Raw genomic sequence first — 144,179 nt, 5'->3', positions numbered from 1 at the left:
TTGCTATTTTTGTTCTTTATGTCATTGTTTTTATTTACATCTATTGAAATAGCTATTTTGAAATGTTTGCTAATTCCAGATTCTGGACCATATTGGGTCAGTCTCTACTGATTGCTTCTTGCCTTGAGTGCAGTCGACGCAATCTGTCTGGTTCATGTGTTGTACCTTGGGTTATAGCCCAAATGTTATCCTTGATGTATTGGGCAAACTATGGATTATAGTCATTCCTTTAAGAGTGTTTTCTTTTCTAAAACAAGATGACTGAAGTCAGACTCCACACACTGCCTGCTATTTCTGAAGCCTTTTGTTCCATTCTTTCCATCCTGCTTATAACGCTTGTGTAATTCACCATTAACCTGCAAGTTGTTTGTGGAGTTTAAATGCAGATTTAGGGTTATGCCCTGTGCAACAATTCTTTGTGAGATTGCCTGTTTCACTTTCAGCTGCTGAAGATACCCCACAAGTGATTACAAGAGACCTTAATCAATGACTGTGAGGTTCAGAGTTTTTAGCTCTTGTGATGTGTGAGAACAGGTACCTGTGGTGTTCAGGCTATGGTTCCTGTGTTGGCCTCAGGGTCCTATCCCTAAGCTTCTCTGTCTTCACCCCTATGCCTGGAGCATAGTACACACGACAGTAAAGCTCAATAAACACCATGAACGTAATATGCATATGAGACTAATCCACGTATGAGCTATTGGAGTTCTGCAGGTTCAAATTCCTCCTCTGCATTTTTTAACTTGATTTTTAACTTGGTTTTCTATCTTAGGTTTTCTTCATTTTACAATAACGAGAAAAAGAGCTATTTCTGGGATTTAAATTGGAGGTCAGGTTAATTGGGATATTACTCAAATATTATTACTCTGAGGTGGGCTGAGTGGGGTTTCCTGAGAACAGTGTGCAATTGAGAGATTCAAAGCAGGGAGCTTCCTTTTCATAAGGAGGAGAAACTTCCTGAGGGATTTAGTATGCAAGGTCGACCTTGAATGACGGAAGTATGATTCAGGATTGTAGCTTTCAGTATTTCATGTCTACATCTTAACTGTTGCTTCATGGGCACAGATGTGTGGATATAATCTGTGTTTCTATACCTGCAGTGGTGCCCCTATAACTAGATATCTGTCCTTGTACCCATGCATATGTTGCTCTCTCTCCTCTCTTTATAGATACATACACACACAAACATACATACACATATATAGATCTATAACCATAAATATAGATACAGATGAACATATAAATATAGATTGAAAATGTGCAAAGACATATTGGAGTAGAAGCATGTGCATTTAAGAATATAAATGAAGATTCAAAATATCATTTCAAAATAGGTCAAGAATAAGGTAAAAAATAAGACTTTTGCAAATCTAGAAATGTCAAAAAATCATGTAACTTATGAGTTCAAAGCACTTATGAGCATGACAATATTCCCTCTGACACAGACATGCTAAAATAAGAATTAGCAACATGTCTGACACTTGGAATTTGGGCACAAATTTTCTTACTCAAGAGAATTGCAAGATATATGCCTCAGAGCTAAGTTTTTTTCACTATCTCTAGAGCTAATCTAACTGTGGCTAGATGATATTTGAAGTTCCACTGTGGCTTCAAAAGGAAACCTTTATATAAAATATTCAGACCTTCTTTTGCTGTCATGACAGAGTGACATTGACAACTGGTCTACCAGGGTAAGTGGTAGCTGTTATACCATGAACGCAATGCCAGCAGTGCTGCTGTCATCTTGACGGTCTGGTTCCAACCCCTCCTTAGCTACTTGTTACCGTAGTGCAAGAATATTCCTTGCTCATTGCTTTCTGGTTAAAATAAGGAAGGGAAAGATATCCAAGTGTTTTTAAAGCTCTCATTTTCCTTCCAGATAGCATTTGCAAAAATGATCCTGCGGAAGTTGGAGCATCTGGAAATTGACCTAAGTCACAGGATTAATGTGAAAATACCATAAACAAATAATTGTGCAAATACTTTGTCAATTGTATAAGACTATTAAGGAAATTATATTCTTTTATAGACTCTAGACTTGAACAAATTCAAAAAAATGTATCAAATGCAAACGATGCCTACTTGATATCCTGTCAGCGAGGCTAAGCTAAGACCTGCTGTGCCCAAATCTATATAGGTACAGACGACAACGTTTGTTCTGTTGGTTTTCTCTCTTGTGTCACTTGTTCTCTTCTTTATAGGTCAATTATGGACTTTCTTATATTCCTTCTGGGGGTTTTCCTGATCGAGTCATTGCCAGGTAAAATTGTGTTGGACATTAGGACAGAGGAAAACTGAGAGTAGCTAATTTTGCCCTGAATTGGCTTTAACTACAAGTATTTCAAGGACAAAAGAAAATCCTATTGCCTCTTCAAGTTTGAGGGAGACAGGAGAGTACAGTCTCTTCCTCTGCTTTACAGAAGATATGGGAGTGTTTGATGAATACCACTAGTCAGTGTCACACACTGTAAAATAAAATAAATATCAACTACCACGGTGTCTAGGACATATAGTCAAGATTTAGCATTATGTATGCCATCTAACTCTTTTTTTCCCCACGGAAATAATTCTAAGCCTACCATCCATATGTACAGTGCCTTGACTAATGATGAAACAGAAGGCAGGACAATCGCACAGAAACTCTATGTCTCATTCCTCATCTGATAGGGATTCTCACTCTCTCTCTCAATGCTTGCTTTTCTCCCTTAAAGATAATTGCAAGGAGGAAATAGGTGCTGTGCAAACAAACGTATTATAGGATATTGGGAAACACTCGGAGCTTCCAAGAACTACTTGTGTGACACAGCCCTACTTTCTTCAGAGACACTCATGAGCTATCATTCTTGATGCTTCAAAGAAGGCATCAGACAAATGGATGTTGACGTCACGTTGTTGTTCCTTGCCTGGTGCCCTCCAATTGTCCTTCACCGTTCATGCAGACTGTGATTGAGGCGAGCAGCTGCGATTCCCAGTCTACCTAACTGTTGAGATGACAGTTGTAGGTCAAGGTGTCAGAGGGAGAATGACTGGTAAACGTGGGCTCCTGGAGGTGACTGGCATCCTTCCTTACCTAGGTGATATCCTCAACCAGCTGAGAATCTAGCATTATGAAAGAGGAGCTATGTTATTCAGTTCTAGCAAGCACCTTCATGTTTCCCAGGCTGCCAGATTCATGGCCAGATGTGTTTAACTATGAGACCACTTCTACACACACCCTGCTTTTGAGACAGCAACACTTCGGTGCTTGGGAATGTACTATTTTGGGGGTGTGGGCATACTTAGATTTTCAACTTTAGGCAGGTGTTACATTGCTAACAGCCTTTTCTCTTCTCCCCCTCCCTCTGATGGGTAAATGTATCTCTGTGGAATAGAATTCTGGAATTCTGGCCTCGAGAGCTGCAGCATTTGTCAGTGGGAGAAGGTGTGGGTGGGAACAAATGTATTTTTCGAGTCTGTGCCTCACTCGGCACTCAGAGCACGACTCCTACTGTTGGGATGGATACCTGTGATTGTCCCTCCCGGGCACGCTTCCGGACTTAATTTATGGGCTGGCTCAGTCTGAGTTTAGAAAACACCTGGTATTGTTCAACAAAGGATCAAGGCAAAAAATCAAGTTCCCAGAGTCCCTGCTTACTAATTAATCCTGGCAGTGGACCACCCAGGAGAAACTTCCAGGAATAGCTGTGCCGGGCAGCCGTTCCTTCTGTCTCTATGTCCCCCCTTACTCTTTGCACATTCACAAACAAGAAAATAGAAGAGCATCTAGAATTGAATACGTGGACAGTTGGAAGGTAAAACTCGAGGCTGTAATTATCTAAATGATTCTTGCTTTAGAGAAGCAGACAGGCCTTTCCTCTCAGATGCAATCTTGAGCTCTTTTGTTAAGTATTTAACTTGGGGAGTATTTCTGTGTGTGTATGTGTGTGTGTGTGTGTGTGTGTGTGTCTGTGTGTGTGTGTGTACGGATATATAGAGATATTCAGAATGATGTAACATGAAGTGCTATCAGCAATCTCTGAGTATACACACACATACACACACACACACACAACATTTAAAGTACAATCAAGTCTAGATAATCTACTTCTTATGAAATATCTTGCTTAACTGCAAACAATAACTTTTCAGTAAAAGCTTTTTTTCTAGAGACAAAATCTGACTTGAATAACCGAAATCTTTACCCTAAAGGTAAGACTGGTATAGCTTATAAAGTAAATACCACACATTCAAAATGTATCGAACATCTATTCAGCGCTAGCCACTACAATGACATACAAATTCAGCTATCTGTATATGTAGAGTTGTAAAGTCCTGTACTTACTTTAAACCCTTAGTGCTGGGAAACTGGCCCTAGATCAATCCTATTGTCATAATTATATCACACATGGAAGTTCTACTACTCAGAGATTGCTGATAGCACTTCATTTTACATCATTCTTGATACCTCTATATATCCATATATAGAAAAAATTTCAAAAATGAGATTCCTAGACAACTTGAAAAGTAATTTGGGTTGAAAATTATGAGTGCCTTTTCCATTCTATTACTTTATTTTCATGGTTCTGCTACTCCTGTATGTCCAAATCCTGCCCTCTCAAGGACCAAGTCCTTTTATAAGGCAGGCACTGAGTTGTTGTGTTTGTTGTTGTTGGTGGTGGTGGTGATTTGGGTTTCTTTTCCTCTGTAATCATTACACTCCTCCCTCCTGATCGCACTGTGGTGCAGAATGAGGGAACATGTTTAGGAACTCTCCCTACCAGAAATGATTCCCCGGGAACCCTGCTATTCCTGAAGTCCTTCAGTGGCGTCTGCTCAGAGAGGAGACTGCTGGAAGTGATCTCTGACTCTTGGTGGCCCCTACCCGGCAAGGGCATCAGGGCTTCCGCTCAGACCCCGCCCCTGCCCGCTCTCCCCTGGTGTACCTCAGCGGCATCCTACAGAAAGAGCATGGTCGGGCCCTCCTTCATTCCTTCACTCTGACTTCAGCTTCTTCCCTGAGTAGGGAGGAGATAAGCAGCAGGTAAAATCCTTACCTATGGACTTGGCCCTCTAGAATCTTCAGCGACCCTCTAGTCTAGATCTGAAGGCAACTCTGCCGGGTTACAGCAATTCCCCGACACCTCAGGCCACACAGCAGACTCTGAGATGAAACAGATCGGATTAGGGGTGAAGGCCTGGCTGCTGAGGAAGCAAAGGCCTCTGGCTTGTTTTCTACATCTGTTGGGCTGGTGAGGATGGAATGTGTACAGGGTTTAGGAAAATTGCGAGTCCAGCACAGGCTGGCACAGTTCTTTCTCGCTATAAAAATTGGTCCTATTCAACTAGGTCCGGTTTGCAATGAATTTGTAGATGTTACAGTGTGTTGGAACTCTTTCCCAAGGGCTAACGCCCCACAGTGGGAAGGAAAGGCTTCCTTCATTGACTTAGATCGCAGCCAGTGGATCTGTTGCATCCCACATGCGCAGACAAGGGAGGAAAGTCCGAAAAGGGACACACGTCGGAAGCCGTTGTTCCTTCCTCTTCTGGAGCTGGTACTGACTGATTTGATGGCCCATTGGCTAATCAACCCAGGCACAGTGGTTCAGGGTTCTGTCTCCACTGACACCATCGATTTTTTTTTTATTATATACCTGCTATGTCTTTTTCCATGTTCAGAATGTGGACATTTCAGAATAGCCTACCTTCTGAAAGGGAGGAAACAAACCTAAGCTCTCCAGCATCCTTCGAGAGCCCTGTACCAATCCAATGCACAGAGTTCTCAGTCCATCCTGAGGACAGAAAAAAGAAGGTGTCATCTTCAAGACCTTTCCTAAGAACTGAAACGCATTCTTCTGTGGGAAGCTCATCAGCTGCTGACCTGTTTTAGAAGGTATTTATGATTCTAAGAAGGTAAAAAGAAACCGGAAGTGGAGCTGTGGCACCTGAGCCGGTGTCTGGTTTTGGAAAGGGAAGTACCAGGAAGGTGAAATCGCTGCAGCACTTTGCCTCCTGGAATACGTGCAATCTAGTTCTCTAGCTGTGTGTCCGTCGCCTAGGCAACCGTAGTAGACTCCCATCCCATTGGCTGTCAGCTTAGACTTACCATAAGAGTTGTGAGCATAGTTTCAGAGGGGCAGAGGCCTGAAAGCAAAGATGTGACAATGCGTTCAGCGCTTATTTGAAAGCAGATGCCGACTCCACTCCGCTGTAGATGTTGTCATGTTTCAGGAAGATCTGTGCGTGGAACGGAGAATACTTCCCTTCTAGACACTGTATAACACAATTTCCTCTCCACTTTGAACTTGACCTCTTGCCATGCATTCCAGTGATATCTTCTGCTATGTTCTGTCAGATTTGAAATGTAAGGGCCAACTTTGAGCTTCTTGTGATTTCTCTGAAGAGAAGTGGAACTGTTTATTATATTGCACTTGATTAAATCACCCATGATGAAAATTCCAGGACTGACACACTGTCTCATGACGCACTTGCCAATGTTCTTACGGTGCATGCTACTTGACAGGTTTTAAACTACTTCCATGTAGAACTTTTCATTCCATGACTTCTATCATCTGTGATGTAGGTAAGATAAAATGTGATTAGATCTCTCAAAGGATGAGATTATTAAAGATGCAGGAAGATTCACTTATTTGTGTGTGATTACAGAATTGAAAATTTACGAAGCTGAAACTGGAACTACTGATTCAGTTCGGTGTTCTCTTTATCAGAATTTCGAGTGTTGTATCTAATAAAGCCACATATCCTGGTTGCCTCCACCATCAAAATATATCCTCAAGACATAACTTTCTCATTGTCTGTTCTATCACTTATTTGAAACTACCATTATTTCTCCTTAAGACTTCTCCAGTAACTTCATGAATCGTCTCAACAATATATTTGGCCTCTGACATTCATTCTCCCCACAATAGCTCAGTAAATTTTTTTAAAACTTTAACATAAGCCAAGTTTTATTGAAGTAAGATGTCCACCTACCATGAAAGTCACAGATTTTGAAAGTACAATTCAATGAATTTTTATAAATATATACTTTAGCTCTCAGGAAAATTGGTATATAGAACATTTCTAACAACATATAAATGTGTCGTGTACTCTTCTAAGCCCCCCTCCATGTCAAGGTAAACTACTGTTTTAATTTCTTTCACATGAATGTTCTCTGCCTGGTCTTCAATAGTATATAGGTGAAATCATGAAGCGGGCATTCTTAGATTCTGGCTTCTGTCCTCAGTACAGTGCCATGAGCTTCATCTACATTGTTGTCTGAATCAGAAGCTCCTTGATTTCAGACCTGCATCTTATTCAAGTTATTTTCTGCACTTTTGAGTCATTTCCTAGTTTTGATTTTAGTGCCAAAGTCATGTTTTAGGGGATCATTTTATATGAAAAGAGTTTCACATTTGCAGAAGCGTGATGAAGCAGGTTTTCAGTTTTGTCTGCTACTAAATCCTTAGGTTTTATGTGGTCTTAGCATGGTGTATTTTTCATAAGTAGTCTTTCATTGATACTGAAAGGTGATGCCTTGTTGGTGTTTCCTTGGATGACATCTGATAACAGTTTCTGTTCTGAGATCTTAGTGGGGATGCCACCTCACAGTCCTTTGATGTGTGTTTTCCAAAATTTCCTTTGATTTTCCTTGATGTCCGGCTGACGCGGTAACGTCTTAGCACGTGCCACTTTCGCCCTCTTTGTGGATTTCTTATGCGTTTGATTTGAAAGAGAAGAGCAAAAGACTTTGCGGGGGGGGGGGGGGGCGGGGCGGGCAGTCTCTTTAAAATTCAGTAGAAAGTTGTCCTTTTAGGCACGCTATTGATATGACCAAATTTAAGCAAAAAAAAAAAAAAATAGCCACAACATGGCTTCTAATTTTCTTCAAGTCCTTCCCTGTTACCATCATGCTTATTCTCTAGCTCATACCCTTCACAGGAAAGGAGTCTTTCTGACAAAGCAGGCTTGATAAGGCAGCTGGAGCTCTTAGGAGAATGGTGACCAGAGTAATTACTGTGTTTCTGACAGCAGCTGTAAAGTTTCTGTTGCTAGGATAGAATTTAACCCCTAGCTAACTGGATTTTAGGTATGGCTACTTTTTTTTCCCCCCTAACATGGGTCAGGATTGTTATCTGCAAGAGAATAGGCCCTAGAAAATTATATAAAGAAAAATGATGATTTCTGCCAGATAGCAGAGGTTCAAAAGCTTGGCAGAGAAATATTGATACAACAGATGAAGAAAAGTGACTTTCTTTCCTGATCTGCTTGTCCTCCATCTGCCTTCCATAGCTGCCTGTACCTTAACATTCAGCCTTCTTGGTAGGCGACAACACATAAGCTGCTTTGGGAGTTGATTGAGTTTGGAACTCACTTGCTGGGAACGAGGTATCTCAAGCAGTGTGAAAACGACACAGATGAAGATGCGCCATTCCCTCTAATACTAGATCATCCAAATTACGCAGAAATTTATGTCTCCTACTCTTCCCCTAAACTCTCAAAACCCATCACCATCGTTGGGTAACAATTGGGTGTCGTGAATTGACTGAGAATCTAATTTCTTGTGGGGTTACTGAGAAGGACAATATAATCTTTGCCTTCACAATGTATATTACAGGTATATCACGGATCCACACAAAAAATAGCTATTAATAGGAGGCAATTATTGCACAGGAGCCATTGCAATCAAAAGTTTATTATTTAATACCTGGTTACTGTACAGGCTTCTGAATAATATTTGTTATTCATTTGAATTCATCATTCATCATTCATTCAAGTTAATGGAGACAACAACATGTTTTAAACAACTTTAAGTGTCACACTAGACTTATAAGCTTGCATTACAACGAGGAGGAAGCTGTTACTTCTTTTGGTGGCCAGGGTTCCCCAATGTGTGGTGACATCAGGGTAGCACCTCGCTGCCCCCTCCCTGGTGTGACCTGTAGCCGTCATCCCCTTCCCGGACAGGAATTCTCCTCACCGCCCACACCAGCTCCTCCTCCCCAAGAAATCCACTGCAAGCTTAGGCTACAGGACAACAAAAACGAGATGAGGCTGTGTCCCATAAGTTATCTTTCTTGCTCTCTTAGTTCCAGAAACACAGATCTCTCCTCAGATCCATAAAAAGCCATGCTATGCCTGTAGAATGGATGAGGAAAGAAGACACACCACAATAAGGGGGAAAACGATCGCAGCGAATCACGCTTGTCATATAAACATTGAGATTGAATGGGAATGAAATAAATAAGGGAAGGCAGAGTGTTGTAGCTCATTCCGCATATCATACTAGCTTGTGTATTGAGCTCTGCTGAACCAATGGGATTCTAGTATTAGTCCCAAGTGTAACATCTGGGAATCTGTACAAAATGGAGAGCATTGTACTCACACCTCTGCCCAGTGCACAATCTGTGTATATTTGCAAGACTCCCGGGTATTTATTATCCATGTAAGAGTCTGAGAACCATTGCTAGTGAGGACAGAGAGCACACAGCATGTCCAGGACATCATAAATAGATCTCTTGCCAAAACTACAGGATTTCAGCAAGAGATAAAAATTGATGTGTCAAGAAATCATGGCTGGCCCAGACACTCAACAGACTCAAAAGCTATTTTCAAGGGATTACAAGTTTTCCTGCCAGGGTGGAGAGCCCTTGGAAGTTTGTACGCTGGGGATGCTATAATCCAAGGTGTGGCTTAGGGACCATGTGTCTAGCAACAGTGTGGGAAAGAGAACAGGGTTCTGTCATCCAGGCTTTCAGCCTGAGATGCTCCTTGAGGTCAGAAGTTCTGGAACTTCTCCAGGCAGCTGATACGCACACTCAATGCACTCTCATTTTATCCTGCAAAGATACATCTGTTAATGACTTGGAACTGACATCCTAGCTGTGGCTGTGATCGGATTTTGCAAGGAAGCAGTGGGAACTGGCGTCTGGGAATGGAGAGACTGAATGTTCATAGAGACTCCCACCAAACAGGCAATGTAGGGCAAGCAAAGCCCTGGGAACACATTATGATGAATCTTTAACACCACAGTGTGTACCTTCTTCCACCTGCCCTGCGGCGATTTTGCCACTTCTTTGAATTTGTACCTGCGGTGGGGCGGGCCGTTGACACCCTCCCACATAAAGTCTGCGTCTCTGTCCCCGCCATCAGCCCACAGGAGCGTCAGCCAGCAGCCGCCTCCACACGACCAGATGCGGATTTCTGCTAGGAGACAGGTATGACACCAAGCCGAGTGAGTGGCCTCTAACCCAGCATCGCCGTGAGAAGGAAAGTGATTTTCTGCGTCCGCATGTGGAGTAAAGTAGGATGTTCACTGTTCATTTAGTCGGTATTAGGTGCCCAACACCAAGACCAGTATTTCAGCTCCATTATCATGTAGGGCCATCCGCTCCTCCCACCCTTGAACAATAAACAGTAGGTCAGGTCAGTATTCCCAGTTCATAAATAATAGACTGAGGTTCCAGGAAAAAAAAAATGCACTTGCCTTTCTTTCCCCTACTCAAAAAATGAAGAAGCATTCCAGCCAAGATTCACTCGGAGGAACTGGGGCCTACAGCCTGCCCCCCCAAATCACGAATCCAGAGAATAATTTGTAGATGTATTCATCCTTCTTGCCATAACCAAAAGCTTCTAAATATAAACCATCTTTCAATAGTATGAATATTAATGTGTTCTGAGATTGGTTTCAGTGAGAGTGGTCAGTCATTTCTAGATGCCATCAGCTCCTGGCTGAGGTAAAGCGCTCACTCAATGCTGCTTTTGAGTGGATGTGATTTCCTGAGGACTTCATGAGGGACTGCAGAGGAATGGGATGAAATCGAGCCCATTACTAAAGAGCCGCACAATGCCCACTATTTTTATCGGCCACTCCCCACACACCTGTCTGTCTTGGTTTTATAAAGCATCACTGGTCTCTTCATTTCGGATTTGGGATGTCACCTGCTGACATTTCCTCACATCTGACTTCCTTGGGCCATCCAGGCTTTGTGATTCGGTAGGGAAGAGGATCATTACCCATCTCCACCATCCTCACCCTTTTTTCTACCCTGCTACACTTGGCTCAGCTTTCTGCATCCAGTTTATGTGTCATCTCTTCATTTTGCCTGGCCCGAGCTCCAGTGCACTCCCTGTCATTTCCCTTCACAGTTTCCCATCTACTTGTAATTTTGTTTATTCAATAGCCAAGTCCCCACTAAAATGTGCCTTTCTTGAACAAGCAACCATGTCTGTTACTAGTGAATTCCTAGTAACTGAAAACTACCTGGCACACAGTAGGTTAGCAGGGAAAGTGTTCAGTGTTCATCACTGCTCCATCTAAGATAGTTTAATTCCTCAAAATAACGTTGGCTTCCATAACCCTTCATCTTACTAAGTGATCTAACTTATTGGTACCTCTTGTTTCTCCTCACTTCAATGTTCTAAATAGATGCTTTAAAATACCCAACCAACCCCATCTGTAGTGTTCCCATTCTGTAGCCTACCTCTTGTTTAGAAAGCTATTTACCCGCAGGAGTCGCTGAGAATCAATAGAAGTTCAAGAAAAGTCCCCAGAAGCAGAAGCAGAGGTATCCTGAGGACAGAGTTCCTGTTGAAAGGAGAGTTTTGCAATGTGATCCATTTGCCTGACTCCGTGGTCGCGGGGTTCTGGGCTGTTGTTTCCTGTTCACATGGGTCTGGAGTGCTCTGTATTGGGATGGTTGCTTTCATTTAATGCAGAACCAGTATGCATTCTCAAGAATTTCCAGGGGATTTTCTTTATTTGTACCATCTGTCTTCCTATTTAATCAGTGCATCTCAACAAGCATTGAAAATACGTCTGCAATATGTCTTCCATAATTCCCCTGACTGTTTGAATTTTTTTTAATCTAATGAATTACCTCAAGAACTCTCAACCAGGTTGAGAATGGTAAAAGTTAAGCCCAGGATGTGAGAAAAGCATCAAAATGCAAAGACGAAAGCATGTGATAAAAGCAATCCTGGAAGAAGAGTCTAGGGCCTCCATAATACTCAAAAACAGCTGTGTGTTTTAGCACCGAGATGATCAGCTTGGAAACCATCTGACCTTCATTTGAATTCAGGTTCTGATACGCATTAGCTTTGTCGGTGTATAAGCATATCAGTAGTTCCCTCACTGAGTTATTATAAAGATTCAAATATATATGTAAAACGCCTCACCTAACTCAGACCTATGCAATCCTTACAGCTAATTAAAAGAAGAATTAAAGCACTGTGAAGAAAGATTTGCAGCGAGAGTTGCCATGCAGTTGCTCAGGGAGTGATCCGTTATATTTTAGAATGGTTATGTGTCTGATACTTTGGATACCATGTTGGGGAAGAGAGATTTGGCTTCTTTTGAATTTACATTTTAATGGGAAAAGACAGATACCAAACAAGTCCAGTAATACAGCTCAGATGAACGCACATGGAAATGCTCCCCTGCAACACAGCAGCGCTGCTTGGTGTTGGCCGTTCTGAGCAGGGCATGCGGGAGATGAACGAGCCACGGGGAGAACTGGGGAGAGAGTATTCCAGACAGAGGGACAAGCACCGGACGCAGCGACAGGAGCCACTTGCTGTACGTGGTCAGTTAGGAAGCGGCCAAAGGCAGACAAATGGAAAGAAGGGTGGGCGAATGAAGTCCCAAACCTCAAGGTGCACGTGTGAAAATGGAGCCAGGTGAACTCGGGGGGACTGGTAGGGCTGGGAGAATTGGGCGGAGGGAGAAGGAAGTAAGGGTGTTATTGATCAAGACGCATCGTACTCATAAGTTGACATCTCGAACTGAAACCCCTTTGTACAACTAAAGGTCATTACAAAATAAAACATGGACTCCCCTTAAAAAAAGAAACTTTCAACAAATAAAACCCTTATATTTTACTGAATTCTATGTTTTTAATAGAGAGAAGTCCTAAAATAACGTATCAGGAAGGCACGATTCCTATTTACAAACAGAAAGGTTGATGATTATCACCATTATTGTCATTACTCATGGAAAGATGTGGAGGTTTCTGTCTTATGGATTTTTCCATACATTTTTTTCCAGTCTAAGGCAGAGTTGGAGGTTCGTCTATCTAGAGTATTAGTGGTCAAATGTAAGTAAAAAGAAATAAGTGCTGTATTCAAAGTAGTAGATAATAAATAACAAATGGAAGTTTTCTCCAAGATCCTAGCACTGTTTCTGTGTTCTTACTTTCAAGCCGTCTGAGTTATCAGTACTATTTTTCTTTTGTCAGCTTATTCCAGCACCTCCAGCTCTGTTCTGCAACTTTCTGTCTGAAAACAACGTGATCAATCTTTCAAGTCTTGAATGTTGGTGCAGAATGTTAAATAGTATGGATAGTGTTCAACACAGAATAGGGACTCGGTCAGTGTTGAGGTCCTTTTTGCTTCGTCTTCATCTTGCTTGCTAAGGAAACACACTGCAGAAGGAGTTCCTTCTGCCGTGGCTCCTAGCCCAGGCGCTGGATTGGGTATCAGATGTCCATTCCAAAAGTCCTCATTCTCTGCCAAGCTGCTGGCTGGTTGGAATGTTCATTTCTCTACCTGCCACGGGCCTGGCTTTTACTTTCACTCTGCTGATCTAGAATCATCAGTGCTGCCTAATCCCGACTTGTCAACAAGAGTCTTCTTTGAATCTCATCATCTGAGGATTTCTGGACCATGACAATTTAGGTTTGCATGCAGTATTTAATGTCAATACCTTGTGATGGAATCTTGAATATATGGTTATTTCTATAGTAATATAGCCATGCATTATTATTTCATTGTGAAAGCTTACCTAAGTCGTTAAGCTTTCTGTCACCTTCATTTCCTCATCTGAAAATTTGAGACAGAAATCCCCATCTCCAAGGTGAAGCAGAAGATTAAGTGAAGTATTTAAGTGAGATATTTAATGTAAGGGAGGTATTTAACACAGTGGCTAGTGCAACCCAAAACTCAGACAATTCAGTAGTAATGACAACAGGAAACAGGCCAAGGAGAGAACAGGAGCCAGTGAGAAAGAGAAATTAGTTTAATCTTATTGCTGGTCCAACCTCTGCTAAAGAGGCTAATAACTAAGGTTAAGCAGTTCTGATCTGAACAGAAAAAAAAAAAACCAACAACAACAAAAAGAAACTTATCAGCCACTTAACACACATTAGGAAACATTAGGAAAGGAATAAAATTACAGGTATAATGGCCCAAAACAATTTATTTGAGCTGGGTTCACACAGTGTGTGATCGCTAAAACACAGGGACAAAATGATTACCAAAAAAAAAAAAAAAATAGGGGTGAGTGAGTGTGTGTGTGTGTGTGTGTGTGTCCATTAAGTTCCTTCTCCACCACCACGTGAATTGTGACCCTCATCTAAGCAAGATCAGTTTCAAAGTGACCTCCATCTCCTCCTTGTTGGGATGTTTGTTTGCTTCTGGTGTATGTGAGTACACGAGTTTGTTCCATCCAGGTGAGTCCTTACCTGAGGGGAAGTACAATGTAAGGGGATTCGTGTCCACGGCATCCAAACCACATCTGTGTGTGCACTGCGGCTCTGTGGATGGATTCCTGGAAGCCAAGCGCATCCCTCCTTGGTCTTGTCAGTCACCACCTTGTCTAAGCAGAGCTGCGATCTCAGAGGAAGTGGGAGGGGACCGCGAAGGGAGAAGGGACTGGAAATGATTAGTTCCGCTCCACACACGCAGGATGCTGCCGTGAGTGATGAGAACCAAGTCAGGCATCTTCGCTGTGGATTTGTCTGTGAATGTGTCTGGGATTTGCACTGGGACGGGACATGAAAAGAACATGAAACCACCTTTTACAAATGCATATAACAAGGAAGGAATAAGCAGGCTATATTTTGCCCTTGGTGTTATTTACTAACCTTGTGGAATTTGCAGAGCACGCCCCCCCCCCCCCCACACACACACCTTTTCCTCCATTCAAGTTTCCACATGAGTTTCTATTGACGTGAATGCCACCACGAAAAGCAAACACAACACGCTTACTATGAGTCAGACCGTTAACATCCATTTGCGCTCTGCTGTTCATTTCTCAAGGGATTTAGCACTGTAAAAGCAACGACTCAGAAAACAGGCACTAGTGAGTGGCTCATGCCTAGAATAATAGCTACTCAGGAGGCCAAGAGCTGAGAATCTTAGTTCGAAGCCAGCCTAGGCAGACAAATCCAAGAGACTCTCATGTCCAATTAACCAGCAAAAAGCTGGGAGGGTCGGTGTGGCTCAAGTGGTAGAGCACCACCTGGAAGCTGAAAAGGCAAATGAGTTTACACTCCAGTGTCATCCAGAAATAAATAATAACTATACATGTAGATATATAGTAAGATATATAATTGCATATTTATTTATTTTTGAAAAACCAACTCTTAAAGGAGATTGACTCTGCTTACTTTGGCTCAGTTTTCTCATTTGTTTTAAACAAAACTTTGAAGATGACAGATACATATTCCATAGGTTGCAGAGTAGCAAAGGCTAGTTGGATCTCCAGTGGTAGTGTAGGCATAGATAACCCCTTCACTAAGGTGCGAGGCTGGGCCCCAATAAAACTTTATTTGAAAACAGGAGGTAAGAGTGCATTTGGCCAGCAGTCCATAGTTTGGCAACTCCTGCTTTATTATATCATGACAATTTTTATCTGGAAGGAACTTTTTCAGTTCACTGTTAGTGAACTTTCTCTTTCAGCCATTTTCAGTGGCTCCAGTGGTCCAGTCTGTCCACCCAGCAGGCTCCAGGCTGTGAATTCAAACCCTAGCATTGCTAAAAAAAAAAAAAAAAAAAAAAAAATGTAAGAAGCCAGTTATGTTCTTATACCTGACTGTGAGGGTGTCTCATCTACAGAATTCAAATAATAATGTCTTATTTTCTACCAATACAAAATCAAATCCATCTTAAACATTCCTCTGGCGTTAGATTCAATTCCCAGAAGCAGACCGTGAAAGGGAGGGTCAGGCTACGCCCGTGGGAATGTAAGACAAAGAAAGCGGAAAACAGGCAAGATGGAGAGCTCAGACACAGCCATGCGCTGGGAGGTCCTGGCTCTCCACACCTCGAGGTTCTGGGCATCGGGAGTGGCCAGGCTTCCATGCCCCCGTGTGCCTTCCATGGCAGGAAAGCACATTAAATAGTCGGTGTGCGTGTATGCACAGAGATTCGGCTGCAAAGTCGTTGTTTGTTTGACACGCCATGTTTTTCCTATGAAAAACATCTTAATTACCTTACTAGACCAATGATTACTTGAGGGTCTTTCCAAAGCCATGAGTTGGATTTGTTTAAACGCTGTTTTAACTAACACCTGATGTGTGTGTGTGTGTGTGTGTGTGTGTGTGTGTGTGTGTGTGTGTACTGGGATTGCTCCCAGGGCCTTGGGCAGGCCAGGCCAGCACTTGGACACTCAGCGTTTTCATCATTTATCTGAACCTAAAACCAACTTCATCTCAGGAAGAAGAAGCAACACACGTCTTCACACACACACACACACACACACACACACACACACACACACACACACAGTTTCTATTGTGGGAGAACTATGTGAAATTATGAGAGAACTACGCTAAAATGAAGGGAAGAAAACAGTGGCTACTGTCACCTACTCATTAGGGTTTCTAATTAAAGAAAATCTTCACTCCAACAGCCTGAATTCTGCTTCTTTGTTCCCCCTTTCTTTTTTCCTGATGAGAAACTTTTTTTAAATCACAAAACTTTTGATACCTTCAGGATATTGTCAAATGCAGATAATATTAGAACTTACCTCATCTCTTGTGAGAATTAAATGCAGTGTTGAGATGCTCTAATACGAGTATAATGACAGGACATTAATATCAACAGTGACTAACCCATGATAGAGAAGTAATGAGGGATTATTTATTTTTGAGAGAAAAGTTATGTTTACAAAAAGGAGCGAATGCGATCATTCAACATTACAGTATTTCCCTCTAGTAACTGTCAGTTTGACAAGTACTTATTGGGGGTTTGTACCTCTGACCATTCTTATTCATAAAACTTTGTTCGTAAGAGACATGGCAAAGAATACAGGACCCAAGATACCAATTCACAGTGAGACCAAAAAAGGATAGTCTTGGGAGAAAGGCACCAGAAAGTAAAGCCCAAACACTACTTCATATGCACCTAAAATAATATTCAGACTGAAAAGAACTCCAAAGATAAGGAAGCAGAGGACCTCTTCTTAATGAGTCTTAGAGTATTTAGAGGATCCTATGCTCTTTACCTCACATATGGTGTATACACGTGCACATCTGAGGAAAGCTGGGAGGAGGACCCAGAATAAGTGGAAAGTGGGTGAAAAAAATACAGTAGAGGGGGCCCAACAGCTGCAGTGGACATTGATGAAAGCGAACTAAGCAACTCAATGGCAGTGCGGGGAGGGAAGAAATGAGAGAAAAAGAAGGAACAGGTTATACTAAGCAAAAGGAAAGAAATGTACATATCACCTGACCTGGAAGGAATTGTTTTATGGCTCATATTCACAGAATTTCATAAGCATTGTAGACTAGAATGATGATATCCAACATTGGGAAGGTTAAAAAAATGGTGAAAGCAAGGTGGGTAGGTTGGGGGGAGGGAAGGTGGGAGAAAAATGAGGAAAGGGGTAACAAGTATGACAAGAAATCTCTTCACTATCTTAAGTATGTAACTGTAACCCCTCTGTACATCATCTTGACAGTAAAAAATAAAAATTCGTTCATTCATTTGGGGGCAATTTCTTTTTTTTTTGTAATGCAAGGTCTTGCTGTTAGCGCAGGTGGCCCTAAAACTTGAAACTTTCCTGATTCCAACCACCCCCACCCCACCCAAATGCTGGAATGACATGATTGCCTTAAATGTTGTTCCCTATTAATTCTTATTCTCTAACTATGGTGTCTAAACAGGTAAATAGTTCTGCTCAAAGACTATCAGAAAAGACTTAGGGCCTTCGGTGTGATCCACATTCTAGAAAAGTCCCCCTGACATGCCCAATCGCTTCCATTAGGGTCTCTCTCAAGTGGTGGTTCTGAGAAGTCAACCAACTTGAGAAGCTATTCCTAAGGCCCCTTTGGTGTCCCTCGAGCCTGTACCCCTGCATTGCTAAGGCACCCCTCTTCTCCCCGTTCAGCTCTTTCTAGCGTTCACTGCTGAGGCTGCATGGGACGACCCTCTTTTCCTAGCACCTGTGGTGTCAGTCTAGGAAATTTCCTCATAGAACCGTTTTACCTTTAGTCGAGGCATTCATTTCATTTTGTGTCCTTCCCACTCCACTGGACGGTCCACGCCCGTCCACTCACTCCGTTGCCATGTTGATCGTGAAAGTGAAGCGATCTTGGGTCTGGGCTAAGAATTTACTTCTGTTACTTTTATTCTATTGGTGAGAAATGTTGAGAACTTTAGATGAAGCTACAGGAGTTTCACTGACAAGGTCCCATGAAGTTATCAGGAGAGGGTTTCATATTTTCTTATCAAGTATAAGAATTTTATATTTCTTCTATAAGAATATCAAAAGATGCAACCTTGCAGCTGGTTAGTTTTTCCTTCTGTTTCTGTGCATATGAAATGAGGAGAAAACCATTTTCACAGACATAGTTGGGGATTAAAGAGTCATATCGTACATTCGGAATAGTGTTTGATACGTTGATGGGCTTTGTGATTTCCCCAACCCTGTGTTTCTAGTTCAACCATTTCAAGTGGTTTTTATCTCATCAGGCTCCTGTGGCCCAGATTTTTATAGAAACGCAGGTTAGTGTCAGCGTTGCCCTCTGAAGGAGGCAGGAGACTTAGTAAGCATGTATTCAGATTTTAAATTCAGCGGAGTCAAAATCTCATTAAGCCATAAGCCCGTAACAGGGGATTTAAGGTAATTTGGGAGAATATTCTTTTCCATTGTCTGTGAAGGAAAGGAGAATGGCCATAAAAATAAAGAAAGGATATTTTTTAGTAGCATAAAGGTAAAATATTTTCTAAATTTAAACTGCTCTAAGCGTATGCTTTAGCATGTACAAATTAAAAATGCCATTGTATGGGGCTGGGGATATGGCCTAGTGGCAAGAGAGCTTGCCTTGTATACATGAGGCCCTGGGTTCGATTCCCCAGCACCACATATACAGAAAATGGCCAGAAGTGGCGCTGTGGCTCAAGTGGCAGAGTGCTAGCCTTGAGCAAAAGGAAGCCAGGGACAGGGCTCAGGCCCTGAGTCCAAGGCCCAGGACTGGCCAAAAAAAAAAAAAAAAATGCCATTGTATGTAAGATTATTTAAAACAAGCTTTTTTGTTTGTTTATTATCAGTCCTGGGCTTGAACTCAGGGCCTGGGTGCATGTCCCTGAGCTTTTTTTGCTCAAGGCTAGTGTTCTACCACTTTGAGCCACAGCACCACCTCCAGTTTCCTGGTGATTAATTGGAGATAAGAGCCTCACACACTTTGCTGCCTGGACTGGCTTTGAAGTGCGGTCCTCAGATCTTAGCTTCCGGAGTAGCTAGGATTAGAGGTGTGAACCATGGGCGTGCTTGGTCACACACTGACAGCACTGCACCAGCAGGTGACAAGTAGATGCTCTTACACGTTTTGAGAGTAATAAGCACGTACATATACTCTCTATTATTTCGGGTTTCGCACTGCTTCCTAAAGTGGCCGACATTTCTGCACACTATTTTACCAAGATCCTAATCAATATTCAGAGTTGGTTAAAATCGCCATTATTCATTTGATTGGCTCTCTACCACTGAGGCATGTCTCCAGCTCATTTTTACAAGATAATTATACATTCAAATATATAAATGATGCAGCAAAACAGGTAACCCACATTCTACAAGAACCCTCTCCCAAATCACCGTCGCTGATGTTTCTTTACCAGGTCAGTTGGGACCACTTGGAACCTGTGAAAAGTGAAAGCTGGAAATGGAGGTACAATGGCGAGATGAAATGGAGCGTGGAAACCCCCCATTGGCCTTGGCCAAACCCTTACAGAGGGGACACAGTTACATAAGTCAGGTAATCAGTACATTTCTTTTTGAACAGGGTTAACCCCTCCCTCATTTTCTCCTCTCAACCCCCCTGCCCTCCAAGTTACAAAGTTCTTTAACCATCATAGTGTCTAGTGAGTATCACTGTGGAGTTGGTTCACCCTTGGTCTCTCCATTTCTGTGATAACACTTCCTTCCCCCAAATTAGATAAACTTATATACAAGACAAAGGGAACTGGATGCTGAAATCCAAAACAGTGACAACAGGGGATAAACCAAAGGGGGGAAAAAGAAATAACTGTAAACAGTACACACACACAAACCACTACCATCACCACCACCACCAACAACAACTTCTTGTTTCCATATGGAAACAAATGAACTCTTGGAGTCCATTTAGCATCATTTTATGTAGTCATATGTACATAGTTATTGAGCTATTATGATCCTCTGCTAAAACTATCCTACACATATACTAATTATAACAAACGAGGGAAACCATGGAGCCTTTGTTTCTTTGGGTCTAGCATACTTCATTTAATATGATTTTTTCCCAAGTCTTTTCCACTTTCTTACAAATGAGGCAATGTCATTCTTTCTGATGAAAGCATAGAATTCCATTATGTATGTATATGTATATGTGTGTTTATATATATATATATATATATACCATATTTTCTTGATTCATTCATCTATTGAAGGGCCTCTGGTCTGATTCCACATCTTAGCTAAGGTAAATAATGCTACAATGAACATAGTTGTGCCGGTAGCCTTAGTGTGGCCTTGTATGTGATCATTTGGGCAAATGCCCAGGAGTGGAATTGCTAAGTCATAGAGAAGCTCCATGCTTAGCCTTTTGAGGAACCCCTATACTGTTTTCCAGAGTGGTTGAACCAGTTTACATTCCCACCAACAATGTAGTAACTTTCCCTTTAGGCCACATCCCTGCCAGCATCTATTATTATTATTAGTTTTCTTAATAATGGACCTTCTAACTAGGGTGAGGTAGAATCTCAATGCTGTTTTGATTTGCATTTCTTTCATAGCCAGAGATGTTGAACATTTCTTCAAGTGCCTATTGGTCATTCTTATTTCTTCTTTGGAGAAGAGTCTAGCCTACTTATTAATGGGGTTGTTGTTTCTATGAGGATTTGTTTGGGGGGGGTTAATTTTTGAGCTCTAAGTACATTTCAAATATGAGGGCCTTGTTTGATGCACAGCTAGTAAAGATCTTCTCCCATTCTGTGGGTTTTCGAATTATCTTGCTAGCTATGTTCTTTGCCATGCAGAAACCCTTCAGTTTGATGCAATTCCATTTACCAGCCTTTCTTTGACTTGTGTTTCTGGATCTTAGGGAGTTTTGACCCATGCCAAGAAGCCCTAGTGTTTCTCCTATCCCTTCCTGTAATGTTTTTCAGGGTATTGGGTCTTACATTGAGGTCTTTGATCCGTTTGGTGTCAATAGTGCTGCAGGGTGATATATAAGCATCCAACTTCACCTTTCTGTGTGTACATAGCCAATTGTGCCAGCACCATCTGTTGAAGAGGCTGTCTTTCTCCCATTCTGTGCTTCTGGCTCCCTTATCAAAGCTTAGGTGTCTGTAGGTCTGTAGGTTCATTTCTGTATCTCCTATTCCATTGGTCCTCAGGCTTGTTCATGTGCCAGAACCAAGCTGTTTTTATTACTACTGCTTTGTAAGAGAGCTTGAATTTTGGTATTGATATTCCTCCAGCACTGTTATTCCTGCTAAGGATTGTTTTTGCTATTAGGTGTCTCCTTCTATATCATTGAAGAATGTTGTTGGGATTTTGATGGCTATTGCACTGAATTTGTAGATAGCTTTTGGGCAGTATTGCCATTTTCACAGTGTTCATCCTCCCAATCCAGGAGCATGGGAGGGTTTTCTATTTCCTTAAATCTGCTTTAATTTCCCTTTTCGGATTTCTAAGGTTTTCATCATAGAGGGCCTTCACCTCTTTGGTTAATTCCTAGGTGTCTTTTGTTTGTTTGTTTGTTTTGAGGCTTTTACAAAAGGAGTTACTTTCCTGATTTCAGTCTCGTTCTTCTCATTGTTGGCATACAGAAAAGCTGTTGATTTTTGTGGGTTGGTTTTATACCCTGCTACATTGTCAGTTTCAGATCAGCTCAAGGAAGGCAGGAGAAGAGTCTATGGGGTTCTATAAATACAGGATCATGTCATCTGCAAAGAGGGAGAGTTGTACTCTTCCTTCCCGTTTGGATCCCCATTCTGTCTGTTGCCTTATTGCCCTAGCTAGGAATTCCTACTGCGCTGAAGGGGCCGCTGGCTGGATTCTTAGAGCTGCTTCTTGACAGATCCCTTACAGCTGGGTCACCTTCCATTGTGACTAGGGGGTCAGTGCCTCCCTGCTGCCACTCACCAGTGAGCAGGGCCGGCAGCTCTTCCCCAGTCCTCCCCTGCTGCGGGCTCTGCCTCTGGGCTGCACTCCTCCTGTCCCCCTCTTTCCTCCCCCTGCCCCCCACGCTAAGGCTGTGAGAGCTCCTTCCCACTCCAGCGCCTCCACTTTAAAGAGGATGGGGGCCAGGCCCACCTTCTCAGACTCTCACATTGGAAAGCCGGGGTGTGCATGGCAGATAGGCAGACAGATGGGTGGTGGCTGGTTTTTGGTTTGTTTGTTACTTTGCACTCAAATGAAGAGGCATCATCTCTTCTGTTTTGCTTACTGCTTCTCCATGTCACCCACCAGTCACAGCCACAGGCACGGGGACTCTTCCGTGTTTGCCTCTTTCTGGACAGCCACGTCATCAGGATCAGCGCCCTCCGGATTGGAGTCCAGCGGTGATTCTGTGAGGCCATGGGCAGCTATTTCAGGCCTAAGTCTACCTTAGGTCTTGTTACCTAATCTAGTCAGCTCAGTCTTTGTATGTGAACGCCACCGAGCCTTGTTTACTTTCTATCCAGTCCTTAGGATTGTTCCTCTGTATCAATCTCTCAGCAAGAAAGAGCCTTGAGAAGATACTCATGCTACGGTTGAAAAGGAAAAGTGAGGCTTAGAGAAGTTCATGATTTGCCCAAGTGACCAAGTTGCTCAGTGTCTAAGCTGGGCTGTACATACAGGAGGGTGTGTGTGTGTGTGTGTGTGTGTGTGTGTGTGTGTGTGTGTGATCACTAGGCTGCGTCATTACTATCATGGTTTCAAGATGGATGAGAGTATTCGTGGTTCATTCTGTTGACTGGATTTTGTTCCTCCAACCCTCAGCTGCAGTGGGCCTCAGGGGAGGGGCTGGTACTTCCAACCTGAGAAGACCAGAGGGGACACTTCTAGGAGCTTCTTGTTCCCCTTCCCTTGCCCTCCCTCTCATCCCTTCCCCTGTCAACCCTCCCTCCTTCCCTTCCTTTCTTGTCTCTCCCCCGCCTCTCCTCTCCTCCTTCCCTTCCATCTTCGGGTGGGCTCCTGGGAGTTTCAGTAGCAGGCTGAGCCTCCCTCTGCCCCCAGTCTGAGCTGCTGGGTTTCACCTTCCCCAACCTAGAAGCTTCCTTAAGCTTCCCCAGTCAGGGCCCGCACACCGCTCTGCCCCCTCCCTAGGAGCCAGCCCTCCCTTCCCGCTGCGTCCCCTCCCCAAGCTGCCCACTAGGGACCGGGGGGGGGGGGCGTGAGGGTCCTGAGTGGGGTGTGTTGGGTCTCCGGGTGCTGAGGCCTGGAGCCTGCGGGGGAGACGGGCGCCCAGCGGCCCCCAGCCCCGGGCGCGCGGGGAGGGGTGCGGGGAGGGGGGTGCGGCCCCTCCGGGCGGGGCGGGGGCCCCAGGACGGCTACCCCGGGCCCACCTCCGTGACCTTGGGCGGATCCCTTAACTTCCACGCAACGGGCCCTGAAGCGACGCCCGAGCTAAGCGCAGGGAGCGGCGCCCGCACCCCGGGAGCTCTCGGCCCCGCGCACTGCGGGGCTGGGCGGCCTTGGGGTCCGGGGTGCTGCGGGGTGGAACCCCGGCCTTCCCCGTCCTCCCGGAGTGGCGGGAGAGGAAGGCGCACCTGCCATCCCCCTCCCCTCTCCTGGGGTCCTGGGGGACCCGGGCCCGCGGCTCCCGCACCCCGGCGCCGCCCCAGCCTCCGAGCCCCCGCGGACCGGCGCCCGGGCTGCCGGCCTCCCCCCCCCCCCCCGGAGGAGGAGGGGAGATCTCCGCTCCCCGGTGGGAACTGGAGTGTGGCTTCCCCCCCCCCCCCCCGACACACACCGCCCTCCCCCCTCCCTTTCCCACCCGAGCGCGCCGGTGGCGGGGCGCGGGAGGCCGGCGGCTTCTCTGCCCGGCTGGCAGGTGGAGCGCGGCGGGCGGGCGGGCGCGGGGCGGGGTCCGCGCAGCCCCCGTGGGCGGGGACCGCGGGCCCCACGCGGTGCTCGTGGGCCGGCGGCGGCGGGGCGGAGGGCGCGCCGGGGAGCGCGTGGACCCCCGGTGTGAGCGCGGCGCGGGTGCCAGGGCGCGTGTGCTCCGCGTGTGCCCGGCGTGTGCGCGCCCCGGCAGCACGCGTCCCGCCCGCCCGTGCGCCCCCCGCCGGCGCCGGTGCCGTCGCGCTCCCCTCCCCTCCCCCGCCGCGGAGAACCCCGAACCCGGAGAGCGACCCCCCCTCCCTCCCTCCCCGCGGGCAGCCGCGGCGGGGACCCCGGGCCGCCCGCCGGGCGCCGCCGTCCCCTCCCCTCCCCTCCCCGGCGCCCCTCCCCTCCGCGGGCCACGGGACGCCCCGCTCCTCCCATTGGCTCCCGCCCCCTCCGCGCCCCTCCCTCCCTCCCCGCCCGCCCCCGTCCGCCCCCGAACCCCGGCCCGGGCGCCCGCGAGCGGCCCGGGAAATAAAAAGTTGGGAGCGCCGGCGCGCGCGCGCGGCTGCCCGGGCCGGGGTTCGGGGCGCGGGACCTCGGGGTGCCCGCCCGGCCGGCCCTGCGGGCCCCCCAACTTCCCGGAGGCGGGGTCGTGGGTGATTGGTTTTTTTTGCGTGTTTTTCCCGCGTCTCCCAAGGACGCCCGGGACCGACGGTCCCCGAGTGCGGGGCTGAGCGCCGCCGCCCGCCCGCGCGCCCCCGCCCGCCCGCCCGCGTGCCCCCGCGCCCGCGCCCTCCCGTTCCCCTTTAATTCCGGAGCCGGTCCCGCCGCCGCCGCCGCCGCCGCCGCCGCGGCCCCTTTGATGTTTGGGTCCGCCGCGCGCATGCGCCTCGCAGTGGACTCCCAGCCCTGGGCGCACTAAGTTGGCTCTGCCCGTCTTCCGCGAAGCCCTCCAGCCCAGCCCGGCCCGGCCCGGCGGGACCCGGCGGGAGCCGGCGGGATGGGGCGAGCCCGGGCGCGGGGCTGCGGCGGGGTCTGGCCGTTCCCGCTGCTGATCGCCGCCGTCTGCGCGCAGAGGTGAGCGGGCGGCCGGGGCGCGGGGCGGCGCGGGGCGCGGGGCGGCGCGGGGCGCGGGGCGGCGCGGGGCGCGGGGCGGCGCGGGGCGCGGGGCGGCGCGGGGCGCGGGGCGGCCGGGGCGCGGGGCTCCCCCGCACTGAGGCCGGCGTCTCGCCCTCCCTCCCGCCCTCTCTAGTGTCAACGACCCGAGTAACATGTCGCTGGTGAAGGAGACGGTGGACCGGCTGCTCAAGGGCTATGACATTCGCCTCAGGCCGGATTTCGGAGGTAAGGGGGGGGGGGGTGGGGAGGGCACCCCGCGAACGAGCCCCGGGCCCCCGGCGGTCCTGAGGGGGCGATGGGGGGGGGCTGCCGCCCCGCTCCCTGCCCGTGGGCACCCGGGGCGCGCGTGCCGGGACCGGCCACCGCGGGACGCGCGCCCAAACTCGCGCCCGCCCCTCCCCGGGGCTCGGGGGCCGCGGAGCCCCGGCCCGGGTCCCGGGGGTGGGGGGTGGGGGTGGAGGGGGGGAGGGAGGCCGCTCCCCGGGCCGCCGCCGGGGACGCGCAGACCGCGGGAAGTTTGGGGTCCAGAGCCGCCGTGAGCCCCGGGCGGGCGGGCGGGCGCGGGGCAGGGGGCGGAGAGGCGGCGTTCACCCCGCGCGCCCGCCCGCCCGCCCGCCCGCGTGCCGCCTCCAAGTTGTAGCCGTGCGGAGAGCGAGCGAGCGAGCGAGCGAGCGAGCGGCTCGGGTCTGGAGACTCCATCCGGCCCCCCGAGCCCCACGCCGCGGGGAAGGAAGGGGGTGGGAGGCGCGCGCGCTCGCGTGTGTGCGCGCGTGTGTGCGCGCGTGTGTAAGGGGGCTCTGCCGGGGTGGAGGGGTGCGGAGGATTCGGTCTCCCCTGCCTGCCGCCCTGGATAGGCCGATCGATCTCCCTCCACAGGCTCATGGCACCCCAAGGGTTAAACCCGACACCCAGAAAGCCCGGGTGGGAAAGAGGCGGGGGCGGGGGGGGGGCTCCCGGTGCCGCCTCGCGCTCGCTCTCCCCTCGGTGGTGCCCGCTCGCTCGCTCGCGTGCCACTCCGTGCCCGTGGAGTCCAGCCGGACCCCTCCCACCCCCCCCCCCCGCACAGCTGCGGGCACAGGATTCCTAGAAGGGTGTCCATCACTCCCAACACACCCACGGGGAGGGAGGAATAGGGGGGGTTCACCACGGGGGACGCGTTGAGGGTCTCTCTGTGTCTCTCTGTCTCTCTCTGTCTCTCTCTCTCTCAGTGGTGGTGGTGGGGGGTGGCAATCCCTGTCAGGAAGGCCCGTCTTCTGGGGGGAATCACGTGGCTCTCCCTCTGGCCCCCTCAGGTCCCCCCGTGGCGGTGGGCATGAACATCGACATCGCCAGCATCGACATGGTTTCTGAAGTCAATATGGTGAGTGCTGAGAAGGATGTCCCAGCCTCTGGGCGGTGGGGGGAGGGGGGCGCCCCATGTGGGTAGGGTGTCAGGGGGCACAGGAACCCCTTGGACCCCACCCCCCCAAAAAAGCTGGGCGTCTTCTTGCTTTGGAATCCGCTGTGTTCTAGAACATAAAGCTTCCCACCCCCCCACCCCCCTGGAAAAAAACCTGGTCCAACACTTGGGTTTCCAAACCTGGTCCAACACTTGGGTCCTGGTGCAGTGAGTGAAGTGCATCTCGCCTTAGCCTTGGCCTTGGCCTTGGCACGGGAACGCAGCCCGGGCCCACACCCCCGCGGGGCCGCACCTGTCAGGCCTTAATCACCCAGGGACTCGGCTGCCAAGGGGGGTGGCTTGTTCTATGGAAGAAGTGAGGGGTTGGTTTTGTTTTTAACTGGAAATGTCTTTAGAGAGAAGGTAGCTTTGCAAGCTACCCGGGTGACAAAGGTGGAATACGTGATCCTGAAAACAGTGATGACACTTGTTGCTTTTGGAAATCACCTGTTTATCGTGAATGCCCACCACCCCCCCATCCCCCTCGCTCTCCACAGCCTTTAACCCATTCTCCTCACTCAAACACAGACAGTGAAACAGGCTACCTAGTGTCCCCAGGGCCGTGTGGCCCGGTGTGTCACGTCCGATCACTCCTCTGTGGTGGTTCATGGTGACTCTCAAGCGTGTGCGGTGTATGGACAGCTGCTGCTCGCCTTGGTGACTTCCTGCTTAGACTTGGAGTAAGGTTAAAAGAAAAACTGTTCCCCCAGCAGAGCCCTTGTGGGGGCTCTGCTTCGTGCAGGAGCGCCCCCTGCTGACCCTGCTGGGGCACTGCAGACAGGCATGACAAGGACAAGCGTCCCAGTTTCCCCCACTAATTTGGGGGGTACTTACTTCTCCAGTGAATTTTTCTTGTGTTTCTGAAATCTTCCCCACGTGAAGAGTCTCTCTATGTAGGGTGCCATAGGGCTTTAAATCTAGAAAACATGCTGCATCCTTCAAAAGATTACGCTGTGGTTATCGTTCTGTCTACAAATCATGGATGGATAGTTACAGAGAGACGTAAAGTGAACGTTTTCATGCAGACGCTTCTGGGCCAGCTGTCAGCGCTAGATGTCTAACTGAATGTGACCTGAAGTTAGTACACATTGATTAACTCAAGAGGGCCCACGTACTAGGAGTTGGACATGCTCTCTACGTGACACAGGTTTCCCAGAATTCAAAGGGCAAACTCCAACACCAGCATTACATTTCTATGGATTGTCCAAAATAAAGTAACAATCTGAAGGTATCACAAGGTTTTGAAGCATCTTATGACACGTCAAAGGAATAGTTAACGATTATAGTAATGTTTCAATGGCATGACTCTCCTGTATTCTATTTATTAGGATCATGTCCATTTCTGTATGCTCTTTGACTCTCAGATTTTTTTTTTTTTTTTTACCGGCTGCTTCGGTTGAGCATCCTGAAAATGGTAGTTTTGTAGGGGGTTAAAACTTAAGAAATGACTAGACTTCCAAAAGACAGTCATGAGATGACCAGAGATTGATGCAGGATGTTAGCTTAGAACATTGGTGTACTATATGGAAAAAAAAAGTTTTAAGAGTGGTAGAGCTTTCCTTTCTTTTCCATCCTGAAAGGTTTGCTCATTTTCTCCCTGAGGTGGACATAATACCAAGACCTGCTAGTCATAATATAGCTCTAGCTAAAGCAAGGTGTCATCACTTAAAGCTATTTACTGTTGCTGAAAAATCATGGGATGTTGAAAGTGTAAAAATAAATGTCAGGTTGTAAATGGGACAGCATTGCAGTATTAATGATTAAAACCAAGTGTTAAAAATTCCAAGCCAGATTCCTTTCTTAGCCTAATGTTAACACTCAAGGATTTGCCCAGCCACATTTTGACTTGTTGAAAATTAGCATCCATTTCAACTAGCAATCTTGATGACTTCATATCCAGCCTCCGAAGCAAAATTTTATAATATATGTTGCGATTGCTTTGGCTTAAAATACATGACTAGTTGCTTTGAAGCAACCCATGATGAACCCATTGACTGTGTGTTGGTGGCAAATAATAATTGTGTACAGGAATAAAAAGGGTAGGCTCTTTGGAGTAGATTTGCTTCCTGAAGAATGGGTGATTGATTGATTAATTAGTTGATGAACACATGCATTTCTCCCCCAGTAGGGATTGTTTGTGGACGGAAATATCTGGTAATTGCCACTCTTATTATAGAGTATCTCCCTTTGGAGCATGGTAGGCGCCAGTCGAGTTAAATTGCCATTGACTCATTGGTGCTGAAGGAATAAAGGCCCGCCTCCACGTGATGCTCTTTCCAAATGACAGTGATGGAAGGACAATGGACGGGACTGGGACTCGTGGATGCCAGTTCCGCTCTTGATCCTTAGTCATGGGAAGGAGATTCTCAGCCAGAGGTGCTCCGTGCCCTTACCTGTTCAGGTAGTCTTTTACCTGTCCTGGGTTGCAGCTAGAACATATAATGATTGTGCCTCATGGAGACTGGGCTAGCAGGCCAGATACCGGGGTCCACTCTCCCAGATCCTTGAAGCATATTTGCATCAGCCATGCCCATTCCACGGCCTGGGCTTCCTCCTCTTTGAGATGAGAAGGGATATGTTGAATGCGTTTCCATCCCGAGGTCATATGTAGCTCTAGCTTGGTGACAGTGACTGTCTGGTATAAGGAACTTTGGGGGGGAGGGGGGAAGGGGGGAGGAGGGAGAGAGAGAATTCCTGAAGAGCAGAGTGTGGAAGGCAGTCCTGGCATGGACGCCCAGAGGCTGGGGGCCCCCGCCACCTCCCGGAAGATCCCTGAACCACGCCTCAACTCCAACGCGCCCGGGCAGGAAGGAAGCTGATCTTTGGAAGGATATATTTTTAGCTGTCTTCGTTAAATTGGCAGGAATCTTTTTGTTAAGATTCTTTGATGAAAAATTCCTCTTTTTTTTCTTCTTCTTCTTTTTTGAGATTCAAATTTGGCCCTGGGGATGGAGGACTGAAATAGCTCCCTCTTGGTTTTCAGCGGCTCCTTCTCCATCTTGGAGCCACACATTTGCCAGCCAAGTGCGGCAGCATTTCACTTTTGAGGAACGAGTTCTAGTAAACACATACACAAATTACCTTTCTATGGGGTAGCAAGTGGAGAAAAGTACGGCTTTTTTTTTTCCTTCTTCTTTTGAACAGATGTTTCTTGCATCACCAGCTGCACAGTTTAAAATCTCATTCAGCAAATAGGTCTTTAGCAGCCACTGCGAGCCAGGCGTGTGTGGGGCCTGACGGATACAGCCACGAAAGTAACCAGCTCCCCCCCCCCCCGCCCCCCCCCCCCACCTCATCAAACTCGCAAGCTCCGTATCCCAGAACCTGAGGTTCTGCCGAACACCTGCTTAGCTCTAGGTCTTGTCTTCTCTCCCGCACTTTATCAAAGGAGTCAATAAGGGCCTAGGACTCTGCCTCCAGTCAGAAAGAAAGAAAAGTCACCAGTCACTGGGCATTTGCTGTATATTTAATAGTTGAAGTTGTCTTGCGCATCCCGTAGTCTTTCTTCCTCTGTCATAGTTGTAAGTGATGTACAAGCCAGGTCAGTTTCTCCTCGTGTGTGTGTGTGTGTGTGTGTGTGTGTGTGTGTGTGTGTGTTCCCTAGGCAGTGAATGAACGATCACATTTTCATAGCAGTGCTCTGTGTAATTCATTTGCTACTAAACTATTTCTGTAGGGAACTAGGCCATAGAATCCTAATGCTCGGCCTCGAGGCGTTGCCTTTGAAAACCACCCTTTAGAAAGGACCTCAGTTGAGGGTCATCCGTTATCAGTTATAAGAGGAAAAGAGCAGGAATATCGTATACGGACTAATGGCGTAAAAATTAGCTCCGTGAAAAGGTGGGTTAAGCGTTCTGTGCTGGGGGAAAGAAAGGCCCATTGAAGAGGCGATGGGCGAAGAGGAAGGGCATTAGCACTGATCTGGAGGGGCTGGAGAGGGGGTTAGAGTTGATGGTGGGGACTGCAGTGGGGAGCTCAGCCGGGGACATGTCCGTGTTCCTGTCCATGTTGAGCGTGGCCCGACCGTGCTGTGACTGCGTGGAAAGGGAAAGTGGAGAGTGTTCGTGGCTGGAAGGCCACACTCCTCAAACGTTGTGGGTACGGGAAGGGGCACGGGAGAGGGAGCTGGCTCTCAGGCTCTGGATGGCTTCTGGGGGAGAAATACCCTGTAGAAATGGGTGGGCTGCAGATTCAGAGGGGTCAGCCGTGGAGGAAGGGCGCAGGCCAGAAGCCCCAGGGCTGTCCTGCCTGCAGGCTGGCCTGCTCTCTCTGTGGTCCAGAGAGGGTGACTCTCGCCTCCACGCTCTCCTCCCTCCCTCCCTCCCTCTGCGTCTCCTTTCCTTTTTCTTCTCTATCTCTTCCTCCTTTTCCTTCCCCTGTCCCTTCTCTCCTTCCTTCCCCTCCCTCCCTTCCTCCTCTTCCTCCTCCTCCTTCCCCTTCTTGCTTCCCTCTCCCCTTCTTCCCCCTCTACCTTCCCAGTACTTAAAAATCTCCACCATCATCACATTAATATAATGAAATAATTGCAGCCACTGTTGATGGAATTCTTCACTTAGGCAGCCATTATGTCAACGCTCATTATCCCAATCAAGCCTTCTATAAAAAGTGAGCTTGCATCCATCTATTTATTTGTAATAGAAGAACCGGAAGCCTGGAGAGGTTAGGTGACTTGCTCAAGGTCACTAAGCAAGCAATGGCTGACCTCCCTCGAGCAGAACCATAGCCTCGGGAATATGGCAGTGCTGCAAAGCTTCGGGTAGGAGTGTTTCATCCCATAGGCACCTCGATTTGTTGGGAGTTTTCTGCTTCTGTTCTTGTTTTGGGGGGAGATAATGGGTGGCTCAAATACACCAATCCTTCAGGAGATGCTACGATAGCTTGGCCCTCTCTATCTCCAGAATGTCTCAATTGTAGTAAAGCTGGAGTCTTTCAGGTTCTTTATTTTTTATTTCATCCATTGAGCACAATGTAGACCATGCCATAAAGGAAGATTTGTCTGAAGTCTTGAGGAGTTAAGGATGTTGCTTTTGTCACGCTTTCTCTCATAATAAATGCTGCCAGTGGTTAATTTTTTTTTAGTCATTTTTCTAGTATGTCAGCCAAGTCTGTCAGTAACCATGAGTGTCGATCATATGTGAGAAATCATTGCCACTGTCTTGCCTAGTCTAGTCTCAAGAGCTTTAAGCTGCCATCTTGGTTTTAAGTTGTGGGTGAAAGATCACACTTTCCTTTTATAAAATTGCATTTTCAAGACCTAATTTGTAACTGAACCCGTCCTTCCTTGATACGTTTTTTTTTTCCCCCTACAATAATTCTCCAAGAGTTGGCTGTTTTCTCGTCTCCTCTGCTCTTTTCGTTTGTCTGCCACATGGGGCGGGGGGGGGGGGGGGGGTCCTGCCCGTGCCGCATGACCATGCACACCAGTGTCTAAATCCTGTTGTCAGGGCCACAGCTGGGAGCCAACTCTTGCCCGCCACCTTTGCGAGGTCCTCGGGATGGTCTGCTTGCGTGGAGGGTGCCTGCAGGCTGGGAAGGATCCACTTCCCGATTTTCCACGTGGATCGCGTGGTTACACAGGGACAAGAGCCCCAAGGCCTGTCTGTGCGCTGCAGGAATTGAACAGCAAACCTGACCTCTACCTAAAAGAACTCAGTGGCACCCCTGAAATTGTGAAAAAACACACCTTCTCTAGAAGTGTGCCCCAGTGACACAGTTGTCCCATAGGGGAACCACCGGTGAAAAGTGACGCTGTCTTCTTGTCTGCAAGCAAAGGAAAGAGGTATTGAGCGATAGGTTTTGTGGCTCATTGCTGATTTCGCATGTGTTTGACCTTACATCATGGGGGGGGGGATATTTAAAAGTAGTAGTGGCCGTCTGTATCTTCATCAATTCCTGGAAACTTTTTTTCTCTTACTGCATTTTATTCGTGTATTATTCATACTTAACTCATGCCTATTCATATTTTGCACTGTGTACTTAGGTGGTTTGTAGGTAAAATATTATACTATACATTTCAGCAGACAAGAAATAATTTTTCATAAAAATACATTACTATCTACTACCAATGTAACCTGGTGTATTTTTCTACATTCCTTCCACAGTCTTACCCATAAACATGTGCAAACATAGGGATATTTTTATTCATTGTCGGTTGTTTTCAAAACCACAGGAAATTATTGCAGTCATTTTATAGATTATTAGCCACAATCCTAGCTATTGATTTCTTGAAAGTACATAACTTACTTTTGCCTATGCTCCATTAGTAACAATAGGAAAATAAAATGCTAAATGGATAACTAAATTTAAATAACAAATGGAAGTCTGGTTTTATATGCCAAATATTAATTTAATTCATATATTTCCAGTTACTCTTTGTTCATTCTATTCTGGCATTGTTTGGTTTCTCCAAAATTGTTTTGTAGGAAGTTTTAGGTGACATGAAAACACTTTGAAAATAGAATACCAAAAATAGTTTTTAAAAATTTTATTTGTTTGTTTTCAAAGAACACGGGGTTTATTTGTTGCTTTGTCATGCATTTTATCTGCCAAGTGTGTGCTTTAAAACCAGGAGAGAAATAGGCCTGTATTAACCTGTCACAATCTACATCGGAAAGCATGAAGCTGGGAAAGCTACTGGCTTTTGGGTAAGCCCTTCGCTCTTGCTAGTGGACGTTTTCTTAAACATTCTATCAGCATTTCTATCGCCAAGTCTTATTTCATTGCTTTATAATTTGGCAACCACTACCCATTTGCCTGCCAAGAGGCCTTAACTTAGAAGTAATTCTTGGGCAATGGAAGATGAAATAAATTTTCTTCTAACGCAGTGGCAACAATTAAATTAATGGAGTCTTAAAGGTGAGTCAACATATATCTTAGAAGAGGGATGTCGGCGACAGGTAGGCATTAGCGAGTGGTTCTTGTGACAATTACTAGGTGTTCAATAAGCAGGGGCAGAATTTGTTGGAGCCGTAGTTGAATGGCTGTCAAATGCCAGGTGAGCGGGGAATATTTCTGTGTTCCTGACCACACTGGCACTGAACCCCCGATCACCGTGGAAGGCTCTGTGGTAGCTCCTAGATGGGGGAAGGCATAGTTCTAGAATTTTGAGGAATTAATCTTCATTTTGCCTAAGGAGACAAAGTGGAGGGGAGGTGGGGACAAGAAAGTGTTGGGTGTCAGAACAAGAAGATGGAGTCAGTCACTGAAAACAAAATGTTGGGAATGACGTTTTACAGCAGTTACGTTTTTCTGCAATCTGATTCTAGAATTGATATATGCATCTTTTTTTTGAATGACACCTAGAGCTTGCTTCAGTAGGCCCAATGTGGGGTTCTAGCGGGGCACGTGTAAAATCGGGCCACTCTTCAAAACACGAGTGCCTAATGAAGCCAGATCTGAAGATGCTCAAGCTCACAGAGACTGTAGGAAACGGATGCGTCCCTAGCTGTAAGAAGGGCTTTCGAAACGATGCTGTCGCAAGTAGATAGAATCTGTAGAGGACGATTTCACGTGTGCGTGGATGGGAGGTTAGCAAGCTCAGTGAAGCAAGGACAGGATGAAGGGACACAGGGTGGAAGGGCCATAGGGAAGTTTGCAATGACCAGATCTGGAGGACGCTTACCAGCTGGCTTCATGTTCACATGGACTTCTGCAGAGCAGGTAGCCGCGCTCCCTTTCAAGGACTAGAGAGTCTGTATCATTTCGAAGATTGCACCGCTAATAAGCAGGTAGAAATTGTAGGTTGCATACCTAGGACAAAGCTTAATTACAGTGTTTGGAGAGCTGGGCAGAAGAGACACTGAGACTTCCTGGCAGTTGCTATGACAAGATAGGCCTTAAATATCTTCACAGTGAGCAAAGGTACACGCAGGGGACACTTGCTAGAGGGAAGCAAAAGGAAGATAAACATTTTCCAGCTCTGTTTTGTTTTTTTTTTTTTAATTTAAAAACCTTGCCATTTAGATTGAATGTTTTATTGGCGTATATATTGAAGATACTTGGCATCCTATTTGGAAAGGTTGACAGCTTGTGAGATGGCCTCCTCAATAACAATATCAGTTAGTTACTGAAGGCATCTACAAAATAGGGCAGGATTGACGCTTTAGTATTTGGCTCTTCCTTCCTTGCTTAAAAGATGATCCTTTCTTGTTAGCAGCTATAATAGGTTGTTGTTTTTTTCGCCCACATTTTTACATGGAATTAAAATGCCACCACAGTAGCTTCTGGTCAACTATTGTAGCTGTCAGTGTTGTAAGGATGTGTTTGTTTGGTGGAGTACCTTGAGGTTGCTGAGCTAAAGCAGTAATTCAGCGCCCACGACCCATGCAAGATTATTAAGTCAAAATTTAAACAAAAGAAGTGGACTAGTCAGCTTTGTGTTACTGTGACAAACTGCCTGAGGTAATCCACTTAAAAGGAGGAAAGGTTCTTTTAGGCTATAGTTTCAATCTGCAGTTGCTTGGCGAGGCAGGGCTGTGTGCATGGTAGCCAGGGTGCAAAAAAGAGAAGAAAAAGGAGCTCTGGTCTTAATGTCACCTTCAAGAACACCTGCAGCATGACCTGGCTCTCTCCTGTCAGGGCCCGCCTCTTGAGACCAGGCCTTTGTCACAGAGTTCTTTGTGTGACACCTCAAATCCAAATGACAGCCACTCTCTTTTGCCTAATAGCTACTCTCTAGAAGTCAATCTCCACTCTGCTATTTTATTTTTAATTGAGACAGAAGTGATGTCATTGCTGTCTAAATCCTGTGAATTTGGTTGGGTCTCCTGTTTTGACCCAAGAAACCTCAGATAGAGAAAATTGTTTCGAGAACTGCACACCTTGTGGTTATCCATACGTATCAATACTTACATATTAATTATATATCTGTTCCAATTTGTAATCCATGTACCCAATCTATGATAGGTCTCAGTGTTATATTATTTATATATATATGTATCTGTATGTAATGTTAATATGCCACTATGTAGCAAATTATAGAATTATGCAAATAGGTTTAATACATTTTTTAATTAAGTCCAGAGCTTCATATAGAGAGGAAGATTTGACTGTAGATAACAGTTGGAGTTGTGAATCTTCTCGAAAAAAATTAAAATTCCATCTTGCAGTTTTCATAAATATTCACTCTCTCTAGACGTTATCTCTCTCATTCATCTTTCAGTAGAATGGAAGAGCTTTGTCATTAAACCCCCTTATTTGTAAACAGGGCTACATCTAGACAGTGCCAGAATCAGATCGACATTTGACATTTTCCCGTTCATCTGTGTTCTTCTAAAGTTAAAGAAAGGAATTTTCGTCACCAGTGGAGTGGGCCGGCCTCTGTCTACCTTCAAGGAGAAACCCACAGAAATCAAACAAATAACACAAGTATGAAGTCCAGCCCTGTGCATGCAGTCTGCCTCACTTAGACAGCAGGGTAGTAATTAGCAGTGTTTCAGCACTGTCAGGATTCGTGGATGAACTGGAGATGAGGACTTCTGTTTGTCTTCCATGCCATAAATCATCTTCCACTCCTGGGGAGTGAATTCAGTCCTTGCTCCAAACAAAAATCTGCCCTAAAGAAACTATATCTTACTCAATATAATGATCACGCTTGATATTTCATGGGCATCTTTTAGTATCATCTACAATTTTTCTAATGATTGCATGAAATTTTATTGTATGCCTGAACTGTATTTATTAAGTCAGTCCTCTTTTTTTTTTTTTGATGGGCCTTATGATGATTATTTAGGGAACATTTTTTATGATGCACTATATTGCAATTTTCTCCATGCTTATATTAGCTCTTGAAAACTTACTTCCCCTGGTAAATTCTTTTTTTTTTTTTTTTTTTTTTTTTTGGCCAGTCCTGGGCCTTGGACTCAGGACCTGAGCACTGTCCCTGGCTTCTTCCCGCTCAAGGCTAGCACTCTGCCACCTGAGCCACAGCGCCCCTTCTGGCTGTTTTCCATATATATGGCAATGGGGAATCGAACCGAGAGCTTCATGTGTAGGAGGCAAGCGCTCTTGCCACTAGGCCATATTCCCAGCCCCCTGGTAAATTCTTAGGCGTTGACCTGAAGGCTCTCAGAAGTTGGAATTCTTAAAAGAGTTAAACTGAAGGACCCCCCCATACCGCCCCCAAAGAATGTCCCATTGTAGATATTGGTATCACAGAGGTAACTAATATGCTAATTAATATTTTCAGGACTAGAATATGAGACTTCCATTTGCGTATTATCCCTGATCAACCCTGAGTATCTGTCAGTATCATTCACTCTACATTTGCCATTCTGATAGGTCATTTCTTTGATTAATTAAATCTTACTGTCAGTGAACTCAAACACCTTTCTGTGTTTGCAGGCCATTTGTACTTTTCTATATGAATCACTGTTTTGTGTCCTTTATTAATTCTTTTCTTGTGGAAGGTTTTTTTTCTTACTAATGGGTTAGAATACACATTAAGACTGCAGAAATGATTTCTTTATGTAGTGAATTTGTGAATGATGTATTTTATTGCCCAGAATGTTTATATTTGTGTGCACTAAAGTAGGGCTTTATGTTGATTGTCAAAGTTTGAAAAGACTTGTCTCCATGAGGACGTTAAAAAGTCAACGTTTGAATGTTCTTTCCATCTCTGCGTGTATGTTCTCTAGTGGAGCGTGTACTCAGAGCCTTGACTTTTTCATGTTCTTTCCATCTCCGTGTGTATGTTCTCTAGTGGAGCGTGTACTCAGAGCCTTGCCTTTTTCATGTTCTTTCCATCTCTGCGTGTATGTTCTCTAGTGGAACGTGTACTCAGAGCCTTGACTTTTTCGTTCAAGTCTGATGCACCACCTCTTGAGCCACACCTCTACTTCCAGCATTTTGCTTGTCCATTGGAGATAAGAATCTGCCAGGGATGGCTTTGAACCATGATCCTCAGATCTCAGCCTCTGAATATCTAACAGTACAGGTGTGAGTCACTGGTACCCAGCTTCTTTCTTTAGCTCCTAGAATTTTTACCTAAAAAAAAGTGAACCCATTTAAAATAGGGATTAGATTTAAAGCAAAAACACACATAGGTAGCTATGGAGGTGGACAGGCTATTTCATTGAATGTCATTGTGACAGTTATCTCCTCAGTAATGATTTGAAAAGTTTTCTGTCCTATAGGAAAGTTTTCTGTCATGTAGGAACTCCTGTTTGCCTGAACTTCTGTTTTTTCCTTGTAATTGCCTCATTAATACTTTTTTTACAGTGTGCCACTACCATGTGAATTTAATTTAGTATTAACTGCAAGGCAAATATTCTTCATTATGTTTATGGCTCTGACTTACATTTGATCATTATGAAATAGTTCTGCATTGACAAAAATTTTTACATTTCAGTAAATTTAATACATCACTACTATTTTTACAAAAATATTAATTCATTGTAAATTTTATTGAAGAAAATAGAAGAGGAGATTTACTTCTCAATCACATTGGTTCTTCTGATTGAAGAACATAATATTTCTCTCCATTTATGCATTCTTTTATGTTCCTCAGTAAAATTTTTATAGATTCCTCCTGGTAGTTCTTAGACATCTCCTGTTAAATTTATTCCCATAGACCTTACATAATTCCTGTTAGATTTATTCTTTGATTCTGTATGGTTTTTACAAGAATTGGGAATGGGATTTTTATATTTAAGGATTATTCTTGATTCTTAGCGAAATGGAAAATAAAATGTCAGACAGCCATAACTGAACCAGTTCTCCACCTCGTAGCCGCTCTGGCTACGCACGGTGTGAGGCACATGGAGCTCACTAATGCACTCGAAAGATGTATGTAGAAGGCAGGCACTGATGGCTGACTCGTGGCCTGTAAATCCCAGCCACTCAGGAGGCTGAGGTCTGAGGATTGTGGACCAAAGCCAGCCTGGGCAGGAAAGTCCATCAAAAAGCCAGAAGTAGAGGTGTGGCTCAAGTGGTAGATCACCAGCCTTGAGTGAAAAAGCTAAGGCCCAGCTAAAACCCCCAGACCCTGAGTTTAAGTCCTACTAATGGAAACTAAGAAAAAAAGAAGAAAGATGTATGTGGAGACATTAGACATTGTGTACTGTTCTTAATTTAAACATGTAAAACATTATTTTTAAAAATGTTGATTTTAGTCTTCTCCTCCATATGGTTTACTTGGCCCAAAGAATTCACACACATCACAGCCAAGAGCAGAGTACTAAAGCTTGCTTCAGTTCCTTGAACTCTGCACACTAAAATGTAGACATCCAGCAACAGCCCTGGTTAGTTTGATCTCACCCATAATCAAGAAAACATTTTTTAATATAATCAGCAGAATTATCATGACCTGTGTTAAATTATAATGCCCATTACCTGAAATACAGATGGTATAATTATAAGTTATGAAGAGGAGATATTCTATGTTAAGAGCAGCTGGAATTCGAGAATGGTGTATCTGCCGTGCATATAAGTCTAGCACAGTATCCAGAGACTCAGTACTTACCACGAAGTACCGTAAAACTGTCCCCTTACGCAGTCATCCGGGGTGATCATCGATTTGACTGTTTTGAAGACATTGGCTTGTCCGTCTCCTTTAGTGAACAGTTTTAATTACCGTGTTGACTCATTTGGTTCAGTGTGGGTTAGTTCTGCATGAAGTTCAAAGTTTCTGGAAAAAAAAATGGAAGATGTTATTGAAGTGTAGGGAAGATGTACCATACATTTTGGGAGACTTGGGTACTTGGGTGAATCATCATTTTTGTTAAGTTACATGTGCCTTTGAGACAAAGGCAAAAAGATTAGAGGTGATAGGAACAAAGCATGAAGTACCCAGCATGGTCAGCTGTCTGACTGTCTTCCTCTCCCTTCTTTCTCCCTGTCTTCTTGTCTTCCCATCTCCCTCCCTCCCTCCCTCCCTCTCACTCACACACACATTTAAAAGAACTTATCAGTCGTTCAGCTGCTCGAGTGATTTAGTGATGGAGTATTGGCAAAGCTCATGAGGCTGCTTTAGCAGGATGGGAAATCACGTGACCACCAACAGTGCCACGCGCATCAGCCTGACGTGGCTCCGCTTGGCGCACGCATTTCCTGCCGTCGAGTCTATGGAAACTAGAACAGAACTGATCATCCAGATGCACGAGTTTATGCATACACATTTTCCCTTGAAAAATGGCTTTTTTTTTTTTTTAAACTGAAAGTATTGCCGTGTTAAGATGTCAGGTTTCTGATCTGATGTGTCAGGAGAAATTTGGCCTTTGGACCGTTATGTCTTGGGTTTGTGTATTTTCGTAGAAAACAGTCTTATTTTTAAAGAGAATGATCAGTCAATGGCAATAGAAAGACCATTTGATTTTAATTGCTATAGATTTAGTATCTCTCCTAAAAAGATAATTATGAGACAGTCTTCGAAGATACACATTAAAACATTTAATTTCTTAAGCTAAATTTTACTGAAATATGACTCCAGTAATCATGCTCACCCCTTGTTTGGCTGGTATTGGTCAAAAGACTATTTATATTCAAGACCAGAGGTCATTCAAATATGTTGGAGTGTCTACTTTGATAAAACTTTATAGGCACGCTTGTATCCATTTGGTTATTTATTGCCTATGTCTTATTTTATAAAGTGATATAGTTACAAGACATTATATGGCATGTAAAGTTCAAAATATTTACTGGCTGGTCACTAAATAAAAATTATTTTCTAATCTTTGCCTTACAGCAGTAAGTACAATAGAAAATATAAAATATTCTATATAAACAAGACATGGTAGATATAGAATATGAAACTGCACATTGTTACTTGATTTTCATGCGTAAATACTTGCTAAGACTTGTTGAATAAGATGGTTTTAACTAGAAATAACTCGTGTTTTTCATTAACAAAATACATTTTATTAGTAGCATAGAATATATTAAAATGTAATCTATTTACTAAATTTGAAGAATTGTTGAAAACAATGGAACTGTTTACCTCTTATTATTAGCATATTGCCTAAATTTTTAATAAAATACATGCAGTCTAAAATTGTAATAAAATCAGATCATATTGCATTCTGCTCTATAAATACATATTAACCAACTAGAAAACTTTCAGTATTAATTAAATATGTGCAAGGACTTGACTTAAACTTGGATTTATTTGTCTTAATAGGTTCAGTTATTGCATTACTGGCTGTCCTGCTTTTCTTACATCTGAGATAACTATATTTACTCCTGATTAATTCACAACTAAGCCTTCTTTTATGTACAGTCTGGTCTTCTTGCTACTCTCTGCTTTATGGTTTAGTTGATAACACTAGCCATAATTTCAGTGCACAAATTTTGGAATTGAATGGTGTCTGCCTGAAAATGGAGCTAGATGAACTAACTGGCCAACATGCAAGAGTCAGTTTTTGTAGAGATCTACATATTTTCCTGGCACTGTAGTAAATTATAAAGTTGTATGATCTAATAAAGTACAGATGTTTTTGATAAGACTACTATTTGATTGCTGTAAGAATTAAAATCAGTAATGTTTTTTCTACCCTGGGTCCTTTAGCATTTTATCCTACTAAACAAATAATAGACCATTAGACTATTCTTTGGGAAGTCGGGACCACTGCTGTTTTCTTGAATGTTCCAACCACAGGAATGTTTAGCTCATAAAAAGGATCTGACTCAGGTGGTTACATAAGAAAAGAATGAAATTAATGTTAGAACAACCTTTAATCCCCTTTATTAGTGCTGCTTGTTCTTAAGAAGTTTTGGCACAACCAAATTACAGTTTTGTTCAGAAGTTATTATCGCTTGCATTCAACCAGCAATTTTTACCCACGGATGTTTTGGTTGAGTTTTGGGATTTATTCCGGAAGCCTTTGTACTGCATTCTCACAGTAGTCCTCGAGTTATGTAAGATTCTGCATACCAGCCGAGGTGAGAGGAACATACAGCTTTCTCCAGCAAAAATCTCCTATTTGCTGGTGAGCAGATCTAATTGACGTCTTTAGGCAGACAGTCTTCATTTTTGATGTTTATACACTATATGCTGAAACTAAGGCTAGGATTAAAAATAAACCAAAGAACAGAGCTGAGCAGGAGTGCTGGGCTATACATAGATGTAGTTTAATTGTTGTGATTTAGCAGTGACTAAATATGCCATACTAATTGGTTTGTAGGAAAAGCAGGAATGTCAGCAGTGAATCAATTGCGCTTATCACATAAACCCAAGTTTCCACTACAATCCCTTGAGGTCTTTACATAGTGAATGTCTTGAAGATTGGTTAACTTGTACTTAAGAAAAAGAACCAAAAACCAGAAATAGAAGCCAATCTTGCTTTCCTTGGTAGAGCAAAACTAGTCACAGTTGGTTGTTACTTTGACAAGGAATAGAAATGCAAATTACTTTCTTAAGACTGAAAAAGATGTATTGAGTTGTGACAGTTTGTAAGGTGAACACTCTTCCCTGTATGCTCTCTGTAAATGCTGAGGTAGCGTTTCATCACAGCTGCAGATCTGAGCATGGCAGAGGGCTGTGGTCACACGAATCAGGTCATGTGTAATGAGTACGGTTCTTTTTGAACCGTGGCTCTCTCCCGGTTTTTCCCTCCCATCCCCACCCACAAGATTTCCAGTTCATTTTCCATGTACTGTCTAGTGAGTATCACTGGTATATCTGTTCACCCTTGTTCTACCTCTTTTGTGCCCTCCCTTCCCCTTCCAAATAAAACAAACATCCATCAGAAAGAATGATGTTGTACCATTAGGAAGGAAATGGAAAGACTTGGGGAAAATTCTATTAAGCAAAGTAATCCAGAGCCAAAGAAACATAGGCTATATGGTTTCCCTCATTTGTGGGAACTAGAATGCACCTATAAATATATATACATTGAATTATTATATATGTACATACATATGCCTATGCACTGGACATAATGAATTATATAGAAACCTAGTCGTTCACACACTGAGGCCAAAAGAAGCTATCCATAGAAGTGGTAGACAACGGCTCAATAGCTATGTGCAGATGATCATATAAAATAATATTCTACGAAATGAACTCCAAGAAAGGGAAGCAATTCTTCAGTGGCCATTGTTGACATCGCGTTTGAGTCAACCACTTAGGAAGTTTGCAGTGTAGTCGGAATCAAATGATTTGTTAATTCATAAGGTCTGTCACCATCAGTATAAGAATGATATCAGAAGGGCTGGGATGTAGCTCAGTGGCCAAGCACTTGCCTAGCAAGTACAACATCCTGGATTCGATCCCTAGTAACAACAACAACAAAAAAGAAATCAAAGAATGATATCAGACTCAACAGGTTATTCAGCAAATTAAGCGATCTGGTATGTGTATTGGCCTACTAGAGTTCTCTGTACATTATCCCTCCATACACATCATGTCTGTTAATATGACACATGTAGGTTGAATGTTGCATGATTACATAGGACCTCTGATACACAGTAACCTTAGTTTATACGCAGTGGGTACCAAATGAAGGTAAAGATACCCGGAAAAGCCTGTTTGGCTGTTTGGTGGGAGAAGAGTCAGGAGGTTGTGATGGCTTGTGACCTTGGGGAAGTCATTTGTTTTTTGTTTTTTTTTTCCCCTCTGGGCCTTTGTTCTATTTTCTGTTGGTGGAGGGGAAAAAGGATTAGGTTAACATATCCTTTCCATTGAGGAAAAAACAACATGAATACCTTTATATTATATAAAAGCAATTTAGGGGGCTGGGAATGCGGCTTAGTGGTAGAGTGCTCGCCTAGCATGCATGAAGCCCTGGGTTCGACTCCTCAGCACCACATACACAGAAAAAGCCAGAATTGGTGCTGTAGCTCAAGAGGTAGAGTGCTAGCCTTGAGCAAAAATAAGCCAGAGACAGTGCTCAGGCCCTGAGTTCAAGCCCCAGGACTGTCAAAAAAAAAAAAAGCAATTTATTTTAATTTTTGAATTTGCCCTCAAAGTTGAGAACATGTAGGGAAGAGCATTCCTTATTAGGTTTGGGGGGAAAAATAAACAAACAACAACAAAAATCATAGCTGACAAACCGTAGTTTTGCTGTTTATCTGAAAATGTGCTTTTTTCCAACTGAATTTTGTGCAGTTTTCTTGCAGAATATTTTAAGTGCTTTGCTTTAGTGATAGAATCCTCCTAAGTTATTCTGTCTGCAGGAAGCTGCAGTAGAGTTGTTGGGTGCTGATATTTCTATATTTCTGCTCATATGTCTGAGAAGAACTTTATTGAAAAGCTAAACTGGAAAGCAAGACATCAAGTCTACCTTTAGCTCGATTCCAGGTAGTTTTGGATTTGCAAGATCTGTCTCATCTTTTTTAAATATGTGATACCACCCAAAGGGCTATTCAGGGTGCTAACAAGAGCTTTATCTTTAATACACAAAGATCCGGGGCTCATGTACAGAAAATCACAGCCTGTGGCTGGCTAGAGCTCAGGATTTCACCCAGGGATGCCCAGGCTCTGGTAGGTGCCTGCCCTACGTCTCTGACTTCGGGGGAGGAGGTACAGCTTAGTGATCCTGGAAACTGTCTTCTCCCATTCCTGTGGAAGCCATTGCCAAGGTCATTCACAGAGTCTGGAAGTAGAAAGCTAACCTTCAGATGCTGAGAAGACATGCCTGCCCCTTTCACCCTTCAGAGTCTGAGTCGCCTGCCTGGCCGAGGCAGAGATTTGGGGCTGTGACATCGATCGCCAAGTTGCTCAGCTCAGAGCATTTTGTTTTGAGACGGTTTTTTAGCATCCATCAAGATCAGTTGATTTCTGACCTTTATTATGCTTTGCCAATGCTATTTCGTTGAGCATCAACACCTCCAACAATGATAATTCCAAACATAGCATTTGATGATTCTGAAAGTCCCTAATAATATCTAGCTTATTTGAATTTCCTACCATTTCTAAGAGGTGAACATAATACATGTTTTTTCTCCTTAACTCAACCCCTTCCCTTTATCTTTCCCTTCCTTCTTCTTTCTTTTCTTCCCGCCCTCTTTCCTCTTTTCCCTCTCCCTCCCTCCCTCCCTTCCTTCCTTCCTTTCTTTTTCTCTGCTTTTCAAAAATCAGTTCCTACAGATATTAAATGTATTGTTAATACAGAAAGGTATGGTTACAGGTTGTAGAATCTGAGCTGGATTTCTAATTTTAAGGACGCTAACCCCAGGATCTCTATATTAAATCAGGGAGCACCTTGTTGTGAATGCAATCAACTGACAAAAGAAAAGGATTAAGACAGAATGATGCATGTTTCTCTGATCTTTGATAAGTCACCCAAAGCAAGCATCAGACTCATTTCTTTATATAATTGACAGTGTTCACCTGTCATCGTGAAGAGGCTGCTAGGAGGTGCTGAGTGTTGTTCCAGCTCAGTACTTTGAATAACCTGGAGAAACCAATGTAAAAGTAGTGGTCTTCCAGCTGTTTACCACTGGGGATTTGTTTGAGGTTTGAAGAACTGACATTCAATCAACCATTATAAATCTTCGATGTTCTTAGTCACAGCCAATGAAGTAGACCTCCTGCAGACCAGCCTCAGGATTAGCCGGTGTGATTTGTGATATCTGTCTTCTGAGGCATTGTGTTCCAGCAGCTATTGATTGCTGGGTAAGGTTTATTGATCGTTGGGATCCAATGTGGCAAGCTGGGATGGAGAACGTAGCCTTGCTCTGCCATTCACTGCACAAAGGCAGATATGCTTCCCTTGTATTCCTGGAGCCTACGCTGCAGAAGCAGACCTGCTTCTCTGTGATTAGCTAGAGTACTGACTATCATGGGCATGGCACCTGTTAAAACCAGATTTATATTCACAGTCTGATCCAGTTGATGACACTTAATTTACATCTCAAGGACTTGAAATATTAAGGCAAGTTACATAATCTTATTTCCTCCCCTAAGAAGGGAAGTAACACCCCCTCCCCCCGGAATTGGCTGAAGACACAATCATGTCTGTATTCTTAGAATATTTATTTGTTGCAGAATTCTTGAAAGCTGACTACTTGGGAGGCTGAGGAAGGAAGATCATGAGTTCGAGGCCAGCTTGGGGAAAGTCACCTATCAGCTCTGATACAGATTAGCAGTGGTACTGCAGTATGACAAAAGAGCATTAATCCCTAAGAAGTAATAATAAAAGATGAAAGCGTGGCCAGACAGTAACTGGAAAGTAAGAATTTCAATAGACTAAAAAAAAATCATAGAATCCTTTTATTTTTGTAACTACCTGGTGATAGTTCTTTGTTAAATTAAGACAGAGGAATAAACACCAGAAAAGCCAGATGCATCTTCCTGCTAGCACATTTGAACTCCTTTGTGATGAAAGAGCTGAGCCTCACTTAGGCGCTTAGGTTCCTGTTGAAGTTTACAGGTGACAGAGACAAGCACCTGGGCATCTGCGTACAAAGGCAGCTGTATAAATGGCATCTAATTATAGAAATCACAACTCTCACTGGCCAGTTGAAAGGTGTGGTTATTTCTTCTTCAAGGTGGCTCCAAGCTTTTTCCATTTATCTTTGGTGTCTTCATATTTCACTTGGCACTAAATTATCCTTTAAACAGGACTAAAGCTAAGACTCATTTTATACACCATTTGAGTGCAAAAATCTAATATCACCATTGGTTAAAGGGGTCAGACCAACCCTAGAAAGGGAATTTTAGGCAGAAAAGAAGATCTTTGGTATTGGACACCATTTACAAATCGAATGTACCTTCTATTCCACTCGACCTTGCATGGCTTGCAGAAACGATAGTTTAGATTTAACTTTTAAATGAGAGCTGTGTCTTAAAAATAAAACTGCAGAATGACTTGCTGAGTTTTATCTTTTCTCACCTTGCTGACTTTAAATCATTGTTCTTGCCTTCCTAAATAGGGATCTAATTGATAGATTATTTTAGATCCCCATAAATACATCTCTGTGGTTATCCTTTAATGTCCATTTTCTGTGGCAATTATGAACTGTTGATTGGGAGCATCTGCGTTTTTACTTACTGAAGTCCATTGTCTTTGATGAGCCCTGCGTGCAGGAAGTTTCTCTTAAACTATCCAATAAAATGTCTGTAATAGGAAAATACTTTCACGTGGCTTTGAACCGCGATCCTCCCATCTCAGCCTCCCGAGTAGCTGGGATGACAGGCGTGAGCCACTGGTGCCTCTGCAGAAGCTCAGCCCACGGATGTAGTCACTCATTATTTACCAGATTTCCAGGCCACAGGGGAACTCCATCTTCAGCGGCCTCACCCACGACTGCGCACGTGGATTCACAGAGGGGAAGTGGCGTCTGAGTTCACTACAGGCCTAAGACGATGCTCGATCACAGGGGAGCCTTCGGGGCGGCAGATGGGTCCCTGGGTCTCCAAGGACGACCTGAGATCTTCCCTGGGAGCCCCTCCCGGAGGTCCAGGAGTGAGAGGACAGGAACATGCACCTGACAGGGTTCACCTGCTCCCGTCTCTACTATCCCCCTGACATCCTGTGGTGAAGGATATTAGATCGGCATGTGTTCTATCCTGCAGTGCATCTATTCATGCTGTAGGAAGCGGCTGAGCCATCAAAATTCAGTCCCAGGGCAGAGCAGGGCATAAAAAAAAACAAGCTGATAATTGCTCCTACCCTTGAGAGAAGAAAGAAGATAATTGTTCATTCTCTTTGAGGCAAGTGTGAGTGGATGCCAGAAACAAAATCCAGAGACATTGGAAGGAGCAGAATGAAGACACAAAGGAGCCAGGGGCTTTCAGGCCCTTGGGCCACACCTTCATTCCTGTCACTGCAAGCATAGGTTGTTGTAGCCGTCTGTGTGCCTTCTGCTGTCATTCTTACTGTTTTCTGTTTTTTGTTTGTTGCCAGTCCTGGGGCTTGAACTCAGGGCCTCAGCACTGTCCCTGGCTTCTTTTTGCTCAAGGCTAGCACTCTGCCACTTGAGCCACAGCGCCACTTCCGGCTTTTTCTGTGTATGTGGTGCTGAGGAATCGAACCCAGGGCTCCGTGCATGCTAGGCAAGCACTCTACCGCTAAGCCAGATTCCCAGCCAGTGCTCTCATTCTTAATGAGTGGAAAAGAACAAATATCAGACAAAATGGATTCATGGTTTCTTGGAATGAAGATGAGGAGTCAAATACTAGACTGGTTAGAATGATGTCCAGTGGACTGCACTGGACAGGAGTGGTCCGCTTGGGAGGCCAGGCTGCTCTCTTTTTCTCTCTCTGTCTCTCTCTCTCTCTCTCACACACACACACACACACACACACACACACAGAGTTTGGTGGACAAGAATAAAGTCATTTGAACTGAAAACTTTCTGGAAGGAAATGCCAGTCTTCCTTTCTTTTTTTTTTTTTTGCCAGTCCTGGGGCTTGGACTCGGGGCCTGAGCACTGTCCCTGGCTTCTTCCCACTCAAGGCTAGCACTCTGCCACTTGAGCCACAGCGCCACTTCTGGCCATTTTCTGTATATGTGGTGCTGGGGAATTGAACCCAGGGCCTCATGTATATGAGGCAAGCACTCTTGCCACCAGGCCATATCCCCAGCCCTAGTCTTCCTTTCTTGGCAAACGCTCTAGACATGGGCATGTGATTTTCAGTGACAGGGTTCTTCCTAGGGTCACCATATACCAAGTTTGAATATTTGGGGCTCCTGATAAGTGATTTGTCTTTGGGGATGTCTCGTTGCCTTTCTTGTATTTGCATCTGTTTCCTACAATACAGGCAAGGAAGTTAATGGCATGTGGTGACTGATGAAATCATGAGTCCTTTGCCAAACCATGATACACTGAGGAGGAGTCAAGGGGAGTTTGGCATGGGCTAATCGCTTAGTGTAAGGGTAAAATCAGTTCACGGAGCTCTGTGGCCTAGAGGTTAAGCATGATCCTAACACCTGCCTTCTCAGGGTTGTGACAAGCATGAAAAGAAAGCATCCACGTAACGCATAGGTAAGAACCCAAAGCCATTAGAACAGTTTTAAATATACATTAATCACAAAATAAATACTAGCCAAAATACTGCTGGCCAGTGCATTTGGTCATCACAGTTAAGATTCCTCAGCCATGTAAAAGCACCTCTCTGGTAGTTCATTCCTACTTGTGAGCTAATTCGCTAATGGGGATTATTTGGCTGATAAGGAGTCTGGGGGTGAGAAGTGAAGGACCATTCTCCAGTACACCCCCCTAGCCGAAGTCTCAGTCAGGACTCAAAGGCTTATGGACATCAGAGCATATAATCTTCCATAGCACCTTCTAGACAGACCTCCAGAGAGCAGCAGGGGAAATCCCTCATCTTTCTGACACACCTTGGTGGCACTATGTGTGACACCTGTGTTTTCACCTATCTGTGGGGTTTTTTTGTTTTTCTTTTGGTGATGGGACTTGCTGTTGCCTTGGGGTATTTTTTTGGTCTTTTATAGTTTTTTGGTTTGTTTTTTTCCAGAGCTGAGGACCGAACTTGGGTCCTTGCGCTCGCCAGGCAGGCAGGCGCTCTTCCGCTGAACCAGGTCCCCAGCCCCCTTGGTGATGGGACTTGAACTCAGGGCCTGGGTACTGTCTCTGAGCTTTTGAGCTCAAGGCTAGAACGCTACCACTTTGAGCCACTTCCAGTTTTCTGATGGTTAATTGGACAGAAGAGTCTTGAGGATTTCCTCCTTGGGCTGGCTTTGACCCATGATCCTCAGATCTTAGCCTCTTGAGTAACTAGGATTACAGGTGTGAGGCTTCTCATATCTTTATGTGTGTTTTCATACGGGCTTCCTAGTCTATAGGTTAACCTGCGCATGTTTTCTGACCTATCAAGCAGATACGCTAATGATTGTCTTGCAGAGCCATTTGAAAATTGCTTTTATTCTATTGGAAACAATCTCAGAGTTCTAGCCACAGTATAAGAATTTATAAATTGTTTTTGGTTGTGTGGTGTTTTTTTTTACATAAAAGGGGGAAATAATTTTATCAGCTCTTCTCCATGTGCTTCTAACCTCTAGCTCTAAGGAGCTTAGTACATTTGCATAGTAATTAAAAATCAGTGACGTTTAAAGAAACTTAAATCCACTGAGGAGTTAATAGGCTATATGAAGCATATCAGAACCTGAACATCTTGTCTTTCTCTTCAGCTAATTAAAGGACTTAAGAAAAATAAAAACAGAAAAAAAATCTGTAGTAAAACTGAGTTTCTTATAGCTATCCTTGTGTGCAATAATATACTCATTCATTTTCCAGATTAAAAAGATCTGGTTGGTGAATTATTTCTAGGGTGGAATAGAATGTATGTTCCAATAATAGACCCATATTGCTGAAGACAGACGTTTCCTTTCATCTTCAATTTTAAAAAATGAATTTTAATTGTCTTCTCACTCCTATTTTTAGTCAAAATGTTAAATACCAGTTCAGATAAAACCTGTTGCGGGTTTTAATGTGTAAATGGTCAGGTTTCAAAGAGAAAATTGTCCTTCAAGGAAGAGGTGGTTTTTAGCAATGGAGTTTATTTGGTGATACATGGTCCATTTCCCCGTCCGTGTAACCCAGGAGCAGTTTAAACGAACCGATGAAGATAAAGGGTAGCAGCAGCCACGCCCCCACGCTGCTGACTCTTGAAAGCCTTCGGTTTCCATGCATCTTCTCACTAAGCTTAAGGTGGGGGTCATGGCTCAAAACCAGGCCAGGTAGGCAAGTCCTCCAGACCAACAGAAAGCTAAAAGTAAGGCTGTGCCTCAAGTGGTAGAGCACCAGCAGTCAAAAAGCAGAAGAACAGCTAGAGTCCCTGAAGAAAGGCCACAATACAGTGTGTCTTTAATACTTGCAAGAAGAAGAAATTTGAGTGAGGCCCAAGTGCTATTTTTCCCTGAATTAATTAGTGGCTCAATAAGAATTGTTACGTAAGCTAGAACAGGAGGATAAGGGTAATGGATATTTTAAGTTCTCCGTAAGGAAAGCCAGTTCAGGCATCGTGTTTTCTGACACTTTTTCTGAGGTTCTTCAGAGCCCATCTCTTTCTTTTGGGAGTAAATTCTTCACAAGTCCTGGAATAAGTGACTTAATAGACAGCACACATAGCCACATTGAGTTGTGGAAATGGTTTGCTCTTGGCTTTTTGTTTCTTAATCTACAAAGTGCCTACAACAGAGTAGGTACTCTAGCACCAAGTTCATTGTTATTTAAATCACTCAGTGGAGATGGTATTTATTTTTGAACATTTCCCAGTCAAGTCATTTTCTTCACGACGCTTCTCTTTCTCTTGGAGAAACACATAGAAGTGGGATTACTGGGTCTTGGTATAAACGTGGTTGACAGCACCAGGCTATTCTTCAGAGTTGTCATTTCAGTGTACAGTTCTTCCAGCCCCCTGTGGAAGTTTGGATTACACTACATTTGGCTAATGGTGCCATTGCTCTTGGTAAATTTAGCCATTCCAGAGTGGGTGGAGTGGCTTCTCGTGGTGCGTCTCATTTGCATTCCTCAGATGACTAATGCTGTTGAGCATGAGTTTGTCGGCCAGATTGCATATGGTCTTTTCATGAAGTGTCTGTTGTAGGCCATTGCTCATTTTTAATTTGTTGTATGTCAGTTTATTATTGAACTAGAGCAGTTATGTACACATTCTGGATGCAGTCCCTCCCAAGATTGACACTCCCCACCTTTCTCCTCTCTCTCTCTGTCTCTCTCTCTCTCTCTCTCTCTCTCTCTCTCTGTCTCTCTCTCTCACACACACAGTAATAGAATTGGTCTTGGTTTGTGATTCTCTCTATCCAATTCCATAACACCCTTTTGCTTTTTCCCTTGGACTTTCTATTTAAGAATAATTTTAGAGTTACAGAAGAGCTTCAAAGGCAGAACAGCAAGTTCCCAAATATCTTCAACCTAGCTTCTTCTAATAGAGACATCTTATATAACTATAGTACATTTAGCAAAGTTAAGAGAGTAGCATTGATCCAAGACTACTAAATTTCCTCAACTTTTCTAGAGAAGATCTTTGTTTCTGCCCTAGAATCCAGTCCCAGGTATAGCATTACATTTGGTCTTTATCTCTCTAGACTTCATTCCAACACAGATTCTCAGATTTTCCTTATCTCGATGACTTTGAGATTTTTGAAGAGAGCTAGGCATTCTATGTAGCCTCTTAATTGGGCTTAACAACCTTTTTATGAAAAGCTTAAAAAAGAGTCCCATTTGTCAGCTGATATGTGTCAATTGTAATTACCCAATGCTTTCTCTGTACAAATTCAAGAGATATTTTACTTTCTAAAGTTCACTGAGATGATCGTCTGTGTTTTCTCCAAGTTTTGTAGCTTTTGCTCTTGTTTGGAGGTTTGTTATCTAGTTTCCCTGTGATTTATATTATGGTATTTTGGCTTTTTATGCCCTTCTACCTCTCTGTGTCTTTAAATTCAGAATGATTCTCTTATGGTAGCATGAAATTGAGTCTTCCTCTGTTAGTCCTGGGGCTTGAACTCAGGCTCTCAAATTTACTACTTGAGCTGTGCCTCATCCCCTTTTGCTTTAGTAAGATTTTATTTAGAGACAGTTTTCTCCGTGAATATTATGAGGTTGTATTCAGTTCTCATAAAATAATTGAAATGTACACATTAAACAATACAAACACTACTTTGCATAAGGTAATGTAAGGCATTACATAAAAACTAATTGCATAATACAATATATACATTAATTATATAAATATATTTTACAAAACTGTAAAATATTATACAGTAGCTTTATGCAATAATTATAACTATTTAGAACATATATTGTAATATTTAATTTATATACTGTACTATTTACATATGTATGGGAGATAACGTTAATGAATATTTTTTAGTTACTTAACATCACTGAAGCTTTTCATTTTTTACAGAAAGGATAAAATAAATACATTAAGTACAGATAGACCAACAGTATACCTAAATGAGCATCAGATTCAATGTCAAATATGTTTTACTGGATTATTCTTATAAAATAAAACTAACTGAAGACTAAGCACATAAGTTAATAGGTCTCTAAAACTTTATCAGTAACGTAGGGAAATAGCACCAGTAAGTCACTCTTATTTTTATTAATTAATTAATTTATTGTCAAAGTGATGTACAGAGGGGTTGCAGTTTCAAACATAAGGCAGTGTGTACATTTCTTATCCAACTTGTTACCTCCTCCCTCAGTTTTCTCCCACTGTCCCTCCTTCCTACCCCCCCCGTGTTGTACAGTTGCTTTACAGCATATTGTCTTTACAGCATAGTTTTGTAAGTATTGCTGTTGCATTGGTTCACCTTTTACCCTTTGTCTCTCTATTTTCATGTTCCCCTTCCCTTCCCTAGTTCTGATGAACATATGTACAGTACCCAGGGTACCACAATCAGTTACAGTGACATCAGGAGCAAAACCACGGGGGAGAAAAACAAATGAAAAAGGCATAATTTCACATGGTAGTTATAAGTCACTACCTTTTAAACTATCAACAAGGAAAAGAACAAAGTTAACAGTCTCATGAACACAGCCCTTAAAAGGCTTCTTCAAAGTTCCATGGAAAACCACAACTGCCTGGTTAAAATCTGTGGGTGAAAAGCAATTCATTTAATCTTACTAAAGACAAATTGTTTTCTCATTGTGTGCGCACACCCCTCCCCCCCCCAGCCCCTCCTGGACTTGGCACACAAGAGACTTTTCAGAAAAAAGTTCGGTCTTGCTTTAGCAAATCTCAATCCTGGCCATCTTCATGTTTGTTTCTTTACTTCAATATGTATTTTTTTTTTTACTTTCACAATGAAGAGAATGTATTTGCTAGGGTCTCTACTCAATTAACACATAAGGGACACTGGAGAGGGTTAAAAAGTATGACAAGAGATGAAAAAACCAAACAAGGAAAACTAGCAAAAAATGAAAAGCTACAAAGCACTGACATACTGTAAATTAGCTGAATTAGTAGGCCCTTTGTATACCTCTCACCCGTCCGCACCCACCACCACAGTTCTATTGTGATGAAGTTGGATCTTGAATGTCCCCCGGTGGCTCCCAGGCTGTTAGGAGGCCATGGAACCTTCAGGAGGCGTGGCCTAGTGAAGAGAAGTTAGGTCATTGGGGGAGTGGCCTTGAAGAGGATCTGGCCGCTGGCCCTTCCCCTCCCTTTGCTTCCTGGAAGCCAGGAAGCTAGGAAGAGTGCAGTTTTCACATGGTTCCGGTCCTTATTCCCTTCCCACCACAGATCCAATGCCAGTAGGTTGTAGTGACCATGGGCCGAACCTCTGAATCCTCCAGACCAAATAACCTTTCTTCCTTTAACAGTCACGGAGGTTCTGTCACAGGGACAGAAAGCCGATTCCTACTTGTGATGTCCATTTAGTGGATTGTTATTCCACATTGACTTGGTCATTTGCTCCAACTGCTTCGTTTTTTGTACCTAAACAGCTGACCATATAAGAACACAGAAACCCAAAACTCAGCCCCAGAAAGATGAAGGGGCTTAGCTGACAAAATGAAGAACATACAGTAGTAGCTTTGATAGTAAGTCCTGACGATCCTGATTTGTACTTGCTTATTTTGTTTTTTTTTTTTTTGTCCATAGCAAACTGTAGCATTGTATTAAGAGAGAAAAATCATCTTAAGAAGGGAACTCAGAGAACCCATGCATTCTGCTTCTAGAATGCTGTGGTTCTGCCCCCACAGGACCGGAGGGCCTTACATCCTGAGGACTTTGAGCTACTTGCCTCCTTTCATTCTTTCTGAATAACTTGTGTATTTCACTGCTTTCCTTGCCCCTGGGCTAGATGTTTGAACCATGAAATCAATTTTCCTCATCACAGACTGTGAAAGGGCTATGGGATATAATTCTTTCTTTGAAAAACAAAACATTAATAGAGACAAGGAAGTCAATTAGCAAGTATTCATGGTCACTCCAGTGCATTTGCTGCCTTGCCTACCTGCTCAGAACCATGATAACAAACGCCTTTCTTCTCTTGGAATCTTTACAGAGGGCTTTCTTCATTCCAGTGGTAGAAGGCTTGAAAATATTCTCTGATCACTAGGAAAGTATTGTTTTTGTGCTGTGATTTTTGTGTAGTTTGCTGTTTTGAAAATGCTAATAGTCATTAGTAGGCCTGGTGTTGGGGGGAGGGGTCTCTAGACAGGCTGAAAAGTGTTTGGAGATGATCAGGCTCTGTCCATTACTCTTACTTATTTTTGAAATGCAGGGATTCATCGGGTAGACTGAGGAAAAGTTGATGCATTGCCCCAGGGTGACTGATAAACATAATGGCTTACTGAGCTTTTTTTTTTTTTCTTGAATGGAAATTTATAGCTTTTTAATTTTTTATGGTCTGTCTTCTCACATGCAAATAAACTAGCCCTTCCCTCCTCCCATGACACCCCCCCCCCCAAAAACCGAGCTTGTTTTCCTTTCCTGTCATTCTTTTTTTTTTTAAATAGGCTATTAATGGTACTTAGGGGTTTCACCATGGTCGTTTGCGACATACATTTGTTGTCTTTTGCTCAGAGTAACCCTCTGGATTGTTTTCTCTTCCCTCCCCCCATCCCTCCAGCCCCACTATTGATCAATACACATAAAGATAGTTTTCACCAGAAATTATGTAGGCAGTTGACAGCTATGCAGCAAGAACAGAGGCAGCATGGCTAGGCATGTTCTGAGTTAAAAATGGACGAAAAGAAGTTGCTGTCACCTTGTCTGAGCTCTTTGTCCAACTGAGTACTCTGAAGGGTAGGATAACCGTGTGTGTGTGTGTGTGTGTGTGTGTGTGTGTGTGTGTGTGTAAGAGGACTTGGGAGTCCAAGAGGGAAAGAAGGTCATTGTAAAGAGAACACTGCATTGGTATTATTGGGGTGGTTATGCTGTCTCATATTCTTGGCCTTACAGGTTCCCTTAGTATCACAGACTGGCTGAATTCAGTCCTTGTTTTCTGGGAAATTCTAGTCGTTATTTAAAAAAAAAAAAAACCACCAAAACCACGTTGGTGCATTTGATCCCTGTGGGACCTCACGCTCATACCCTGCTGGCTTCTGATGGGATCCCTCCTGCTAAGTAGAACATAGCAGCATCCCTCCCGCCTCCCGCTGATGCGAAGCTAATGACGGCTGCCACTCCGGGGCTCCGTCCCCCAGGCGCAGGGCTGCAGGCAGCCCGCCACAGCCAGGGTTCCCAGCGGCTCGACAAATGTTAGCCGCCCAGCGTCTAGGAGACCCTGCTGCCTCGTGTATTTAAAGAAGAGGCGCAATCATTTTAAAAAGCCACCTGTGAGCTTGAAACAGCATGGGCACAATGAGTTAGCTCTCCCCCTTGAGACGTTCAATAGCTTTCAGGGGCTCAGCATCTCAGATACAAGATGCGAAACTTCTAACACAAGGGGAGTCTCTCTGTATATGTCGGATTTATTTTTTTAGTAAAAAAAAAAAAAAAAGCGAAGAGGATGGATATGGTGGCGAACACAGCCATTGTTATGTAATAGTTTAATCAAATTAATAACAATAACGGGGGAGATTGAACTGTTCACTAGGGAGGCACTTCTTAAATGGCACAAGCCGGCAGTATTTTTTATTAGCGTATACTTAATGGCTCACGGGTTCTCTTTGTGTTATTTCCATAGAGGTTTACAATGGATTTTATCAAATTCATCACCTCTGTGGCACTCTTAACCCCTCTCCCTTTCCCTTCCTTTTCCAACATTTTGCCATCTGTAAAGATTCAGTGTTTAATGATGCCTCTTGAATGTTACAGTTATCAATATTAGTAAACAATAAAGGCAAAAAAGGAAACCTGCTACGCAATCCAGGAAAAGTGTTGATAAGTGTCTGAAATCAAGGATAATCCTTGGTTAGGCAATGATATAGAAAACATCTAAGATACATTTTGACCTAATGAAAAGTAACAGCATTGTGTATAATCTAGTATTGAAGTATTTATATTTGTTTTCTGGAGGGTCTTAGGATAGCAGTGGCTATTGTAGGTGATAGGTTATGGTTGACTCGTTCACCCTACACTCATTCCTGTTTTCTGTAATTCCCGTGGATATTTTAATGAGGAAATTCATATCTTTCGATTCTGACAAAGATATTAGTTGGAAACAAAACAAATTGAAAATTTAATAAGTAATGAACAGCTGTGATGTCGCTGAATACTTTCTTTGTAGGCTTTGAATGATTAATTTTTTGGCTCTTTCTAATACTCGCCCGAGGGAGTGTGAATGTGACAGATAGGAGCAAAGAATCAGAGAGCTAATGTGATCAGTCCAAAGTGAGGCCACACAGCTGGGAAAGAAGCGAACCCAGGGTCACCCTCGGGTGTCTTGGAATTTCACAGCCATGACACATTTCCCCCGGAGACATGTTGATGCCCTGTTGCCAACTGCCTGTCGAGTCCACGTCCCTGGGCGGGTCTAGCAATGTCCATGACTCCTCCTGTGTGCACCCTACTTCATGACAGAAAGAGTGCTGAGGCCTTGCAGTAGTGGATCAAAGGATGCATGTCTGGCTTCTCTGCTTTCGTCCAACCCATTGTACAGACATTGGCGAGTGGAGCTGCGGAACCCTTTCTTGGGTGCAGCTCACCGGAGGTGCTGCCCAGCCCCCCCCCCCCCCACTTACTCTAGCATCTCTGCTTTTCGAGTCAGTATTTAATTACTTTCACAAACAGCATGGTGGCAGCTTCACTGATACCCTGAGAGAAATCTTCTCCTGTGAACACAAGTTCAATCATTGAGTCTTGAATACTGCTCAGCCTCGGGAGTACAGGATCCATTATTTTGAGATGCTGACGTTTAATTTCTCAAAGGCCCCTCAGTAAAAAGGAAATTTATCATCCTAGGGTCATTGTCTTCAAATCATTGTAAAGGAGAACAAACCATCAAAGAATGCTTTAAAATGAGTGAAATAGAAATTTCTCATTTTAAATGGCATTCAACCATTTATTTTTTCAAATTATTTTACTCTGTCAATAAATTTCTATTTTACTACATTAATCACCATAGTATTTTTGTTATGGAATAATAGATAGTTCTTTATACTTTAGTTTTAGACAGATTCTTATGATTCATATAACTATGACTACCATAAAACACGAATAGCTCTTAGGAGCACATGAGATACAGTTTACTTAAGAAAATGTTACCTGTAATAACAGTGCTGTAATAACAGCGCTCAAATAATGTAAAATAAGAGTAAAATTTACAAGTCAAATCTTGAAGTATTCAGAATTTTACTGATAAAAAAAATGACAGGAAAAATATAAATGATCAGTCCACTTCTATACAAGTGAAAAAGAACAGAGGCAGGCCTGAGGTCTAAACCCAAGGGAGAGCCTTGCCTTGTCTTTGGCTCCATGACTTCTGGTTTTTGCGTGTAGTCCCATGAGCAGAAGCACTTCTCTCACATTTAAGACCTTTACCAGAACCTTTCTATTTGGCTCCATGTGCCAAAAATTATTTTGACTTTTTTTCTTCTTAAACAAGTATCTGAAACCACCCCCACCCAGTGGCATACTATGTATAACAATGAGCTCTCAACACCAACCTTTAATTAATTTTTCAGATTCACTTGTCACACAACAAAAAATCAAGGGACAAAGGATGAATGTGAATGGTTTTTACCAAGACAAATTGGAGGAGGAATATTTTCAGAATCTATTGGGCAACTAAGACAGGCAGTCCTAGATAGAATGGCAGCTTCCTGTATTGGATATATCAGAACAGGCCTTGGAAAATCGTACCTGTAATTACTTGAATTTTGCTTAGGGGACTAATCAGTCTTGCTGCTGGATTAAGGACTTAATTTCTGCATTGTTGGTAAAGATTCCTATTCTGCCAGGAACTCAGAGAATACAGAAAAGTTAGTGGCAGAAGTGACAAGTGAGCTGTGTCCAATGAGGTCCCAAATTACTTCTATGAGGCAGTTCATCACAGTGACCTTTCTGCCATCTTGGAAGGTAGTTGAGTGCCAACACTGAGCTGATGGCTCTGAAATGAATATTTATGATCTCCAGCCATAGAGGAAGAGACTTAGAAGAGGGAAGACTGAATGGAGGGGAAATGTATCTGTCTTTTTCAGGGGTTGCATAATGAACACCACAAGTTGATGCATAAATTTATGCATTACACAGGTGACTTAATATGCCACATTCTGACACTTCCAATCAGCGCGCCATCCTTTGGGAAGGCACCTGTTGTGTGCTCAGGCACAGGGACTGTATCTCTGTATCACGGGTGAGAGCAGACTCTCTTTCAGTGGTGTGTGCAGGAGAGTAAACTGCAATCCGTCATTGCTGACAGAGTGGTTCCAGGTGTGCATTTGCTGGGAAGGCTGCTCAGTTGTACTGGATAAAAGGGAGAGAACAGACGCAGAACTGTGAGGGCAGAAAGGGTGGCTTTTAATTTTATGATGTCTGTTTCTACTTGGAGAGTCTGGGGCCTGGCCTTTTTCTTTTTCTCTGCCAAGTGCCATCTATCTTTCAACATTCATTGTGGAGCCATCTGTCTGTGATAACTCACCCACCTGTCACAGGTCACTTAAATTACCAACATAAACAGTACCAGCAAGGTGATGTCTGGCCTCACTAGTTAGAATGATGTGCGATTATTTTAGTTTGAGGTATGCCTTTTCCGCTGTTGGCTATCTTCTCCTTTCTATTCCCTTTAGTCCTAGACAGCTTCTGTTCAAGTGATGGCCTGTTTCTAAAAGAAAAGTTCCTGGCACAAAAGAAAGTGAACATTCTGTCCAAATCTCCCCGTCAGGAGTTGTGGGGTTGAGTCTCCTTGGCCGAGCCTGAGGTACATGAACATTGGTGAACGGGGAGGATGAGATCATCCAGCCAGGCTCACCTTGCCTGGGGCATCTCAGAAACATCAAAACTACACTGAGATTCCACCTCACCCCAGTTAGGACGGACATTATCAAGACAACAAATAATAACAGATGCTGGCAGGGATGTGGCCAAAAAGGAGCACTACTACACTGTTGGTGGGAATGTAAACTGCCCCATCCACTCTGGAAAACAGTATGGAGGTTCCTCAAAAGGCTAAACATAGAGTTTCCCTAGGATCCAGTAATCCCACTCCTGGGCATTTGCCCAAATGATCACAAATAAGGCCACACTAAAGCTACCAGCACAACTATGTTCATTGCAGCATTATTTACCATAGCTAAGATGTGGAACCAACTCAGATGCCCCTCAGTAGAAGAACGGATCAAGAAAATGTGGTATATATATACAATGGAATTCTACGCTTCCATCAGAAAGAATGGCATTGCCCCATTCTTAAGGAAGTGGAAAGACTTGGAAAAAAATAATACTAAGTGAAGTAAGCCAGACCCAAAGAAACATGGGCTTCCTCATTTGTAAGAATTAGTGTATGTCTAAGATAGTCCTAGCAGAGGATCACAATAGCTCAATAGCAACGTGCATATGATCTTATAAAATGATGCTCATTGAAATGAGTTCCAAGATATGGAAACAAGAGGGTTTTTTTTTTTTTTTTAGCCAAAGTAATGTACAGAGAGGTTACAATTTCACACATTTTGTTTTTGTTTTTAATGTACTGTGTGAAGTTATTTATTTTTTCATTTCTCTTTTCCCTTTGGTTTATCCCCTGATGTCACTGTTTTTGATTTGGTACCCCATGTCTTGTATACACATTTATGTGATTTGGGGAAGGTGAATCACAAAATGGTGAGACAAAGGAGAAAGGGTAAGCCAGTGCAACAACAGTGATACTCACTAGACACTATGCTAGAAATGACCTTTAAGACTTGGAGGGGGAGGGGAGTCAGGAGGGAGGGAAAGGGAGGAAATGAGAGAGGGGGATAACACTGTTTGACAGGGAAGGTACTCACTACCTTATGTATGTTACTATAACCTTTCAAGCACCCTGCACATCACCTTTACAATTAAATTAAAAGAGTCAGGACCTCCGTGCCACCTGCAGGGCAGAATGCAGAGTGGGGGAGGGGCGGCTTCCCAAGGGAGCCAGTCAGCTGCTCTCACCAGAAACAGAAGGTGACCAGGGAGAACTGACCAGTGGCCACTAAATCCTTCTCCAGATCCATGAGGGGTTGCCCATCTCTCATCAGAAAACCGGAAGAGCTGAAAATTCCAATACTTTTGAGTAGCCAAAGGTGCCCTGGGTGGGAAATTCCACAGTGAACACGTACACCATGTCACAGGTGAGGTAAAAGCACCGTGGGTCTTTGCCACGTGGAATTTGAATGGCCTGTGCGTTTAGACTTGGGTACTGCCCCCAAGATGCCTCACATAAAAAACCAAAACAGGGCTTGGAATATGGCCTAGTGGCAAGAGCGCTTGCCTCGTATACATGAAGCCCTGGGTTCGATTCCTCAGCACCACATATATAGAAAAGGCCAGAAGAGGCGCTGTGGCTCAAGTGGCAGAGTCTTAGCCTTGAGCAAAAAGAAGCCAGGGACAGTGCTCAGGCCCTGAGTCCAAGGCCCAGGATTGGCAAAACAAACAAACAAACAAAAAAAAACCACACTGGTCCCAACCATCCATTGTAGGTAAAGCAGACTCGTATTGTCTTTTCTGCTCTGAATTTTAACACTGGCCTTAGAAATATGCAGTCCTACTGAGTCCTGTTTAATCTTTTAGCCATAGCCTTGAGCTCTCAGTGCCTAAGGAGTTCTAATCTCCTCTAACTAGGAAGGATATAATCACTAGAGGTCTCAGCAGAGCCCCTAAAGTGATGGAAGAGCTGAAATCTGGAGGAGAGACCCCAGGCAAAGACCTGCCTCCTTCAGATTTATATTGAGGCATTCCCCAAAATGGTTAGTAGCCCACTATAATAACCCAGGTGAGCTATGCTGGAAATTCAGTGAGGGTTGTGGAATACAGCTATGATAGCACATATTGCCCATGGCCTGGCGTTCCTGCAGAACGAACTGTGTAAGCAATAGCATTTTCAGTTCCCTTTCGGAGGAAACCATGTAGGAAGAGGAATTCCCAGGCCAACATGGATTCTGTGGGGACCTTTCTCCTTGGCGGGTCTCCTCAGAGACTCTTTGTGAGTCCCTTTGTTCTGGAAATGTGGGTCATTCTCTATGGAGAAGTGTTGGAATCACACACAGAATGGGGTGTCTGAAGCATGGGGGAGAAGGTAGGTCAGGAAGGGAACTCTCCTGAAAGAGGGAATGAAGACAAGTGAGGATCTCCTTGTAACTCAGCAGTGAATAGTAAATGCATGTGGAATCTCCTATAGGTAAAGTCTGTCCTTAAAGATGGTTTTATACCGATGGCTTTTTTTTTTAAATCTTGGGGAGTTTATAATGTACTTGTGATCATCATCTCAGAAGCTATTTATGGAAAAATAAATGAAGGACTGGACAAGTTAAGATGGGCATTTCCATGGGACATGTTCAACCCAAAGACAGATTTGCCTTGCCTGGCCTTTTCTTGCATCCCCTTAGCCTCTTCTGCACCTCCATTGATATTGAGCTTCTCAAGCTACACATCAATTAGGGTTTTTAAATGGGAGAAGTCACACGAAATTTCCCCGTGGATGAAAGTCACAGAGACAAAAACTTCTTGCAGTTCTGACCATCTAGCGACACAATGCCAACTTTGCCAGGTAGAGATTTGTTTCTGGAAGTATCCAAGCAGAATTTGGGTTACCATCTGTCAGGGACTGAGGAGAAGAAAAAAAAATCTTTGATCAGCAAGTCAAGTCAGAGGAAAAATAATAAATTCATAATAATCCTAGCACGTAGAATATTTTCCCACATTTTCTCCTAGGTATATTTTTTACTAGGCAAAGCCAAAACTGTGCTTTTTTTCTACTGTGTTTTATTTACATCAACAAAGCTTTCTATCTTTCTCTTACAACTGTATTTGTTCTTAAACCAAACTAAAAATCTCTCAGGTTTTTTCCCCCTGAACAATGGGCATTTCTGAATCCAGGATTGTAACACAGGTGTGAGAGTTAATGTTTATCTTAGGGTAATTCACTCCATCCCCTTTATTCTAACACAGGCTTAGTAAGGAGCTCAGTAGTCTTAAGCTTGTATCTTCTTTCCCCCATCCATTGTTTTAATGACTGTAATCATTTAGCCCCTGCATGCAGAATTCACTTAGGATTATTGTTGGAGAAATCGTGCATGGGTTCCTCTGTTTGTCCTGTGATTGCACCAGTAAGGAGAGCACCAAGGAGTCTTGCCTTGCTTGTCACTTAGCAGCTAACACAGGAATAAGGACCAGCAGGTCCTTCCATTTTTGTATATCACATAGGAATGGCAAGAACTCTAAGATGGCATTTGCTGAAATGTGATCACTTCTCAGGGCTAGGGGCTAGGGGCATTGGAGTAAGAACCCCTCTGAGAGCTGGGTTTCCCGGGGTGATTCAGGGATATACGGCTCTCACTGGCCATTGGGGTCATTTGCTCCAGAGCCCAGCAAAGGTGAATGTCTACAATGAGCTGACCCATTCCCATTACACATGGTGAGTTTTCATATCGACAGTTCTCCCCTTGAAATCCACCAGATCCCATGCACATGAAGTTTGATAAGAGTCTTAACCATATTTGATTAATTTCTCTCGCATGGATTAAAGCTAATCATGGTTAATACCAGATTTGAATGGAATCAACTACACTTTATTAGCATGCTTTTGCTTTGGATGAGTCTAGAAATTCTTCTTTGTAGAAAACATGGTTCTGAAAACAGTACTGAGGGATATCTGTGTCAGGTATGGAAATTGGTTTTAAATTGGCATTTAAAGTTTCACCTGGGGAAGTCAGGAATTTATTTCAATATAAAGAACACCTTTCTTTAGCATGGCATCCTGGTACATTTTATAGCAATTTCTTTATGGAAGGACATTTACTAGAGGAGACGGTATTGAAAAGGAAATGCTAAGTATGCTTTCAGTTTCTGTTCTGTATCAGAATCTCTCATAAAAAGAATGTATCCATCCATAGTCTTCTTTACTATGAAGATATCTGATATGCATGCAGTTCCATTTACCTAGTGGCATTAGTCTATGTTTTTAGGGAAAAAATAGACTTGCTGACCGGATTATTGTCCTTGCAACCCAGGCCTATGGTTCATAACTGGTGTAACACTTGATATATGATGGAAAGCTGTTTGTTTGATTAAAGACATGGGTTCTCGATGACTTATGTTTCACATTTTTTCTCACATGTGTCTGTTAGGCTACAATGAAGTATAAAATCACTGCTTATTAAAACTGGAACTGATGGCCCTGTTGTTTCGTTAACAATGATTTTCCTGGAATTTCCTTTTTAGTATGTTACAGTGACAATCATGCTCCTATTTACCATCATCTAAACTCTGATGTCTCTTCTTAATGGGTAGAGGTACTGCTTAAATATTATTAAGTACATTAATGGCATAGAATTGGCCAGCTACACTTTTATTGATATCTGCTTCAACGTAGACTCCCAGTAAATATGTTTTGTAATCAGCTGACCAAAATACTCTTTAAGAAGTACATGAGTAAAAACAATATAAAGTGATGAAGAAGAGCCACAGGAAAAACGATAGCTTATAATACCAAGGAATATTTGATTGTTTAAATCACTATCATCACCAAATACTTGTTATCCAAGAGAAAGGTGGCATGATCTCGTGGACCCTGTGGTATTTGGAGCGCTTTAAACTTTTTCATGGCCGGGCCTGATGGTTCACACCTGCAGTCGCAGCAGCTTGGGAGGTAAAGGCAGGGGATTGCGCAGGAAGCACTGAGACCCTTTCTCAGCACAAAACAAAAGAGGCTCTGGCATGGCTTGGGGGTCGAGTGCTTGCTCAGCGCTCGCTCCCATCCCTTGTATGACAATGTTCCTTTCGTCATGGTTTTGGCATAGCATTCTACTTTCTCTACAGGGATTGGCAGATTGGCTTTCGGTCTTGTCTTAGATGACATCGAAGCTGTACCGTACAGGAGCGAGGTGATGGGTGTGTACAACTTAAGGACTGTGTAGATGTTGACCCAGAACTTGTAGAAAGGGAAGTCTGTAGCGGGATGCTCACACACACAGAGCACCGGGGTACCACTGCAGCCCAGAGAGTATAAAGAATATTGGCTTCTGATAGAATGCTCACATGTTGTGGCCACTGCAACTTTGCTCTCCATTTTCACCAAATTGGCTTTGCAGTCAAAGGCAGTCATCTGCATCCAGGTTTCATCTGGGCCCATCAGCCATTCTCTTGGAAGCACAGCCTGGGCATCTTCTCTTTGCTCCCTCCTCGTTCTGTAAATTGGCCTTCTTCTCAGCTTGTACAAGCTTGTCAAAAGGAAGAAAACAGCAATATGTACTCATTTAAAAATGTCCCTTCCTTTTAGTTCTGTCAGATCTCCTCGGGGCTACAGCTTCAGAGAGCCTGAGCCCAGCTCACGCTGAGCAGAGCCAGCAGAAGCCTCTGAAATATTGAAAAGGGTGCGCATAACCCTTCATGTCTCTCCGCCAGTCTCCGCGTACCTTTGCACTCTTAGAAAATCACTGCTTAGAATGGAAGGAAAAAAAAATTAAGTAGCCAGTTAAGATTGGGTAAGTTCCTTACATCACAAGTAAGCATAGACATCATTTCATTTTCCTTGATGGCTGGGTAATAGCCCATGGCATGTACATATCTCTGTTACAGAAAATCACACATATGTAATATGTTACATACATTTCTATATATTACATATAATGCATGTTACATAAAACCATACATGTACATTATATAAGATTAGATATAAGATATATATATGTCACATTTTCTTTATTTACCTTGGGCACTTTGGCTAATTTCACAGTTTAAACAATAAATAAATATAAAAAACAAGGATTATTGAGTAATTTGACCAAATTTACTACACACATGGTATAAATATGAGTGATATCCCTTTGGAGAATTAATTTATACTAGTGAAAAGTAGATAAGGGAAGAGACATACTATAATAAGCATACGTTGCAGTCAGCCATCTTTGTGGTCATCTTTTGAATCAAAAGCATGGTGCATATCTCCCATGAAGTATACTTATCTTCTGACTCGTGTGTGTGTGTGTGTGTGTGTGTGTGTGTGTGTGTGTACATGCACGTGTGTGGGTGCATGTGTGCACCCGCACGTCCAAGAATACCTTAAAGAAGATAAAAGAGGCTAAACAAAAACAAAGCAAATGATGGTCCTCTGCGTTTCCCCTAGTCTCCGTAGTCCTCAAGCAGGGGCTGGTACCTCAGTTGCACTTAGTGGGAGAAATGATCTGTAATGGGTTGACTTGCTCCCTATTAAGAATCAATTGGCTTTCACTCCATCGCCCTCAGTTCTTCTTGCCCAGTGTGACAGGCCTTGTGGGATACTCAGAGTGATTTATTTGGGATTTTCTGGTGTGAAGTAACCGACTGTGAGACAGACCGCTTCCCAGTGTTCCCTTGGAAAAGACCCGCTCTCGAGATGAACGTTGAGAACGTCCGTCTCAGCAGATGGCCTCGTGTCTGGTGACACTTGGTCAGGTCCAGGAGCCTCTTGGTGCCCCCGCAGTGTCATGATGGGCGACTTAAAAATAAACGTCATGAAAATTGATGCGACAGTTTGCGAAGCCAGCGGAGCTTGTCTAGGGGCGTTTCGTGGAGGGCCCCGCGCAGTGACCAGTAACAGCAGTCAGCGTGTAGCACAGGGGCTCGCAACATTACCGTCTGCTAGCCCAGAAGAAAATAGAATTTATGTGTCCAAACCTATCTCGGCTGATTCCTAAGGGAGCAAATCCTCAACTTTTAATCGGAACAATGATCGAAGTTTTCTTTTTCTCTCCCTGAATTTAAAACAAATCAATAAATTCATTTTCTTACCCTATGAAATGCCTGATGTGTTAAGCCCTGTTCTTAGGTTATTTGTAACATAGACACATGGAAAAAAAAAATAGATCGGATCCCTTCTCTGTTTGATTAGGAAAAATCCTGACGCTTGTAGGATGCTATTATTGTTTTATTCCAAATCAAAATACTGGTTTCGAGACCTTTCTCGAGATTTTTTTTACTAAAGCGAAATGTGGAAAAGCATTCCGGAACTCCATCCAAAGTAGTCCCCGGGAGGGGATTCCACTCTCACCCACCGAGTGTGCATTTTGTTCAACGCTTCTGTAGCAGGAAGTAACAAGCAATCATGTTTTGAAACAACTTCGCTAAATGACGGTAGAGACAGCTCAACCAGGTTTGAAGAAATGGTTAATTCGTGGTGCTCATTTCTTCTATTGTTTTCTTAAAGGCCTCGATCAGGGCATCGTGGATTGATTTTAAATTAGAATTATAATTATCTCTTTGCAAATGAATATTTGGCCCCTCGCTTAGTCTCTTCAAATAAAGGTGAGACACAATTAGATTATACCCACAGGCCTCTAGTGGGTAAAATATACGGTAATTGATATGTAAATCCTTTACTCATAATTCATAGCGTTTGTCGTTTGTAAGTTGTGTTTGAGTTCCGCGTTCGGATCTCATAATCATGTTCTCATGAGGTCAGGCGTGTATTAAAATCTCTGTAATAGATCAAACAGAAGCATAGCATGGAAGCCGAGGGGAGAGACGGCAGGGGTGAGGTATGAAGGGCGGTGCTCACGTCACAGACACGCAGTGCCTCCAGCCTCCCGGTCCAGGGCCCCGGAATTACAAGGCTCAGGATGTGATGACTAAGTCACCCCCTGTTATTCCCATGGTTGGGGAGCTGCCTGAGCGCCATAGAAATGCCACCTCTGCCGGGAAGCCCGCCTTGCTTACATGGATTACCATGCTCTCATTTACAGACACTGGCAATTACAAGTAAATTTACTTAAGTTTCCATTCTTGAATGAAGTAGGAAGTTCAGGAGGCTGATCCTTTCCATCTCCTGACAGTGCCATCACCCTTCTCCTGTAAATCGCTGCCTTCTGAGAATCACATGTTCACACTTCCCAGGCCCCTGCTCACCGCTGGGCCTTTGCATGCTCTCCCGGTTGGGATACGCTCCTAAGAGACAGTGATTTGGGCTCTGGTCTCAGCACACTGTCATTCCTAGAGAGCCTTGTCTCCACTGTTGCATTTCTCACCTCTGCTTGCTTCATGGAATGTAGCATTGTTCCATGTTAATCTGTTCGTTTATGGGCTCCTTGCTTATAAACTCACTGAGGGCAGGCCGTGGTTCAGTCTTCTTCAACACTGTGTTCTCATATCCTCATCAGCACCTGTCACATCATAGGTACATATTCAACATTGGTGGAATAAATGAATGAGTGCCTCAAATCTTAGGTTCAGTGGGCCAGCTCCTCCTCTCAATCCACAGAAGAACTAGTGCAAAACTACGTATTATGCTTCAAGTTTCATGTAAAATAATCTAGTGTGCTCCAGTAATTGTGTGTGTGCACATGTGTGTGTTTGCGTGTGCTCTCTGCTTTAGGAGACACAAGTTAATTATGAAGCATTTATTCCATGACATGTTTCTGCTTGGGAACGGTATCTGTAATATGGACAAGCTGTTCATGTCTATATCCATGGTGGCTGCAACACCACCTATAATGACATGGCGTAAGTACTTTGTAAGAGCGCACGTGATAAATGGATGAGGAGATCATGTGTGTTCTTAGCACGTGGACACACACACATTGCTGTTGGAGTGTTGACATCCCTCGTCTCCTGCAGCGAATAACTGTGTCTCTTCTCTCGTGCACAGGATTACACCTTGACCATGTACTTCCAGCAAGCCTGGAGGGATAAACGGCTGTCCTATAATGTGATACCCTTGAACTTGACCTTGGACAACAGAGTGGCAGACCAGCTGTGGGTGCCCGACACCTACTTCCTGAACGACAAGAAGTCCTTCGTCCACGGCGTGACGGTGAAGAACCGCATGATCCGCCTGCACCCGGATGGCACGGTCCTGTATGGCCTCAGGTCTGTAGTGTGCGCTTCACCATGGAGCTCACCCTGGCCCGGGAGGCGGTGGCCTCCTGTGGGAGGTGGGAGAGTGTCAGCTAACGTGTTTCACCAAGAGCCTTAGCCAGGCCCCCCACGTTCCTCCCGAATCATCTCCCACGCCCAGTGCCTGAGCCTACTATACCGCTGCTTTCCTTAAGCAATGGGGATAAACCACATACAAATAACCAAGACACAGAATTTTTTTTTTTCCTCTAAAATGGAGAGAACATGGGAATCTCAAGTGAGGACTTGAACGTGGCAGATGCTCTGGTTTATAAATTGCCCCTGCTCAGTCCTCACTGGCTCCCTGTGCTCAGTGGCGGGAAGTTCACCGCGCCCTCTGACCTCCGAGGCGCGAGCTGACTTGCCAGTGAGCACACCGGTGACCTCCTGTTTGTGAATCGTGGATTTATGCCCTCACGCCTGCCTCCCTTGGGAAGGAGCGTTGGGATGTGATGCTCTTTGGGTGGGGATAATTTTTTTTTATTTTAATAAGGCAGCTTCTTTCCCATTTTATTTGAAATTAAACGCGCTAAATGGCTTTCTGGAAATAAGTGAAGAAAACGCATCCATATCTTGTTCTGATAATAGTATAGGGTGCAGGGTTTTTCTGCATTGTAGCTCGTGACCTTCAGCGTCTGTTTGCCTCTGGTCTCTTCTACGTGACATACCTGTGACAGGAGAGTCAGGAGAGTGGCCGTGCGCTCATGGGAACAGCATGATTTGTTGAGTGAGCATGCGACCCGGCCATGCGTTCGTGTACAGGGCCGGTCCCTCTGCCTGCAGCTTCACTGTCTTTGCTTTTAGCATCCTAGGTCAGGTCAGCTGTGGTCTGAAAGCATCAAGTAAAAAGTCCCAGAAACCCAGTGTAAATTTTAGACTGTGCGCCGTTCTGAGCCCCATATGGAAGTCTCACTACCATCCAGCCACCCCCCCCAGCCGCCATCTTATCTTGGTTGCCATGTCAACATCATGGGAGCACCGTATCCCATTCAAGGAACCCTGGCTGCTCCTGAATGATGGCCTTCAAGTGCAGGAGTGCCAGGGCTAGCCATTGGTCTGTGTAAAGAGAAACTGTAAAGTTGTTCCTTTAAGTGAAAGGGTGAATTCTGTTGACAGGAAAGAAGTTTATGGGTTGAGAATGCTCACATCTAAAGTGAGAATGGACATCGTATCTAGGAAGTTACGAAGGGGAAAAGCAGTGGGTGCTTGGCTCTATTTGCCTGTGTCCCTCAAACTGGAAAGGTTGCCTCCACGCCGGGTGCTGAGTGCTTCACTAACATGGAGGCGGCGTTAAACACGCCACAACTAGAAAGCCCAGTGGCTCCATGAGGACCCGGGAGCTCAGGGCTGCCAGGATTCAGGATGTGCCTGCAGGTTCTGGGATAGGCTCGAATAATGCTTTATTTTAGTCTTGAACGGTATTGATATTCTCAAATATAGGATACGATTCCATCCCAGCTTCTCTGACAAAGATACCATCCTTAAGCTGCATTGCTTGTAAAGTACAGAAATCCGTTTGCCATAGTTTTGGAGGCTAGGAAATCCCCGGCGAAGCCACCCGTGGGTTCTCTGTGTGTTGAGGAGCCGTGGCTTATTCGTGGAAGAGCCCTGTCTGTCCTCATCTAGAAAAGCAGAAAGCAGAGCAGAGGCTGCTTGCAAAGGAAGCCATTCCGGGCTCCACGCTCATGATCCAGTCCCTGCCTGAAAGCCGCCCCCCCCCCCCCCCGCCCACATTATCCCATTAGTGATGACGTCCAGTCATGAACTGGAAGGAAGGAAGCATTCCAGCCAAGTGCACCTGCACTCTCGGCCATAGAAGATAGCTCAGTCGTCCCATTTCATAATGAGTTCAACCATCTCTAGCATTTTAGTCCCCTACCTAAGGGATCTCCTTCAGGAGGTTTGGCCAGCCTTGGGCAAGAATGCTCTCGTAAGCCAGCGGCAGAAGTAGCAGTAAAAGATCTTCAGTGGCAGAATTCCTGGCATTGTAGGAAGCAGATATTTCATTCAGATAAATTAGATTGTATTTTCAAGTAATACTGACCCAGTCAGGAAGACGTCAAGGAAAAATGACACAGAAATACAGGATTTTTAATCCCCAGATGCAGCAAAAGAATGAGTATATAGAAGTCAAGTTGAATCTTGTGTTGAAATGCCCAACATAGAGAACCTTATATAGGTGTAATTCCAATTATTACTTACTTATAATAGCCTATTTAGTAGAATCTGGACAGAGAAACGGGAGACTCGCCTCTAGTCTGAAAAACTAGTGGTTCATCTAATTACTCATGTAAATCTTTTCTCAATGATTATTCCAACTCTATAAAGTCCTTTAACTGGGTGGTTTTGCTATGTCAGTATTCAGCAGATTTGATATTTGGGCAATTGGACTGATTTCTTTGAAAAAAAATCTTCTGAAAGTAGGAGCAATAGCCTTACATTTTGCTATACAAAAGAGCAGGCAAGCTGGGATCTGGTGGTTCACCCCTGACACCCCAGATACTCAGAAGCCCGAGATCTGAGGATCACAGTTCGAAGCCAGCCCAGGCAAAAGTTCATGAGATTCTAATCTCCTATAAACTATTCAGAAAAAAAACAGAAATGGCAGTGTCGCTCAACTGGTAGAACACTAGCCTTGAACACAAAGAGGCTTAGGGACAGCACCCAGGTCCCTGAGTTCAAGGCCCAGGACCAGCACAAACAAAACAACAACCCAAAAACAGTCAACCTGAATTATGGGTGATGCTCATTTTTGTGAATGCAACAATATATGTTTTATTAGGATTGGAATCTAAATAGAAATCAGTCAGTATATTGTTTATGCCAATTTATTATCATTATAAGCATATTGTCCTCTTACAAACTATTCAACCAACACAAATAAAGTAACATATCAGATTATCAAATGATACATGTTTGTTCTTGACGATTAAAACAATACAATTAAGAAAATTATCTCTAATCTTGCCATCCAGAGATAACTATTACTCATGCCTTGCTCTATACCCTTGCAAATTATTTTCTTTTAAAATTATATGTATATACGTACATATGATTTGATATATTATGTTTAAGTTTTTGTTGAAGATTAATATTATCATACTGTTTTGTGCTCTGATTTCTCCGGCAATGGATGTATAAAAACACTTTCCATGCTAATGAGACCTTGCTCACATTCATTCTTCAACTACAATAGAGCATATTAGTGTGTCTTCTGGCTCAATATAAAATAGGGTTTATGACTTCGATGTATGATGAAAAATGTTGCAAAACAGATGCATGTTACTTAAAATTCACTTGCAATATTTTTATGAGACACAGACAAAGCTATGTGTGACCCAGATTCTAATTTTACAGTTGTTCTTTTGTGATTTTAGTCTCTCTTGGTTACGGAAATGGCTCGGCCGATGACCTAATGCTATTGTTAGGGCAGTTCTAGAAAGAGTGGCCTCTTCCTTGTAGCACTTGCTCACCCGTATAAATGTCGCTGTTTGTTTTCTTGTGTTGGGGAGGTGCCTCAACCGCGCAAGTCCCTACACCTCCCATGTGTGACATTAGATCACAGAGACGTCGCTTCTGATTAAAAGTTCATAATCTTCCAGAAGGGTTTGGCGGGAAGCAGAAGGCAATCCAGCCACCTCCTGCTCTGCCTGTTTGTGTCACTGGGAAAATGGCAAAGGGTAACGTTAGGCTGTAATGAATTTAGACAGGCAGGATTGTATTCGTTCCATCTTCTCTCTCAACTCAGAAGTATCACTACAGGATAATTGAGGAGTCATGCAGATTGAAACGCGGCGTATTAAACGTTAACATGTCAATTTGTAACTTGAGTTTCCTCGTTGGTTTGAATTCATTTTCATACAGATAATCGAGTAGATGTCTTTTGTCAGGCAGAACAGAAGAGATTTGATGAGGGACATTATTTCCCGCGCACAGGGTATCGGAGCTGACTCCCTAGACTTCACTTCCCCTCCTCCGTCCACGTGGGGAAGTGTGCATCACAGGTGCTGGAGAAGGCTTCATTTGCCACAGCCGTAATTCAGCTCGGAAAGATATTTCTGTCCTGTCATTTTGAAGTAATATTATTCTGATTGCAAATAAATGCACTTAGAAGTGATTTGTGACTCCTTCAAGTTCCCTCCTGAGAGGGTCAATGTCACAGCACAGGGTAGAGCCCCAAATTCCTGAATTCCTCCCAGGAACGCTCTGGATCCTTTCGTTGACCCCTCTGCTGCCAGTGAGTGGTGTTATTTGGTGACCTAGCTTCATCCTTGTGTGACCAGCATTAGCAAAAAGTTCCCATTCAGGCCCCCAGCATTGGGGTCAGAATCATAGCAGCCCCTCCGGCCAGGTATTTATTTGCTGACCTCGAGAATCCACTCTGCACTCTTTCTTGTGACCATCTTGCTAGATTTCCTTTCAAATAAAAAGCAAAGAAGGCCTGGCACCAGCGGCTCACGCCTGTAATTCTAGCTGCTCAGGAGGCTGAGATCTGAGGATCAGGGTTCGAAGCCAACCAGAGCAGACTGGTGAGACTCTCATCTCCAATTGACTCAAAAAAGCTGGAAGTGGTGCTGTGGCTCAAGTGGTAGAGCACTTGCCTTAAGCACAAAGAGGCTCAGAGGCAGTGCTTGGGCCCTGAGTTCAAGTCCTAAGACCAGGGGGAGAAAAATCCAAGAGGAAGAAGCAAATCTGTTTTGTTTTTTTTTTTTTGCCAGTCCTGGGGCTTGAACTCAGGGCCTGAGCACTGTCCCTGGCTTCTTTTTGCTCAAGGCTAGCACTCTGCCACTTGAACCACAGCGCCACCTCTGGCCATTTTCAATATATGTGGTGCTGGGGAATCGAACCCAGGGCTTCATGTATACAAGGCAAACTCTCTTGCCACTAGGCCATATTCCCAGCCCTCAGCAAACATTTATTCAAATATCCTGTAAAGTTTTTTTTTGAAGAGTGCACAAATATCGTTGTCCCTTTCAGATTCTCAATCCTAGCTTTAGAACCAGTTAGGGCCCTGGAAGGGAAAACAAGGAGTCCCAAGTATTTCTTACATATCTGACTTTCAGGCATCTAGAAAGGTCCTTATGCCTACCAGATTACTGAGCAAGGAGCTATACTAGACTGAAGAAAATCTGTATTTTCTGGAACAGGTTATTTCTTACAGATTTATTTCTTGGGGAAAAGGAAAACCTATGTCAACTACCACCACAATTTGGGGTTGGGAGATTTTTGGTAAACGTGTTCGCTCTTTTAGTTTCCCTAGTGGGAGGTAGGGTGATTTCTAGCCTCTCCCTAACTCTTTGTTTTGGAAAGCAAACCAATGTAATACGTTAATAACTCAAATTACATTCAGCACATTATGAAATGCTCAGGCTCTTTTACTTCTCAGAAGTAGCTCATTATCTGTATTCTTATGGACAGAATAAAAAGCTCCAAAATGCTAAATGGCTATAAATCCTTAGAGGAAGATACTAATTCCACATTGGATTGTTCTCACTAGCCATTATGTAGAAAATAATTAGGACTTTATATGTCGGCAGCCGTGATAGGCTGACAACTAAGGCAAAAACAACAGAAGAGACCAGAATAAAAAGACCGGGGCGCTCCTGGCATCCCGAGACGAACTAGCACGTTCCTGCACAGAGGCCCAGGAATACAGCAGCTCTGCCCTGATGGCTTTACGGTGTTAAGAACTAGGGTGTGGGGATGCGCTGCCTCGTCTCAGGTCCTCTGCCAGCCAGCCTGGCTAGATGCCATCTCCCGAGATCCCCGACCCACGCGGGGCTTTCTAGCACTTAAGTTGCTGGATTGTTGGGGAAATGAAGTGGACAGATACTTGTAAAGCGTTCACGAGAGTACTTAGTACCTAAGAAGTTGTTGGTGAAGACTAGTTGCTATTATTAGTATCATCTTAACCTCGAGTTGTTATGCTGTTAATCCGTTAGGACAAATAGGAGATGGTTTGGGGCAAAAGGAAAGGGTGTGACAAAATGATTATGTACTCTCGCCATGTCGGCGTTGGGGATATATGAAGACGAATGATATAGCCAGTCCTTGGGACCCAGAAACTTAACAGTTAGTAGGGAAATACGGTATTTAATAGAGATCAAGAGAAATAGGGTAGATGAAGAGCCAAAATCCAGAACCCAAAACATTTAGGTTGATTTTGCTAACTTTCTGTCTTTCTAAAAGCTAATGGCTGTTCACTGAAAAATAGTAATACCATTTAACTTATAAGAATATGGCCAGAAGTAAATAAATAATAAGTCATTCCTTGCTTAAAAGAATGGACACTGAGTCTTAGACAAGTTCAACACTCTGTTCAAAGTAACACACCCAGACATGTCAAAGCTAGAAACAGACTCCCCAAGTCTCTTTGAGTCCAGAACCTGAGTTCTTAATGTCTCACTGGGTTTAATTCAGGTAAAGAATCCTGTGTACAGATGGGGGAGGTAAAAAAGCATACTTAAGATTTTCATAGGACCAATAGCTGTATGTGAATATTCATTTTGACTATCTGTGTATTAGAACTGTGTGTGCATTCCTAAAAGGAAGCTGGGAAAATTAGTTATACCCATGTATGTTTAATGAAACAGACACCTTGGAGTTGAATGAATCATTGAATAATTAATGTATTCATTTCTCAATCAATTTAATGAGCTCCTAGGTGACCATTTCTTGTTGCTGTAACTGGAGGTAGGAAGTGCAGGAGTAAAGAGGCCTCCATAAGCTGGTACTGACTGAGAGAAAGGTATACACTTCAGTGAGAAGGATATTGAATGACTCATGCAAGAATTACCAATAGTGGTGAATTCAGTGCAGACAAAAATTGAACAAATGGTCTGATCAATAGTTACAGAGAAGGGAATCCTACAATAGGAAGTGCCATTTAACCGGAGATGGTATTTTTGAAAACCAGAAAGGCAGAAATCTGAAAATGAAGCAACAGAAACTCGGGGCTTGTAAGCGTGGGACAGACTGAGCAGCACCCAGAAAAAGGAAGTGATGCTACTTGTCCCAGAACTTTGTCATCTCTCTTCCCTGCCTATGTAAAGTTTTCCATTCTTCACAACTACATGCAGTGTTTCCTTAGTTTTGTGATAGAATTTCACGTCTATGAGTTCAAGGATCTCTATTTTGTTCCCCCAGTTTGTTTCTGAACAGTTTGAACAGTGTCTGTTCCCCAGAGGCTAAAAAAGCAGTTGTTGGATGAATATATGAGCGAATCAATCAATGAGTGGATATGTTCCGCTTTTACACAGAACTTGCGGTCCTCTCAGTCTGCCTGCCCAACCTTGCTTATGAATTGGATGGCATCCATGGTCTCTGGAGGGCTGATCTCAAATTTCAAATTGATTTATTACTCTTCATCTCTCATTGTGGGTAACACATGCAAAATGGCCACCAATGGTAGCGTTGAGCGCTGAGGTAAATTAAAAGGAAAATGGGGACCATAAAACCAAATTGATATCATTTAGAACACAATTACCTAAGACTGTTTTAATGAAGTAAAACTAATGTTACAGTCCTATATAATAGGTAGTGTGAGACATTTATCTCTCTTGATGAAGAGACATACCGTGGTGTGTTAGGCTTGTTCGAAAGGCAACATCAGTTCCAACAGATGCTGTGGAAGCATTTTACAAACAGGCAATAAAAGGTCAGCTATTGTTTTGAAATCAGCTTAGCAAACTGTGACTTGCAGAAATTTGCGCTGGTGTGGCCCTCTCCCAGATAGCTTACCATTTTCGAATCATTGTAGTATTTTTAAAGATACAGAGATGTCCAGGTAGAGAGTTATAAGAAGGTGGATTTTAAGTGACACACACTATCTTCTCCCATAGACTGAGTCAGTAAGAAAACACTTTTGAATGGAAGGTAGGAATTTTCAGACACATATCTCTGCCATAATGAAACCATTTCACTATGGTTACATTGTCAGAAATGTTTGCTCTTATTTATGACAGTTGAATATTATATGATTAAAATGTGCAATGCTTCCATTGATTGTAAAACAGAGAAGTTCTTGGCTTAACATAGGATCTACCCCTGTTGTCACTTAGACTATTCTGCCTATACTCGTGTGCGCGCACGTGTGTGTGTGTGCGCACGCGTATGTTATTCTCTAATTTTTATCCGTGTGGTAGGAGGCAGACAGGAAGAGAGTGAAGAGGAACACATTTTCCCAGAAGAGTGTTTCTGCTGAGTCTTAAGTAGTTGAACCCAGTTGTTTGTGCCCATGGCTTTACTTTTCCTTTGGGAAATTAGATATGATACCAATGTAAAACAGGCTCCTAATGTGAGCGTGAGAAGCGCTGGCCCCCACGTGTCTTCCTTGGCTAACACGGTGTGTGAAGGAATGTATTTTTCACTGCCACCTCGATAACGAGTCGTTAAAAGTTAATGCACAGATTCTTCTTGAGTTCCTGAAGGACTAACCAGTCATTTCCCCGGATGCTGGGAGGAGGCAAACTGGGGGTCCTGCTCCTTACGTGCTGCCGTGTGGTGCCCTTGCTGGAGGCAGCCCGCATCCTCTGCGCAGGTGGCACGGTGGAGGGACACGTGACAGAACTGGGGGCGGGGCGGGAGAATCAACCCGGTGTGAAATGCACCTGTATTAAGTTCTGGCCAGAAGAGAGGACCACCTGAACTCAGGAGAGACCAAGTTCCAGTACTATGAATTAATAGACATTCTGACCCCAGAACTGTAAGCTCTGGGATTACTGAAGAAGCTAAGTTTGGAACCCTGAATTCCTTCTACTGTCAATCTTTATTTTATTGAGAAAATACCAGTTCTTTTCCACAAGAGAAAGGCTAGAATTGTGGACCAATTTCCTTGTTGTATGATTTTTTTTAATTAGCTTGATACTCAGGGCTCTGTCTCCTCAACCTCCCCCCCCCGCCCCCGCCACCATAACTGGGAAACTTTTTGTTTCCTCTTTTATAGCATTTACAAATTCTGACAAATGATTTACTTCCATTCTGTGACGACCTTCTTTGCTTGCCAGCAAAATGATTTTATCCTTGGGAAATTTCAGTTTTCCTAGGCTTAGATCGGGCTGAGTATAACACATACCTTGGCAAGCACGAAAGCGGATGGATGGTTGCTGTAGTTGACTGCAGTTTGATGGAGCTGGGGACAGGTTCTGGGTTCCAGGTGATGCCAGCTGTTGTACACCATCTGATGCCGAGGAGGCAGGTGAGGGGTACCTGTGCAGTGTCTCCCTCACATCAGGTGCTCCTCAGGAGGACGCCTTTCCTGTGAGCCCCACCACCCCCGTGCTTCACATTATGGCTGTGGATTTCTATTTATCCTGCCCAGTGCTCAGTGTTTTGTATTTTTTTTAAGCCAAATTAATCCAGAGAGATTTAGGGACACTAGACTTTTTGACTCTTCTGTAGAACACCATCTGCACAGACAGATGGAGGAAGGTGGCAGAGGCTGGAGGAGGGGGTGAGCGGGAGTACCGCAGCAGGGCGGAGCATGCGTGTGAGGTGGCTGGGCGTTCTCCATCTGACCCCGGTACTGGGCAGCGAGTCGGCGTTGCCCCGGTGCTCGAGGGCCCTGTGGGTGGGGAGGCAGCTTGCCCGGCCCTGGGCATGGAGACGTGGCCTCAGTTCTCTGTACTGGTGAGGGGGTTCCCCCGGGACGCCAGGGCCCCATAGCGAACACGAGCTGAGTGTCCAGTAAGCTGTCCCCAAGGTCAGTGGCCAGCAGAACCGCTATCTTGATAACTTGGTTAACAGGAAGTTCTCCACATTATAATTTATCCCTATAAACATCCTCTCCAAACTGACACAAAACATAAACTTCTGCTCAGGATCTTTTTATTTACATAATCACATATTTTCCACTCATTCATGTACGCATTCTGTCATTGATTTTTTTAGTTCACATTTGCTGAGTCGTTATTTTGTGCCAGACACTGTAATGAATGTTTTACATACTTCCACTCTGAGTACTGAGTGTTTTTCCACAAGAGGAAGATGGATATAGAAAGGTTAAATGATGCATCTAAGGCCACACAGCTGGTGAGGAAAGAACTGAACACTTGACTTCTGAAATTGTATCCATGCCTCTGTTTTCCTCCCCTTATTTCATCTTTCTGTAAGAACATGCATTATTGTAATTGACAGCCACAGAGGGGCTGATAAGGTTTACAGCCAGTTCATTGACTTTCAACTACACTACAATCCAGGAGCTCAATACTTCTCTCAAATTCATGAACCAAGTTATGATAAACTTGCAAATTTGTCTTTTTTTTTTTTTTTTGACCAGTCCTGGGGCATGGACTCAGGGCCTGAGCACTGTCCCTGGCTTCTTTTTGCTCAAGGCTAGCACTCTACCACTTGAGCCACAGTGCCACTTCTGGCCATTTTCTGTATATGTGGTGCTGGGGAATCGAACCCAGGGCCTCATGTATAGGAGGACAAATTTGTCTTTTGAATGTATGCATTAATCCAGCCTGATACTTAAACCAGTTTAAACTCCCTAATGATAGAGAAGAAACCTAGATTACAAAGGGGAAGAAGTAGGAAGATGGAGACAGACAAGTGGGAAGAACAAGTCAAGAGATTTAATGTACAATATGATAGCTATCATTGATAAAATGGTATCACTGACTTGTAGTGACTAAGTAGATTCTTTTTATTGAATAAATAGATTTTAGCCACTCTTGCAACATACACATTCATAAACACAAAGTAAATAAGAGATGATTAATACCTAATACATCCATCACATCATTATAAACCTGAAATATATCAATAACATTTAAAAAATTAAAAAGAATTATTCATCTTTCTCTTATTGCCCTGTTCTCTTGGGATGACAAAAACTTAGTAATTATTAGTCCATCTGCTTTCCTCCTAGGTAAAGACTTTTTCACAGGCTTTGGGGCAGAGGATTTAAGAAAGACATGTAGGCCATTGAGAAAACAAACGTACAGTCAGTTGTGGCAGAACTATTACTATAACTAACTATTACTCCAGAACTAACTATTCATTACCAACGTTGTAGTGTTGCCACCATGAAGGTCTTACCAAATAGGACACTCGAGTATGAAAATTATCACAAATATGGAAGGCCAAATACGGTACTCTGGGAATGTGCCTAATCCATTCCATTAACAAGTACCTGACAGAAACCTGTCTCTCCCCAGCCTTGTCTTCTTTAAGCAGGTATTTAAATACTTTAATGTTTCTACCCAGTATTGCAACTCTGTAGACATGTAATTACATTTAGTATCTTCTGAAATTATTTCCTGCCTACGTTATTAAGCTAGGATCCGGTATAAGTCAAATTAGTAAAGGTGTGCTGAGCAGCAAAGAAATGGAGCACGGGTTTTAGTTGTTGGGTCTTAAAGGTAGAGTCAGTTTGCGTGAACTAGAAAGTCCAGGCCACCTCTAAGGCCCCCGCCTCCACTCGCCTTGACAGCCCAGCCTCTTCTTTATATATTATGTCCAGAAACAGAAATCCGCCATCTTCCCTGAAGAGCTATCAGGTTATTTTTACAGTCTTGCCATCATCAGTCAAGTCATCTTTCTATTTAACCTAAATCCTCTGTGTCCTTCATGTTAGGATTGATGAGCAAAGCTTCTTGTTTGGTCCACAACAAGAAGTGTGAGCAGTTGGGCTGGGGATATAGTCTAGTGGCAAGAGTGCCTGCCTCGGATACATGAGGCCCTAGGTTTGATTCCCCAGCACCACATATACAGAAAACGGCCAGAAGCGGCGCTGTGGCTCAAGTGGCAGAGTGCTAGCCTTGAGCGGGAAGAAGCCAGGGACAGTGCTCAGGCCCTGAGTCCAAGGCCCAGGACTGGCCAAAAAAAAAAGAAGTGTGAGCAGCAGATAATCACTCTCCCAGGCCCATCATACAGATAGAGGCTGTTGATTACACCGGTCCATCCATCTCCTGCTTGTCCAGGGGACAACAGAGCTCATCCTGCCATGTGAAAAGCCATGAATTGTCATATACCAATCCCCAGTAATGTCTGACTAAATTGTGAAAGCATTTTGTCCCCTTAAAAAAAAAAAAAAGTAGTCGGTTTTAAGACCAACAGAGACAGAGGCACCCAAAAAGTCAGAAAGCAGGGTGGAAAACTGGGAGAAATATTTACAAGGCCACTATTCTTTAACATATGAGTCCCTCCTCTCATTTTCCAACCCCATTCTCATCCCCAACCCTGGACAGAATGAAATTGCCCATATGAAATCACTCACTGATACCATCTATTATTCATTTCCTTTTTTTTTTTTTTTTTTAGAGATTTGGTGTCATTTTCTTCATCCTTGTCTTTCTGATAATGTTCAATAATGTTTTAATGACATTTATGGTAAAGTGGGTACCACTTCCAACATATTTTTGCTTTGTGTTTATGAGCCTTTTACTTGTTCTCAGGCACTTTTTAAAGAGGACTGAGTTGATTGTTTTTCTTTTTGTCTTGTGGTTTTCTGTACAACTGTATTGCAGTGTTTTGAGAGGACCTCTTTGGCCGAATGGATTTTTTTTAAACCTGACTTCTACTTTTGTGTTGTTAACTGTTGTGGTCAGTCTGCAGTTGTAAGGGACTCTGTTCTGGTTTTAGTTTCTCCCACCTGAGTATCCACTCCGACTTCAAGAGCTGAGGACTTCTGCACACCCAATCCCCACTGCTTCTCTTGTCACTTTGTGGTGAGACTCTCACAGTCATGCTTCCACGGAATTCGGAATCAATAACTACCCAGGGCTCCAGAACCATTTTTATAGTAGCAACTCTTCTTTATACATATATACTGGTACAAGGTCACACAGCAAGAGGCAAAGTCAAGCCTGGAGCCCAAGGCTGCATAATTCCAAGACTTATTTCTGTCGCTCTGAGCCTGCGGGCCTGAGAGATTGACACTGGGTGAGCACACATCCCCAGCCCTGCTTACCATCACACGTCAGCTCTGTAGGCATCCTTGTACGTGCCTCTCACTTCTCTCCCTTGATCATTTCCTTCTAAGAGATATTTCCTTTTACAAATACTAAAATAGCTGCTGGTCTACCATGTCAAAGATTCTTGATATCTCAATTACCCTTTATAAAGAATGAACCAATTCTTACCAACAATTTCAAGAATCCCGATTTATCTACATCCTCATTACTTGCAGTGTGAGAAAAAATTAATAAGCTTTCAGGACAAAGATCGTAACATTTTTCCATGAAAAACATAGGCTGTGTCCTTAACCCAATATATTGGCATCCATTCTTGAGAGTTTCAGAATTAAATGTAAATGTGGAGACAATAAAAGGGAAAGATAGTGAAAGCTTTATCTTCTCTCAGGCCAGGGAGGATGTTCCAGACATAAAAGTAGTATAAGAAACAAACAGAAATAAATGATAGATAGCTTTGATGAGAAAGAAATGTATCAAAATCTCCTAGATTAATAAGAAAGAGAGAAACAGTCTCCAGACCAAAGTATGCAAATAAATAATCTTAGAAATAAAAGATTTTTCCCCCTGGTAGTGGATGTTGAGTCACTTAACTGAATACTCACTTAAAATCATGCTGTCCAAAGAGCTTTTTTGCTGTGTTTTAAGTGCGTATGTAACCATAATTAAGTGTGTAGTTTAAGTGTGTAACTCATAGCTTTCATTCTTCTTAGGCTGCTAACACCCTATGTATAGTTTTTCAGCCTTTTGTTTTCAAATAAAGTTTTTAGAGTGGAATTCCAGGTGTAAATTTGTAAATTGAGTGCATCTCACTTACTACTGTCAATTTACCCTCCACAAAATTTGTGCCATGTCGTAATCCCACCAGAGACATAGACAAGAGGATGCATTTCCCAGAAGAACCCATAGAATTACTTATTACCATTTCTTTAATTTTGTGCTGTTTTGGTGAGCAGCAATTAGTGGTTTAATTTGTACTTCGAATGTAAAACTGCGGTGTCTATTGTTAAATGCTTCCCCACATATTTATTTACTATTTTATGTGCACAACTTTACTTGTAACTAGCAAAAATACCATTTAGATAGCACTCTTTTGCCCTTAGAGACAAAAGTGACAGAAAGGCCTGTGAGAACTGAGGTATTTGGGGGTTTTTGTTGTTGTTGGAATTAGAAATGTCCCCCTCCCCCAAGTTGCCAGTATATAACAGGAGACAGCCGTGAGTAATATCTTCTTTGTGTGCTTCAAAAGAAAAGCAACAGAAATCCAACAACACAGGGCTGGGGATATGGCCTAGTGGCAAGAGTGCTTGCCCCGTATACATGAGGCCCTGGGTTCAATTCCCCAGCACCACATATATAGAAAATGGCCAGAAGTGGCGCTGTGGCTCAAGTGGCAGAGTGCTAGCCTTGAGCAAAAAGAAGCCAGGGACAGTGCTCAGGCCCTGAGTCCAAGCCCCAGGACTGGCCAAAAAAAATCCAACAACACTTAGTTCACTTTCGTAGGCAAGCTCATCCCAGATGCCAGCATCCGCTGCAAGGAAAATGTGGAGGAGGCCATGCTAGAGGTTGCATGCAACACAGATTGCATTCCCCCTGAAATCAGCGGGTTCTCCACCGGGAGGAAAGGAGGGGGGATTCCTTGGGCATAATGTTTCATGATCATCTGACGTGGCCTGCCTGGGAAGGTCTTAAGAGGGTTTCCTGAGGGTACAGGGGAGGTGACTCAAGGCCATCTCAACAGGCACACGCATGCGCTCTTCCTGCCGGAGCCTCCATGCTGGGGTTTTTGAGCCCACATGGAGTTCATGTTGCGCCGTGTGCGGGTGAGTGTTTAGGAACATCCTTGTAGCGTGTTTCTGGAAAGCAGCCTTGGATGGTCCTTTCCTATCACAGCGGTCACAGGCTGTAAGCAGTGAGCAAATCTCTCCACACCACCACTGCAGATCGTAATAGATGTTCTGAAGAATGTTCTGGAGAAGAGAGCCTGGGCGGAGGAGGCCACGAGGGCTCCTTTCCTAGGGCCGTGGAAGAAGAGCGGGTGCCATGTGGTGAACTGATAGGGAAGGGATGGTTCACTTAAGGTGGATGGAATAGTCATTCTCTATCCTCAGCTTTCTAAGACAGAGGACCCCCAGAATGGATGGGTCTTCGTTCTTTACTTCCTTCCTCCTCAGCGGAACCACCTTAGGTTTGAAATACAATTCTATAATGTGTTCTAGCCATCAGGAACCCAACAGGATGCAGCTGGCGTGCCAAAAAGGGACAGGGCTTTGAAGAGATTATAACAGAGGGGGCATTTACAAGGAGACAAGCAGCCCCCTTCCAGCCCTCTCTTCCTCCTCCCCTCCCTCCCTCTCTTCTTCCTTCCTTCCATCCATCCCACTTTTCCTCTCTCTGCTGCCTCCTTCCCTCTCCCCTTCCATCCTTCTTTCCTATCATCAGCACATTGCCCCTAATTAGCTCCCAGACCCCCATCTTCCATGGAAGGGGGCCCTACTCCGCATTGGCCAGCTCCAGCCTGAAGCCAGAGAACTGGGTAGAGAAGTGTACACTGTAGAGTCTTCAGCAGCAGGAGGCATGGCGCCAGAGGGTAGGAAGGGAGGGGCAGAGGAAGAGATCCCGCATGCGCTCTGGTTTCTGTTTTAAAATAATACTTGCAAGGGATTTAGAAGCAGTCAGAAGAGACCCAGCTGAGGTTGTAATTTAGTTTGTCACAGGGTAGCTGTGAAGTGAACTCTGAGCCGTGTTTTTAATAATCTTCTTTAAAAACTAGAAGGACTGCGGTCAAACTACTGAGTGTGTCCTACAGGGGTGGCGCTAAGGTATCACACAGCAAGATAAAAATAAAAGCATATGTATTTTAATGAATGGAATTTTAAAAGTATCCAGCATATTGAGACATTGTTTTAAACTGTGCAAACAAACAAACAAACTATATTCAGCTCTTCCCGTCTGTCTTTCTAGTCTGTAGAGAGATTCTGGTTTGAAGAGATTTCATGATGAAATCAGATTTCAGTTATTAGGTGATCAATTTTAAAAGCAGAGGGACTGAGACTCCCTGTACGTATGGTATAGAAGGAAAACAGAAGATTGCTCCATTCCTGAGAGAGGCGTAGCATTTGTAGATGAGACCACCAGGAAAATAATGGAGAAAAGGGGGATTTGGTAGAAACTGAGAACAGAACAATAAGAGAAACTTAGATCAATATGTCTGTATCTATTAATGCTTTTATTCAATAGGATGGGTAGGTTCACAAAATGAGATCTTGTGAGAGACTCTGGTTGGATTCCACGGGCCAGCTATTTAGTATCTGCATTGATTAAAAAAAAAAAAATCCTACATAGCCCTCGAATGGTCACAATGTCTTTGCAGAACATAAGATTCTAGAAAATCCAAGAGTCACAGAAGGCCAAACAGCTGCAGGAGAGTACAAATAGCTCTAATCCGCAATGCATGACTTATCCAATGGGCACATGATTGCTAGCAATCTTACTTTTTTGGGTGATTACGAAATTGAGCATAGTAGTGCATGTGATTCTATTTGAAGGTTTTAAAAGAATTTTTTTCTTACAATAATCATGCAGGGATTTTAATTCAAGCAAGAGACCTATGTGGAGGTATATTAAGAAGATAGACTGGGAAAAATGAGAAATAAATACAGAGAGCCCTTCAGTTGGGGGAGAATATTAAGTGGGTTGCCTTGGAATAAGGCTTGTAGTTGCTTGGGCTAATCTACATAATTGACTAAAACAGAATGAACAGCTGTGAAATACAGTATTTGGATGTGTGGGTAAAACAAATTACAATCCATATAAGGTCACAGAACATGGAATGTATTTTCATAGGATTGTAGGATTCCTAAGCTTGTTCAGGATGTAAGAAATCAACCAGTCTTCCAGAGAAGCTACATTTCCTTTGTCAAGGTCACCTACCTGCTTCTGTGATACCAGTTAAATAAAATCAAAGCTCAGCTCTACCACTCAAGGTGTCTCTATCTTTCTATATCTTCACCTTCTAATCTGGGAAATGAAATTGATAATTATATTAAATAAGATAATACATCTATTCCTTGGTGATGCATGCCTATATTTGTAAGTACCCAGAAAGCTGAGATTTGAGGATCACAGTTGGAATCCAGCCTGGGAAGAAATGTCCACAAGACCCTTTTCTCCAATTAACTAGTAAAAAGCTGGGAGTGGAGGGAGGTGTGGCTTAAATGGTACAGTGCCATCCTTAAGTCTTAAGCCTTAAGAGCCAAGTAGGAGCTCAAGGCCTTGAGTTCAATCCCCAGTACTGGAACAAAAAGAAAGAAAAGGAAGGAAAGAGAGAAGAGAGGGAAGGAGGAAAGAAAGAAAGGGGGAGAGAGAGAGAGAGACAAAAGAGAGAAAAAGAAGAGAGGAAGGGAGAGAAGAACAGAAGGAAGGGAGGGAGGGAGGGACAGAGGGAGGGAGAGAGAGACGGAGGGGAAGGAAAGGGAAAAAAGGATAATTCCTTGTTAGATAGTATATCAGACTTATTAGTAAACAATCTAATATTAGGTGTCTGCTAATATACTATTAAGAAAAAATGCGCATGTGAAAGATCAAACCTGTTATTTATGAAAGATTAGATATTAAAATATGGGAAAAGGGAGGACACAAAGATTAAGGGAAGAGAAACCTTGGTCGTCGTGATTCTTAGTGACGCTGTCTGTCCTGACGCCCTGTCACTCCAGAGGAAACCTGAGAAATGCGTGTCTAGCCCGCACGCTTGCATGGTTTGGGCACTGCAGGTTCATGGGCCGCACTTTGAGAAACACTGATGTTGCCCCTTCTCCTTATTTTACGAATCTGCACGAGACTTGGGAAGGAAAGAGCTTGGGCAGTGCCCACGCCTTTGTGCTTTTCATCAGAGCCTGGGCTGAATCAGCAGAGCCGCTTTGTTCTCTGCAGCCTGAGCTTTAAATCCAGCTCCCATCAAGGGGTGACTGTGATCAAAGACATCGTGTGCATGTCCAGAAACATCACAAGACACTGCGTTATACAACGGCAGACGAGAGAAACAGGAAACGGGAAGTGGCATCATGCAACATTTGAGATGTGTTTGATGTGTTCAATTGCTTCCTAACATGCCGGTACCCATGAAAAAATCATCAGATTGCTATTAAACAATCAATAAATTCCACTCCAGGCCTAGATGTGCTCATCACACGCATGCCATTTCTTTTCTAGAATCACGACCACAGCGGCCTGCATGATGGACTTGAGGCGGTACCCACTGGATGAGCAAAACTGCACGCTGGAAATCGAGAGCTGTAAGTCTGTCTGAGGAGCCAGCCGGGCCGAGCTCTGCTCCCAGGGGCTCCCTGGGTGGAGGCGTTGGGGCCTTGCTCTCATCCACAGCAATCCTGCCAACGGGAAGTTGTGTTGTTGATTTTTGTCTTGAGCTACCATGATCAAGGTGTAATGCTTATATTCATGCTGAAGGCCATGCTATGAGCACAATTGGTGTATATGTGTGTGTGTGTGTGTGTGTACACGCATTACTGTATTTACTGCTGACCTGTTTATCAGCGTAGCTGCTTTGCCGAGCTCTAGTTTTAGCTTCCCTGTCGATGAGTCAGTCAGCAAATGCTGGTTTCATAACCTATCTCTATTTCAGGGTCACGCGGGAGGGAGCAGGAGGTGGAAAAAAAAACCCTCAGATCTTCTCTCTTCTGTCAGTCCATGGGAACGCTTTCCCTCCTGGTCTCACCACACGGTTTGGGAGTGGATGACTTTCCATGCACTACTGTCAATAGCGAGGGGCCGGGCTGCAGTAAGGAGCTGGTGTGAAGCGGCGTGTGTGTGCCAGACACCGCCACTTGCAATCGCTGCTCTGAGCAGAAACCCAGCGCTCATGACACATTGTGGGTATTTTTGCCCATTTCAAAAGATAGCTTCTAGGGACTAATTAATTTTGCATGGATTTTTGAAGAAACTGCATACCCCACTCCACATCATCATTATTTTTAATTTAGATCTTTGCCTTGCAGAACTGCTTGATAAGTGGGCTCTATAGGATTTCAATGATTAATTTTATGTAAATATCTTTAGGTTAACATTCCATGTTTCACTGTCTTACCTTACAGTACACCTTATGGCACAATACTCTCCAAAGCTCCAGTTCTTTGGCAGTTTCAAATCATTGACCTAATGATAAATATATATATATGTATATATGTATATATATATATATTTGGATATATATACATATATATGTATATATATTCGGTTGTGGGGCTTGAACTTTTGGCCTGGGCGCTGTCCCTGAGCTCTTCAGCTCACGGCTAGTGCTCTACCACTTTGAGCCACAGCTCTACTTCCCATTTTCTGGTGGTTAATTGGAGATTCGGGTCTCATAGACTTTCCTGCCCGGGCTGGCTTTGAACTGCGATCCTCAGATCTCAGCTAGGATGACAGGCATGAGCCACTGGCACCCAGCCTAGTATTTTTATGAATTACTTTTTAGGTGGTTGCACAATGGGGTTTCAATTAGACGCATCTGTTTGTGAGTAGAACGCATTTCGGTCAGTACCACCCCTTCTTTTGTTCTCTTCTTTCTCCAGGCTGTCCCAACCCCACTCTCCCCATCCCCTTTTCTAGATCCATTTTCACATGTACACATTGAGTGTTAGACTCCCTCCGCCTCCATCCCTCCTACTTTGCAGAGTATATTTCTCGGCACCACTAATGAATTCGTTTGTGTAGCGAGAGCATTTTGGGCTTTTGCAGGTGAAATTTTACCCGAGTGCTAAGCAATCCTAGTTGTGTATGGATGGAGTCCCGTCACCAATCACACTTGTTGGGAGTCTCCCTCCTCCCATTTGGGGAAGGCCTTTGATTGTAGGAACTCCAGACTAAGGACAGAACACCCGAATGTTTCATGGTGTCATTACATTTGAATCTTGAAATGACTATTAACATGATAATTCATCATGCTTTACACAGGTTATTTTTTAAATTTATCTATTCTCAGAACATATTCCTATTTCTTTCTATAACCGGAGAAGCAGATTTTAAAAGATAATGGGATTTATCCAAGACCATCCTGTCCTTTCCCGGCAGAATAATCTGCCGTGGAGATTGAAAAGAGACTTGTGGATGAAGCAGACAGATAGACTCGTGTTTTAATTCCCCATTCTATAGAATCAGGAAAATATCCTCTTCTTAAGGGGAACTTAGATTCTGTATTCATTATACATATAGAGCAGAGAACAAATCATTGTTGTGGAGAATGCAATTTGGTATTCCATTCATGACATTCAGGGCTTATTATTATAAATAGTTGACTAATTAAACTAAAATAACCTCAAAGCTCAGCTTCTATCCCTTAAACAAGTAAATCCGATTGTCTAACATTCCGCTTTCTTTTTTCCTTCTTTATATTTTTATTTTATCATATGTAACAAGTTTTATTTAATTGCTCTCTAATATAAAATACCCTTTTCTTTATCTATTCCTTTTTTCTCCACAAGTTGTAGGCCTCTCTGACTGACCTTCTGGCTCTCTCTCTCTGCCATTTCCTCTTCTTTATTTGTTTCCTTCTCTCAGTCCTCTCCCTCCTTCTTCCCTCTCTCAAATGAAAATGGCCCCCCAGGGCTGCCAAACCATGAATATTTGTCAACATTTCATCTGTTTCAGAGAGGATGACAAAACAGGTTGCTTGGTGGCTTGAATTGGTAAAACACAAGGAATGGGTTACTTGCTCATTTGTTAATTTAGTCATCCAAGAATTTCCTTATTCTATAAGTTTTTCTTAGTTCCAATTATTCATCAGGCATTATAATGAGCTTTAGAAATGTAATGAGAAGAACAACACACCCTCTTTCATTCTGATGATTAATAGATAGAACATTAATAAATCAATGAATGAAGCAACTGCATCAGTGAAAAAAATTCTACCAAGACAACAAACTGTTTCATCCTATAAGATCTTAAACTACGTAGAACAAGCGATACTTCCCAGAGAGAGCGAGCCTTGAAATGCACCTTGAGGTTTCTGCATGGCCTGTGTGCTCTCTATTTACTTCATTACTTCATTTAAATAGAGATGGATCGAGGGGCTTTGTGTAGTTAATGCAGAATTAAATAGGCCCTGGGAATATTTATCACTGTGCAGGCCATGAAGCTCAATGGCCAAACCAGAATGGAGAATCCAACCTTGTCTCTTAAATTAGTGTTTACCTAATTATTCCTGTTGTGGCTGCAGTCAGAGGCAGTTGGCCGTATTTTGTTGAGGTAGCATGCGTGTGAGCTGACCTGCCAGCGAGGTCCCGTGGCTTCCGTAGCCACCCACCGCCTGCTCAAGTGATTGAGCCAGCTGCCAATAGTATAAACTCAAATCTCTCGCCACCTCTGGGTTAGGAAATAGCATTCATAACTAGCTTCAGAACCCCAAGATGAGGGGGACAGTCCATTTGTGAGTTATAATCCACTCATGGTTTTGTTGTCTGCCCCTTGAATGGATCAAGAAGGCGGTTGCCCGCTGCCCATCTAGTGGAACCCAAGTCCCATAGCCATGGACTGAGTTGGTACAGAGATCTCTCTCCTGAAGCTGCCCAGTGAGCCGCAGAAGCTAGAAGTGCACCTGCCGTTGTCTACTTCAATTCCATTTTGGCTGTCGTGGTTATTTTCTTGATTCAACAGTTTCATTCCTAAAGCATTCTACTGAAGAGGTCGGTGGAGATTTCTTCCTGCCCGTCCCGGAGTATCCGATACAGATTAGCACAGAAATGGGTTAATGCACCCTGGAGCTGGGTTATGCGAGATAATATTTTAGTAAAATGTGTTAGATAATATTTGATAAAAACATTTTCAAGGGCGTAGATATAATAAAAATAATGTTGTGTGTTTCTACTTTAAGTAAAAGTCAGAGGGACATTGGAGTGAGCAGGAGGGGCTCAGTGAAAGGTGATATGGTGACGATATGGTAATATGGTAATAGTATGGTGATGTGGTGATGATAACAGTAGCGTGGTGATGATACCACAGTGGTGTGGTGATGATGTGGTGGCATGGTAATGATATGATAATATGGTAATGATATGATAATATGGTAATGGTATGTTGATAGGTGATGATATGGTACTTTGGTGGTGATACGGTGATGGTACGGTGACATGGTGATGAAGGCTCTTTAAAACATAAATAGGCCTAGGTTGAAGTTAACTGGGCAGGTGGTGCAGCTCCTGCAAGCTACAGGTTCTCATCCGTGCAGTATTAACAAGGTGTAGACTTTTGTGCAATACTCAGGATTGCTGTTTCTATAAGCAGCAGCAGCTCTGATCATTATAGTACCATCATTATCATTATCAAACTGTACCCGGCCTATGGCGCTCAGTTAGAGCCACGTGTCTTCAGAGTAGCAGTCCCCCATCAGAGCAGCCACACCGAAGGACGGATGATGTAGGAACAGTGGAGAACCAGAAGGAGCTGGACGCGGTGCGGGAGGCCCGTTTGCCCAGAGGAGGGACATTTCTGGGAGAGGGATTTTCAAATAGCAGCGGAATATCCTCTTAAGAGAGCAGCGCCTGATTTCCCCAAGGAGAGAACTAGACTGAGGGGAAAAGATGCAAAGAAAAAAAAAGGCACTTTGAGACCGAAAGTTAAAAGACAAAAAGGAAAAACTCATAGCAATTATAGCTAAGAAAAAAATCAGATGGGCGGCTGTGTTACTGTAAAACCATTTTCTGGTATTCTTTCATTGGGTGAATGATAAAGAGTAGATAATTTCTAAGTGGTTGTGTGTTGAAGTTTACTTGGGACCAATAAAAATAGGAAACTTTAATTAAAGGACAATTAGACTAGTGGTAAATTCTGTGAGGTTGCAGCGCCCATATGCATATACCTCTGGGAACAGTGCTATTTAGGAAAAGAAGAAAATCACATCTCCGCTAAGACTTGAACTTGAACATTGTGTGTGTGTGTGTGTGTGTGTGTGTGTGTGTGTGTGTGTTGCTGAAGGTCTTATTGTTTAGTAACTAAATTGCTTTTCTCAAATTTCCACAGAATAAGACCGAAACTGTTTTCTTCTATTTTTCTAAGTAATCTAACTCCCCCCACCCCTCACTTTTTTTTTCTGATCCCAGAGCTTGAACTCAAGGCCTAAGGCACTGTCCCTGAACTTTGGTGCTCAGGACTAAGACCCTACCACTTGAGCCACAGCGCCACTTCCATCCTCCTGCTGGTGAATTGGAGATAAGACTCTTTTATGATTCCTAATAAGACTTCCTGCCTGGGTGGGCTGGCTGTGAATTCTGATCTTCAGATCTCAGCCTCCTGAGTCGCTAGACGTACAGGCGTGAGCCCTGGGCACGCAGAGCCTCTCTTTCCTTAAGGCCCAACAGAAGTTGTTTGCACGCATGCGCCCTGTCAGGGAATGACAGAGTGGCGATGTCAAGTAATGAGGCTTCCAAGAATTGTAGATGATCTTTGAATTCATTCTTTTAAATTTTAATTTCTTACTATCTTCTTGTGCACGGGGGACTCGGTTCAACGTGTCAGTGTGCGAGGACCATGTATCTTGATCACTGTCACCCCGTGGATTGCTCCCTGTGTCGTTTCGATGAGAGGAATATTCCCGCGGAACTCCGGCGATGCCTAGTGTGATTATTTATCAAGGAAAACGCAAACGGCATTGCGAAAGCTCCACAGAGTCGCCGAATGCGTGTTTAATTGGCCTCCCTCTCCTGGTTGGATCGTTTTGGAATTGCAGCTCCTGTTACAGAAGTGGGGTTTTATGGGCTCACCCTTGCTGTGTGGAGAATTCTTGCTGGAACGTGATTGTGGTGTAGCAGCCATTCGTTCCTAGGAACGGCGGAGGAGGGCGGGGTGTGTGGGAGCCTGGGTGGAAGGCCGCCTCCTCTCACCTCTCCATCACTCAACAGTATCTTGCATGGGGTGAGCGTCTGGGCATTAAGATCCAAAGGGGGGCAATTCTTTTTGGTGCCAGTACTGGGACTTGATCTCAGGGCATCAGCACTGTCCCTTTGCCTTTTGACTCAAGTGCTCTACCACATGAGCCACACCTCTGCTTCCAGATTTTTGTGGCTCGTTAGACATAAGAGTCCCACAGACGTTCCTGCCTGGCCTGGCTTGGAACTGAAATCCTCAGATCTCGGCTTCCTGAGTGCAGCTGATGTGTTTTGTTGGCCAGCCCTGGGGCTTGGACTCGGGGCTGGGTACTGTCCCTTAGCTTTTGGGTGCAAGCCACGGGTCCACTTCAGGCCTTTTGGAATTTAATCGGAGAGGAGCGTCGCATGGACCATCCTTCCCTCAAGCTCCCGAGTAACTAGGTTTGCAGGTGTGAGCCACTGGCACGGGCCACCGGCACTGTGCTGGAATCTTCCCTCTCATTCGTATTTTTATTGCCTCTTTTCTATTCCCTGTTTTCTCCTGAGATTCCCCACTAGACTGTCCGCTGGGACTTCTGTCCCCACCCATCATGAATCTGAACTAAGATCCCTAGACTTTTGTCTTCTGGATGACTAACATCCACTTAAAAGGAATGAATCAGAAGGTGGGTGGCTCCGTTTGCACCTGGTGTGCTGACCTTGTGCTGACCTTGTGCGTCCTCCAGGGCGCGGGTTTGCACCCTCGCTGCACAGCTGCCTTTGTTATCTTGGTGTATCTGGTTTTGTCTTTGCTTTCCGGCAGTCCTGGGGCTTGAACTCAGGCCCCTGCGCTTCTCAGCTCCAGCCTGGCGCTCCGCCACCCGAGCCACAGCACTGCTCCGGCTTCCCGGCTCAGGGACCGCCCTGCCCGGGCCAGCCGTGGATGGGGTGGAGGCCTGGGGCCTGCGGCAGGTGCACAGCCTGGGTCGGGGTGGAGGCCGCCCGGGTGCCCTGCTCGGGGTGTTTGCAGAGAGGGGAATGTGGCGTATGGAGGGTGAACAGGGATCCACTGGATATTCCCGAGCACTTGCAAAAGGCGTGCAACACTTAACAGCAGAGAAGGGCGTGGGGTCCCCAGCGGAGCCCAGGTCGTCTGGTACCGGACGGAATAGACCCAGGAGGCCGACATCTTCCTCCAGCCTGCATGGATCGTTTTCCATGGCGGGAAATGGTATTATAAACATGCAGATGGCCCCCCCGATGAAGGGTGTGATAAACATGCACGTTGCCTACTCCTAGACCTTTTGTAAACCCGAGCCCTTACCTGGAACATTTAAGTGGCTCCTTACAGTAGCCCACCCCACATGACAGACGGGGAGACGGGATTATGCGACGTGGAGAACGTTAGGTCGTATCCAGGTCGGAATTAACTGGACCCTGAAGACCTGGATGCAAAGTCTAGTAATTTTTGAGAGACTTTCCCCAGTTGTGTTCAGGTATAGCTGGCAAATAACACTGGAAATCCATCCTGCGTACTATGTGATATTTTGATGAATGTGTGCATTGTGAAATGGCAGTCACAAACTCAGAAGCTGACCATTCAATCCTGCTGCTGGTGTTCATTCATTTATCTCATCAGTAAAAACCACGTAGGCTCCAAACTGCATGTGAACCTCAGTTTACTAGTGCTGTCTTTACCTGGCTTTGGAAATCTTGGAAGTGTTTGAAAGAAGATGTCTTTAATTTAAACAAAAAAGATCCCGTAATGATACGATATTTTAAAGCACCAGTGGTTGTGGATCTAGCTCCTACCCAGGAGGACCCATTGGACTTTAGTTGTCTTTATACTTTCCTTACAGCTGATCCAAATTGCTACTTTCTAGACTCAGTTTCTGATATTTTAAGTTTTTGGTTACCAAGTATTATTTATGTGTCTGAAACTCAAAGATACAACCAGTTTCTGAAACACAGTATCCTACATAGGAAATGATTGTTTAAAATTCTCACCCAAAATAAGCTTTTTTCTTTTGCTTTGACTGAGATATAGAGAGATTATAAAAGAAAATACATTTCCCTAGGTGATCTATTGATATTCTCAACCACAAATGCCCCAGAGAAGATAAATTAAATAGTCACTGTATTTTTTTATTAAACACATTGAGTTGGGATGGGGGGAGCTACCTCTTGTTGCTGTGTGAGCAGAGACAGCTCAACACCCCTGCAACCACAGTCCTGAGAGAGATGTCAATGGGATAGACTCTTGAACATCCTCAGGATGCCTCCTGGCTGTTCCCATTGCCCACAATCTATTTCCTTCCATTCCTGCCTTGCCAGCTCCCGCTCACCTGGAAATCCAAAGTCACCATTCTCATGTCTTAGCAAAGATTAGTCAACATTCTCATAGCTAAGTTCAGATTATTATGATTGTAATCACGATGATTATCATCAGTATTTTTGTTTGCTTAGATGCCTGGTCATTTCCACATGCACCAGAGACAAGGACCATCACAAATAGTATCACATAGACTTTCTGTGGAGGTCCTCAGTCACATTTTTGCATCTGAATGAAGTGACAGAAATGAGCTTTGAGCACAGCCAGCTAAATCCTCTCAGTAGGAGAATGTTTATGAAAATTGAAAATTTGCATTTCAGCTAGAACAATGCCTTTTTTCACCATGTGAAACTATTTTCTATTCAACTTCATTCTTCCTCTAATCTCTGTATCCCAAGATAATATCTTAGTAATTAAGGAAACTAAACCGCAAGGTGCTTTGCAAGGAATATAGCCTACATTCTTCAAGATTGCAGATTTAAAAATGAGCTTTGTCTTCTTAAATTGACCCCTTGTTCTCACCCAAAGAGGGGTGCAGTTTGCCATTTTAGAACATATGCTCTTGCTCGACAAAGTTAGTAGAAGTAAACTTGTCAAATGCCAAAGTGTAGAGTATTAAAATTTCAGCAAAATGTCAGGAGAAGTGGGGAAACCGGTGAATTTAAGAAAAGTCTGTCACAGAGATTGCATTACATGTTTCTTTCTGCCTGACTTCGAGTGGCAGATGGAAGCTTAAAAATATAACCTAATGATGTGTCTTTATGGTAAGAAGTTTATATAACCTAATTGCCATAAAACTGTCATCTCTAGTTGATTTGTTAGGGTAATAAAAGATGTGTCCTTAGAACTCAGCTGGCATGAGTTCTGCCCAACCCCACTGAGTCATAAATGTTCTATTTTTTGCACAAATAGAATACTTTAAACCATTTTCCTTGACATGGTGTGTGGACACAAGAACCAAGCAAGGTGCAATTGAGACACTGCAGAAGGCTTTCTCTAATAGGAGGAGCCCAGATGTTAAGGATTGGGAAGGAAGAAGGAAGTCGAGATGAGTGATAAAAGCCTGGCGGCCACTTGTGAAAAATTCAGATCTCAGATTCCAACCACACTTTAAAAACCTGTATTTTGAAATGGCCTTCCATTGAAAAAGGGTGGCAAAGGGGATAGAGTTCCTTCCTGTTCTTCACCCAGCTCTTCTAGGTCCATGTGTCCATGAACCCATGCTGTTTTTATGGAGACTAAGAGATCGATGTTGTTCTGTTGACTAAGTCTTTATTCAGATTTTACCAGCTTTTCCAAGGTGGCCTTTTCCTGTTTAGGAATCCAATCCAGAAAGAGGTATTTCATTATATTGTCTTCCTACTACTGGAGTTGCTCTATCTTTGTTTCATGACCTTGACACTTGACAAAACTTCTGGCCAATCTTAGATTAGCTAATATTTCTGTCATGGTTAGACTGGTCTACTCAAAGTCTTCAGTGTACTTCCTTGGGAAAGTTGAATCCCAACAGAACTGACTCAGAAGAACTGACTGGTTAGCATATACTGTATCCTTACATTTGATCATGCAGAGGCCAATATAATTAAACTGTTCTAATCATTTGTTAATTTAAACATGGCCTGTAAGTTGTCACTTGATAATTCATTTCATACTTTCGCAAAAGGAAAATAATACCAAGTAGCATTTGCCGGGTATTATGGCTTACAGTGTATTGCCTAATTTTTTTGTTAAACCATTCTGGGATATAGACATGATTTTTATCTTGCTCTTGTAGCTGAGGAATTTTTTTTCTTCTCCTTAAGTACTTGTACAAAGGGGTTGTCATCCAACAACAGTTTATGAACACAATGCATAATTTCTGGTTAAACATTAGAAATTTAGTTCCAGCCGGGAAGCAAAGGAAGCCAGAGTTCCAGGCCAGCCTGGTCTACATTGTGAGTTCAATGTCAGTTTGGCCTACATAGTAAAACTTAGAAAAATCAGGCCTGAGGATGTAGTTCCATTGGTAGAGTTCTTGACTAGCGTGTGTTAGGTCCTGGCTCTAATTCCCAAGGCCCAAGATAGAAAAAAAAAAATATTTTGGAGGAAACTTCTTCACAAAAAGATTTCTTTAATTGGTAGTGGTGAAAACATGTACCCAAACAACTTTTTTTTTCCTGTCATTTGTGGGGGCTTGAACTCAGGGCCCGGGTGCTGTCCCTGAGCCTCTGTGTGCTCAAGGCTAGCGCTCTACCACTTGAGCCCCAGCACCACTTCCGGGTTTTGTTTGAGTGGTTAGCTGGACATAAGAGTCTCACAGGGACTTTTAAGCCTGGGCTGGCTTTGAACCATGATCCTCAGATCTCAGCCTTCTGATTAGCTAGGATGACAGGCGTGAGCCACTGGCACTCGGCCCAGACAACTTGTTAATCCTTCTGTCTTCTAATCTACATCTCAGCTCTGTTCCTCTCTTTTTCCCACTACCCCCATGCTTCTCCCTCTGACTCTATCCCTTTGTCTATCCTTCCTCTCCTTTCTCTTTTACACATGTGAACATGCACGCGTGTGTGCCCCCCACCATGTACACATACAGAGACACATCTCTCTGAAACTACAATACGGCGAGATCTAGGTAAGATCAGACTTCCACAAAAATAATTCTCCTTAATTATTGAAATTGCCCCTGCTCAGCGTTGAGCTATCACGCTCTTGACAGTTCAGCAGAAGAAAGCATTTCAGGGATGTAGCTTAGAAGATTAATGATCCACAGGTTTGACATGATGAACCATCTTAAGGGCAAATCCGGTGGTGCATCTCCTAAACCCAACCATCTGGCCAGCCCCCAGCCACCCCGGCCTCAGCCTGGAGACCTCAGGGACTCGTTGCATTGATAAGAAAGTGGACGTAACTGACGGTCGCATGTTCTCTAGCTCAACAATCCAATTTTACAGATAAGTAATCAATATTTTCCAGGTCATTGATCTGGTTAATGACAGAACCAAGGCTAGTACGCCTCGGCTCTAAGTCATTTTCCCCTTGATAGCCTGAGATTCTGAGGGGGAAAAAATGGGTGCAGTAGAAATGCTTTCAATTATATTTGTTCTCCGTATACATTCTATATGAGTATTGTATGTGGTTTTATTTGCATTTTACCCAGGGAGAAAGTGGGTGAAATTATTGCATTTTGGAAGATGCTAGTTAATCAGCATATTTCCATTGAAGACTAATTGGACTACAGTTTGGACTTGGCTAAAGATGTGGTTAAGTAACAAACCGTGCACTATTTCATTAGCAGTAGAACTTGTTTAAAGCATAAAATGTTATCCGCTTTGATAAAGAATGTTTTTGTGACCTTAGAGTTATTAGTTGCATAATGGCAAATACATCTCCTTTTATCCATCTTCTAGAAATAAAATGATTCAAGACTTATTTATTTTCATAGAGCATGTTTATGCCCACAGGCTATAGTGCTTAGAATAAAAGGCCATCATCCTTTAGCAAATTCGATCTCTCAATAATTCAAAAATGTAGCTCAGCTATGAATAACAAGTTTGTGGACCATTATTTTGACACGTGTAATAGACTGATTTTGTTGTTGTTGTGGGCAGTGCTGCAGTTTGAACTCAGACCCTTGAACTCACACTTTCTCAGCAGGTGCTCTACCACCTGAACCATGCCCTCAGCCCAAAAGCTTCGTTTTAAAGCCTTTTGTTGATAGTTGGGATGAATGATATCATTTCAGCTGAGTACGTGTGTATATATACATCAGTTCTGTATATGCCATGGACAGTCAATACAGTCAGTGCTAACAGCTGTCTAATTCTCTCTCCGTGAACTGGCAATCATCACCCTATTGATTAACTCTCTAGATTTCACTTTTATATATGGAAAAAATATGGACAGCACTGTACCACTGTCTTATATTTTTGTAGCATATTAGCTTAAAAGACCTGTAATTACTGACTGAACTGGGAATTTCTTTAAAACTTTTCTAGATTGCTCTCTAAAGAATTCTGTAAATTAGAAACCCAAAGTGTATTTCATCAATACTTTAATTTTTTTAAATTTTTTTGCCACTCTGATTAGTAGAAACTGATTCCAGTTACTCTACATTTTTGCCCCTTAACCATTAGTGAATTTGAGCATCTTTTCAGGAACTTAGAACAGATTGATGTTTTTAGCAGTTTGGGGCCTTTATCACACTATTCTTTTTGTTTACATGTGTTTCTTTTATATATTTGAGAAATGCTTATCCTCTGTCATTTGTTCACAAGATTTTCAGGTTGTTACAGTTAGCCTTCAGATGGTTTGAGGTGAATTTCAGCATTCCGATCTTTCTGTGTACTTGGAACTTTTGTGTTTGGCTTAGGAAGTTTCACTATACCCAATTAATGAAAGGATTTTCTCCTATAATCCTGTATACTTCCTTCCAATAGATTGGTGTAACTTGGTATTTCCATGACAAGCAGAACTTCTAGCTTCTTTGGCAGGGTTCTACGTGTCAGCCAGCCTCCTAGGATGTGAGAGAAATAAAGCCCACGTACTCGGGCTGGAATAATAATGAAGGCCTTGGCAGTCTCACGGTAGCAAAAGTGTTGTGCATCTGGGTTGCCAGGCTAGTTTCATATTTCAGCATTTTGACTGTTTCACTGTTGAATAATATTGAAAATTATTTAAGTGGCTGCTCTGGCATACAATCACCACGAGGGCCCTTTAAGTCAGGAGATTTCTGTGAGAGAAATCATGTCACTATTTAAAATGTTGGCAGAGATCACAGGCTGTGCTCCATCTCTCGGGGCCACTTAGGAAACCTCAGATGTGTGGAGATGCTGATTACATCCGCTGCAAACAACCGCAGGCCCGAGCCACTGGCCTAGCGGTCATTTCACCTGAACAGTCTGGACCCACACTGCGAAGAGCACGCAGGAGACCATCTGAGTGGAGACTGCTTGAGGAGCGTGCTAGAATTCAGGGGCCCGCTGGCATTCTGACTGTGCATGCCACACTACACAAACACATTCACATGAACGCACACACACACACACACACACACACACACACACTCATAGAGTACAGTTGGTAACAGGTATTAAAAGCCAGCATGTGATAGACACTGTTCTAAGTGTCCTAACTACTTATCCTCTCATTCACATAGAAATTGCACACCCTGGGGGCTGTTGTTTCTGCTTGTTTGTCGGGTGGGTAAGGAAACAGGAGTCTAGACAGGTCTGGAAGTGACTGAGGCTGCCACGAGCAGGAGGAGGAAGGCTTCAGCTCGAGTCCAGGCGCACAGCCACGGCCCAACCGCCCCGCATCTCCTGGCAACCCCACCGAGGCCTGACTGACACGGGAAACCCCGGGGTACCATGGCGGTCTTCATCCTGTTTCATTTTCAAGCCGCGTGCTGCATCCCTGCGGGCTCCTTTTCACATCCTGGCTTTCCCCACGGAGAACTGAGGCACCCAGATGTTAAGCACACTGCCAGAACATGAGTGCCAGGGCTCAGAACGTCAGTGCGGATGTTTGGGTCGTCGCTGTGCTGATTACTCCACCCCCATCCTCCGGGGACAGCAGGAAAGGCCATGCTGGAACAGAAGTGAAACTGAACATTGGTAGGCCAGGGGTGGATGGGTGTGTGGAGAGGTCACGGGTGGATCGTGTGTGAAGAGCGAGGGTCATGGCTCATCGCTTCTTTGAAGGCCTGGCTTGGAGAAGCCATGCCCCTGCCGCTCGCTCTCAGCTCGGGTGTACTGCACAGGGTGGAGCGGGCCGGGATGGAGGCAGGGCGGGTCTGCCTGAGGCAGGCTCTGTCTGACAATGAACCCTGAAGGAACGCTTGTGGAGAAGAGACTCCCCTCTCATCTCGCCCCTGGGCTGGGCCGCACCAACTGTCTTCAGAGTCAAAGTTGTTATTCCGCATGAAGAATCAGTAAGAGCTGAGGTCATCTCCTATTTCCATCCCAAACAAGAACTCACTCCAGGCCTCCCAGCTGGCCGGAAGTACGCGGTAGCTGAGGTAATGAAGGAGGCGGAGCTCGCAGCTCCCATCCCGAGGCCCGGGGCGGCCTCTCAGCTCCCTGTAGAAGCGTGTGCCCGGCTCCAGCCCTCCAGCACCAGTGCACACACATTCGCAACACAAGATGTCTGTGGGAATTTATCCTATGCAATCCCTATGTCGTTTTATGGCTGCCTTTGTAATTGAGGTGCTCCACCTCTTTCATTACCTAATGGACTTCTCATTGGGAGAAACAGTTCTGACCTTTGTCAGAATTTCAGAAGTACTACACACCATCTCCCCAGAGGATACATACATATTTCTGCATCTAGGACAAATTTTGTCATCTTTTGCATATCACCTCCGAACTTGTCCTCGGAAACTCTCTGATATTGACAGTCGAGGTATTCTTATTATCAAGTAAGACTATATGGTATTTCTTAAAAGTAGGTTGAATACAACTTTAGAAACCCTGTCTTTTGCCCTGCTAGAAATTGAACCCAGGCCTCACATGTATCAAGCCCCAGCTCAGTCTTCACTTTCTTTTGAACAGAGCTGCGTCTTTTCCTACAAGGGCATTGTTTGTCCTGAAAATAAGTTAAATGATTCTGCATTGCTCCTGGAACCGCACACTAAGCTAATTCCCATTGACAGGTGCAATGCAGCTCCATCCTCAACTCCCTGCGCCAGGAACTGTTGCTATTTGCAACTGCAATCAGGTACAAAGTTGGTTCAATTGACTTCTAAATAGAGATTTACGCATGTCATCACAAATAAGAAAGACAAAGGGGATTTGTGAAGATAGGAATTTGGTTTTGTAAAAGCTATCATGAAGGTGACCTGTTTCATGAAATAATAAAAATGCTCTTTGGTGCTCAGTTGATAGATCAGAAAAGCAGTGACAAATTGAGTTCCCAAAGATGTAAAATATTGTGGAGGAAAATGTAGTCATTGTAGAATTGTGGTGTAATGCTGGCTTGATTCTAATGATGGATTCTATTTCAAAAGATATGTGAATGTGTGATCTTTGGTCCACTTGTATTAAGATGATCTAGGATGTTTGCTTACAATAGAGACTTGTGAGCCAACTTTCAAGCTTAGTAATTCCAGTTTTAGAAGTAGAACCCAAAGCAATAAACTTAAAGACAAGTACATAGGTTAGTTACAAAGGAAATGTAGAGATTCTAGAAAGTGAACAAGTTCCAACCTCTGTTGCTTGTGTTCCTTTCTTCCTTCAAGATTCCTTCTGCTCCCCCCCCCCCATTTATTTAATTGTGTTCCCTGTCAAGGAGGAATGCGGGCATCTCTTTTCACACTGTGGCACAAGTAACTGACAGTGTTAGCTAGTTTTTAGAAGCAGCAGTTACAATTGCAGTTGTGTTCAAACCTAAGTTTCATTTAAGCCAGAGGAGTGAGCTCTACTCTTGCAGTTTGAGTCACACAGAAGAGATTATTGGAAGTGATAGACAGTGAAAACTTATTTAAATGGATATTCGAATTAATGTGAAAAAGTCTTCCCCATAGCCATAAAATATTGATTCGTCATCTCGAATACCTGAACACCAGGAAGAGATGAATTCATGTAGCAGGAATATAATGAGATTTGAGAATGTATTATCTGTAATATCTTAATAGGGATCATCTTGTAGATGCATTATTCTGTGATTGCTGTGTAGGATTTGATTTTTTTTTTCCTTACCTATTTGAAGTGTTTACAACCAGAAGGGTATGTTTCACAAAACTTATTAACTCCTTGAACTTGGGGAGTTAACACACATTGCAGTAGCGATTGCTTGTGGCATGTGATACAGGTGTGTCTGCAGCTGGTCATGAGCTCTAGCATGCAGAACGAATGCCAGTGCTTGTGTAGTCCACCATTTTGGTTTTGCTTAGGAATTTCTTGTTTTCCATTGGGTCAGTGATTCTAGTGGGTTTATAAGCAAGACCATTCTTTCGCTGACACCAGCTCCCAAGACCTTGTCCATTCCTGTGAAGTCTCTGTCCCCTGTGCACCTACTACTGTGGGTGTCTATAGAGAGACTGCATATGTATGTGTTATGAAAGACTGTAGCGTGTTTTATTTTTCTTGATTTACTTAGAAAACAGTACCTGACAGGTTGCTATTGCCCTGAAGCCAGAAATAACCAGTTACAGAAAACATGTGTATGCCCCTAGAATTTATATGTGTGTGTGTATATACACGCATATATGTATATATACTTACATAAATATATATAGTTATATGTCCATTATATGTGTATATGGTTTCAATCTGTCTTACTTTTAGCTCCATTTGTAGACTAGAAGTAGCCTCGTTGGGACTATTTAATTACAGGTAATATAGAAAATTAAGATTGATATGGAAATACTAGCTTCTCTCAGCCAGTTCACACTGGAAATGCACACTTGAAATTGAAGGTTTTCACTCTCATGATTCATATGAACATCATGTCCTGAACATTTACCAAGTGCTAGCCATTACTAAATTAAGCTTCCTGTTTAGCCACACAGTTTTCTTTCTGATCCTCTGAATCCTTTCAGTTTGTAGATGAGGAAATGCTGTTTTTAAGAGCTTTAAATACATTTGGAAAAAGTGTAACTCCAGTAAGCCTGTTGGCGCAAATAGGCGGTTTTACATTTCCCAGAAACCTTAGCTTCCCAAACGTAAAGGGTGGCAAAAATTCAAACTGAAGCCCAGTTGGGAAAATTTGACTGGTTTTCAGACCTAAATGTATTATTTGTACTAGTTACATATATATTGGCAATTTTGATGCTATTTTCAGACAAATGATGGATTAGAGAGGGTTGTGCATAGAGATCCCCATGCATAACCTGTGTTCTGTGTCAGAAAGTGACTTCCACTTACCATATGACTGGTTCACAGTTTTAACAAAGGGCATTTTGTAAGGAGAAAAAAAATACATGGTGGCATTTTGCAGACTCCTCCACTAGATACAACTTAGCTGAAATGAGTAATTCAATGAAATGTTGGGCACTTATCCTGGAACATTGCGTACATTGCATTCCAGCTTAAAGAACTTGATCTAGAACAATTGTTTTCCATTTCCCTTCAGCGGGCATCTCTTTAGCAACTCTGCTTTGTTTCCTTTTGTGAAAGCCTTCAAATAGCTAAAGAGCAGAAAATGTCCTGTCAGATACAATGACTTCAATTGCGTTTATTGCTGACAATGCTCCTTTCCCGGTGATGTGGTTTAATCGCTAGGCACTGCCAGCATGTGTTCTGTTTCTTCCTGGATATACACTAGAGGTGGGAAAAAGCCTCCTTCTGGGCCTGAGGGCTAGTTCCTGAAGATGAGCGGAGAGAGTTCCTTATAGTGAGCCAGGTTCCGGATGCACGCTCTCTGTTGTACAGGATGTTGTGTGGTAATGAAGACTCATTCCCCGAATCCATGCCCACCTACAAGCACATTGGCCCATGAGTCACTTAAAGCCTGTTCATTGATCTTTATCTTCATTAATGTTTGTTAAAAGAAAAATCTTTTACCAAAATTTTAATCCTTGACATTTGTGACTTGGAATTTTATAGCAAAAATAAATTGTAACTTAGATAACATTTTGAGTGGTTTCACATGAACAGATGTATTTAACCCGTCCTGGCTGCTCTAGCATCCATGACTTGCGTTCTTGTTCCTTAAAAAAGATTATCTTTAAGTAGTTGTACAAAGGAGTCGCCATTCACCAAAGCAGCTTATGAATACACTGCATCTTGATCAATGTCACTCTTTTCCAACATTCTCACCCAACCCACCCCTCCCCTCACTTATCTTAATTTTAGGTTTTGTATTGAATTTTTTGAAATTTAACAGAGCGGTTTATGTGTATAATCCATCTTGATCTGCGCCACCACTTCAGCATCCTCACCCCTCCTTCGTGTTCTTTCACATATAAGTTCTCTTGCTGTAAGCACCCAGACTACCTTTCTGGGTATTTTGAAATGTGCAGTGTGTGTGTGTGTGTGTGTGTGTGTGTGTGTGTGTGTGTGTGTGTACATATGTGTGTGTCCTGGAACTTGAACTCAGAGCCTGGATGCTGTCCCTGAGCTTTTGTGCTCACAGTTATTGCTCTATTGCTTGCGCGATGGCTCCACTTTGGGACTTTAGGTGGTTAGTGGGAGATAAGCATCTTACAGACTTTTCCTCCTGGGCTGGCTTTGAACTCCAATCCTCAGATACCAGACTCCTGAGTAGCTGGGATGACAGGCATGAGCCACTGGCCTCAGCTTTACCCATGGTTTTATGTAGGAGAAAACTGAAGTGAGAGAAACAAAATCAAAATCGTTCTAGCTCCCTATCTAAAAGCGATGGGCCACGTGCTGGGAACTAAGCATTTTTTTGGTCTTATTCTTGCTGTAATATTGTTTTCCCATGAGACATGCCTTCAACATTAGAATGATGGAGATAGTGATGGGTACAAAGCCAGAATCCAAAGGCCAAGCTCACCCTGGGGCTCAGCAGGGCTGCGTCCAGGAGAGAAGCAAGGACGTCACCGGCAGCCCCAGAAAGTCACCAGTCCAGTCCCCAGAAAAAGGCATCAAGCCGCTTTCACCCCACCTTCTGACTTTTCAAGAAAAAAAGAGCAACTTACATTTTATATGAAATTATTTTTAAGTAACAATTATCCAGTCTCAGATTTCAGTCCCTGATCACAAATTGGTAACCTGCCTCGTAAAGACTGAAGCCCAACATCTTCCTCCTTGGTGCACTGAAGTTATTACGTTGACAAATAGCCACTTACACCTCACTGTGCGCTGTGATTTATGGCGGTGTCCTGGAACTGGAGAATGACTGGCGCGCAGTTCATGCACTCAGGTAGCTTCCTGAAAAATGAAGGATGTGAAAAACAAATAAATACTGTAAATACTGTAGTGGGGGAAAATAGAATCTAGGCCTCCCCCCCCACCCCCTTACCCGGGAGTATTTATTTATTCACGTTCTGTTATTTTGTTTTTTTTTTTTCCTTTTGTTCACACCAGAATTGGAACTTAGGCCTGGTCAGCTCATTTACTCATGACCCATGCCCCCCCATTTGGACCTCTGCCCAAGCATTTTTCTGGTTAATTGGAAATGGAGTCTTGCAGCCTTGCAGCCTTTCTACCAGGGCTGGCATTGAACTGTGATCCTCTGGATTTCAGCCTCTTGGCTAGCTAGGGTTACAGACATGAGCCGCCGGCAACTGACTGATTTACTTATTGGAGAAACCTTTATTGAGTTCCTACTGCATACCTCTCCTTCTCAGCACAGGCGCAGAGCAGTGGCTGGTTGGAAATGTCCGGTAGCCACAGCACTGGCTGTAAGCGTTGTGTGTTAGTGATTCCTGTGCAGATGTCCCGGACGCTGCTCATTCCTCGTGAGGAGGGTCCCGGTGTGGCGTGGGCCAGCTGCAGTCCTGGGCTGACCCACATCTGTACTCCTCATGTTAAAATTCCAGTCCACAGGCGTTGGTAATGGCTTCCCCCCTGGCCGAATGACAGATAGATGGCGCTCAGTGGAGCTCCCCTGCGCACACCAGTGGCCATGGTGGACGGCCTGCAGTCCCCTTCCTCCTTTCCTACAGTTCTCTTCAGTATACTTCTGCACAAGCCAGGCCCCTCAAAAATGGAGCTAAATTTAGAGTTACCAGCGCTGCCCTTGATAGACTACTTGCTGCCTAGCCAAACAACAACAACAACAGAAAAATGACACTTGCTCTGACTGGATAGATTTCTCTGTTGCAGGAAGTCGTTCCATTGTTCTTCTGGGTGCCGTAGGAATTGTTTCCCTCTCATTTTTGTACCAGTATATCACTGTGTTAAGTCTTCATAGTAATGGCTTTCAAGATGGCTAGCTCTGGCAGAGACTGCATTTAGCCATCACTGAGATGATAGATAAAATCACCAGTTTACAAGAAGGAGCTGTGGTAAGCAGGAACAGATGAATTTATTATGAAATTAAAGGATTGAAGAGATCACTAAGACATCCTGACATCATTAATTACCCTCTCCAGTTAGGTTCATGAGAAAACCATTGATATTATTAAAAAAAAAAAAGAAAAAGAAAAATATACTGAAGAATGTGGTAGGAGACCTTTAAGGCCAATATTAACATACTTCAAGTCTAGTTACTATTGCCCAATGTAGCAAGCTTGTTGTGAAAGTTCTATATGTAGCCTGGCCACTCCACTTTCCAAGAATTAAAAGCACCTTATATTCCTAGGGCATCAGCTATTGTCTATGGTATCTTGATGAGTTTAAACACCTCGTGTCAAAATGTAGTCTTCATATCTCCCCTGTCCCTTTCCTTCCCTCCCTCCCTCAGTCATTTAAGCAATATGGGAATAAGCCTAATTTCAGTGGAAGAAAAACAGACTCTTATTACAGAAATCATTCCTTCTTTCCTGGCTTAAAGTAAAAGTGTAAATGTGTCTCAAATAATCTTGCCCTTATAAATGAATAGATGGTACTTGCTCAAACCAGTGAGAAATCTGCATGATAGATGCATGCATGCTTAATAGTCATTCTTATGTTCAGACTCAAAACTAGCACAGCCATTTAAAATATTATTGTAAGGGACAAAAGCCCCCCTTAGAACTCTCATTGAGGAGTCCATGGCGTCTCTGCTGCCCCCTGCAGGAGACCTATTGCTCTGCATGGATTTGGGCATGCTAATCAAGTCACAACCACAAGGGAGAAGCTGGGAACCTTATCAGAATTTCTAAATCAAGTTCTATAGTAAGGCTCAAAGAAATCTAAAAGTCTGAAGCCCCAGGGCTAAAATGTCACCAAGTGTAGACCTGTGGGTCTAATGGGCCCACCCCCAGCTGAGTTGTAGCCACATGTAATGGCATCCATTTCTAACTTTCCTTTTACAAGTGCTGAGAGCACTGAGACAGTCAGAAAAGGTTGCTAAGTACAGAATACATAAGGGTCTTACAAGTACCTTACTTTTTGGTGGTAGTGGGTCTTGAACCTGAGGACTCCTGCTTTGGTCCACTGGGGCTCTACCACTGACGCCATTAAAAGTTCACTGCTGAAAAGCTTAAAACAATCCCCGTAGCTTACATAACATCATCAAACCACCACTGCTGGCCCAGGACTTAGCATTTAAGTGTCCAGTTTTTGCTTTTAAATCATTCCATATGCATTCAGTAAGCAAGTAAAAACTCATGGAAGGCTTTTGAGTTGAGAGGTGCGGTAGCCTTTCTTTCATGTCAGTCATCTATTAGCAGTGGATGGCGGTGTTCTGATACCCGTGGTGAGGTAGGATTGAGAATTGGCTTTATAGATACCCAGTTAATGTATTATGTTGTTTAGGTAAGAAACATTGGATGTAAAGATTGTATAGTTCGGGATAAGTAGAAAATGAGTTATGTTTAGAACTGTGCTAAAGCTTAGAACTTGGCTGATTTCACTTATTGGGTATGAGGCACTATGGAAGAAATGTTTTCCTATTTTCGAGAAAATTCACACACATCTTCACATAAAATTTGGTGATGTCTCTGTACTTGGGATGAGTACTTTGGTCTCTCTTGAGAAGGAAAATGAACCTAAAACAAATGATAACTTGTCTGAAACCACAATATCAATCAGTGTTTGAATCTGAGCTTAGACTTGTTTCCGGAATTCTAGTCTTGAAGAAATTGTACTTGGACAGTTGTGTGAAAACAGAGGCCATGGTGTCACGGACATTTCCCGTGCTGGTCATCTGACCCCTTCACCCGTGGGCACTTAAAACAGTGACACACGTGGCATTACAGTACAGGCCTGTCACTGTCGGTTCGCTGTCACACGAAGGTAGACTTTTCAGCAATAATTCCAGAGATAAATTGAGGCCTTAGGTTATTTTTTTCTTTGCCAAGAGAGATCTCTAAATCTTCTATGTTTTCTGGTCATATTGTTTGATAAATATTTTGCAAGATGAAAGTGTGCGTGTGTGTGTGTGTGTGCGTGTGCGCGCGTGTGTGAGAATCGGCTCACAAATGAAGCAGGATGTTCGTATGAGATGAAGTCACACAGTAGAGCTCAGTGTTGGCGGGAACTTTGAGTTCACTGTGTGTGGTAGGTTGTTGATTTGGGGTCCCCTCATCTGGGGTGCTGGGTAGAGAATGATTGTGTGCAGATGGACTGAGGGAAGCTGCCTTCCAGAGGAATCTTTAGGACCCTTCGTTTCAAAACCTCGTTGTCTCTGGAGGAGACGTTTGGTGCTGGGCAGTGTGTCTTGACCGTTCCCTGGCTCAGGCATTGGGAAGCTAAGCGTGGTGTTTGCATATGCACCCGACTCCTGCTGAACGAGGCAGTGTGTTACATTTTCTGACACTCCAAGTAACATTTCGTCGGGGATTTCGATGATAAGGAAATGTGAGATCTTGACGCAGCTGTTGGACACAGTCAGTTAGGCTGTGCGTCGCGTGTGCACGTGGGATTGCACTGCTAGCAGAATTTCTGATGTATACTTCGGAGAGCCTTGTAGATGACCATTCCCACTGCATTTAGAGAGAGAAGCAGTGCAAACTCAGAGTCCTTACACACACCAGGTGATGGGTTATTGTTACCTCTGAGCTTGAATTTTCAGCTATCATATCTGCCATTGATGAAGCTCGTATTACAGTTAAGGCCTCATTCACCATGAGCTATTCATTTACCTTCATAGCAACCGCTATGTATGAAATACATTAAAACAGTCTTGTGTGTCTTCAAAGTTATGTCCAGAAAATTTCCTTTGCATTCGCAATGGGAATAGTTTTAAAAGTACACATGTGTGGTCTAAAAGAACACAGAATGGACTTTGGAATTTAGCGTGGACTCTAGATACGGGGAGATTCCTCATCAGGACCCTCAAAGAAGATTACACGAGAAACGTTTGTTGTTTTTACCGGTGACATATACCCTACTGAAATACCTGAATTTATAACAGTGTACATTTCTTGTCCAACAATATTTTGGTATTTTTTAGTCACCAGATTAGATCAAGACTGATTCATCCCAGGTACCATGCCCTGACGTAGCTGCTAAAAATAAAGTCACCTTTACAGCGTTCTCGTAGCTGAGAGTTGGTTATGCAGGGACATGCACTGGGGTGGAAGAAAAGATTCAGTGGTTATATTGGCTCTGCGCTGAGTTTCTGCGGATAATCTCAAATGATCAGCTCGGAATCTATTGTTCTTTGCGCACATGGACTCGAATGACATTCATATGTGGAGGACCATCACATGCCTATTTCAGATCCAGGAGCAAAGGGAAGCCGCCCCCCCCACCCCCACCCCCAAGCCCCCTGAAGCAACAGTGGGCTGGTAGATGCTCTTCACTTCATCCACAGCTTTGAGCCACTGAGCTCACTGTGGCTGTCATACGTTTCATTTGAGAGGCAGTTTGAAAGAGAATCCCTTTCTACGACTGTCATTTCCTTTCGAGATGGTTTATTGTATTCTCTGGAATATAGGTTGCTTTTTATAGCCCTGAATCTCTGGGGAATCGGGCAAAGCATAATGTGCCCCAGCACGAAAGTACCAGCTGAGCGGCCCTATTAGGACTCGTAGTGGATGGATTGAGAACTTGTCATGCAAATCCGCTGGACACTTCAAACACATCGGCCCTGCGAGGTGTAGGAGAGGGCCCGGCTTTTTCCTAAGAAGGTATTCCATGTTATATAATACAGTTGGGTTTTAGACCCAGGAAAGCAGTTCCCTTGATCCATTGTGCAACGGAACGACAGAAGAGCCAGGTACTGATGGCTCAGGCCTGTAGTTCTGCATGCACAGGAGGCCAGGCTCTGGGGATTGCCGCGCAAAGCCAGGAGTCAAGTCTCTGACACTCTTATCTCCAGTTGACCAGCAAACTATCCAGAAATGGAGCTGTGGCTCAACTGGCAGAGCACCAGCCTTTGAAAAAGTCAAGTGAGAGCCCTCAGGGCCCTGAGTTCAAGACTCAGTACCAATCAATACACACAAAGTAAAATGCTATCCACTTAGTTTTTCACTACACTATGGAGTACAGCCATTCTTACAGAAATACTTGGACTGATCATCATATATTTACATACACGCATGCACATCTACACACGTACATAGATGTGTATATATGGTGTATAAACATACAGAAAAATGAGCTTAACAAGATGACGGTGGCGCGTGGCTCTGCGGGGCTCAGCCTGTGACATCCCCCTCGTGACATCACTCCTCGGGGCCCTGGCTTGGATCCCCAGCACCACAGAGCACAGTAGGTAAACACAACAAAGAAAAAGAGAACGCAGCCTTTCCCCCTTTCCCCCTTTACCTTTCAAACAGAAAGGTAAATAGTGAAAATCTATTGTCCGTAGAAGCTTCTTGGACTCCGTGGGCCTTACCCCTGGCACGGTACCAGCCTCGCTGCTTCTTCAGCACCTAGCGGCTGTTCGTTCCCAAGGACCCGGGTCTCCCGGCCCTTCCTGTGGCCTGTCGAGGGGGGTCTATGCTTGGTAGCTCCCCAGACCAAGAAAAAGGGTGGCTTTCTATCTCAGTTGCTCAAGGAGGAGGAAGCAGCTTAAAGAATAAATGATAATACCACCCACAGACCCGGGGTGAAGCCTTGCTAATAACCTCGTGCCTGAACTGGCCTCAAACGTGATTGTCCCTCATGGCTGTAATGACAGCTAGCTGATTTTCCATGATAGCTTCTTGCCTCCTCTTTCTTATTTTCCCCTTAAAATTTTAGGTGGAATACGTGAGTCGTATATTTCATGTTCCCCACCTGCTAAAAGAATATGAATGACATAGTGTAGTGGGCTATTTGAAAGGCGTTTTTATGTCTGACCTCTTGTCTAATTCCCCTGTGTTTCCTCTGAATTGAATTAGATTTCGGTTAGCTTGTAGTTTTCCGGCAAAGCACTTGATGGTAAGAACTCCTTTCCCTCAGGATGTGCACCGCGCGTGGGGGTCACTCTGTGGTCTCAGCCCTTAGATTTCCGCCTTCCTATGGTTTGGAGAATGCTCCATCGTTTAATTACTTTTTTTTTTTCCTAAAATATCAATTTCCTTACAGCAACTGTCTGGTAGCGAGTGTGATTTTCTTCCTGTGTCCTAATTACCAATTTCCCAAATAGTGCATTCTCCAGTGATGACCATTGAGGGCTGCATGCATGTTTGTGTGTATGCATGCAGATTTCAACAAATTACCATGTCCTAGATGCATTGAAGAGTCCATTTGTATTCATGTCCAAGTTTTGCCTTTATTTTGCCAAGGAGAACATCCTTAAAATGATGCTTCAGGCTTTTTGATAGCTTTGCTTTGGGTTTTGTCTTTGCTTTTCGGGTCTGGTGGGTTCTTCTAGGCGCTTGCCAGTGTAGCAAGGCTGTGCATTGCTCCATTGCTTCAGGGTTATCCCTCTGGGAGTCACAATAGACTTATCTAGGAGACGATTCCATCACCTTAATATATATACACACATACATATATATATATAGTCCAAATTCTTACAGATTAAATGGCCTCCTTCTTTCATCTGTATCTCTTTCCTGCCATAATAAAACTCCAGTTCTTAACTTTTTTTATATTGTGTAAATCAGGAAGAGGAAAAGAATAACTCATTCTTGGAGTCTTTCTGTTAGGAGATCATTCGGTGTTTGCTGTAGTGTTTACTACAGTGGATATTAAGCTCCAGAACCAGACTTCTTCACAATTGGCCATCATCATCATCGTTATGAATATTGTGGTAAAGATGAGCCTGTGCATCTGTTATCTGACACCCAAGGGAAACCGCATATGTCATTAGATATAGGTAGGTAGGTAGGTAGGTAGGTAGGTAGGTAGTAGGTAGGTAGATGGATAGATGGATGGATGAATGGATGGATAGATAGATCCAGTATATCCTATGTGTGCGCAAGAGAGTACAGGAACTTTTAAAGGACATTTCAACTCAAACTTTCGTGCCACACTATTACAGTGATGAAATAAATTGGAGGTTTATCACTGTTCTTTGCCCAGGTCCTAAAATGATACATTCTACTGTCAACTCTGCACAGTAATGAGAGGGGTGGAATAATAAAGCTCAAACAAAATAACCAATATTTCATCCTTTTTTTTAAAAAAAAAGAATACATGTGTTTTCCATACTGCATCTCTGACCCACAAATCTGTAACAATTTGGGCTAAGTAGGATTCCGTGTGTTAAGATGTGCTAAAATGAGTTGGTGATATTTCCCCCTCCCAGTGCAAGAGAAAAAAAACAACAGCCACGCATCACAGTGCCCTAGATTTTCCTCCCTGAAACATCGGAGGAACAGGCAGATGCCACCTACAGATTCCCAGAATGCATTGCGGGATTCATGCAATTCTATATTCTGGCCAACATGGTTTGGATACAAAGGAAAGGCCCACTTACATGAACTCCAGTCAAGGACCATGACTTGTCCTACTTTAAATTCCTAGCCATAAACTGTGGGGCCTTTGCCACTGATTGGCAGTGCCTCCTCACCGGCCTGGTGTGCTCCTCCTCCCTGGCTCCCAGCCCATCTTCCCTTTCTCCTTTCTCCACATCTCCTGCCCTGTCCTCCCTGCCAGCCAGTGGCCTTCATTTTCACCTCAGAGGGAACACAGAAACACCACCTGAGAAGGACTCAGAACCTTCGCACACCACTTCTCCCCACCCACGAGCCCTCATCCCCCACCCCCGCCCCCGCCCACCCGGCCCCCTGCCCCCTGCTGCTGTCATCTCCCCATCTGCCTGGTGGAAACAAAAGCACATCCTGAGATCCGCATGGATAAAGGGAGCCTGGAGCCTGGCGCTGCTGTGTCAGAGGCATTGCTGGGTCTGTTGGAGGGAACGCTTATGCAACCCTCAGCTCCACCAAGGAAACACTTCACTCACCCAAGCCAGCGTGCATTTCGTAAAGCCCTGGCTCTATAGAGTACGCTGACGAATTCTTCTAGACCACCCCACCCCAAGGCCAGACAGCAGCCCCCTACTGAGCTGAGCCCTTCTGTCTGCGTGAGTGGGGAACCTTAGCCCCCGGGGCCTCCCACAGAGCCCAACCCAGCCCGTCTGAGTTCCCCATAGCTGCCACTCTCCCACTACGAGCTGTGGTTATAGATTTAAAGAATGGATACTGTCTGTTTAAATAAGAACTCACCGGTGAGTAACAGAAATAGATTGCTTACCAGATAATTTTTCAGTGTAGCAAAGCTCCTCGGATGACGTTGTGCAGGCAGAAGCAAGCTCAGATCTTGAAAGTGGGGATACTGTGATTTCTTTCTATTAGTTAAGATCACCCAGATTGGTCTAGTTCACACTGTTTTATTTTTTTACTTATTGATGCATTTATTGAGTATTTTTTGTGGGGTTGGTACTGGAGTTTGAATTCAGGGCCTCTCAGTAGGGAGGAAGGCATTCTACCACTGAGCTGTTCCTCCAGCTCTTGTATGTGCTAATTGTTTTTGAGATCAGCCATCACGGTCTGCCCGGGCGCGGGCCTAACGTAGTGATCCGCCCATTTCACGCTTCCCATCGTAGCGGGGATGGCAGACACGTGCCATCAACATCAACCCCATTCCATTGAGATGGACCATCACGGACTTTTCCACTCAGGTTGGCCCGGAGCCATGATCCTCTTGATCTGAGTCAGTTGTGTGGCTTCAGATGACACTACGCCACCACTCCCAAGGGTAGGAGTGGTGACATTTTCTGACTGAGCCGGCCTCAGATGCGATAGGCCTCCTAACTTCCGCCTCCCAAGCAGCTGGGATTACAGGCACGGGGCAGCAGCCCTCAGCTCCACAGGTTCTTAGACCCTCCGCAAGGGCCTGTGCCTCTCGACTGAGCAAGCCCCCAGCGGACCCTGTAGCCTGGAGGAGTGGTACCAACGAATGGGTTGAGATGGAGAGGCCCGAGCCGGTGCCTCCTTTCCTCCTTTCCTTCCTTTGCCAGCCCTTATTAGAAAGCAGATGGGTTGGTGTCACAGTTGACAGCATTTTATCGCACAGCTGTGCATATCTCCTTGGCCATTCAATTGGCCTTGTTAATTTAAACATCTTCCATTATCACCCTTGAGTTAACACGCTCTTCCGCGTGACTCTGTCCGCTTCTCACCAGGGAGCTTTATTGCTTTGGAGCTCTAGGTCTTAGCTCCCTCTGGGGACTGTGGTGGTAGACTGGTTTCAAAAACTTGATCAGCTCAGAGACCGTCATGACCAGGGGACCGTGGCCTCTCACAGGATTCCCTCGCTGACCTCAGGGGTGACAGTGTACATGGCAAGTCACCGGCATCAGGCTTCCCTCAGCCCCAACCCAACAGCCCCCTTCTGTGGCTGGGACCCATAGCACTGGCCTTGCTTTAATGCCTTGGAGAAGGGGACGGGGGGCTGCCCAGGGTCCCCCGCTCCTCGTGGACAGTCCTCGCATCCGCTGAGCAGGACAGAGTCTGCTCCTCATTGCCATCTCAGATAGGCCGCTTTTACCAGGCCGGAGCTACAGAAGGCGGCACGTGGTTCTTCATAATCACCACGATCCGCCCATCCTCACGTTCTCCACGGCAAAACAGCCATGTGAAGCACGGCAGTAGATGGTGCAACCGGCGGGCTCCAGCAAGAAACCCCAAGAAAACCTGAACGCAGAGGAGTCGGGGTCTTAGGAGAGTGGGGTTGAGATGCACCGTCACGGTACACGGCCCTATCCTGTGAGAAGGGAAAAATCTTTCAAGTAACTGAAACAACGTGAACCAAAGACGAGAGGTTTCTGAGAGGAAGGAGAGAAATAGATGAGGCTGTAGGTAGAATCTACTGGGTAGAAATCCATCATGCCCAACTGACAAATTTTCACTAGCTGGTAGATCCACTTAGAGTGGCATCTGGAAATCTGTATCGTGGCTTTCCCTGCTGCTTTGAATGGTGGCATCCGTGGCTTGCATAGTCTCAGCTGGGGAAGGGGTCAGAGTCATTTTGGCCTATCATCCTCTGCTATTACTGCTTATTGATTATAGTTTAAAGATTCTTCCAAGAAATTAGGCCCCCTTGAAAGAGAAATCACCAAAAACTTCTCTTCTCCCATAAAATGAAGGGCAGAAGTAGGAAAAGACATTAATCCTCTTAATAAATTTATCAGGAGAAAACTTGTCCTTCCTTGGGTCAGGCTCAATCTTTGCTTTCATAGTTGAAGGATAACTTTTATGGTAAGATCTCCTAATCCCTTGCTATACTGAGGAAAGCTCATGGACTAACAGAACAGTATGTTTGCTTGGGAGTTTGTTAGAACTGCAGAATCTCAGGTGTAACCTGCTAAATCCAAACCTGCATTTGGTGTTGGTGTGTATGTGTGTGTGTGTACATGCAGTTGTCCATGTGTGCTTATTCACACACACACCAGTCCTGGGGTTTGAATTCAGAGCCTGGGCGTGACCATCCCTGAGCTTTTTTTTTTTCTCTTTTTCTCAATGCTAGTCCTCTACCACTTGAGCCACACCTCCACTTCTGGCTTTTTGGTGGTTAATTGGAGATGAGAATCTTACAGGCTTTACTGTTATAGGCCTGAACCACCAGCAGTAGGCTTGAATCTGCATTTTAAGAAGATTTCTAGGTAGTTCCTATGTGTATTCAGTTTGGGAAGCATTGGACTATTTCTTAAGCCTTCACTTTTCAGGTCTTGTAGGATTTATAGTCCTGGTGTCCAGTATACAGAGCTCCTAAATCAATAACTATTACTGTATGTTGTGCCTGTTTTTATTGATTAGTAATCAGGGTTTTTTTCATGTAAATTGTCATTAATTACTTTAGCAGTCCAAACACAATACAAAAATGTCTAGAAACATATCCTAGAGCTAAACTTATAAAAATAGCCATTAGATCATGCTGGTCCCATATAAAGACAACAGATACAGAATTTTACCCTGAAATCTAGACCCCAAAAAATGTTCTTTAGACCTTACCAGTTGACATTTCACTTGGTTGTGAAAGATTTTTATATTCCCTGACATCATAATAACTGGGTTGAAAAATAGTAATTTCACACCAGAAAGATGGTTATCTTTGATGCTGTCAGTGTGTGTCTACTGGTCTACCTAAAGAGAAAAGTGAGGAACGAGAAGCAGGCACTCACAAAATGCCATTAACGAGTCACAGCAATCACTCTGGGTGTCTTTAGAACAACTTTCTTCATTGAATTTAAAGAATTATAGTGTGCATCTTTCTTATGAATTTGGCTCTGTTAATGCCCAGTCCTGGGCTTTAGCATAGTCTTATATATGGAACAATGCAAATATGTCTTATGTATGGAACAGCATCTGCTGTCATGGTAGACTGATAGACATTTAATTACAGTCACTTGAGAAGAATGCTTGCCTTGCTGGAAGTGGCATTTAATTGTGCTCCTTTCCTGAAACGCTTGTCTGCCTTGCTCCGTTAAAAGGCAATTCCATCTCTATGTTACTGAGGATATTTGCTTCTTTCTTGGAAACTATTTTGGAGAAAAAACAAGTGTCTACTAAAAAAAGTAAGGTTTAGTTTTGAGGAAACCGGGGCCTTCTTGAGTTTCTCTGGGTGGGGAGGTGGGCACATAACCGGAAGTACTGTGGACCGACTTCCATGCACTGCCCTCCGTTGTCTTGTGGAATGATTGTCCTGTGCGGATATTCAATATGCTAATTTTAAAAAAATCTGGCTAGATGCTGATGGCTCACACCTGTAATCCTAGCTACTCTGGAGGCTGGGATCTAAGGATCGTGGTTTGAAGCCAGCCCAGGCAGGAAAGTCCATGAGACTCAGCTCCAATAAAATACGCAAAAAAAGCCAGAAGTGATGGTGTGGCTCAAGTGGCAGAGCACCAGCCTTGAGCAGAAGTAGCTCAAGGACAGCACTTGGCCCAGAGTCCAATAAGTTTCACTTTTAACCAAGAGAAGTGAAATTAAAGGAATTGTTTATTGAAGAATTTCAAAAGAATAAAGTTTTGTGACTCCATAAGCAAACGTCCAGCTGAGCTGTTCCTCTCAAATATATTTGCTTATGGGACCCTTTCTCATCATGCTTGTCTAGAGATAAAATTCCTTAGAAATCAAGATTCACTAAGGATTCCTCAGAGCAAGTAGAGAACCCACATGAAAGTTCACACATTAATAGAGGGTTGCAATTTCTGTACTGTCTTGGGCTGCTTTAGAAATTGGAGAGGCAGCATCCATTCTTCTACCTGCGCAATTCAGCTCTCCAGGTGCAAAGCTTCTCTGGAGAGAGGAGCGTGGAATCTCTTCACGTGTATTGTGCATTCACATAATGGGTGCTTTTTATTTCAGAAATATCGGGGTTGAGGCAAAAGAGTAAAGTGTTACTAATCTAAATGATGCCATTGCTGTGTCCTTGGGAGGTACTGAGTGCAGCCCCGCACATGTTGTTGATCGCAGGGAGGCGTTTGCTGATCGCTTACGAGATCTGTGCTCCTTTGTTTAAATTCTCCCTGGACCCACGGAAGAAAGTACCACCATCATTCCAAAGGACCATTATTATCATCACACCAGAGAACATACCAGAACGTCACTCTGTATACTAAATGTCTTTAAAATGCAGACTCCTTTCCCGGGAGAGTGTGTCCAGATGGGGGTATTCCGGGTGATGAATGCAGTGTCGTTGAATGGAGTGTGCCCCCTCCCTCTGCTGCGTGTACAAGATACACCATGCGTTCATACCCGCTCCTCTGAGCTACTGAAATTATGTTTTAAATTAGATATGATGCAAAGCCAAGCTTGGGGGATCACGTATATGGATTGTGTAATTGTTAAAGAGAGTTACTCCTTCGTGATCAGTTATTTTTCTGGCACAAAACCCAAATATATTATAATTAAAATATTTCATATGAGAAGGGGATACTGGGTGGCTTTCAGCAGTAAACTGGTGGCTTGGTTTTTCCTCTCAGTGTATGATCTACAGTGGTAGGAGGGTGTGATCACATGTTACGGAGCGAGAGTCATAATCAGATGCTGTCGTGTATGATGTAGAATTATGGGATAATGTCATCACAGCTGACAGAGTGGAGGCTCATACCCAGACAAACCAGGTTCAAGCCTACACTGTGCCTTATGGGAGGTTGTGTGCTGCACACATTTCCCTGAGCCTCTGGCCGCTCCGTGAGTCTGATCACGCTTGCCTTGTGAAATCGTGGGGCGAGGTGTCGCTGTCCTGACAGACTTCGGTGCCCAGTATGTGACTGAGCCCTGGTGCCCTGAGCGGTAGCCTCTGTTGTGTGTCCAGTTCGTCTTCTAACCCGTGTCCTCTCCGTCGTGCGTCTGTCTGTCTGTGTCTGTGTGTCTTTCCTCTCACAGACGGGTACACGACCGACGACATCGAATTTTACTGGCGAGGCGACGACAATGCCGTCACCGGCGTGACGAAGATCGAGCTCCCGCAGTTCTCCATCGTGGACTATAAGCTCATCACCAAGAAGGTCGTGTTCTCCACAGGTGCGCACCGGGGAAGGTGGAGGAAGGACACGTCACTGTCATGGCCGGGTGTTCCGAGCTTCTCCCCGGTTGTGCCCCGGGGAAGAACCAGCTCTCTGGAGCACTTAGCTGGCTCTGCCCCAAGCCCTGCCTTCCAGCACCAGACACCCCCAGAAGGGCCGAGAGGCTCGTCTGCCTCTCATTTTCCAGAGAAGGGTTTCATTTGGAGAGATGGAATACAGAGGGAGAAATGGAGAGTTGGGTCAGAGTTGCCCCCGACTGCGGGGACACCAAGCCGCATCTCCCTCACGGAGCAGAGCAGTAATTCCTCTAGCCACCCCCGGCTACCGCTCCTTCCAGACGCTAACATCCTCATCATCTGGTACTTTGCCCATCTTTACTTCCATAGCCATCCAATTTTATGTTGCCAGAATTCATTTGATCTTCATGTTTTTGAAATAAAAATGTCCCAGAAAGGGCTTTCATTTGCTAAATTCTAATATAATGAATAAAAAAAAATCATAAGCTTCGAAAAACCAAAGAGCCGCCTTCTTCTGATTAGAATGAATCCCTGGGCGTAGGAACAGCCAGTGGAGTAGTTCGGTTTAGAGTTGCCTTTTGCTCTGTAGCTCCAGCCATTTCCGGCAAGCTAGCATTGGGCCTAGTGACGTTTCAAGGTTGCCTCTTGTTTCAAATTATTCTTAGGTGTGAGTTGCTCTAAATATCTAAAACTCTATGGAAATGAGTTTCTACTTAAAGTATTCCTTCTTGTATCAAGCACGGTGGTACATGCCTATGGTACCACCATACATACACACACACACACACACATACACACACACACATATATACACACACACACATATATTCTTATAGATATACTCTTATTTCATAGACAAATAAGACACCTGAACACTTAGCATATAGCTCAAGAAGACAACACAGGCTTTCATTTCAGTAACAAGAGTGTTCTTCCATACCGTTTACCAAAATAAATTTGGTATCCTGAACTTTTTAAGACTGCGCTTAGTTACTTATCTCATCTGAAACATTAACTTCCCGTATCTCGCTCCACCGGAGAACCTGGAAACCCCACACCTCTCTCTGTCTCTATCTTTCTCTCTCCACACACACACAGGTGCATACACACATTTTTATTTAACCCGGGCCCTTGCATATGCTGAGCATATGTTCCTTGAGTTACTCTCAGCAGGAGTCATGCGCCTTTTGTTGGATGTCCCATAAGTATTGCTCCAAAGCAGTGATTCTCCACCTGTTAGTGGGATCCCTTTAGCATTCTGATGGACGTAATACAATTTTTAAGAATAAAAAGTTGTATACAAGTGGCAAACCTACACCGGCCTCTTTCTCTGAAGTCTTACCATGATCACAGAGTTGTTGTTTTTTGTAATCCTACCTACAGCTGGGGAATGGGGGAGAGATTCCCTTCCTTCCTTCCTTCCTTCCTTCCTTCCTTCCTTCCTTCCTTCCTTCCTTCCTTCCTTCCTCCTTTCCTTTCCTTCCCTCCCTCCCTCCCTCCCTCTCTCCCTCCCTCCCTCCCTCCCTTTCTTCCTTTCTCCTTTTTTTGTATGATCAGAGCATTCGGCCTTAGTATAGTGAGAGAAATCTTGTAAGATGAACTTCCCAAGGAGGGGTCGTGCCCGTGGAGAAGGCTATGGTGGCCGGCTCCGCAGGCCTCTCAGGAGGGGGAGTGGGCAGGGGGGAGGGGGGAGGGTCCCGGGGCCGGAGCCGCCATGCCAGGCTGCGCAGACAAAGCTGGGATTGCCTGAGCTGCTGCCGGTGCTCACCGCAACCCCAGGGCTCCTACACTCCCTCCGTCTGCACACTCCATATCTCCTTCACCCCAAGCTCACGTGGAATTGAGGGAAGATGTACAAAGTGTGCGTGGACCTTAAATGGAGCGTGTCCTGTCACTGTCGATTCACGATGATGTTCTGCAATTGCCTTTCTAGGTTCCTATCCCAGACTGTCCCTCAGCTTTAAGCTCAAGAGAAATATCGGCTACTTCATCCTGCAGACGTACATGCCCTCCATCCTGATCACCATTCTCTCCTGGGTCTCCTTCTGGATTAATTATGACGCCTCGGCGGCACGTGTGGCATTAGGTGGGCCATTTTTTTAAGCACTTGTGAAGCTTGCCTTCTTTGTGCGTGTGCATGTATGTGTGTGTTTGTGTGTGTGTGTGTGCGTTTGTGCACACATGCGTTCGTGCCCTCACACACTCTCCTTACCCAGGAATTTCTGATGCATGTCAAGACCGAGCCCTGCCCTCTGCCGGAGTGGAACCCTGCCACTTGGGGTGATTTGACTCCGCGTTACATCCATTAAGCACCCATTAAAGGCCTTTCGTGTCAAACTTAGTTGACCGTATAGTGGTTCATCATGAAGCTCGTTTCCTCCATCGGAGACTTTTATGGAAACACATTTCATGTAATATTGCTTGCATAATTATCCAGTTTGTGTCTGTGTACCTACACCCGAGAGGAGCCCCCTCCCCTCCTTCCCCCATGAGCAGGAGAGAACGGAGGTCCCTACGAGGCAAGCCAGACACACAGCGATGGTTCCAAGTTGCGTTGATGTGTTAGCATAGCATGTAGAAGACAGGAAGGCCTGGCTTCTAATATGCCTTGGTTTCTTTTCTCCAGGCACTTTAAACGCTTGCAATTAACTGTAGATGAATAACTGTATGAACTTTCACACAGCCTTCGTTATTTGGGGGTATAGTGTGCCCTTTCAAACATCGAAATGTTGATTTTCTTTAAACCGTGGAATTTTAATTCAGTCTTAACTTCCTGAATGTTGAATACTTCATCTATGGCAAGAGCACTCGGTACTGCAGAAAACATCACCCTCTTCCTGGAGTCGGAGTCTAACAGAGAGAGATAGACAAGAATCGAACGACCATGCAGTGACACCGTGGGGTAGAGAGACCAGCCCAGGCAGGGGGCTTGAGATGAGAGAAGGCATTAGAAGTGAGCGAGCTCTCAGTGGGAGACCATGAATGGGGTTGTCAGCTGCGGTGAAGGTTCGCCTTCATTCCCAGTGAACTCGAGACACACTGAGCAAACAAGGAGCGTGATTTAACCTCAGGTTTAAAGGGATACTTGGCCACCATTAAAGAATAGGTGGGAAGGAGAAGGAATGGCCTCCAGGGTGGCATAAGTCCCTCTAATAGACACTCTGAGAGTCCAACAGACTCTCCTGACCAAGGGCCACCGCTCTTGCAGTGGTGCTGGCTCCTCTGGTATATCTGTAATACCCTGCATAAGAGATGGTGTTGGGTAAATATTTGCTGAATGAAGGACTGAGTATAATTTGCTCATTCCCTAGTCTGTAACTTAGAGGAATGATAAATAATTTATTAACTTTTGAAAAAGAAATGTGTAAATATCGCTTTTATGACAGCCATTGTGATTAGGCTCAGAAACACTTTAAAATGAGATTTTAATCAATTTTTTTTTTAAAAGCCAGCATGGTCAGTTTTCATGTGGAAGTAGTGTGGGTTCATGGGTAATTGAATGATGAAGAGAAAAATGAAATTGGAAAACATTGCCAAATGATTGTGATAAAGAACACGGGCAAACTGTGAAACACGGTAAAGCAAAGCCAAGGGACGACTTTGTATTTTCTGTAAGTTCTCATGAGGATATATATTTTTTAAAGAGATTATTTGTTATTGGAGAGAGAAAATGAAGTGAAGTCAGAAAAGTACGCCTACAAGATGGCATCCGGATGGCAGTTGGCTTTTGAGATCTGCTGTTGGATCACAAGCTGACAGGTCCCCAAGTGAGCCGCTACATCTCTAAAGCTTCCTGTGGGGGCCATTCTGGTCTCTGAGCTGGCTCCTTTCATGTGGTTGCTTGCTACGGAGATGGACTTGGTCTCACTGTGGCCTTCCAGTGCCCTTACCTTCCAATTAACCTCTGAGAGCCAGGACTCCCCACGGCCAGAGACCCCGGCTCCACTGGACAAGCGATTATAGCCTGACCTCACGTGGCACTTCCCACAAAAAACTCTTGACAGTACTTCTTATTAGTTATCTGGCCATTGTGTGCCGAATTGTCCCACTCAAAAGTATGGGAGCTATAACGCTTCCTTCTCTCCACCCTCTACTTCCATTTTCCAAGTGTTGGAAGTGTGTTCACCTCTCTTGTCTGTATAATGTACACACTGATCGCAGCCCAGTGGCTGTTATTTTAACTCCTTCCCCTCCATCATTCTGAGGTCCTCTGACCTGGCGTTTAATACCCTTGTCTTGAGTCTTTCTCCTCCATCCTCCATACTGCTGTCCAAAAGATTGTCCTAAATTCAACCCGTGCAGATTCTTCTCTGCTGAAAGCTGGCCAGTGCTTCATGTTGGCTTTCATTTGAAGTTTAAACGCCCCACGGTGTTCCACAGTGTGTAGCCTTATCTTACTCTCTACTTTTCCTATCATTCTTTCCATCTCATCCAATAAGGTATCCACTATGTTTTTCTTGAGATCCCTATAATGAGCAGTGAACTCACCCCCAAATCCAACCTTTATGTGCAGTTTTCACCACTGGTGGCCAAAGGCCTACCATGGCTTTTGGTCTCTAGTCCTTGGCTGTTTGATGACATTCACTGTTCTCCACATCCTGATGTGGATCTCCCCCCACCCCTGTGTTCGAGGGTGAACTCAAGTCCTGTCTGTATTGGCCCATCTCAGACACAGCTACCATGACCTCTCATTCACATTTCTAGTCCCCACTGCCTATATAACAAAAATAGAAAAATACAGCTAACAGGAGATTCCACAGTGGTTCCTATTTACTTATAAGCCATTTATTCATGTCTTCAGGGACAATCTCAGAACTGGAATTCATGTGTCCAATATATGTATTATAGCATGTATAAATGAGGAAAATTAAACCTCCCAGCAATTGTAAGGACAGAAAGGAGAGCAGAACATTATGTGCTCCTAAGTTTCCCTTTTTTTTTTTTTTTTTTTTATTCTTGCAGGCATCACAACTGTCCTTACCATGACCACCATCAATACGCACCTCCGGGAAACCCTCCCTAAAATCCCCTATGTGAAGGCCATTGACATGTACCTCATGGGATGCTTCGTCTTCGTATTCATGGCCCTTCTGGAATATGCGCTGGTCAACTACATCTTCTTCGGGAGAGGACCCCAACGCCAGAAGAAAGCGGCCGAGAAGGCCGCCAGCGCCAACAATGAGAAGATGCGCCTGGACGTCAACAAGGTCAGTCATCTCGGAAGCTCAAGATGAATGCTAGTGCCGGGGGTTCCGGCTGGGATTACGAGGAAACCAGGGCCGGGGAAGAGAATGGGCAGCATCCCTGGCAGGACAGAGATCATTAGCATGACATCTCACCCAAGATTGGGGTGCCCTTTGCATAACAGCCGGGCTCCCCAAATCTTCATTCCCTGACATGTCTACCCCATGACTGCTTCCATCTATGGTATTCCTATGGAATTCTACCTCATAGAATTTACTCGTTTTATTTAAACTTACTTAAAAAGAAAACCTTGTGTCATTCTTCTCAGTATTATGTGCTGGAAGACAACCTTAAATACAGACCCCAATTCTATGTCATCAAACTCTATACTAAATGAAGAGCCTGCATGCTCTTTGACTTGAAAGGGAAGTAAGCAGCTACCGGTGTGTGCAAAGGCACCACCCATAACAAACTGAGGCTGTCCCCTAGAAGTAATCCGAAGGTAGAAAAAGAGGTGTCCTATGTAAGATGATCATTTTCTCAAGCAATACCGTGTTTCTTAATTCCTGAAGCCTGTACCACTGATCTCTGAAGTGCCTGTCTAGATTAGATGCTAGGCAGAGACTGCCATCTAACCATTGTCAGGTATAGTTAGAGACTTTGCCCTCCATGCCAACCTTGTTCAATTTAAAACATAATTCTGCTGTTCTTATGAAGGTGTCATACAGAGGGTTTATTATTTCATAAATTAGGTCATGAACACATTCCTTTTTTTTTTTGTTTCTTGTTTTTGGACAGTGTCTTGTTCATTTTGGAGGCTAATAGTTTTCAGTCTTCATGACCCACAGTTATGTCCTGCAGAAAATTTCAAATATCTACTGAAGCCTAGGTCCCTTCTCCAAACTTGGACATCAGGCAGTTTAAATGTTTGCTAGGTTATTCTTACTTACAAGCAAGTTGAAGAACCATTACTGGTTGGATGATGGTCTCAATGGAGCTAGCCATGTTTGCTCCCTAAATATAACTTCACCTGACTCCTGTGTGTCCGTCTTCTCATAGTCTAAATGTAGACCCCCTTGAAATAAAGAAACCAAGTAACGACTCCATTTAATATCTGCCCTATGAAGTGCTATGTAATAGCATGTGATATTGGATCCAATAAACGTTCATGGTAGTGAGACTAGGACAATAGCTAAAATCATTAACCATAACAATGCTTGATTCTTTCATAGACATTTTAATACTTGGACGTATTTCCAAAGGTCATGCACAGATCTTCTATCACTGATAGCTACCTGGAAGATTCTGGCTTGCTCACCCGTATCCACAGGCCTCATCTGTTGGAATCGGAGGTTGGAGCATACCAGCCACAGGCTGCCTGCTTTTCCAAGTCTCAGACTGTCAAAGGAGAGACTACTCCTTAAACATATTCCGTGCCTTTCCTGACATTGTAACCTCAATAAAGAGAAAAAGAATAAGCACATAAAAGCATAAAACATTCTTATAGGAAGGCAGTTAGAGAAGAGTGTAAAGAGTTGCCTAATTCAAGGCCAACTTAGCTAAGATAATAGCTCACGTCTTTCCACTTGCACCTACCCTGGTTTTCATACCAAATTTTCACCTAGATAGTAAGTTTGAGATGTGTGTGGTGAAGATTTCACATACACAGAACATGATACCTTAGAGACTTTGCCTACCATGCCAACTCTGTTCTAGTTCTATTGCTATTATTTAGATGTCATAAAGAGGGGTTACCATTTCATACGTTAGCTCAGAGTACATTCCTTTTTTGGGACAGCTTCAGATCATTGTAAATTCGCTAGGACCGAGGTGGAGGTGCAGGAGGGCTCGCTGGAAGCCATCTCGTGTTTGTGAAAAGCCGAACCTTCTCACCAAGAGGGCCAGTGCAGATCGGGTGGTGGACTAGGAGAGATGGAAAACGACCTCGGAGATCTCCAGGGCGGTGATTCTCAGAGCAGGGAGGATTTTTCTCTCCCAGAGAATTCAGAGCAGCACCTGCAGGCAGCTATTGGTTGTCACATGAGGAGATGGCCGTTGCTATGGGCAGCAGATGTGTGGAGAGCTGTAAGTTAAACATGGGGCATACCCAGCCCAAAGCCTCCAACTCCCAAATTTCAAACATGAGAAGCCAAGGCCCAGAGAACATTCACATGCTCAGGCCATTCTCTTAAAAATACGGTTTTGTGGGGCTTTGTTTTCTGACCAACATGTACAATAATCAAGATATAGCAGGAGTTTGCCATTTTTGCATAACAGTTCTAATTATTTTGGAGTCAACCAGGTTTACCATTTGCCTTCTCACTAACTGTTGTTACTGTGTGACAATAGACAAAGGCAGCTTGCCTGGCCCTGGAATTTCCTCATCTGTAAAGTGGAGTTCATTCCTTTCATATTATTACGAAATATGAAATTAAAACACTATCACGGTAGAAGAAGAGTGTGGTCACGCGTGAGGCAGTACATAATCCTCAGTACGTGCCAAATGCTTAGGAAGCAGTAAATGCTAATAAAATACTGAAGTTAAAAACGTAATTGCTTTTAAGCTAAAATTTGCCATCCGCAAGCCTATTGGTGGATGCTTGCTTATGTATTTCATGTGACATGCATGTAAAATGAAGGCATACCCCAAAGGAGAGTGTTACCTAGGATGTACTGTATGTCAGGAATTATAAACTTGAAGTCAGGAAATCATTTTTTCCAGTGAGTGTTAGCTGTGAAGTAGATAGCAAATTTTATCACAGTAATTTCTTAGGACAGAATATATATCGATATCTTTGATTAAAACAAAATGATATGCATGGAGTATTCCAGATTCCCATGGTTTCCTTTTCAGCACAGCATGAAAGGTTAGAAGAGACTCACACTGGGATCTGATCGTATGATGCTGTCTTTTGTGGCAGCATCATGAATAATTCTAGTATATTTTTTTATATCAAGAATGTCTCTTATTTTCAACTGTAATTCAAAAGTTACTTTTTTTCAAAGATTGGGCACATACAATCAGCCAAGTATTGTCTGCTGTGGAAAAAAAAATCAGAACAAGGTTGAATTTTTCGCCTTTGATAGTTTACTGGAGACGGGAGTACTATGTGCCATCACCCAAAGTCATTTCCACACTGTGCTCTGTCCTGAGGTCAGGTTAAAAATAGCAAGTCAACCAGGCGGGAGCCCTTGGGTACTTGGTGATCCCCAACAGATTGTTCTACACCATTTTCTAGTGGTACTGGGAATTGAACCCTGGACCCTAGATAGAGTCAACTTTGTTGACTTGACTGCATTTATGAATGTCTGACCTACCTCCACATGAAAGCCCATAAGTGCAAATTTCACAATTGTCTTCCTGTGGCAAATTAAGTCATAAAATGCTAGGATAATGAAGCTAAACTCAAATCAGCGTGAAATATACTGCATATTTATATTTATACTGCATGTCCTCTGGAATAGTTCAAAACCCTAATCCTCACCCCCAAAGAAATAAAAGAAAAGACATGGATAGTGTCTACCCCTGTGTTAGTAGATCCTTTATGTTGTCCTTTGCATCATTTGTGTGTCTATGTGATGTGTATGTGTGTATGCATGTGTGTGTGTGTGTGTGTGTGTTTCCAAATAGGATGCGCTTTGCTTTCCTTCCCTAGTTTTGCTTGTGCATTCAGTTGTTGCACCCTTCTTTTCCTTTAAAAATTTATATTGATCTCTGGTTTACTATGGTGCCAAGAAACAAGTATAAGCAAATATAAGCAATAAGTAAGATTCTAGACTCTAGTCACTTACCTGTTTACAACCTTGGTACACATTTGAAATGCCTCCAGTATCACAATATCATTAACGTGTTAGCAACCCACAATCACCAGTTTCTGAAAGGTGCTCCCGAAAGCCCCTCCCCTGAGGACCATCTGGAGTCCACATTCCAGGAAGTTGTGACTCAGTTGTCTTCCTCCATGGTGTCTAGCCTCTACTGAGTCCTTTTCAATCTGCGTTTACTACTTAGAATTAAAATTTTAAAGTACATGTTTAAAAACTCAACTCATTAGTATCCTCCCATTCTCAGCTAGCATTGGTCTTTGTGCTTCCTAAAGCCTAGTAGCATTCATCTATGTCCTGTTCACTTGAAGCCCCAGTGCTGGTTCAGTGGCATCAGTCAACTTAATTAGCACGTTTTCTACTTTGTCTTCCAGATTTTTTATAAAGATATTAAACCAAATGGGACCCAATATCGATCCTTGTGGGACCCTACAGGAAACCTGTCCCCAACTAGACGGACTACCAATTACGATTTCTCTCTATATACGGTTAGATAGCCAGTTTTTAATCATTACATTTTATTTGTGTTTCTGTTGGGACCAATGTGTTTAGCTGTTCCCTTTACAATAATGCTGGGAATCTTTGGCAGTAATTTATGAGCATGTATCCACAGAGCTTTGTGACATACATCAAAGGTTTATATGAGACCTGGTGGAATTCCACCAGGACTGGTTTGTCAACATTGCTATGGTGGAGCTAGGTTTCAGTGTGCTATTCCAGAAATATGGTTGTGGCAGGCAAAGGAAGCAAAATGGGCTTGCATTGAGATGTTTGTTTTCATGTGTAGGCCAAGGATACAGTGTCATTATTCTCTGGCATTTCTTGGTTTTGTTAGAAGTGTGTGTTTGTTTTCTTGGTTAGTTGAATGAATAGGACATTAAACATTGCTTCTACTCATTGGCTGGGAATTCAGAAACCTCTAGTTTTTGTCCTAAGTTATCTTGTGTCTAAGAATGTTATACTTACAGCAAGTCGTTGTTGATTTGTTATTTATTTTATGAGAAAATATCCTAGCAGGCCCACCCCTATTAATCTGATAGATAAGAAGCCATCATTGAGATTATTCAGTGCCCAAACCTGTGATTTAAATTAATATTGAAGAGTGTCTATTTTTTGCTACTATTTAGACTTTAATTTATGAATCTTCACGTGTTTGTGGTCTTAATTGGCAAATTTGTCAGCCATATTACTCTTCGAGTTAGAGGAAGAATATGATATTGATCATTGTTACCCCGCCTTTGCATGCAGGCCCTGTCTGAGTGCAGGTTTTATTTTCATTTCTCTTCCTTGGTAAGGAGAAAGTGGTATTGAATGTGAATTTTTCCCCTGAGGCTGAAGTAGCAGATGTACTTCCAGGATTGCATCTGCTGACTTCAGAATGCGTGGCATCTTGTTTTGCCTTTGGGTTAGGAGATGAGTGTAAATCACCTAGTAAGGTGCTAGTTTGGATAGTGTGGCAGTTTTTTAATTTGATTATTTGTTATGAAATTTTGAAGAAATGGTAACTTTTACCATTCCAGGAGGAACAATGCTAGAATGTTTGTATATTAGTCTTAATCTCTTCCAGTTTCCAGTATCTATTATGTACAAACTTCGGGGATATCTCATTCATGCAGTTGCTGCTCTTCCATTTTGTTTGGTTTGGTTTTTAACTTGAGTTACTCATGCTTAAATTAAAGGAGATTGAATTGATTGGGCACAACTTTGTGCAGAAGCAAGCATGAATGAAAGATGGAATTTGGATTTCTGAAGGAAATGTTTGAAGAACTTTATTTTCAAAACCCAAACCAAAGCATAGTACAGAAATTGGTCTAATATTTTGGTAAAGCCTTATGAAAATTCAGAATATATTCAGAATAAATACCATGAGGGCATTTTTAAAGGAAAATTTGCCTCAAACTTTAGATAATTTGTCCAGTGGCTTAAAAGTTTGAATGCTCAGTGATTGAATTATTAAGCCCTGTTTTTCAAGAACTCTGTCACTATTTTGGTGAGCATTGTGTTAAAGAGATATCCAGTGATTTACACTAAAGTATGAATTTGAGTGTCTTTTGCTTTTTATCTGCTATGTCTTTGTTCTATCTTTGAGTCTTAAGTTCATATTAAAGATATAAGTATTGATGTTCAGTGCTTTAAATGATCAATTTTTTAAACTAACTGTGCACTCTATAAAGCATGGTAATAGCGAGAGGTGTAGGAAGAGGGATGACTTGCAGGGTCAGAATGAAGTGGGTTCATCTCGAAGTGGGGTCTTTTATGAACTGTGTGGCTTCGGTCATTTTGACCTTTCAAGTTCCTTGACTGACAACTAAAAATGTTCATTTCTGCCTTATTGAGCTACTGAGATGATTACATTTGTGATCTTACACACTACCTGGAAAAGAGCACTCATTCATCCGCCATTATTCTTGGTAACAGCGAGTATCTTTCTCAGGTTCATGACTATAAACTTTCACAATTGGAAGAGGCAAAGGGAAGAGCAATCGCATGCAAGCCTGGTGCAGATATTGTAAACCAGGCATTTTACTCAAACTATAGTGACATTCTTCCGTTTAACTTACTTTAACGTATTCTATTCAACTTTTCTCATTTTTAAGTATACCGCATTTATAATGGGAATGTCTTACTGTGCATACCATAATGTAACTTTTATTTAATGCACACTTATTATTAGCTGTGCATGTTGTTTATCAACAGTGTGCCAGTATAAACAATGAAAAAATAAGCATTATATTGCTGAAATGTTTGCATCCCTTTGACTCCTGGTATGTGTCATGGAATGAAATGGCTGGGTCCAAACTTTTGTGCCTTTCAGATGAAATGTGGAGTGCTAGTAATGGATTAAGTGGTAGAGCACTTGTCTGGCAAACCTGAGGCCCCCGCAGTTCAAACCCTGGTGCTGGTACCAGACAAAAGAATGAAATGAAATGTTGATGTTGAACAATACTCCCCGTTGTTCCCCAAATGTCCTGCCCTAGCTCGCATAACTATTGGTACTGTAGTACACTGAGTCGCTGTGCGTCCGCGCACGCAAGGGCACACACGTACACACACACACACACACACACACACACACACACACGCCATCACCTCACTTCTAAAAGTTAAGGGAAAAATGGCCACGTTGTGCTGTGTCCACTTGTGGAAAGCGGTGCAATGGGAAGACAAAAGGCCCAAATGCCTGTGCACAGTTTTGTCTCCATCCAAATGCCACAGAGAATGAAACAGCAGGAGGACAAGTATCAGCACAACTAATACTCAACAGAAATGGAGGCCCTGTGCAGAAGAAGCAGGAGTGCATAGATCAGTAATAATATAAGCAGAACCCAATAAATCATCTACCCAAGCTGTCAGTGAGCGAATAAGAAAACCCAGTACAAGTTCTTCACCAAGCCCCGGTGCAGTGGTTCACACGGGTAATGCCAGCTACCCAGGAGGTCAGGATTGGAAGATCATGGTTTCAGATCAACCCTGACATATATATATATATATATATATATATATATATATATATATATATATATATTTCTCAAAGTCAAATAAACCAAGTATGGAGGTACAGGTCTGAAACCCCAGATAATTGAGATACTGGGCTTATGGGATGGAAATACATACATACATACATATACATAACACACACACACACACTGTGACTTTGAATCATGGTTCAAAATCAGCCCTTGACAAAACCTCAAAATCCTACCTGAGACATGAGGTATAAAATGGCCAGGTGGTACAGTACCTTCCTGGTGGTCCTGGGGCCGTAAGTTCAAGCCCAGTACCATAAAAAGAAAAAAAAATTTAAAAAGCCCAAACTACCAAATGGAATGTAGGTAGGATGCAACCTGAAAAAGAAAAAAGAATAGTGACTTTTATTGAACCAAAAACAAATGTAAATTGAAATTTTTTCATAACTTTTTCCCACTAAAATCTGAAAGAGACTTAAATAAGGAATGAGACAAATTATAGGCAAAGCAATGTCTACAATAAAAACCAATCGTATGTTGCTGCGAAAGTTACAGTTATGTCACCTAAAACTCAACAAGACTGAGAGAGAATGAACCATCTGGCCCAGAAAGTTTGGACAATGAAGCCTATGCACAGAAAAATCACACCTCTTCGGTGCTTCTGAAATCCACCCACCCCACCCCCAGGTCACAGCAGGAAAGAGAAACACTTGACATGATTTAGAAACCCACATCAACTGAACTATGGCCCCCAGGCTAGATTTGAAAACAGAAGTTTAAGCGTTTGCAAGAGAGCCCTGCCTGGTCAGCCTCACACCTGCAAGCTGACCGTCCAGGTCTTGCTGAGAAATCAGCACCTCATGTGGGGATCCGAGTGGGTGTGGGTGTCCGGTGGGGAGGGAGAGCCTGGGTCTCGTCGGAGCTGCCTCTATGAGCTGTTTGTCTCCCTGATGTTAAAACTCATACAGAGTTTGAAAGTTCTCCTCTTTCTCACCAGTCCACCTGGCAAATGGAGATTTCCTCACCTTCACTCAGAAGGAAAGTATTAATAAAGCTGTCAGGTCCAGTATATTGGCAGGGACATTACTTTCCATCTACGAAGTTGACACCTATTTTCTGTGAGAGAAAGGAATTGCTACAAACCAGGGGGCTGGCAGGGAAGAAAGATTCTGGGTCAGGTACCTGGACTGCAGGTCCTGGAATGTCGGGGAATGTGAAAGGGGGAAGGTTCATTACCAGCGGAAGGAAGGGATCCTTAAGCAGATACATTGACACGAATCCAGAGGATGCGAGAGCAGGCCTTAACATAACCATGCCTTCACATAACCGTGCAACGCTGTCTTCAAATACAGGATAATATCATTTATTAAATATGTGAGTAGAAAGAGTGAAAAGCATTTCCTTCTCTCCGTAGACACCCAAAATCCTGTTAGTAAAAGTTCAAAACATTAGTGGCTATAAATTTAAAATACTTCAGGGAATTAGAAAGCAACAAAGATTTTGTGGCATCGGGTCTCTGTCTTTGTCTTCACCCATCTACCTGACCAAAGGTTTTATCTCCTTCCAATTGCCTTAATTGTACAACAAAGCCACAAGTCTTGTGCCTCAAAACTGCAACCCTAGCTACTCAGGAGGCTGAAATCCGAAAGATTGGGGGTTACAGCCAGAGCAGAAAGGTGCAGTACATGTTATCTCCAATTAATCAGCAAAAGGCTGGACTGGAGGCATGACTCAAGTAGTAGAGGACCCAGGGTTCAAATAGGAGCAAAACAGACAAATTTTAAAAAACAGTAGAATATGCTCAATTTCCACTGTAGATTTGAAAAGCAACATCCTTAACTTTTACTGTGTTCCTAGTTCCCCACTAGAAGAAACCTGAAACCAGACTAAATGCTCAACTGAACCAAAACTAAATGCTCCAGTAGAAACTTTGCTGAACTCGATTATTTAAGACCATCTTTAAGGAAAAACATGCAGTCTCTTTCAATTTTAAAATATTCACCCCGCAAAACTTTTGACGTTCGCATGAGAAGCTAGCATCTTCTGTACATAACTACTTCTTTCCTCTATATGTATGCGTATTGTACAGTATTTGTTACACTTAATACAATCTCGGGTTCTAGAAAACATGGTAGTAATTATCCTGGAGACTACGTAGTAAAACTTATGAACTATTTATTGAAAAAGAAGAAGAAAGAGTGAGAGGAGGAGGAGAGAGAGAAGGAGGAAAGGAGGGAAGAAGGGAGGGACAAAGACAAGAAAACTGTTCAGTGGACAGCCCTGAGCGTCATGGGCTCCCATCAACTATTTATGAGCCTTCTTTTTGAATTATTTTGTGGAAAAAAGAAACACTACCTCGAGCAAGTACCTTCTATGTTCCTGGAGAAATTAGGATTTTTTTCCCTGGCCTCTGCTGCAGAGAGAGAGAGATTTGGCAGGTTGCTTGTTGCTTGTTTAACCTGGACAAAGGGTGCCCAGGGAGGCATCACGGAAATGGACCCCGACATCATTTTGCAATGTCCCTCCGTACTGCACAAGCCCCTGCCTCCCAGCCCTTCCACTGGCTTCCACGGCAGAAAGTTCCCGGGGCCTGCGGCAAAGATGGAGAGAAGGTTGCTTCTCAGTCCAGCGAGGGTGCGTGCACCACTGTGTCCTACCGGGCTCCGCCTGGCAGGGTGCCCCGGGATCTTCCCCGATCAAAGGAGAGGACGACACCCAGAGACCCCAGAGTGTGTGAGCTGCCACGGCAACTAAGCAGCAGAGCCTCGGGTCTGGGGTCACTCGCTGACTGTACAGCACTGCCTTCCATCCCTTCACATCATCGTTTGGCCTTTATTGAAGTTCAATCTGATTTTTTTTTCCCAACCAAGCACCTCTGAGACACAAAGATCCACAGGAAGGCATTCCAGAAGGTTCTGTCCCTTCTCCTCGGTGAGCCGTTCCCAGCACTGGAGGGAAGCTAACACTCACCAAGAGCTCCCAAACCCAGCTCGCCCCGGCCCAGGCCGCAGGGATGCTGTCCCGGCCTGGCCTGGAGCCGCCACACCTGGCGAATTAGAATCTCCAACCGCCCAAGGCGATAAAGCCGACTCCGCGAGCGATTCCGCTGGCTCAGTCCGGGTTAGGAGTTACAGATTCACGAGGGAGTCTCACCCGGCACCCCTGGGCATCTCGCCCATGACCGCAGCCGAGGCGCAGACGGAATCAGAATCTGCCCATCCCAGAGCCCCGGGAGGCCAACCCGGGCTTTGGATCTGCTTTTGCGGAGGGTTTCTCAGTAGTTGACTGACCCGCTGTCCAGCTGAGGTTTTTTTGCTTTGTTGTTTTTTTTTAAATCAGAACATTAGACATCATAACGTTAGACTGTCAGATAGATCCTGTATTATAGTTGCCTTCTAAATTATATCTTTTTTCTTCATGTTCTTCTTCTGAAGGTCTAGCGACCTTCCCATCTCAGAGCAAGGGGTAGTTTGGTGTTAGGGACGTTTGAGAAAGCCATGTCAACCTGACAGCAGGTCTCCTAACGGGAGAGTCCCCAGTGAGAGCGGACGGAGCGTTTGACAAGTCCTCCCGGGTGAGTGCTCCCCTGCGCAGAGGGGAAGAGCCTGGCCCAGGCATTCACCCGGCCCCGGAGGGTAAAACGGGAACCGTGGCTCTGGTGACCTCAGCGTCCTGAAAAGGCCAGTGTGCACAGACATTCTCAAGGCTCTTGAAAAATCCCCTTGTGGTCGTTCAATTTTGGGAAAATCCCATAGTCGTTGACTGAGAAGATCGTGGAATCAAAAGTTCCTTTTATCTCAGTCCCTCTCCGCCACAAATGCGCTTGAAAAATGACTCGGGCATCTTGGGAAGTATTACCAGACTCCTATCAGTAGGTCTAAGATAAAGCCTGAGGGTCTGTGTTTTACACACACACACACACACACACACACACACACACACACACTTGCATCATGCACCCCTGATCTCCACACAATGCAAATGAGCTCCACCCGATCCTGCCAGGGGACCCCAGTCAGGGACAGTACCTCTCCTACCTCACAGTGTGGACCGCCAGCCTCACCCCTCAGCCCGACCCCACCCCCCCCGCCAACCCCCCATCCCCGCAAAGAAGCTGAAGCCCGGACATGCCGCACACTCGCTCCCTTGTTCAGAGCTAGAACGAAAGCCTAGATTTGTTCTTCCCCACGTCTCCCCGTGGCATCATAGACCACGCGGGAAGCGGTTTTAGACATCCTTCCTCAGTTCTAGAATGGTCAGAAGGAGTTTACAGAATCCAGATTCATGTGGCAATGGCTACTCCTTTTTATTTACCCCGGAGTATAGTCTGCAAGAGAGAAGGCACAATCGAGGAGCCTGTCCGGATATGCAAGTGTGTATAGCTTGGTGATTTGGAACAGGAACTTTGGAATAAACAGATTAAGGACGAGTTCCATAGTACCCAGCCGTATAACTCTGGACAGATCATAGGCAGTCCTTAATCCATAATCCTCCCCCTTTTAAAAAGGGCATCTAAGTGATTGTCCTTCTTAGGATTGCTGTCAAGATTAAGAGTAAATGACAGTTGCATAAAACATCTAACACAGTGCCTGACTCTCTTAAATGCTCCATAAATAGAAACTTCTTATGCACCCTCTGCACGCCGCTTTGCAGCTTGCTCGTCTGGACTGTGGTCACGACTTTCTTCCTTCCTTCCTTCCTCTGCTCTCTGCGGCTCATTCATTTGAAGTCATGCCCCTCAGCTCCTATGCAGTCAACTTGTTTAGTTTTCCAAGTATGGGCCCAAGAATTGCAGTTCAGTATCACCAGGCCACGTGCTGGAAATGTTTATCATTGAGATTCTGTCAAGAGTTTGTGGCTTTGGAAGTGGGGACCAGATATCTCTTTTAATAAGGCCTCCGGGGGTCATGGCGAGAGCCGGTGCTATAGCCCCCCCCCCCATTACCCAACCACTCCCATTTTCATGCTTCCCTGGTAGATTTTAAGATAGGTTGCAAACAGCATAGAATATTAATGTGTTAAGATCTCCATTACATTAGTATGAGACGCTTCTATTCCTAACAGTAAGAGTTTCTCTCAGTTTGTTTTTCTGAACTTTAACATTTCTGTTTTATTATTTTTATTATCTTTAAGTAGTTGTACAAAGGAGTTCTCACTTAACAAAGCAGTTTGTGAATGCACCCTATCTTAACCGATGTCACCCTCTCAAAATTCTCACCATCTCTCCCTCCCACGCCCACTCTAGCCCTCACGCTTCTTCATTTTGTAGGATATACATTGGATTATTGTCTGCATTTTCCCCTCTTTTCCTCTCCGCTTGTCTTTCCCTGCCAAATATGAGCACAGCCAGTTAGTTGTTCACCTTTTATGAGAGTCTAGAAGTATCACCTTATTTAAAAAAAGGAAGTATCTTAGCAAACAAAAGATGGATAACTGTTAACAAATTTTTTTTTAATTCGGATGTAAAAGGCCATGTAAACAGTAAAGGCAACTTAAAATTCTTAAATGTACTTTCCATTTCTACTCTTCAAACGCCATGTAAAAGCATGTAGAAATCTCCTCCATTACCTTTGTTCTTGACCCTGTAAGTTTGGTCCCAAGAAAGTACAATAAACAAGACAAGGAAAAGGGGAGAAAACGCAGCCAGTTTCATAAACCACCACTCACATCTATCAGATACCAGGTTCCTTACATCCCTGACCAAAAAGGAAGACATTGAAACCCAACACTGTCCTGCTTTCTGGGATTTATTCCTAGTACCAGTTATGAAGACTTCTACAAGTGAAATGCCTCTAAATCCTTTCTTGGTCTCCTGTACTACAGAGTTGTAGAGACTTTTAAATGAGATAAAGTATATCTCAGGATTCTTTGGGTCCTGATATAAAATTCAACCCATCTTGGCTTAACAGAACGAGATGAAAAGAAGAAGAATGAGAGAGAGTAGCATGGGTGGGGGAGAGGGAGACAAGAATGTGTGTGTGTGTGTGTGTGTGTGTGTGTGTGTGTGTGTGTAGTATGTATATGTGAAGGAAAGGGAGAGGAGGGAAGAGGAGAAAGGAAAAAGAGAAAAGAAGGGAGGAAGGAAGGGATATTTTTGCTTGATGTCATCGGGTCTGTCGGGAGACAAAGACTTGGTGATCCTGAGCTTGCTTTTTGTGTTCGCATCTTGTTGATTTCTTCACACAATTAAAATATCTCAACAGATTCTGTAGTTGAGGGTGATGCACTTCTAGATGCACATCTGGTGACCTTCTTGGAGAGCTTTCACTCTGGGGTGGACACCTGAGGGCTCACAGCAGGCCATTGGCTCAGCCAAGGTCACGTGCCCATCACTGAGCCAACCACAGCGTTCGGAGAGTTCTGATTGGCTTATACCCACACCAGAGGCACAGAATTCCAAGGAACGCACTGGGGCTGCCATACAGCCATAGCACAGCCGTCTTCTCTCCTGACTTTAAAAGTACCCCCAGTTAACAGGTGTCTGTGCCAGCATTCAGCCTTGGTGCTCCATTTAACTCCACCCACACCCGTTGGGAAAAGTGTACAAGGCCCCAGGTGACTTGGCCTGCACTTTGGTGTACTGAGGGGCTCTCCTTCTGTGAGCTGTGGACCCCCTGAAGGGGTGTCTTGACCATGACCAAGTGAAAGGGACCTGAATCCTTTTCTTACTCTGTCATCCCAAGTTCACACTCTGAACTTGCATTGACTTTCTTAGCCCCTCCCCCGAAGAGTTCTGGGATAACAAGAAAGGGTCTCTACACACAACTCTTTGAACCTAGCTTCTGCTTGCTACTCAGTGGAAGGGACCCACGGCACTGTGGGAATATGGTTTCCATTCCTCAGGAAAGCGAGCAAGATTCATTTTTTTGGCTACTCACTGCTGAGTGCTGAGGGCCAGATGTTGGTTGCACCAGTGAACGAGAGAGAACTTTGCTTTTCCTTACCGGCGAGTGTTGCCTGATGGCTGATGGTGTGAATTGAACGCTGGTCTCCAGTGGCCAGCATTACAGAGGGTCGCCCAGCCAGGCTCGCCCTGTCCACCCAAGAGATAAAGCGCCGTTCTCTTCATTCCACCCTATCTTTAGAAATAACTCAACCTAGACTTTTTATGACATGCAGCACCGTACTAAATTTCATTTTTAGCACTTCACACAATCTATTAACCAACCCCCCCCCCCAAAAAAAAGTCTTCAGTGATGAGTTTTATTCTTGTGTTGTGTTTGCCTGCATTTTGGGGACGGTGATGGAGCTGTCCGTGGTGTTTTGGGGGGGCGGGCTTGCTCTGGGGGAGGGCGGGGAGGCTGAGTGCGTCCCTGGTGCTGCTCCTTCCTGCCCTCCCCCAGCCCCGGGAGGCTGGGAGGCTGGTGTTCCTGCTCTACACGGAGGAAAGCTGAGCGCAGAGAGGCTGAAGGATATTCTCAAGGTCCCAAAGCTAGTGACTGGATCAGACCAGAATCAAAATATGGCTTGTCCGAGTGCAGGAAGTGGGGGACCATCGCCCCACATCGCTACTTCCAGTAAAAAGCGCCCGACGGCCCAGGTGCAGGCAAGCCGCCATGCCCGACCTCCAAAGCAGTTCCAGTCTTGGTGGTCCTGACGGTGGACCACATGGACACTCGGGTGCGGTGGCACGGGAGGGATTCATATGTGAACCCGGTCCGTTATGAAAGGCTTTCTAGAAAGTAGGGCAAGGGGTGAGGAAAAATGAACCTTCGGAGAACGATGAGATAGAATGGCTAATGAGAATACTACGTGAGGGCTGAGCTGTAATGTACTCAATGAACTAACACCTGCTGGAGTCTACTTTCTGTCTCTGTGGGGAGATGTGGTACAAATAAAGGTGGTTCTATCTTACCCCTCTTCACTGCCATGTGGTTATGGATAAGAATTTTCTGGAAAAATGTTTTTATCCCTGGATTATTAATAGCCCCAGTTGAATCAATACCAGCAGTTATACTTTGAGGTTAAAGAATTCTAATCACACGACTGAGGGCTGGGAGGAGGAACAGTTCATTCCCTGACACCGTTCACTAATGGACTGATAACAGTCCATTAATCAGTACACCTCATCCACTTCTCCATTTAGCTTGTCAGGTCTCCAATAGGGTTGAGATTGTTAGCTTACCCATGGGAAGATCATTAGCCATATCTCTTGTAAAAGATCTAATTTATTCGTTTAGTGAATAATGGTTGTATCACATTTGAAGTGCTTACTAGGCACAAAGTTAGACCACAAAGAAAGACAACACAGTTGAGTTCCCCTGCTTCATGTGTAGCTGCCCTATCAGCCATGCAAAGAGCTTTCTGTCCCAAATTTTGCTCAACATGCTTCATTTTAGTTCATCTCCCAAATTCTGATCCTAGACCCTATGTTGAAGGAACATAGAATCCGAGAGACTAAGGTCAAAAAGAAGGAATGGAAAAGCCAAAACAACTGCTTTCTGACTCCAAAGTGGTATTCTTTCTAGAGAGTTCTTCCTCAGCTGGTCCACACCAATGGTCTTCCTCAATATTTACGATGCTTGCTGCAGTACTTGCCACACCGTGGTTGTTCAGTGTCCTTTTAGTTCATGAACGTAACTACATCATAGCTTCAGGAGTTACCTAATTCAACTCTTGAAGCCATAGGTAATAAGACAGAACCCCATTGAGATTAAATTGTCCAAAGATAATTTGTTTTATACTTAGAATGAGTTTCTCTTAATAGCTACCTATGATTTTTATTATGGTTGTCATGATTGTTTTATACTTTTAAATTATAGCTAGGTCCAGTGTCAGCTTATAACTATTCTTGCTATTAAAATTGCCCAAGAGAAAAGCAAAACTCCTGGTATTTGACAGGGGGGAGGGTGCTGTATGTCATCAAGTGCAGAGGGCAAAGACAGTTTGCTCAGAAGTTACTTCTAGATGGTTAAAGGAAAAGAGAAAAGAAACTTGCTATTGAAATAACAAGGAACAGACTAGCATAGTGGCTTGTAGCTCGTGCCTGTGATACAGGCAAGGCAGAAATGGGAGGATCACAGTTCCAAGCTACTCTGCGGAAGGGGTTTGTAAATGTCCACCTCAAAAGACAAGCTGATATGGCTCATGGTGGTACCTACTGGAAGTGCCAACTTCATGTCAAACTGAAGTAGGAAAATCAACATCTGAGACTGAGCCGGTCACAAAAGTGAGAGACGCTGCCTAAAAACCTGACGAAAGCAAGAGCAGTGGAGAAAAAGGATAGAAACGCAGTAGAGTGTGGCTCAGCTAGTGGAATGGAAGCTTGAGTTTCAAACTCTGGTACTGGCAAAACTAAAAGGGTGGTGAGGGAAAGGAAGGAGAAAGGAGGGGAGGGGAGAGGGAGGATGAGAGAGAAAGGGAAGGCAGGGAGGGAGGGAGGGAGGGAGGGAGGGAGGGAGGGAGGGAGGGTAACTTCCCTTTTCCTGTCGCTCTTGGTGTCACTTTCCTTGAGTGTTACGAATCACTTCCCCCCACTTCCGCTTTTCCACCTCTGATCAGGCCTCAATTCCACTTCTACTTATTCCCAATGTGACCTTGGGAAATCTGTGTCTCAGGAGACTTCCGATTTGAATTTGTAATAAAGGCCTTCAAAGCCCATTCGAGAGCTATTGGTTGGGGCATCATCTTAGCAACACTGTTTTGCCTACATAATCCTCGAGTCTCAGAGCATATTATATCTTCTAATTAAATGCTTATTTCTGCCTCTTGCTTCTGTAAACCGGGGTGCCTGTTATCAACCACTTTTCCTTTTATGATTTCTAAAATTTTAGTGGCATTTGGTGTGTGCTGATTCTCCACCAAAATAAACACTTTGTTATTAATAGCAACTTCTGTGGCTACACTTTATTATCCATAACAATTGATCCTCAACAGTAAGACACATGAATCTTAACACAATACAGAAGATTTTACAATATACTAACACTTGGAAATCATGATGTCAGTAGTGGCCCTTCTAGCTTGCACAAAGAAATTATTAAGAGAAATGATTGGACTGTCTGTACAGTCGACTTAATTCTACTCTCAAGACCCAGAATTCAGTGAAGCAGAGTCAACTGTAGGTGTGTCTTCATCTCTCCTCGTTCCCCTAAAGTCCTGCCTGCTCACACCTCCATCAGCAGACATGTTTCACTCTTGCTTTCAAATTCCTCATTGTTATAGATTCTAGCTGTGTTTTGGTAGATCACAGATATCCTTCTTTGTATTGCAGAAAAAAAAATACCACTGTTCCTTATTTAGATCAACATTGCAAGTCTAACAGGACATTCTATAGCTATGGATGTGAAGTAGTAGTTCAATGAAATTACACAGAAAAGCATCTACCATGTATAGCAAGTACTCAATAATTACCCCCACAACTTTTCAAATATATATATATATGCACACATACATACACACATGTATATATATGCATGCATAGTACACACGAATACATACACACATGCATACTCTAAAGAACATGGTTCAAGAATTCTCTGCCATGATCTCAAACCTAGTGAAGCTTAATTTTCTATGTGTTCATATCAAGGTTATACATTCCATTTTTCTATACTAGAGATTGAAGGCAGAGCTTCACATGAGGTAGTAAAGCCCTCTACTGCTTGATCCATGCCCTTGCCTTTTTGTCTTATATTGTGTTGGAAGATAGATTCTCCCCAACTCTACCTGGGCTGGCCTTGAACTTCTGAACCTTCTGCCTCCACCTCCTTGAGTAGCTTTCTTTACTGTCATGCACCGCCTTACCTTCAAAGGCTTATAAATTTGCCTTCCTCATGCTCTAAGTAAAAATAATGTAGCTCAGTGGCAAAGCACTTGCCTAGCAAGTCCATTGTCCTGGATTTGATCCCCATTACCAAAAAAGACAAAAAATACAGTTAAAAAAATAATGAAAATGATAGCAACAAGATGGCGCGTTACAGTACAAGAATGATCTTAGATTGGGCCACCTATGCCATTTAATAGACTGGGAATCTTGAAGCTCAAAGAACTTGTGGTAGCAGAGTGGTAATGCAGAATCAAGCAGGGAGATAGCAATCTTGCCTGCGTTTGCAACTGCCACTGCTGCTTTGTGATAGTTCCTTCCATCGTGAACACCAGTAAAGGCTCACTGTTGGCGCTGTCTTTTCTGATTCTCCCTTGTAGATGGACCCCCATGAGAACATCTTACTGAGCACTCTTGAGATCAAAAATGAAATGGCCACCTCTGACGCTGTGATGGGCCTTGGAGACCCCCGGAGCACCATGCTGGCCTACGACGCCTCCAGCATCCAGTACCGGAAAGCCGGCTTGCCCAGACACAGTTTTGGCCGAAATGCTCTGGAACGACACGTGGCACAAAAGAAAAGCCGCCTGCGGAGACGGGCCTCCCAGCTGAAAATCACCATCCCGGACTTGACTGACGTCAACGCCATCGACCGGTGGTCCCGCATCTTCTTCCCGGTGGTGTTTTCCTTCTTCAACATCGTCTATTGGCTTTATTATGTGAACTAAAACATGGCCACCCCTCCCCGGGAAGCAAAGACTAGATTCCTCCTCACAACAGTTGTACAGACTGACGTAGGACTTGGAAAACACATCAATCCAGGACAACAATGATGCAAAAATACCTTAGTTGCTGGCCTCTCCTGTGGTCCATTCCATAACCATTTGGGTTGCTTCTGCTAAGAGACCAGGGAGGTCCTTGGGGTTTTCCAGTGACAAATGCAAGGGATTGGCGCCTACACGGGCAGGACTGAGACGGAATGTTCCAGGATGTCTGCGTAGCATACAGCCTCCTAGTACAGACAGGGAAGGTAGAAGAAGGAATTTGTCCTTAACGGCTCTAGAGTATTGTCCGTCATTTTCCTGTGACCGGGGCTTTCCAGACACTGTCCACTTTCTTCCCTAAGGGTGGCAGCCATCAGTAATACCATGCGAGCCTGTCACTTCAGAATGTTCCAGGCCTGTCCTAAGATGATCATGGTGCCATGGAACCATGACAGGAGGTGTCAGCCAGAGGTCAAGGCACAGACTTGGGGAACCAGGTGACTTGCGCGGGGACATCTTTCATTGAACAATAGGAAGATCTCTCAACATTCATGGCGCCCTAAAGAATTTTTTTTTTATTTTTGCTAAAAAGCTGTTTCTTAGGAGGTTGAAGTAAGACGTAACAACACAAAGCAGAGTCAACATTCCAGAATTGACTGCCGCAAGAAAAATTAAAGTAAGCAAGCCAACATGCCGCGTTTATCAGTTCCATCATGCCTGGTCCTCTCGTGGGAAGGAGCAGCGGGGGAAGGATTTCGTTTTCTGACCTCGCTAGCTTGGACCACACACCCAAGGAGATTTTTGTAGCTTATCCGATCAAAAGGCAGCCACAAAACAGAGAAGCAAAGGGAATTAGAAGTATCTTAGATGTACAGATTAGATTAGGAGTCATTCAGATGTACAAATATACAGCACAAAGTTAACACGCCGATTGTTCTATTCTCACACAGCCTCCGTCATCTCTGCAACATCTCCTTATGTGTTGATTTGGGAATTTAATAAGAGTATTTCAAAAGGAGGATTTGTTCCTCGCTCTAAAGGATTAATGGCTCTCTGCAGCTTTCCTTGCTTCTAAAGTTCTGATTCTATTCTTAGGGGACAGACCCCAGGCT

At 43.9% G+C, this 144,179-nt stretch overlaps 1 protein-coding gene across 1 annotated transcript; it reads left to right on the top strand.

Moving 5' to 3' along the window:
• The first annotated feature begins 25,211 nt into the window (after positions 1–25,211).
• Positions 25,212–143,551, top strand: Gabrb2 (gamma-aminobutyric acid type A receptor subunit beta2). Its single transcript, XM_048333980.1, has 9 exons — positions 25,212–25,288; positions 25,464–25,555; positions 26,623–26,690; positions 68,324–68,544; positions 86,697–86,779; positions 118,909–119,046; positions 120,999–121,151; positions 124,028–124,272; positions 142,684–143,551. Exons 1-9 carry the CDS (start codon positions 25,212–25,214, stop codon positions 143,029–143,031), a joined length of 1,425 nt encoding a protein of 474 aa, XP_048189937.1. The 3' UTR covers positions 143,032–143,551.
• The last annotated feature ends 628 nt before the right edge of the window (positions 143,552–144,179 follow it).

Source organism: Perognathus longimembris, chromosome 25, assembly GCF_023159225.1.
Source record: "Perognathus longimembris pacificus isolate PPM17 chromosome 25, ASM2315922v1, whole genome shotgun sequence".
NCBI lineage: Eukaryota > Metazoa > Chordata > Mammalia > Rodentia > Heteromyidae > Perognathus > Perognathus longimembris.
Note: the sequence above shows the minus strand (reverse complement) of the source record. Positions and strands in the feature narration are given on the sequence as shown.

What these genes read in the sequence shown, in the direction of transcription:
- Gabrb2 (XM_048333980.1), top strand. Translation starts at nt 25,212, where the DNA reads ATGGGGCGAGCCCGGGCGCGGGGCTGCGGCGGGGTCTGGCCGTTCCCG. An exon ending in ACGGTCCTGTATGGCCTCAG is followed by an intron (nt 68,545 to 86,696) that starts GTCTGTAGTGTG and finishes TTTCTTTTCTAG; the next exon opens with AATCACGACCACAGCGGCCT. An exon ending in TGCGCCTGGACGTCAACAAG is followed by an intron (nt 124,273 to 142,683) that starts GTCAGTCATCTC and finishes TCTCCCTTGTAG; the next exon opens with ATGGACCCCCATGAGAACAT.